The following is a 139,068-nucleotide window of genomic DNA, read 5'->3' as shown; positions in this document are numbered from 1 at the left end:
GGGGACAGGAGTATGCTGTGCCCCGAACATCCGGGAACTTTACCGGCACACTGTAGGACCCGTATGGCAGAGCCCCGGGCTCTGAATATCACAGAACCAGGTCAGATATTGTCAGGATTATTGACATTGTATTTAATACCATTAATCTACGAGGGGCCGTCAAGTTCTACTTTATCCATTGCCATAGCGAGATATATATATACGCACAATATAAGTACAATCACGTCACATGTTCACTACATTTTATGGTGTAATGCTCGTTCCCGGGTTATCAGTTCTAGAAATTTCCCTTGTGCCATTGGAGGAGAATTTAAAGGTCAAAGTTGACATTGTGTAATATTGCGCAGTCCTTAAATAGCATAGAAATAACCACCGCTGTGTTTAGAATTGATTTACAACGACATAAACATTGATTTTCTTAAAATTGTATAATAGATGGTGTTTTATTGTTTCTTTGTCTTATGGCTCTATATGTTCGGACAGCCGGTCAATGCTAAAGCAGACATTGCGCATGCGTGTAGTCCTTCTGGACGTTTCTCTCACGTGGAGTGAATTTCTCCCAGTGAGTCTAATTGATGCTTCCGCAGACACAGGGGTTCAGGTCCACGTTGTCTCCCAGACCCATCATTTTCTCATAATGGTAAGAAATATGCGTCTCTACAATACCATCCGTAGTTCGTTAGCTCTTAAGAAAAATCCGTGTGCCAATAGTCCTGTAGTTTGTATGCCGTAGCTAATAATATATTTGGAAAACTAGCATCGATCTGCAAGGTCAAATGAGTGAAAGGATACATTTACTTTAACGCAGGGGGTTAGGTTCGGTATTAACAGCTTCGAAAACAGTCTTTGGATTCAGTCTGGCATGTTAGTTAACCGACATCAATGTGCAAATGAGTTTCCACTGCAAAGTGCTACATGTGGGACCAGACAGCTTGATTATATGTTCAATGCAGTGACATAGGATTGTAGCAGTTCACAGACAGTGCTTTAGTTTAATATAGATATATATATACATTTTAAAAATAGGACTTGTTACTGTCATTGCAATGAATGCCCTTGATCAGTGAACACTGGGAATTACACGCGCGTTCAAGTCACTTCCGGCTTCCGCTACGTCAGATCGGACCTCACGACCTCACCACGACACATTGTCCCTAGTTTTTTATTTAAGCAAAGGTTAAATGGAAACCTTTTCTAATATAAAACAATAGGGGAGACTGCCTTACATTAACTTTGGAATTTGTAGTGATTAAATCAACATACAAACCTTTTTTCAGCCAAGAAACAAATTGTGTTAAATCTGCAAAAAATACTTTATTCATATTATTATGATTTTTATTCTACAGACTCAGGATTGTTGACAACCATAATTAACTTTTGTAAGGAATGAATACAATTTGTTTATACGAGAATCAAATTTGTAACTACACCATTATCCATTTGTTGTAAAATGTTCCACTGAAACATTTGAATTAAGGATGCACCTTTAGTTGTAAATTTTCATCCAAGAAAGAAAAAGCCAAAGATGTGTTAACATTTCTGTGCAGTTTTGGCAGCTCTACAAGGGAGCCAGAGAGAAAATTCTGGCAAACTTTAAAAAAAAAAAAAAAAACAAGAAATAAAACTGCCCTTGGTGTTATCTTAGTGTTTCTCTTTGGGCTCAAGGCTGTATTTGTGTTTCTGTTAACTAATACCCTAAGGTTGGTGTTTGCTCAAAGTATTTTATGCAAAGTCTTTGTTTTCTTGCCCTTGAGTTAAAATTTAAGCATGGGGCCCCTCCCCTTGGCCTGAATGCCATTATTCAGTGGGACGTGTCCTTCGGCACCTCCCTCTCTTTCATGAGTCACAAGGTCACAGTGTGTAGCCGTCAAAGTCAATACTGGCATCTTGGATCATGGACCAAAAGTTTTATGAAATTTAGAAAGTAACTGATGTTTTATTTTAAAGAGTATCCTTTGTTTGTTACAGGCCTTCAGAAAATTCTTACCTCTGTTTGACCGTGTGCTGGTAGAGCGCTTCACTGCAGAGACGGTTACAAAGGGTGGCATCATGCTGCCAGAAAAGTCCCAGGGGAAGGTACTGCAGGCCACTGTGGTGGCTATCGGGCCAGGCTCCCTCAACCAGGTGATGTACCTATTGTAATCAAAATAACTATTTTTTTTTGTGAGGAACATGTGGTTTTATACTTGTATGGTATTTGGCAGAAAGGAGACGTACACCCAGTCAGTGTGAAGGTTGGAGAGAAAGTCCTCTTACCAGAGTATGGTGGAACTAAAGTTGTTCTTGATGACAAGGTGCAGATGACTTTAAAAAAAAAAAAAAAAAATTGACATATTTCAAAAGTTTGTTGTATCCTGTAGTAATCACTACATTTGTCTTCTGCAGGACTATTTCCTGTTTCGTGATGGGGATATCCTTGGCAAATACGTCGAATAAGGATCTTTCTTTTGTTTTACAATCATCCAGAGAGAAAGTCAGTGTGAAGTTTAACATGTTATTCCTTTTTTCATGCTCTTACATTGTAAATAATTCTCATCGCATTTTGTTAAAATAAAGTTAAACCCTTGGTGATCGTCTTGGTTTTATCGTATGTTCTTATACTCTTTAATACATTGAAATACAAGGTAAACGGATGAATCATTAAGTAGGTTTTTGTTGGTTGCTTTTGTTTTAAAAGGGATTAACAAAGCTTGTTTGAAAATTAAAATTTTAGGGAAATTTTATTCTGTGAGAAAGTAAATGTAATTTGTTAGGAATATTAGATAATATTTTGATCGTATATCCAAATTTTTGTTGACATCTTTTGCACGAGAACGATTAGAAGTATCGATTAAAGTTAAAATATTTTACAATTGAAATCAGTTCTCATTTATCAAAGCAGTTCTCAGATGTAGGAATAATGAAACTGATGAAGTCAAACGTTTGAGCACCTACACCACAAAAAAACAAAAATCTCCAAATCCACATGAAGTTGATCTAAAATGGTTGGAATATTGAACATGATTGCTTGGCAGAGGATCTCTTTGTTTTTGTGCATTTTGCATTTGACCATATTAATATTATGGATATTGGAGTAATCATGTTTGGTTTGATGTAGTTCACATGAACAAAACTCATTGGAAGAAGTCTTTATAACGAGTGCCTATTTTATCTGAAAGCTATGAGAATCTTTGAAATGATATCATGGAATGTAGCAGGGGGGCATAATGTTATTATAAGATCTGAATACTGTATATCTGAATTTGGAAAAAGGCTGCTATTCATACAGGAATCACCCTTGAATAAATACCAACAGGCGAAAGTGATGAGAATCAGATGTCCTAGGACCTAGGACATCTGATTCTCATCACTCCCTCCTACAGCCAGCAAGAGTCTTCATTCTTATATAAGAAAACATGGATTTTTGTTGCCTTTTTTTTTTTAGAAAAGAGATAATAGAACCACCATTGTAAACTATTACAATAAGACCGAGTCGTTATGAGGGGGATTTTGTACAGGAATCCTGCTGATTTTAAACAGACTGATTTCTCCTGAGTGGAATTAAGTGAGTGTTGCAAAAAATAATCAAAAAGAACATTAAAACCAATTAATCCAAGTCAGGCAAGCCAAGGGCCATCGATCACAGCAGACTGGAGAAAAAAGATTAATAAAGCCGACTGCAAAATTTGTTGCGAGCCATATGAGAAATGGTGAAAGAATGATGTCACACACACAGAATCCCTCTGGTGAAACTGAAATCATCATCCTGTCTGTGAAGATGATCATATTTGAAGATTCAAGGATGAATTTCACTAATTACAGATGTGTTGCATGCACCCCATCTGTATTTTCTATCTTCTTGTCCCCCATTAGTTTCATGTTACCAGAATCTTTTAAATGAGTAAACAAAGAGGTTAATGTTTTCAGCATTGCGATTGTGAATATAATATTTATACAGTATGTCTTGCACACCTACAAGCCCCCTTTTTTTAAAAAACAAAAAAAAACAGTATTTATGAGTTTCTAAAATGCCTGTAACGAAAGTCAGCTGACACGCGCGCGTGCACTGCGACACCTGCTGGCCATTGTGCTCGGCGTCTTGTCGAATGTTACAAAATTTGGAAAAATGCTTCTGTTTCAAAACAATGATAATGTTTTATCGTTAAACATGTAAAACAATACGAGCCGAATCCTTGGATTTGTTTTGTTTTCCCAAAATTGTGGGAAACCGGACAGGACAATGGGGAAGGCAACATAAAACTCAAGACAAAAAAAAGTTAGTCTTAGTCTTTCCCATTCTTTTTTGAGAGGTGTTTTCTTTTCAAATTCCGATTTTTTTGTGGGAAAGTAGCAGGAAAGCGAAGCAGCCGCCTGGTGATCGGTGCTACGTCACAGCGGCTGATGAGCATCCGGGTATTCTGTCGAGATGGTCATGGCGGAGGGTACTACAGTTCTCAGGAGGAATCGGCCTGGAACCAAGGCGAAGGTACGTGTTTACCACAAGGGATCGTTTAATTTGGCCTTAAAGAACCCCCGACAACCTGTTTCAGTCGCGTTGTTTTTTAATCCGAGCGTTTACGTCGACAACCCGTCTTTAGACAACACCGGACGGGCCTGACCTGGAAATGCTTAGCTAGGTAACGTTAGCTCCGTCTTGTTGCTAGAGTAAAGTTAACTAACACAGTCATATATTTCCTATATGGAATAACGTGATTAATCACAATTAGCTCTGATCGCCGTTACAAAATTTGTAGACCCAAGATTTACCGACACCCCTGGAGCTAACTTATGAGCTTGTAAATGTTAACATCCGTCCAGGAAACAGTCGCACCCCAGCTGACGGTCTCAAGGTACCGTCAATGAAAGTTATCCGACACATTTACTGCCAGTGTTGGCGTTGATTTATATATGTACACTTATTGGTTTTGCTATAGCAAACCGGGTATTGTTCTGTTTAATTCGATTGCAATATCGTGATTGGGACGTCTATGGCAAAGATGTCAGTGTGCTATATATATGTATATGTATATATGTGTACCATTGTACTGTTAATGTTGCTGTTATGTTTAATGGTCTCAATTATTTCCTCCCACATGTTTAGGACTTCTACAACTGGCCGGATGAATCTTTTGAGGAGATGGACAGCACTCTCGCTGTCCAACAGGTGTGTTGTCATGTACTGAAGTTAAACAGTTGTGCCATGAAAACACCGATGCTGTAAATTCTGAGAATGTCAACCTTGAAATGACTAGAACTGTGGGCCCTCTGTTACAGAAAGGTGTGTAACTTACAATTAGGGATGGGGGAGTACCGATACCAGCCTTATTTCCAAGTATCGGTACTTGTAACCCTACACCGGAGAAAATGTCATCATTGTTGCTACTTTCCTTCAACTCTTGCATCTTTCCGCTCCTTCAGCCGAACATTTGCACTTCCTCCTCCTCAGTGTGGGGGAGACAAGCGCAGTGTGCCACATCCACAGTAGTCTGTTCTTAACGACGTGCTTTAAGCTTTACATTTAAATCAGCGATTACAAAAAGCAGGGAAAATTCCTTGATTATTTGTAATGGATGCACTCGAATTACTCGAGGAATCGTTTCATCCCTGATGTTGTGGTGATGCTTTTTCTCCCCGTGATAGTCTTGTTGTTTTGACTGATTGGCGTGCTTGTGATCTCCCTCTCTTGCAGTATATTCAGCAGAACATTAGATCGGACTGCTCCAATATTGACAAGATCTTGGAGCCCCCAGAGGGTCAGGATGAAGGTGTGTGGAAATATGAGCATCTCAGGTATGTTTAAGGAATGTCACACAACAATTGCTGTTTTTGCTGTGCTATTTTGAAAACCTTTAAGGTCACAATTGTGACGTACAGCTATATATTGAGTCTCAATGTGGTAAAATTCTTATAATTAATCAAAATAAACAATTTTTTTTTTACTATTTCTGTATCTGGCATATTGTCAGAGTGAAGTGGGTGTGGGTCTTAGAGATGGAAGCGCCTCAGATTAACACCAGATTTACTGCTAACACACGGAGTGTTCTTGCTGTTTCCTACATGTTAACATTTCTGTCAGTGCCTATTCTCTGCCAAAAATGACCCAAACCCTCAAAATTATTTTGTGAAACCCATCATTGCTTATTTATGGGATGTCACGTTCCTTTCAGGCAATTCTGTCTGGAACTCAATGGTTTAGCTGTGAAACTACAGGTAAGTCTGACTGTGTGGCCCTCCATCAGCGCTCCTCTGTCTGTGTGGTGGTCTTATCTAATGAGGCTTGTCTCCCGTCCTCCAGAGTGAGTGCCATCCAGACACCTGCACCCAGATGACAGCCACAGAGCAGTGGATCTTTCTCTGTGCTGCTCACAAGACACCTAAAGAGGCCAGTCCTCTTCACAGCTCTCCCATTTTTTAGTCATAGTCATATTTATGTGGCAGAAAATGGAATGAAGTTGTTTTTTGCTGCTTCGTCCACAGTGCCCCGCTATTGATTACACCAGGCACACGCTGGATGGAGCTGCCTGCCTTCTCAATAGCAACAAATACTTCCCAAGCAGGTCAGTTGAGATATGACAAGGTTGTCCATCACTGGTATAGCAAACACCCTGACAGCTGATTGGAACGTATTTGAATAGTTATTTCACACAGTTGTGTCGCATTTGCAGGGTGAGCATCAAGGAGTCATCAGTGGCCAAGTTGGGCTCCGTCTGTCGTCGCATCTATAGGATATTTTCTCACGCCTATTTCCATCACCGCCAGATATTTGACAAGTATGAGGTGGGTATCCTCTGAAGTATTTTTTTTGTGTAAACATTGTCTGCTACTCCACCCTCTGTTTTAGAGCCTTTATCAGCCTTTTCTTAGACACACCGAGCTCCAGCAGGGCTGCTGAGTGTGTAACTTTGCGGCACCGTCTAGACCCCTGAGCTACATTAGCCTTTATAACAAACTCTTCAAGCTCTGAATCAAGTAGTAGTTTAGCAGCTCCTGCTTCCTCAGTGACACAGCTGTTGTTCTTACTTACCTAAAGGGATGGAAATGTAGCTGCTGTGTCCTCTCACATTCATCCAACACCTCCCCCACAGATCTAGCCAATAGGTACACATCCATCCATCTGTTCCTTAACGTCGAGCTAATCTCAAACACAAACTGATCAGGGGGACTTTTAAGAGTAAATAGCAATGTGAAACTGTCATCGTGATGATTTCATCTGACCACCATTGGACCAGTTCCCTGACATTTTGCTTTGGCCTTTGTGTCTCCAGAATGAAACGTTCTTGTGTCATCGCTTCACACGCTTTGTAATGAAGTACAACCTGATGTCGAAGGACAACCTGATTGTTCCCATCTTAGAGGAGGAGGTGCAGAACACCTCATCAGCTGGAGAGAGCGAGGCCTAACGTGCGACTGCTGCCAATAAGGGAGATACAAGTATCAACATCATTTAATACACACACGAACACACACACAGACTCTCCACACTACAGTGTATTATAGCTCCTGTCTGGTAACACTGTCCGTATCTGTCACCCTCGTCACCTGTGTGTGTCTTAACAGGAAGCTGCAGATCGTGACGGTGTCATTGAGACCCACAGAGTTGTTTCTTTTCTCACTGAAAACCTTTATCTTCTTTGAGCAGCTGGATTTGCATAAAGCTCTGATGTGTTGTTGAAGGCACACTCTGTATATACTGTACCCCCCCCCGTCCCTCCCAGCCTGTAATGAACTACTTCACTATGATATTTTCTGATGGTGCTTCACTCTGGTTGATTTTTCTTCTCGCCTTGATGGGGCATACCATAAACGAAATCACTAACTCGGCCTGCTGTAGGCATGTGAATTGTGATAGTGAACAAAGACAAACCTCTAGCTTTGTTAGTGTGGTAGCAGTCATGTTCCCTCTGTGGCCTCAGAAATGATGTTGGCAAACCCCGGTCCAGCTCCCACACGTGTCTGGACCGGCTAGATACGTCTCGTTCCCCGACACGACACAAACGGAAAGGGTGTGACTGAGCTGCTGTAAGCCAGTTTTTACTGTTTTAGTTTGAGAAAATGTTGGATAAAAAAAGAGCTACTTTTAGGAATCGCAGCACAACCTCTTATCTTTTACCTGCTCCCTCATTAAGTTATTTAGTGGAGGGCTCTTGTTAATTCAGCCTACTTTTTTCTTAATATCTAATATGTTTTGTTACTGTTGACATTTTCATTGTCTGTTAATAAAAAAGACGGCTATTATTCATGTTTATGTGAATATTTGTCGCGTTCATTGACGCAGAGGACAGTATTGGACTTTTTTTTTTCTTACAATCTTAATTGGTTACATCAGAAACAAATTGCATGAATGTCTTTTATTTTTTATTGGAATCTGCTTAAAAACCTCAAGATTCTAAGTTTACAGGAGCTTTTGATGTTACTGGTGAGTTCTCCCAACCTTTATTCTAGTCATGTCTCTAAATGTCCTTACTTCAGTGGGTTCTAGTGGTTTTTTACCTCTGTTTTCTGTTAAATTACTTTCCTTTTGAGTCTTGCTTACTTTGCAATACCAGGAAGTGAAGATATGAGACGAGATATCAGAACCTTAAAAGTTTATGTAAAAATACTGATAAAGAAACAGCATGTACAACTAAAAATACCCTGACTGGGGGGCATATAGGTGATCACGGAAACCATCAAGGAGATGCATTCTTATGGTTCCCACCCCAAGTAAAACATGCATTTACAATAAAGGTTTTGAAATCAGAGAGACAGAAAAAACATTCAGTATACATAAACTATCTGACATCTAATGTGAACGTAAAAAAATCGAGATGACCTTGATATCTCCAACATCCGTTCCCCCCTCACGGCACCATCGTCCTCCCAGCCGCACAAAAACCTGAGTCTGACTCTTCTGCAGAACTTCCTTTTCTTAAAAACAAACGTCCATTTGTTTCACTGGATGATTTTCTTTTGGTACCTTTTGAGTTACGTGACTGGAGGGATCGGACTTAGACAGAACACGAGCAAATAAAGGGACCAAAAGTGACCTGCAAACATGACCAAAACCACCCTTCCACTGCAACCTTTCTGACTGGGAAGGGGGAAGGATTTGATATCACTGTAGTTATATTTTTGAAGTGTTACTTGATTAAACTAGTAAAATCAAAATTAGGAAATATCCAAATAATATTAAATAAATAACCGATCATGTAAGTTTTACCTACAATTGTTACCAGTGATGCCTTCAAAGTTGAGGACGTTCAAATTGAGAATTTCAGCATTTTCTCACTGCAACAAAAAGATAATGATTGCTTTCATTAAAAGGCGGCTCCTCCTCCTCATCGTCGTCATCATCATGGGTTACTGATGGACAGCTAACCACATAGCTCCAGTTTATACTGGTTTTCTGTCTCGCTGCCCTTGCAGGCTCCTTATCTAGGCCGTCATGTCAGAGGTGATAACGCTCGGCTTAAACTGTTCCCTTCGCTATCCTGCAGATTTACACAGGTGCTGTGTTCAGAACAGTGAAGGGAACGCGTCGGTCGCTTCACTGTATTTAATACAAACATAATCGGACATTGCTCAACCAAACAGGCTGTGAGTTTTGCTCTGGTCCCATAACATGCAGAAATCTGTTGTCTCTTTAAAGAATGTGATATGAAACATTGGTTAAAAAAATCTCATGATGCCTTCAGTAAAAAAATGTCATCAAAAGTGCCGCAGTCTTCTACGTTAAAGTTAGTGGGGGGGGGGGGTCTCCCTGGAGTCCTGTGTGGACGGTCTCACATACAGGTGACCTCAGACGTCCCCTCATCCTGCTCCAGGCCGTTTTCATCCATGTAGGAGAGGACGCTGGGACGTCCTTCTCCGAACATTGGGAAGCGCCTGCTGCCGCCCACGGCTAGGGAGGATTCATCTGGCGGGACGGGGTTGCACAGGGCCCGGCTGACGGAACTGGACACGTCGCTGTGCACCGATACAACCTGCACACGCAAGCAGAAAGCAGAAAAGAATTCTAGTCAAAAGGCCTGATTTCCTGAGCCGTTCGGTCTTGACTCATCCCTCACCGGGTTCTTGGGCTTCCCCGCTGCCTGACTTCGGACCGGTCTCTGCAGAAACACGATCTGCTTTGTGGCCAAGTTTCCATCACTGCAAAGAAAGGCTGCTGAGCAGAGCCGAAAGGCCGACCGGCGGGCCGGAAGTGAAGCTGCGATCCGCTTACCTGTCGTGTCTCATGATGGGGGTGGGCAGCACACACGTGAGTAGCCAACCAAACTCGGCCAGGGTGTGGAGGAGGGGTCCGTAGTCTGTCTTCATGTTAGAGCTCTGCCAGGAAACATCAGAATTAGGCGACATGGCGGCGGGGTCAGTGGGGCAGATGGACTCGCTGCCCTGGTTCGTATCCTTCCCAGTCTGACGGCTCGTCTTTACACTGCTGCGCACGAGCGAGTGCACGCCAGAAACCTTCACTGACCTCAATGACGGTCCACTGCTCTACGACTATGGTGTCGTTGGCGGGGGGAGAGGGGCTCCTCTCTTCATACACAAACAGTCCCTCTAATGACCGAGGCACCGGCTCGCCTGGGAGAAACAGGAAGTAGAGCATCTATTTTGATTACATGAGAAAGATAAAAAGGCCAGAACTCTGAGTGAGGCTCACACCCGTCACTTACATTCTGTTGGAAGTTTAAAAATAAAACAAGTTTATAACGTGTTTGTAGATTTCACCATAAAAAACACTAAAATTACTATCCGTGAAAATACAGCTGGGCTGTACGGAAGTCTAAATTGTCAGAGGGCTATTTTTAGGTGAATAACTTCCACAGTGCTCCTGTGTTTACTCCAATATCCAGAACCATCTGCAGCTAAGACTCATCACCGCAGCTTCTAATGTAATAATAATAATAATAATAATAATGTAGCTGGCAGCTGTATGATTATGAAGCAGTGATTTCTCATCACATCTTGATTCCCATCTTTAACATTAAATCAAGGTCAGACAGACAGGGACATCATCAACATCAGACAGACCTTTAGGTGTGTCCCAGTAGACGAAGGAGTCCACCAAAGACCAGCCTTTACGATAGTAGGTGGCAGTCAGCTCCAGCCAATCCGCTTCCAGGGCGCTCACCACATGGCCCTTCCTGGAAACACGCATGGAGAGGGCTCCTTGGTGGTAGTGACAGGCCAGCGAGTCCAGAGGAGCGCAGCCCGGAGCCCAGGAGTGGAAAAATACCAGCAGCTTCAGGTCTAGAAGCGAAAAGTCAACATGGCACTTGAACAGGACTGAAGGAGTGGGAGCAGTGGCAGCAGCGGCTTCCTCACCGGGACTGTGGCTGTTCTCTTCCAGCTCTCTGTCCTTTGCTGGCATCCCTGGAGGGCTGCCCGAGGGGGAGCGACAGCCCCTCTTTGGACTGCTCCGCCTGCTGTTGGTGGTCCCGCTAGCCTGCTGGAGGACCGAGCCGATGAACCGGACCCCCCCTCGGGCGCTGCTGTTGACCTGCGAGAGTGAAGTCAATGAATAGAACGGTTTGCCAGGAAGCTGGTGTGTTTTTTTAAAAAAAAATGTAATAGTTTAAGTTTACAGACAGAGGTGCAGCAAACACCACTGACCCTGTCGATGAGGGCTCTGACTGTGTCGCCCGTCAGAGACTCTCCGGGCAACATCCACTCCTCCACCCTCAAAACCGGCACGCTGTGGCACATGGCTGTTGGCTGCTTACTGAAACCCCCACACACACACACACACACCAATGTTTGAATTCATTTGTCAGCTCATAATGAAAATAACTGCCCACAAACAAGTTCAACCACAGGAACGTACATTGCGCAACACCTATTAAGTCCTCTTGCACAACCTTTTGTTACCAGCCTCCAGTTACATTTTTCTCTCTACTGGTGCACAAGTTAACTGAAATTTTCCAGTTGTGACCTCAATGTGGGTTATTCAAATGTAGTGATAGAACAAAGACCCAAATCTTTTGAGCGGCTGTTCTTATTTTAGACTTTTAACTATTTTTTTTTTTTAAAAATCAAAAAAAGAAAAACAACATTAGACGTGTGTACCTGTGTCGGGGCCGGACCAAGATGGCCCGATAAAGCAGGCTGAAGGGCAGACAGCGAGTTCGACCCACAGACAGGATGATGGGGTGCAACGCCACCATGACGTAACCCTGGGTGTAGTAGGGCAGCAGGGCCTGGGGCAGCTCAGACAGGGAGGAGACATACTGAACTGTGGGACGACTTCCTGCCGAGATGGACAGAAATGTGACATTCATGTTACAGGAAGATTTGTTTTAGTGATGGGCTTTATAAAATAGGATTTTTATTCGTTAGCCTTTTCATTCTGGACAGTGCAATTACTGAAAATTGTGTTTACGCACCAGTCGTCGTTGAGTTTACTGCCCCCTTGTGGTGACTTTTAATAACCTTTACTGTTTTAAGGGTTTGAACCCGCTGAATAAAGACTCTCACGCACGCATACATGCAGGCGCTCGCGCGCGCACACACGCACCCACCCTTCGTCTTTATTCAGTTAGAGTTAGAGAATTAATTACAACCTTGCATGCAGCAGCAAATGCCACGAAACATTAAGACACCCCAGCTCACAAAGTAGTCAGAAGTTTCATCTTGTGCCCATGTTTATATATCTACTGGATGTTTTTTTCTTACTGGCATAACCAAAAATGTATTCAAGACACAGAAGATGAGGATTGACTGGTTATGACCTGGGTTGGGTGGGGGGGGGCTGCTCAAAACTCTTAAAGTGGCAGCAGGAAACTGGGTTCACTCTGATGAGTGCTTTTTCTGATTGTGTTTGGTGTCATGATGCTGATGGCAGGAAGCAGGAAGCAGGGAGCTGTATGCCTGCTCCCATTTTTTCCTTGATGCACTAACACTCATTCCTCAACACACACGCACGCGCGCGTGCAGAAAGGGAGAGAATTCCCCAACCACATCCCCCATCATTCTCATGGACAAACACCCTGGAGACTGTGGGGACTTGCCTTCATTATGGGACCAGAACCTCGCTGAACCATTAAAGGAGGGGCTGCATGAATGCAGAGAGTTTACTGGCGTTCCAGCGAGCGTGAACCACACACTAAACACCAGAAAGGAATTCAAACGTAACCATTTCAAACGTGGTGACTGGGAAACACAGATTCTTTCCATACATCTAAAGACTTTCTTTCCTTCTGAAAGTAAGATCCCAACACGGATTACTGGACTGTCCATGAGTTATTTTTTAAAACTTTTTACCATAAAACCCTCCAACAGAGAAACTGAAATAGAAACGCTGCACAGGCCCAGTTCAGATTCGGTGCTTGGTGATGGGATTCAGTGTTGGGAGTTCTGGCCCCAGGAAAGTGTTTTCATTTCAAGAAGAAAACATTTAAGATTACCAGTGTTTTTAAATGAGTAATAAAAGAACAAATCAGATTATTTTACAGTTTTTTTTCTCTTTTTTTTTTTTTAGTCACAAAAAGCCAGGCTGTCCCAATAAAGAAAACGGTCCCCAGTGCAGCCACTGGTTCCCAGGATGTTGCTGTGGCACCTCATGAAAGCCCTCCCTCTGCACGCTCCCCGCCGCCACCGCCGATCCTCGCACCCCTCCCACTCTGCCCCCGTCAGCCCACACACTGAGGCCTCTGTTCAGGGCCGTGAGGGGAAATAAAAGAGGAGGGTGAAAAATAGTGTGAAGGACAGGAGGTGAAAACATGAGCGGGGGGGGTCCGTGACAACTGTGGATGTGAGAGCTGAAAAAGAAGGACCTGAGAGGGCGTCTGCATGTTTTTGGTGCATCTGTGGCTGTTTGTCCTCCAGTTTCCCTCCGTACTTCAACAAAGTGGAGGTTTTAGAAGCTGCAGCTCCACCGAGCGGCGCGGTTCCGCCCGAGACCTTTCGGTGCATCCTGGACGTGCAGCCTTTATTCCGCTGCACAGACTGGACACACATCTGTACGGGGAGAACCCGCGTGACCGAGCAGGATGCAAACATGAGCGGCGCCTCTGAGCTGTCAAACGACTGTAGGTCCCCGACATCAGCTGTCCCCTCAATCAACCATGAAAGGAGGCCTTGTTGCAGCGCGACACACTTCCTGGACTATCTAGGTGCCTCTGAGAGAGACTGCCGCTCCAGTTTTTAAATAGGGAATAAATATTTTCAACGCGGAGCTCATATGTTAACAGTGCTACATGGAAAAACGTGATTCTACTCAGAGAGGACAGGGTAACTTGCCAGGTTGCCCTTTAAATCTCTTCTAATTTCAATAATGGAAATACTGACTTTAATCTGAAATAATCCATCATACGGCCTTCCCTTCTCAGATTAGGCAGAGATTACAAAGATGTGTGCGTGGATCTGGAAATAACAGAGGACAGGAGAGACAGATAGGTTCTCTTCTGTAACTGGGACAGTGTGCAGGACCTCTGCTGGGTTCACTGTTCAAACCAGCACCGTATGTAAATATCAGGGATCCCCACCAGTCGGCTGAAGGAGCCTCTTGGATGAAGAGATCCAGTTGACCCATTTCCAGATCAAGAGAGGACTCTGGATGAGCACGTTAAATTGTCTCTTCCTCCACAGATCATCCACTGTTCTTCCATATTCCATCTTATTCCTGTTACACACGGAGTCCATCCCAGCAGTTACCGGGCAGGAGGCAGGAACACACCCAATCTGTACGGGTCCCAAGCCCCAATGTTCACCATCACGGTAGATGGACCGATGCAGACATGCAAGTTTGAAGTGAAGAAATAAAAGATCTTTCTTTCAATAAAAAAGCACCAGATGTGGTTTTGCATCTATTGGGCTAATTACATCAAGTCTTTAGGGCTGGCTAATTGTTTGCTAGTAACAAGTGTATACTTGACATTTATTTTCTCATTTGCATCACATTGTGGGGTGAAAATTGGAGTTTATCAGTCACCTTTTGAACTGCAAGTACCGGTAATCAGGATTAGTCACAGCAGCAGTCCTTTGGCTAATCTGGTCAAAACTGGACTCATTTGACAGCACTAATATGAACGCAATCAATTGAAAATCAAGCCACGACAGGCCTTCACTTCTATTTTATTTCAGCATTTTGCGTTGCCATTAGTTCTCCAGCACAGACACCATTTCCTTCCAAATAGGTCACAGTCAAAACTGTCTGAGGACCAGATGTGCAGATTATCCCAGAAAAATGGCAACTCTGGCCATCTGAGATTACTACACATGTTCCAATTAGATTCTATATTACAGCAGGTAGGATTATTCTGAGGGGATATTGCATTTGGCCTGTATGTGTGTGTGTGTGTGTGTGTGTGTGTGTGTGTGTGTGTGTGTGTGTGTGTGTGTGTGTGTGTGTGTGTGTGTGTGTGACAGGCCAGTAGCAAAAGCAGGAAAAGCCCATGTGTGACCTATTTTAAGACCGGCTGATTGAACAGCCTTGTTGCTGGGAGACGCGAGACACTTGGTCGTACAGTCTGACTTCATTACTAAACATCGATGTAAAGCAGCACCTAAATCATCGACTGAACTCATCAGTGAAACCCCGGCAGGTAGAAAAGCCGCTGCAGCTACAGCGACAAGTGGATTTTAAAAGGAGTCACGTTTGAATTCAAAGGTACCGGTACATCTTTTGAAAACCAGCCACCTAATTTCTTATCTGTTGATATTGTTTAGAATTTCATCAGTACTCTTCAAGGTGAAATGCTCTGAGCAGAAGCAGGTACTGATCGGGAGAGGGAGCATTGCTCCGGGGCAGCCTCCAGCCTGCCTGTCCCTTGACTCAAAGGCTGGTGGCGTCCTCAGGAGAAGCACGGCCTGAATCTGGAGCAATAAAGTAATCGACATGAGCAAGTTTTCCTTGTGTTCCAGTCCCCAGACCACCAAAGAAATGATGGAAATGTGTGTAATATTACTACTTTAGGAATATAAACAGCCATGTCTGCTTTCACTTTATTGTAGAAGAAACATTTGTCTGAGTTATTGTAAATAGGGGCCAGGCAAATCTCGTACCCCAGACCCTGGCCTTTCTGTTTGGAGTTAACAAGCCTCTCCTCGGGCCTGTCGCCACTCCGCTGGTTCTCTGGTTCCCTGCCATAGTCTTAACACAAGCACACAAGGTTGACCAGACTCTAAAGTGCCTCTAGGTGTGTGTGTGTGTGCGTGTGTGTGTGTCTCCTGTGACGGACTGGTGACCTGACCGGGGTGTCTGCCTGCCTCGGGCCAGAGGTCTGTGTTAGCTGCCCCATGAGCCTGATAAAGAATCAGCAATGGCACAGAGGACGGACAGACGGACGGATGGATGGATGGAAGGATGGATGAATGGATGGATGGATGGATGGACAGACAGACGGATGGATGGGTAGATGGATGGATGGATGGATGGATGGACAGGTAGATGGATGGATGGATGGATGGATGGATGGATGGATGGATGGACGGGTGGATGGATGGATGGATGGATGGATGGATGGACGGATGGACAGGTAGATGGATGGATGGGTAGATGGATGGATGGATGGATGGACGGATGGACAGCTAGATGGATGGACGGATGGATGGAAGGATGGATGAATGGATGGATGGATGGATGGACAGACAGACGGATGGATGGGTAGATGGATGGATGGATGGATGGATGGACAGGTAGATGGATGGATGGATGGATGGATGGATGGATGGATGGATGGATGGATGGATGGATGGATGGATGGACGGGTGGATGGATGGATGGATGGATGGATGGATGGACGGATGGACAGGTAGATGGATGGATGGGTAGATGGATGGATGGATGGATGGACGGATGGACAGGTAGATGGATGGATGGATGGATGGATGGACAGACAGACGGATGGACGGGTAGATGGATGGATGGATGGATGGACGGATGGACAGGTAGATGGATGGATGGATGGATGGATGGATGGATGGATGGATGGACGGGTGGATGGATGGATGGATGGATGGATGGATGGATGGACGGATGGACAGGTAGATGGATGGATGGGTAGATGGATGGATGGACGGATGGACGGGTGGATGGATGGATGGATGGACGGGTGGATGGATGGATGGGTGGATGGATGGATGGATGGACGGGTGGATGGATGGACGGATGGACGGGTGGATGGATGGATGGATGGATGGATGGATGAGTGGATGGACGGATGGATGGATGGATGGATGGATGGATGGACGGATGGATGGATGGACGGAGGGTGAATATACTGCAATGTTCAGCCCTTTGGCCCAGACATTGTAAAAAGGTCAAGCGTGTCGTCCACTCTAGAACCTCCTGGAATATCAACTAATTGTAAAACATTGAGGGAAATGACTTCAGCTGGTTGTTCAGTTAAGACTGAAATGTTTCCTACTCTGTTATGAATATTTCTGTCAAATATGGTCGCGGGGGGGGGGGAACTCACTGAAATACTTCAGTGAGTTCGTCATCAGCTCTGACTTGTTTGTTTGCGGTCATCTGTGATCAATAAAATCCCACTTTTACAAGTTTGTTATTGCAACCTACCTTCCAAACTGAAGTCGAGCAGCACGTACTCGTACACGCTGTCCGTTCTGGTCTCCACTTGTGCCCTCTTCAGCGTGGAGTAGATCTTCCCGGGGCTGCTGTCCTCTGGCTCCTCCAGCTTCCGTAGCCCGCAGCCCATGATGTCTGAGGGGCCGACAGCCAGGCACTCAGCACCGGGGGAGAGCGGCGCCTTCCCTCGCTCCCCCTCTTTCTCTAGCTCTCTCTCTCTCTGACACGCACGCGCACGCTGCTTTCTTCTGAGATTTACCGGCTCCGCTTCACTCCGCCGCGGTTCGTTTCCTCCATGTCAGCGCGCAAAATGCAGCGCGAACCCCGCAGAGAAGATCTGGAGTTCTAAAGGGAATCCTGGGAAAACTCCCGGAGAGGTGCAGTTAGCGCAGGGGAGCAGGAGGAAGAACGTCCTGCCTGCAAAAAAGAGAAAAGTTTCCATCAGAATCAAGCTAGACTCAGGGAAATACAACTTCCGCTCGACTTTCAGATTAAAGTTCAACATCCGGCGCCAAGAATCAAAAGCAAAACCTCAAACTAAATATTTTAATTGTTCTCTAATTGCCAAATGGCTCTTCCGGTTACTGCTACTTTTTCTCATGCCACGATTGTGGGTGAGACGATTGTTTTTTACTGCACTTAATATGTCAGATATTTTAGCAAATCTTTTCCCGTTTGGGGTTTTAGTTATGAGCTCATGGAGGCAATGAGCTGTATTAAAGAGTGACTTTTATTGCTCATTACTAGAACATATTTTTATTTACGGTGTCCTTATAATGTGAGTGTTTCTAATTTTGTGTAATGATTTTATTTTCTGCATATTGTTATACAGTGGAAAATTTACTGCTAAGAAACCAAAAAGGTTTTAGTGGCACTCAATTCACTATTTAGTAAGAACCAGATGATCTGAATATTAGAGATTTAACTGACTAGCTTTAATGAATGACACAAGTTGAAGGATGTTTTTAATCAACAAGAGTTTCTTTCCACAACTCATGGTAAATGTTAAATGTGCATCAAACGTCTATCACTTCAATATTAAACATAATCAATAGAATTTGTTTTGAGCATTTTTATTGTTATTTGTGACTTCACTTTAGGGGTAAATTGCTACTTAGTAAGCAACATTCTTGTTTCTGTGCTCTGGTACATTTACATCAGATAAAAGAAAACCCTGAAAAGACTCCTGAAATCTCTAAATCAGAGAAAGATACAAATCATTTGAGTATATCATCTTTAACTCTGTCTTGTCAGTAACAACTGAAGAATAGACACTCTTTAATATTCCTATAGTCATCAGTAGAAACTGAAGTTAATTGGAAAGTGCATATCCTCTCACACAAAGGTCAAAGGTGAGTTCATCCATAGGACAATGCTGCCCCCAACTGGTCTGTATTTGCAATAACGGTCTCAATGTTAGTAAATATAATAGTGTGAATAATGTCATTTTCAAAATGTGTAAAACCCCATTAATCAAAAAAATACAAACCCAATGGCAAAATGTGAGGAACTCTCTGACCAGAACTGAGATGTGTTTCCATGACAGGAGCTGCTTTTCCTCAAGGCTCATGGAGGGTTCCTCAGTCTCGTTCTTTCTTTCCCATTTAGATTCTTGCTGATTTTGCTTTATGTTTAACCTTTTGACATGACCATATACGGTCCATATCCTTAAAAACATATTTTTATTTTATTCTAATCTACCATTAAAACAACGACTTCTATTTGTGGATTTTGCCCGTATGCGTTACTGTGAATCACTTGGATCGACACCCTTGTTTGCGACCCCCCCTCCTGATTCCAGTCTGGATCCTGGATAGCCTGTCGTGAACCTTTGGGGTCTATGTTGATTGAGCGTTTCTCTTAGAGAGGCGACGCTTGTGTCTTTCACCTGACCCCCTTCCCAAACAGTTGCAGAAGCCATATCTAACCTCTGACCCCACAGCCCCACCTGGACCTTTGACCCGCCTTCATTCTGACCAAATCTTCATTGATTTGCACACAACAGAATCAGATGTGAACCCGTTATTGAGTTCTCACTAAATCAAACCTAACGATAAAAATATCCAATAATAATCATCAGTATGGATGCATCTTGTGAACAGCCACTATTACAGGACAGCAGATAAAAATTTAATTAACCACAGATTTATACACGTTCCCTTAGTTCAGGTTTCCTAAACAGAAAGAAGCAATTTGATAATTCAGTTATTGACAGATGTGTTTATGGAAACCACTTTTAGAAAATGACTCATATTTTCCATTAAAATAGTTAAAATATGTATTGTGTGCAAAGACATTCATTATGATGATTGATTAGATGAAAGCACTTTCACATCTCATGTTCGTGTCAGGGAGAGGAGCTGATTTAAAATAGGTGCAATATTCAGCTTTATGGCCAAGCATTGATGGAGCTGGGATGGCATCTAGTGTGGAGCAGGCTGACGCTTGAGGGAGTTTCAGGACCTCTGCGTTGTTGAGATCATTCTTGCACACAAATCCCAGAGGAAATCATTTATTAATCATAGGAAGAAGTGCTACCTGCACTTTACATCATCCAAACCCACCTTTGGAGAGATATTAGACGGGTATTTATAAGAGGAAATGTGTGAATGAAATATTAGGTTCTTATGATCCACATGATCACTAAATCAATTCACAAACATAAGGAAAATCTGTGCCCAGCCGACGATTTGCATTTAAGGAACTCAGTGCTTCCAAAATGATGCGCGTCGCTGGCTGTAACCGCCCACCTGCTGGGATTCATGAGCCTCACTGGAGTCATGTTGGGAAACTATGTTGAGCTAATCGAGCCAAGAACGTCCTGATTTCACGATGCATTCAAGGTTTACTATAGAATTTAAAGAGCCCATTTAGAGAATAACGGGTCCTGATGTCCCTCCCTTCCACACACACACACACACACACACACACACACACACACACACACACACACACACACACACGCACACACAGAGTTGCTGCAGTCTGATATGAGGCTCAGAGGTTGTTCTTGTTTGTTGGTCAAAAGACATTCTTATCATATCACACGTGTGTCCACACAGATCTGTAAGGGGATGTCTGCTTGTCCCAATACCACCTCTGTTTTTGCAGCCGGGTCCAAGTGGACTAACATCGTTAAAATGTTGAAAACAAGCTGGTTTGAAACAACTTTCTTATTCAGTCCATGCAGGAGTTGTTAAATTTATTCTGGAGTTGTGGCGAGCATAATTTGTTATGTTCTGTTGCAAATATTGCCATCTGTGGATTTGTGTACATACACACTGAGGAGGGAATAGTATATATTTGTAAGAGCATTGCATAGTACATATTCTTGGTGTGTTTGGGATAAACAGGATGATCAGGATGTTTATCTCCTGTCTTTATAACACTTTTCCACCATGATTCTTGATGTTACTTCAGACACTAACGCTTATTTTCCCTCCACGTGTGTAAACATGTCTGATGCCCCACTAAGGTCACAGGAATTCTGTTGCTGAACAGAACTTTAATCCTCTGTTATGTAGATTCCGTTCTTGCGTGGTTGGAAAGTGTATCATAATGTGGATGAAGAGCTCTGCTGTCATTATATTGATAACTGGTTGTTTCCCCAATCCAACATAGACACAGAGTTAATTTTATACTTCTGCTCTTGTTTCAAGCAGTTTCCTGATCCTCCCGGTTTTGCATGTTTAACTGTGATCAATCAGACTCACTGTGTTCAACCCAGTAACTGAAGTTTCTGACCAGTGGGTAATTCATTTTAGAACTGTTACCTTAAAAAACAAGCAAAAAAAGATCTTATTTTCACATAAATGTGAATGTAGTGATCAGAATAAAAACATAACCATGGAAATGGGAAACTCAGTGATGTCTGTAGCTGGACAGAAGTTGTTGTGACGCAGAACCTTCACATTCTGTTCTGACTGTTCCTTCATTAGCAGAGAACACAAACATATTTTTCCTGAACGCTGCCACCACAAATACTGACGGGGAGGTGAGACTACTAACTTTCATACACTAATAGGCCACAGCAGCTGACCACATTCCACAGCTGTGTGGCTCAAGGTCTGCACACACACACACACACACACACACAGATACACACACACACAGATTGTGATGTATTTCAGGTAACAGATATATCAAACTTTCTCAATGTGAAGAATACAAAACCCCCGGGTAAAATATTTGATGATTTTCTATTTAACTGAACTTTTTAACTGAACTCATTTTGGAATCTTTCCCTTTAAGGGAAGCTAGGCACGGACCAATAAAGCTATTTGATTTGATCCAATAAAGTTTTGATTCTGTTCGTAAGTGATCATTATCTTGATAAATGAGTAGCTCGGTATGAAGATGACATCTGGTTTTCTTTTGTCTACTAAGTTTGTTTCACTGTCCCGCCTCATCTCAGACGTCTCGTCCAATCAGGACCTGGAGTTTCCTCCAAATCTTCCAGCTCGCTCGTTCATTGCGCGCCTCGCGTGTCAATCATAATTTGGTCAGCGTGTGGGCGGGGCATGGCAAAAGGGGTGGAGGAATTGGTGGCGAGTTAGAAACCGTGAATCTGTCACTTGTGCTCCCTGTTGCCGAACCAAGTCTCCTGTCGTTTTCGTGCGTAAGAATCGAGCCCGTTCTTGCGTTTGTGGTTCGTGAGCCCGCAGAGGCTCCGCCACCTCCTTCTCTCTTCACCGGACGCAGCGGGCGGCGGGAGCGGGCCGGTCGCTCCACTTTCACAGCGATGTGTTTCCGAGGAGAAAGAGACGGCTCGCAGCTTCTAGTTTAACGTAGGGTTCATTTCTGACTGATTTGACACAAAGAGTGCTCTTCCATCCTCGGTTCGCCGCTCACTCACGCCTGTTTGCGCGTTTTGAACAGCAAAGTGTGCCTCAGTTGGGTTGGAGACGGCCAGTACCAAGAGCGATCAGTACTTGTTGCGCGCATCCGGGGAGCGCACCACTCCGGTGTTCCTCCGTCATACCTACATGAGATGCTCTGATTCCAGCAGGGGGGGTTATCGGTGGAATTCGGCGCACTTTGGTGCTGGAGATCTGGCTTAATTAAAAGGACAAATAAACAAAAGCGATGGAGTCCTCAGATCTGGCACATCTGTTGAACGCGTTCCTCTCGTGAACGCCATTGGCGCACATAAACTTTACTGGAGTGATCAGTTGCCGCTCTCTTGTTGTTTAAACCCTCATCATGTCTGAGCGCGATGCGTGTGCAGACGGGCTGTGCAGCGACGCAGCGCCGGATTACATCCCACCGAGAGCGTCCCGCGGCCGGCGGAGCGGCGTCATCGTTCCCGCTGCTGGCCAGGACACCGACACCTTCCTCCAGGAGTCCGTGAAGGCGGCGCCCCGCCGAAGCAGCATCATTAAGGTAACGACAACCTGAAATGCTTCAACTGTTGGTTTCTAAATATCAGTATTGGGATACAATCGAATCGGGCCTAGCAGAACTTACGGAGAGAGTAAAACGTTCTGTGACATCACACGCATGGCCATATTTATGGTTTAAACAAGAGGAAGGTCTAAAAGAAACCGCGCGAGGGTCCAATGGGGAATGTTTGCGTTGACAAGTGGACGATGGTCCGCAGAATGCGCGTCTTTCACGACCGCGTGGTTTTGACGCGCGGCTGACAGCAGCGCGTCGTGTGTGCGCAATTTCACATTCCTTCCGTATTTCTGTCAAAGAGGCCACACTGCATTTTCAGATATGACCCAGTGTCAACAGCAACCACCAGAGACGTGACGTCTTTGAGAGTGCCTGAGGAGATCTGCCGCCAGATTCAGCGAAAGACGATGATAAAGATCCGATCTCAGAGATCCGCTCAGAGCCAGTCTTTAAAAAGTGCCCCTCTTTTCTTTTTGACAGCTGTCACGTAACGTAAAAACACTGCTTTAAGGCGCTGTTTGACGTATTTCTCTGGTAAAGTAAAGAGTAGCAGAAATAGAAGCTTTAAATTGTGTTGTAAAAGAAGTAAAGACCTCGCTTACTCATCAGCACTTAGAAACCAGTCAGTCAGGCAACAGTTCACATAAACGTGTGTCCTAAGATTTGTCACATACTCTATAAAATAAAAGCCCTTTGGGTGTGGCTGCCCCAGTGGGAACTTCATTCAGCGTTTAATACCCCATGGGGCACTTTATCCTGTGTTTTATACACGGCGTGGCTCTTTTCTTCTCATATATCCACTTTTGGGCAGTTTACATTCAATTTTAGTTCCATATTCTGCCCAAACCTAGCCTAAATGGGACTCCTGTGAGCTTTTTTGGGCAGTAGTTACCCCTGGTGGGGCACTTGGCCTGGCAAAGTGTTTGGTCTTGATGACCTGACTGACAGGCTGTAATTCTAACACCGCTGTGCTATTTAGTTGAGTGATATTTAAATAGTTAATACATTAGACTGCTTGGTGTTTGTAATTTAGGTCATATGTGTTGATTACTTTTCCAGCCATATTGAGGGGGGGAAAAAGTCGCCCAAAAATATGTGCATGGATGTGATGTGAAAAGTTGTAGAACCTTGACCTAATGGACAGCCGAAGGACGTCATGGTGCCACTTTTCCGCTGTCACCTGTGCTCAGGTTGCAGTGTCACAGAGTCCCCTGGAGGAGTTGGGTAGGGAGTGAGGATCATGTTTTGGGATCAGTGCGTGCCATGTGTGACATGTCAGCTGAGCATGGAGCCCTACTTTGGCTTCTCTGTCAAGGTGTGATCCCTCAGGAGAGATGAGACGGGGGGAAGATCTGCTGCGCTGCTGCCGCCACACAAACCGCTCCGTGTTCTTCCTGTGTGTACGTCCCCCGCTGGCGTCTGTCAGGAAAAGCCAGATGAACAAAGTCTCGTTTGACTGTCAATGCTGAAGTAAACCGATGAAAGAGCGAACAGATGACAAGAGTGATGTCACCGACAGACACAGTCGGCCGTGACTGCTGTTAAACAATCAACGCAGTGTACAGGCGGAGTTCTAAAATGTGGACAGAACAGCTGTTCGTCGCTGCAGATCCCGTCTTTGCCAATTGTTGCCAACCTAAGAAATGTTTTTTTGGGAGGCAATTTGTAGTGGTATTCACTCTGGAGAGTTTCATGTCTGCCCAAGCCTTGAAAATGCTCCAACAACCACTCACCTTTTGACCTTCGATGCCAGAAATAACTCTTCCTTTTTCCCCCACTGGTTTAATAAGAGATGTTTGTTCTTGGCTTCCGAGGAAAGCCTTTGCTCTCCTTTAAGGGTTCATGACTCAAGAGAACGGTCAAATCGGAAAACTGTTATTTTCTCTCAAGTTCCTACCAATTAAGAAGGGAAATTGACTGGGAATGTCTCCTCTGTAATAGAGCGTGATACAGACAACGTTGTGGTACCATTGTACCCATCAGGGGTACAGGTATTCCATTACTCAGCCTCATTTTCTCTCTGTCATCAGTTTTTATTCAAGCAGTCATCGTCTCTAGATTAGCTGCTTTATATCCCGGGTTAGCAGGCCAGTGAGAGCAAAATAAAGGTGTTGAGTTAAACACATTAATCCCAGGCTGATGGGTTTTCCCCCCAGTAAGCCATAAGCAATTAGCCGACATCCCCGCTGCGGCATGGAGCAAAAGGCAAACACACACACACACATACAGTGTGTGTGCTGGCTGACTGAGCTTAGGGACACATTCTTTCTTCCATCCCTGTGCCGTTGTTTTTGGATCAGTGGTCCTTGATATTTCTCAGTGGGTCTCAGGTTATTACGAAATTTCATTCTGCAAACTTTTTCACTGTACGGTTGATCAGAAGATATTTTTCAGTCCCTGGAGTGTGTTATGGGATTTATAGACAATTATACCTTACCTGATTTTGGAGCAGCTGCAATAAAAATTAATATAAATAAATAGAACAGCAAGATTCATTCAATCAATGATTTAATTTAAAAGTTTCTTTCTGAAGAGAGCAGTATTTAGTCTAGTTGCTGCTTCTTCTTATGTGGGGTCATGGTGGTTCTGCAGTCTGTCCTATTAGACACTGGGCGAGGGCCATGGATTCTCTCCAGACAGGTTGCTCGTCCATCTGAGAGCCCACACTCAATTTACTTGGTCCTTTGGGCAATTCAAAGCGTCCAATCAACCGACTGTGGACGTCGGTGGACTGTGGTAGAACACCACATTACCTGGAGAAACCCACACAATAAAAAGAGTTCAGGCCCTGAATTAAATCCAGAACCTTGTAGAACATGTTGCTTTCAGCTGGCCTTTGCTGTTTCAACCTGCCCCCCCTTTAGTCTTTCTCCAGTTTTTCCCAATTAGTTCCACTTGCTGTACTTATCTGTCCCTCTTTCCTGCTCTGCCGAGTGAACAATGATGGGTTTTTTTTTTCATTCCACCCCATAAAACTAGTGGTGACTAATCACAATGTATCCCCTGTGGGTGTGCGCGCGCGTGCACCTACCCGCCCATGTGGGGCCATTGTGCTCACTGAAAGCCTTCTGTCCTCCAGTATCATTCTGCTACTGGTACCACATCCCAGGAACTAAATGCCACCTTCTTGCAGCTGCTGGTCATGAGGTTCATACATGCAAATCGACATTTATCAACAACATCTCGTGATAAAATGTGTGCATAATAAACTGCCTGGCCCAAAGGTATGAGTCACTACCTGGATTTAACTAAGCAAATAGGTAAGAGCCTCTTTTATTCCTGCATGGGTGATCATCTTCTAATCTCTTATACAACCGTGTTGAATGAGAAATCCTGTGGTTTTGTTACACTGAGAAGGCCCAAATCATTAGCTGCACCATGCACAAAAAACAGCAAGAGATTTCAGAAACTACTAAATCAATGTGGGGGGGGGGGGGGGGGGGGGGGGGTGGCTTGAGCCCTTGGTGTGGACAAAATTTATAAGGCTGACAGGACCCCCTGGAATCTCACTCTAAATGTTCATGTAGGGTCCTGCAATGAGGAGGCGACTGGTCCAGAGGTGTTCCCTCCCTCCACAAGGGTAAAATAATTGTCAAGTAAAAAGGGGCCTAATGCACCATGGTCAAGCTTGATGTTTGATAAATATTGATAATAATGACATCACTGCATTGAAAATAAACCTTGCAAAGAGGAACCTGCAGTTAAGTCCAGAAGTATTAGGGCAGTTCTAATTATCGCTTAACTTATACACCACAGTGTGGAAAGTTCTTAAGTCATCAAAATATGGCAATTATTGTGATAAAATGACACCTCATATGTGAAGAAAAAACATTTTATATATCATGTCGTGAGACGCAGACTTGTATATTCCTCTTAATACCGGAAACAAGGAGCCACTTCCTCTGGCATCTCTGTTTCCTTTTCACCGTGTACATTATGCCTCCTTTCCCTCCTAATTCTTACTTGTAAGACTGTCGTCAGAAGCGGAGCTGCTATCTCATGTGATTACCTGGAGAAGATGTGGTCGACCGGAACTGTGAGCAGTGCAGCTAGGATTAGGTTGGAGGGTGGCAGTAGTGTATTTTTAGGTAGTGGCTTGTGGCAGGGGCGGGATGGATGACACATGGTCTGAGGAGTGTCAAGAACAGGCAGTGGTTACCTGTAGAAGCACAAGACATTTAGGCTCAACACAATTGGCAGAGTCTGGCAATGAGGAAATCCTGGACAAACCCTTAATAGTCCAACTAATGAGATTGAAGGCGGGTATGTCAGACGTGCAGCTCATCCCTTGTGGGATGGTTCTACCTGGTCATTGTTTGCAAAGCCATAGAGGTGGATGGATTTGGAGCGATGATCAAGATGGTTCTATGACATTTGGAAAGCTGTACAGGTGTATCTTTATTCATGAAGGAGCACCACAACAAGTGTCCCACAAGGAAGGTCTGTCAGGTTCTACCTCTGCTAACTGTGAGGAGCATCATCAGGTTTAGTATTCTGGGAGGCCGGTGTGAAGAAGGTGATATTAAATTTGTTGCAACAAGAGTTAAGCAGCCATTCAGGTATTTGGTAGGATGTAAAATAAGGTGGATTCTTGTGAGGGATCCTTGAGGAGGAAGACAGTGACCCCAGTGACTCTATTCATAATTTTCAACCTGATAACAAATAATAGCTACCGGTAATTGCCATTAAGCTACCATTAGCCACATTTCTAGGTGGGATAATCTTTGCCTGTGACCATGGACCAGCAGCAGCACATTGCCTCTCCTATGGATGGTGCTGTTGCAGCTTTACCAACGTGGAGATTATGAAAGGTGAATAGATGAGGAGGCAGGTGATGAAGGGACTGCGACATTGGCAGAGGTGACACTTATGGACAGGGGACCCTGACTGTGACGTGACCTTCTTCCTGCTTGTCAAGAATAAAAGATTGCATGGGTGACTGATTCAGGACCATCAGTGGCTTTAATGATGGTTTTCTACTCACCAGAGCAGATGGGCAGCCCAGGAAACAGTCGTCACGATGCCTAGCATACTATCACATCTCCTCTCTCTGGGAGAGCAAGAGTGAAGGTCCAGGGAGACATAGGACCACCTCAGAGCCACTCAGACACTGGGATCCACTCCAAAGGACAAATAAAATAAACCTTTGCTTCCTGTCACTTTTAAATAGCACTTAAGATGTTTATTTCAAATGTAGCCCAAAGAGGTATAAATACTTTAGTAATACAGATGAGCTAATTTTGCGAATGTTATAATCTCAACTGGATTGTCATGAAAGTCACAAGAACCAAGATTCATTTTGCTGTTCCGTCGTCTTTAATCTAACCAAAATGACATCCTGGACAAGAATTTGCCATTTCTGCCCCAGCCTATGTCTGCATGATTTATAATTTTCTATATTAAACCTCCCAAATCCCCGCTGACTTTATAAAATATTGCACAGGCTGCTGGAAGACAGCGTATGTATTGTATATGTTCTTACACTGGCCACACCTGCCTCTTACAGAGAATAAGGAAAATAATGTTGCATTAGGAGAGTTGCCTCAGAGGTTGCAGGTGCTGTGTCACAAAACTGGTAAAGCTATTACACATCAAGATTTACCCAGAATGCCTCTGCATTTGGGGAGCAGCACCCACAGTAATGTTACACTATTTTCACCAGAAAACAGTAGCTGAAATCAATCAAAACAGTGGTGTAAGTTACGTGTCTGAGCATGTTTCTGTCCAGTTGCTGCATACACTGCTGCTCATATCTGTGTGTGTGAACTAATTTGTGCTCCCCGGCAGGTTGGTTGGACATTTTACTTTGGCCATGAAAACCATTCGGACACATTGTCTTTGTCTCTGTCACACGCGGTTACATGGCCTCAGCTCAGATGGTACAGTCCAGCCTTGTGCCATCAAGCAGCTATTTCCGGTACATCAGTTGCGACTTGTAACCTTGGATGAGAACATCTTTGCTTGGTTTCCTTGGCTACAGAGAGGAGAGAAATGACTGCCCTCTCAACCATCTGGCTCTCCTTTCATTCATACACACATTATTTATTTCTGCAGATTTTTGGAGGGCCCCAGCTGTACAGAGTGGAAATGCAAGACGAGACCATGTGTTGATTCACGTGGATTTGAGCCCTTTGTTATTGCATCCCCAGCAGGGTCACCATGACCACCAGGGATGTAAATATTCAAATATTATTTTTGGTCATTTTTTTGGTCTTGATTTTTCATCATTGTAACACTCAAAGCTCAGAACAAGTTGGTGCTTGACATAAAATTCCATTTGTTATACAGATGCGTGATATCTGCAGCATATGAGAGACACTCAGAGGTTTACAAAGATCGAAAACATTGGGTGACTATAACATTAGAAGATTTGACTGTACTGGGCAGCGAATGTTGTTATACTGGTCACAGCACCATGTTACCACCATCCCGTGCTTCCATCTCTAACCTGAGACATTGGGATCAGCCTTCATCGACAGGAATAACGTCCACCAGCCTTTGGAGCTGTGCATTCAAGTCTCTCCTATTTACAGGTGTGCATAGGCAGGAAACTCCGGAGAGTCTCAAACATGCGGTTTTCCTGTCAGGCTTTATGGACCTTCATAGATTGTCCCCTCAAAAAAAAATGCAGCAAATGATGCATGTACAGTATATTTGCTGCCCTCTGTTGTGCGTGTGTGACGACAGATGGAGAAACTGCTGATCAATTTCTCAGGAGATGGATTCTGTCAAAGAGGCTCCACATGGACTGTAGCAGATGGTGAGATGGCGTAGCCAAGCAACAGTTTGTCTGTCAAACGTGGGGCGCAGTCATGTTATGGCTCCAGGTGTTCATTGGTGGGATACTACCTGTGCTGCCCCTTTAAAAAATAAAATAAAAATCAAACATGCTGCTGGGAATTTCTGATTTCATAGGACTGAAGCACCTTCTGCTGTGCATTCTTAGCTAATTTGATATGACGTTAAAGACTGAGACAACTGTTTCTAATATTTAGAGCAGATGTCTCAAAGTCCTGCTGTGACCGGGCAGGGGGAGAACCGTCCCCGTTACTTCATCCACATTTGCTTCATGGAGCTCGACATGACTCACACGCCAGGAGAATTCAGCCATAATAACGTCCTTTCATTGTTTAACCCTGTCGCATTTCATTTTCTTTTGTCTGCACGCTGTCCTGTTGAGATTCCATCTAGTCATCTTATTAAAGTCAGCAGCCTATTTATGGAAGATACATCAACTATTGCTGCAGGTGTGTTTTCCTTCTTCCAATCAGAATGTGCTAATACAGTAATAAAAACAGCTTTTGTGCTGCTTCAGTGTTGAGCCTGTCACAGCTGCTGCTGCCCTTGGTTTTAGATGTTTACAAAGAGAAGATGACATGATTCGAATTGTGCAGCTCTATAACAGTATAGCTATTATAACAATAACGTAAAAGCCAATTATAATCTTACAATGTCCAATATAATATAGCAGCGCCTTGGTTGGGTTAGGGACTGTGCCTCACAGCGAGAACGTAATGGGTTCAAGCCCTGCTGAGGCTAGCGGGGAGATGTGTGTCCTGTCTCTGCGTGGGTTCTCTGTCCAGATCTGCAGTCCAAAGCCTTGCATCTTCATAGAACGGTGAATTGGTGACTTTAAACCGACCTGCTGGACATGATAATGTTGGAATAAAGCGTTGTTGTTAGCAGTAATAGTATTGTTGTTGTGTTGGGCTGGGCTGGGCTGGGCTGGGGAGAGACGGGGTCAGTCCTCTGATCCTTTTACCAAGACAGTATTTAAAATAGTGGAACTATTTTCGGTCTTGTGATGATGGCAGTTTCTTTTGCATATTTATTGCGGTTTATGCATATTTCTGTGTTTCTGGTCTTGGTGAAGCCCCGGTGTGCTGATAAGGACGAAATAAACACATTTGTGCTGGTATCCATGGTTACAGTAAACTAGGATGCTCTTGGAAAGTGTGCCTCCTGCAGACATTGTTGTGTGCTCTCATTACCGCTCAGCGTGTGAGCTGTCCAGCTGTGAGCAGGAGGGATTGTGGCAGGGAAGGTCCAGGTCTCGCTAAAACCCCAGCAGCACAGACGGAGCCCAGGATTCTGAAGAAATGAGGGTGACAGTGAAGATGCTGCACAGCGCCATCACAGCCGCCATGATGAAACAGCAGAAAGTGTCACTCGGCTGCCGAAATTAGACCCCTCAAGCGTCTCTGTTTATTTTCCATCATTGAATTTCACACACAGTCATGGTGATCCTCGTCGCTCGCATTGGCAGCCCGGTGATTTTCTTCCTTTGAAGTAAATGAGAGTGATGTCATCACTTCCACTCACTGGAAGCCCGAGACTCTAAATCCTGGTACACTAATGCTGCCATCTTGTGCCACAGTTGGCATATTAAAGTCTGAATCCCACCAAATGGTGCACAGAGTTCGTGTTCCTCATCATATTTACCCTCAACAGAAATAAAATCATCAGAAAAAGAAACACTTGAGCAACAATTTTAATTTGGCCACAAATCCACAGGTCTACAAGGATTGGCTTTGTGTTTGACTGCAGACCACAGGGTGCCCTTTTATATCAGTGAATCTCAAAATAGGGTCCTAAAATTAGTCTGGAAGCTATGAAACTGAGGAAATATGAATATCATTTACAAGCAGGTTCTTTGTTTGAATCCCTTCTTTGGGGAAAAGTGGTAGAAGATGGATGGATGGATGAATATTATTTCAACTTTAAAGTAGATTGAAAGAAAAACAAGTCATGTGTTTGTCTTCTGGCGTCAGCAAACAGGGGCCATAATGCCATTTGAGCTAAAGTGACATCTGGTGATCAAACATCGCAACAAGAAAGAATTTTTCTCCGAGATAAAGCGATAGATTTGCTCTCAAGAAAAGCCTGATTGAAGGAAAAGGCAGAGAGGGCTTCTTGTGTGGCAGCAGACGGAGTTCAGGCCTCGTCTCTGTGGAGAATGATCTCAGTCTGTCAGCCATCAGTCCAGGGACGGAGAAACGCCATCAAGCAAACTATTGTGAGCACTAATTCGAACGGTGTGAGCTGGGAAGGCGCCGCGTTATAATTTAACCCTTTGTGCCTGCAGCTGGAAATGTCCGTTAACTCGGCTTGATTGCCGAGAGGAGATGAGGAAGATGAGCGCGTGATGGGAGGTAGCAAGACTGGAGGACAATAGAAACTAGCCGGAGGGAGAGGATGGAGGAGTGGGAAGAGTGAGAGTATGGACAGAGGAGGAGGAAAGAAGAGACGGAGGAGAGGATAGAAGTGAGGGGGAAATGGAGAGAGAGAAGAAAGGTACAGGTGCATGAATGTGAATGTTTCAATATAATGTTGTTATTCATTTGGAGCTTCTTTACATATTAAAATAGCTGCAAGTTGAAGCTCTGCATTAAGGAAGCACTTAATAGAGCAGGAGGACAGGGACAGGGAGGGGGGTGAAGATAGGATGAGAGGAGAGCTTCCTTTCTATTGTCTTTGGTCGCTAATGGCTCACTATTCAAAGTTGAAGATTACATTTACATTTTTCATTTAGAGTTCTTAAAACTGTGTCTCGATTAGTTCTCTTTTGATTTCACAAGGCAGAAGCACTTCAATTTTTGGGGAGGCTGAAACACCGGAAGTCAGGAGCAAGGAAGTTTTTGAGAATATCTGGTCTTCATTACCCAGCACAAACACACACACACACACGCACACACACACACACACACACACACACACACACACACACACACACACACACACACACACACACACACACACACACTAAAGAACAAAACAGTCGGAGCGGAGTGGATGTCAGGATCATAAGAACTACAGCGAGGTGTCGTTTTCTGACTCTGTGTGTGTGTGTGTGTGTGTGTGTGTGTGTGTGTGTGTAACAAACACTCCTTTTGCAATTTCAGTGGTAAGTTAGCAACAGTAGGGGGGGCCAGGCCAGTAGAGTGACACATAAAGGAATTTTATGGCCTGTTTTTTACATATTATTTTTGCCAGTTTTGTCAATGCTGCTTATTTTATGTTCAATGTTTTTCATTTCCCTTTTGCCACCAACATTCAATGCTGCTGCTTTTGCTCTACTGGACCTATTCAGTTTGAGATTAGTAGGGCAGATGGAACATTACGCTCTATATATAGCATCGTGTGTGATTGCTCCTGCATGCGCAGATATATACACTATAGGTGAAATTACTCAGACAAACTGACTGAAGAAGCTGAAATAAGCCGGATTCGGAGATCATTGTCAAATTTTAAATGAAATTGACTTGAAATGAATTTGTGGACCTACATTTTAGTATATGAATTGAGGTTTTGAAAATATAGAACACAAAGACAAAATCTTAAAAATTATATTGAATTTGGACATCCTGATAGCTGTTATCTGTGCATGTGGTGACTAGGTCAACTATTATATGCCACTTCTCTGCTGGGGCAGAAGTGGTATACTGTATATTATCTGTGCGTTTACCTATGCGTCCATTCAAGGGCCATGTTTTAATGTTTCCTTTATTAGAGAGACAAACACTGTTCCTAATTAACTTTCAATAATGAGTAGGTCCTTTAATGATTAAAACAGTTAATCTGGTTAATCACAATTGACACGAGTCCCTGAAGAATTCGTCACTCACTGTTGCGGGAATGGAAAGATAATTGTTCATAAGATTGGTAGGAGAACCACAGAGGGGCTGACGGCTTCCTCGTGTTCTGGTTCTTGTATCCCTGAACCTTCTCCATCCTCCCCATCAGGTTGCCCATCAGGTTGCCCATCAGGTTGCCCATCAGGTTGCCGTAGTTGTGTTGAATGTTACTTATTCACCATACATCTGTGGGTTTCTTGTGTGAGGACTAAGAGATTCCTGTACTTTTGCCACATCCAAATATTACATTGGGAGATTCTGGCCAAGCAATAATTTGTTTCCAAACATATTTAAAGAACTTGTTGATCCTCCAGGTTCAGGCTGTGAAACTGGTGAAAACTATGAGCTGAGGCTCTCTTGGGCTTTGTCTTTTAACTGTCATCGGCCCGGCAGCCAGCAGAGGACGAGCACTGTGATATTATCTGATGTTTTAGTGTCACAGTGATGTTGAAGAGGCCTGACACAAGACCTGATGCTGAAACAGACAAACATCTCCCTGTAACTCCTCTCAGTCCTGAACTTCATGCTTTCTCCTGAGGTCTCGGCCAGACTCCTCATGCTCCTCCAGCTCTAGCCCTCTTCTCAAGGCCTTTTCCCTTCTTTTTGTCTTCTACTCATTCCTTTTGTTGGACGCACAGGTCACAGTTTTGGATCATTTTGCGTGGTGCACAGTGTTGATTAGCACACCTGCGTAATATTTGAGGGCAAATACATTTGGTTCCATCCCTCTTATCAGAATTTTATTCTTTATTGAACTAAAACATCCAGATTGTTGCATTTTTGTATGATTGTATTATTATGAAGCGCTTGTTGTTACTTCACTGCAGCTGGATTGCTGTTTGACCTTGTTTCATTCCCTCTGGTTTCACATGGCCATAAATCCCTGAACACCCCCCACTACACACACACACACACACTCACACCTGGCTCTGTGATCACTGGTTACAGCGTTGCAATTTATTTTAGATTCCATCTTCTGAAGTTGCAGATATGCTTCTCATTAGCAGTTGGCATTTGAATTCTCCAGGTTATTTTTTTATACCAATAAACGTGGAGGACAGAAGTTCAGCATAAGTTCGCTCAGGGTTACTTGAGAAAAAAACCCAGGTAAAAGCATTTCAGACCTGCCAGGGATTGTTTCAGGTGGACAGATGGATGGATCATCAATGATGCTGTGTACTGAACGCTGGGGGAGCAGATCGATGGGATCTCGCGTGCACTGAGAAGTGCCGACAGCTTCCTGTTCTCAGGCTCCAGCGTAAAGCTGACGCACAAAGAGTTTTTTCCTCGCGGAGAGAACGTGGTGAGGAGAACACGCTGTCAAAGTGGATGCAGCTAACTTCACTGCAGATATGTGTTTACAGAAGTTCTCACAGGAAATGGGTGTGACACTGATATGACTAAATACACACACATACACACACACACGCGCACTCAGTCTCGCTCAAACACATTCGTGCGTCTGTCGTAGGAATCCTGTGGACATAATGCCCCCCAGGCCTCACTGGTGGTTTTGTAGGGACAGTTGCTCCTCTTAGTGACCAGAAAAGTACATATACACATTAAAGATCATTTCATACATTACAATAGGCATTAAATATCTATTTTACATTATGTAAAACACTTTCACTTGTTCCTTTTTGTTTCTCATAATGTGACAGGCTCCCGTGGTGTGATATTGATGCTGGAGTCACTCATACATGTGCACGTGCACAGCCGCTAAAGCCGAGCGCGCAGATGATGATGAAGCTGCACCAGTTTTTCAACAAGAGTCACACATATGCTGAATTCGCCTGCATGCAGGATGATGAAATTAGCTCAGCAGAAGCGTGCACGGGAGCATCCGCAGCTCCAGACTCCCAGACCCCGGAGGAGGCTGAAGTTATGACAGATGACCTCATATCTGTGTCAGAGCGGGACCTCCGTCTTGGTTCGGGAAAGGCCAAGCAGAAAAAAACGTGGCCTGTAGGCCTCATCAGCTGGTTATTGATGTTCCTGCTCAGAAGTCTGCAGCAAATGACACAACACCTGGAAGTAAATTGTGCCCTGAGTGGTTTTTAGAGTTTACCATCATAGATCACACCAGGCTGTGTTGTTGTGGGTTTTTTGTAGAGCATTAGCAGCTGGGTGTTTATTAGAACAGGCTACACAGTTGCTGCTTGCTAGATGCCTACCAAACATCACATATTATTTAAACAGATGACTGAGGAAAAAGGATTTGGCTGTAGAATATAAAGCTATCCATTACCCGAGTGTTTGTCAGCCTGAAGCCTTTCATCTTAAAAATGAACCCTAACCAAAAATATAAAAGAGATTTTAGGTCTTTGCGTTCCATAGTTTCAAGGCCTAAAACCACCAATAACCAGCCCCTTACTCTAACCCTAACCAGTACAGCTATATGGCTAAACCTAGGACCCAATTATAACCTAACTCTCAAATAGATCTTTACTCTCAAATAGATCTCTTGATTTTGTGCGTATTCTGCTGTTTGAAAGAAAAGAAGAGCTGTTAATCTTCCTCCTCCTCAGGTTTTGTGCATCTGCCTGTTCAAACCTATGCAAAATTATATTGAAAATCAGGTGCAACCGCCCCACCATGGTTTCTCTCACGTTTCTCTGTGCTCATGTAATGTTTCTGCACATTTCTTTATTGTGCCAATGTAGCGTTCAGGAACATACATATTGTTTCAGGATTAATTGAAAAAGTGATTGAGTATGTGATTGAGAATGTACCTTTATTATTGCAAAGCCACCCTCGCCTGTCAGTTACTCTCATCCTGCTGCTTTTTCTCCCTAAAAGATTTATCAGGCCATTTACCAAACAAGCACACGAGGCAGCCACCCGGACGCTTCCGCCTCCTCTTTGTCGTGATCGGAGCTTTTTCCTTCTTTGAGGAAAGTGATTAATTCAGTGGGTTTTGGAAGCAACTACGTGACCTCTGCTGTTGCTGCTGCTTGTCCATCATTTATTTATTTATTTTGCCCCACTTGTCTGAGGTTTACTTGTCTCCCCATTCATGCCCTCTCTGCTCCGCTCTTTCCTTAATCTCTGTCCCTCTGTGCTAAATCTCTCCATGTCCTTTAGTTTTCCCTCTGTCATTTCTCCCTCTTAAGTTAATCCTTCTTGTCTCGCGAGTGCATACGTGCGTGCATGTGTGTGTGGGTGGGGGTGCATGTGTGTATAGTTGACTATAGGAGTCAGAGGCCCATGAGGAGAGCCTGGGAGCTTTAAGCTGTTATGTAATAAACATCCTCTTGACTTGGGCTTTGGATAAGGGCCCCTTGTGGCCACTCATGAAAGACATCCCCAGACCTCCCTGGACAGCAGTAATGTTCTGGTGATGGGATACAGGAGGTGAAAACAAAGGTGGGGATAAGGAGAGAACCAAAGTAGTGAAGGAGAGATAAGATGGGACAAAGCCCAGGACCTGTACGTGAGCCTGATTCCAGACCAGCTCAGATTGGTACTCTGAAAAACAATTCCTATTGTATTATAATTTATATATAAAGGATGTTAAAAGCAAAAAAAAAGATAAAACGACAAACATCAAAACCTAAAAATCACAATGACCGCAAATGTTGACGATGACGGAGCAAAAGAATCTTTTTGTCATTAAATCAACCACATCTGTGATGTCACATGTCAACATCTCCAGCAGAAATATTCTCTTTGGTGCTTTTTTCACATCATTTATATCATGGATTTTAGAAACCTAACTGTTTAGAGCTGGAGCTCAGGGCGTAGAGTGATCGTTCCAGTCGCGTTAAAGTCATCGGATCAATCCCAAAAGCCCAGAATACTTTGGTGTGTAAATGTGAGTGATTAGTCATTACCTTGAGCAGGTCAGTTATCCTCTGCCACCAGTGTGTGAACTCAAGTGTTCATACAGACCTTTGATGTGCTTCGAGTGGTCAAAGATGTCTGATAGATACAGTCAGTTTATTATTAATTCATTAGTTGATATTGTGGTTGAAAGCGCGTCAAAAAAGCAGATTGTACATTGTGTTTATGGCATTACTCTATCAGAAATGTAGCAGATCCTTTTAAGAGCACAATTTTAAGTCTCCTTAAACTGTACTTATTAATCCTGATCCTCATTTTCTCTATTATTGTAAGGAAAAAACACTTCTGTCCAGCTCGCTGCGCACTATCAAGATGTTCTGTTCCTCCCTTTTGAGGTCACGTTAATGTGTCATTAGGTTTTAATGAGCGTGATTCTGCCAGAGGGATGGGACATCTGCAGGAGTGAGAGATGTTGATGTTTAACACAAACAAGAGAGTTTGCATTCTAGTAGGAAGGTGCAGCGATGGGGGTCAGAAAATTCAGCCATGAGCTGCACTCCCCTGGAAGGGCATGAGATGCACCAAGTTATTCATGCATCTTCTGTGCTAATAAGGCGCTTTAGCAGACTGAACTGGAAGGCCAACTTTACTAGCTACTCGACCTATTCGCTCTGAGGAGGCCAGCTAGGATTGGCCTTTGACCCTGGCCGAGGAGTTGGGTCGTTTTCTCCTTTTAGACATACCTGAGTGGGAAGAAAACCTTTGGCAGGTTTTGAACATGCTGGAAGTATCGGGCCTCTTCACTGGCCTGGTAATACCTCGGAATCAATAGGAGAAATGTTGCTTGGGAGACATGGAAACTGCTTCTAATCTCGTTGCTCCTATGAGCAAATCAAGCCAGAGTCAGAGTCTTTACTGCACATTTAATTTCACTGCAAAAGAATAAACGGATTCATTTGGGAGATAAGGCTCCATGTGCTAAATATTTTTGTTCTTATGCTTTGTAGTCAGATTTGAAGAGTGACTCTGGTGGGCGTGCATGTGAATGTTTGTATGCACAGAGGCAAATGTAAAGGGGAGGGCCTTGTTGAGGTTCATCCGAGATTCTCATAACTGCACGAGGGCAAACAGGCAGAGCCCCAGAGAGTGGAGCAGAAGGTTTGGGTCAGGTACAATCGTGCATATAATTAACAACCAGGAAAGGATGCAGGTCAAAACAGGATGATCGCTTCAATGCAAATAAAGAAGTAAAGGTCAGGCAGTAATGGAAGGCCTACAGACTGCCCCAGAAACACAATCTGACACAGATTGGAAAGGAGAGCACGGTTTATAGATTATACACGAGAGGAAAGAATAAAAAATGAGACACAGGTGGAGAACACAAAGGCAGTCAAGCAGGTGGAGGGACAGACAGGAACGAGGGAGACTGGAAAAGCTTATAATAGTCAGGAAAACTAAGTCTTGAAAGCCTGAACATAAAGTGCCACCAATAATGCAGTGCACAAGTGGAAATGCTCAACCGTAGCTGTTAACCTGTGGAGGAAAATGGAGCACAAGTGTTGCTTTTAGGTGAAGGTGGGCTTTTTCTGCCCATCGGCTCGTTCCCAATCACGCTGAGTCCAACACCGGTGAACAGCGGTGGGCTCCAGCATGTGAAAGGACAACTTTGCAAGTGGTCTTGACAGTGCTAACGGCAGAGGGAGGTGGGAAGCCAGAGCACCTAAAACCAGCCTGTCACGGTCTATTATTCATTTTGTGCCTTTCCCCTTTCGTCGGTGATCAGACGCTGCCCTCAGTGCTGGGGAAGTTTTCTGTGTGCATTTAGCAATACAGATTACCCAGCACAAGGATTCCATCAGTGTTTATTGTTGAAATTGCGCTGCCATTTAGGCATTTAAGAGAGAGGAGGGACGTTTTCTGTTTTCTGCCTTTCCATCTACTGGTATTTTAGCTCCAGAACTTTCTGAGATGTTCAGGGAGTCTCCAGAATTCCACTATATTGTGTCATTCCTACCAAGTAGGCATTCAGCACAGTGCAACTCACTGGGTTGTGTAGCCACATTCAATTTAGTAAGCTTGTGTAATGAAAATAAGCATCCTGACGTACATAAGTCAACCGTAAATGGATACTGATGGATCTGATAGTAGATGGGGTATCATTATCAGCAACCTAATTGATCTTGTAAAGCAAGATTGGTCACCAAAAATGTATTGTATGAAATATTTCCATACAGCAGAGTGAAATGTGATTTTGTGACTTACAGTATTGGCCTACAGTATAACTGTATATAAGTTGAATATATTTAATTTGGCAACATCTATAATCTGCAAATTCAACCAGGATTTAGGACAAACACGTGCATATGTGTGTTTGTGCGTGTGAGTGAGTGCGAGAGACAAATATAGATTGGCCCCATGGTCATGGTTCACATGCCAAAAGAACTCGCTTGGCAGGCATAGTGACATCATCGCAGACACCGTGACCGACGTTACCGACGGTGACGTTGACCACGTGACAACAGCCATCGTATTGTAGGTAACATGTTCGGGGAGTGGAGGTGTTGGGCGTCCACATGGTTGGGTGGTGTAGGGGGTGACTCTGGTCTCCTCTCTCTGTCCAAAGTGTGAGTGTGTATAAGTAAGTGATGAGCATGTCTTATGATGGACTGGTGACCTGTGCAGGGTGGGTCTCCACCTGTTGTCCAGTGACCTCTGGGATAGGCTCCCGCTCATCATCCAGCCAGATTAGGAAGTGTTGGTTAGCTGGGGATAGATGGATGATTGAATGGAACAGCTGTGCTACTACATCATGGCGTCCTTGTGAAAGGTACATTCTAAAAGCTCCCTCAATAATTAACGTATGATGTAAGAGAAGACTTGAGCAGTGTGTATCTGTCGGGAGTCTGGCCTCAGCTTGTAATTTCTCATCTTCATCATTTTTTCACATATCTAAATGTTACTGAAGTGCGTGTGACCAGGTTACTTACTCATGCAGGCCTTTCTTCTGCAGCTTTTTGATTTCGTTTTGCGTCTTTTTGCTTTCAAATATTCATGATGCAAACACTGAGCTGTGGCTATGAGAGTGAACCTCAGTTTAAATGGGTTCAGTTGAATTCTCTTCTCTGAACATAAACATAGAAGTTGGAGTGTAAATAATACTCAGAAACATTTGCAGGTGTGTGTGTGTGTGTGTGTGTGTGTGTGCTAGTTGGTGGCCTATCTTTTCTGCAGACTAGTGGCTATAAGACTGTGGATGTGAATAGTGGGTGGCAGAGCAGTAATCTGCTGTGGTAATCTCCTGCCAATGTGCTGAGGGATCATTAGCCAGCTCATGGGATCAGATTGGGGTTGGATTTACGCAACTGCCAGGTGCTGATCTGATGTGTTTGGTTGTCTCTGGATACGAGTAGACTGCAGGCTCCAGCTCGCATAAACCAGTTAGTCAATAGAGACCGTCAGCCAGGCACAGCTCCGAATAATCAATGACTGAGTGTCCACAGTCACAGGATGTTCGAGTGTGAGTTTAGTCACAGTTCCAGATGGATTTTCACATTCTTGCTCCGGGCCTGAGTTAGCCAATCACACATGGGTGGAATGTTCCAGCCTTCTGTACTATATTGATGGGTTGGGGTGATGGAACGCATCAGTAGCATGGCATAAACACCTACATGAGACCTGCTCATGTGGCTGAATAACAAACAAACAAATAACAACTGTATGCCAGGATGTGCAGAATCTTAAAGCAACGACTTCTCACATCGCCGTGGGAACACCAGGTCTCGTCTTTGACATTTTGATACAGGTCTCAAGGGATGAAAAAATGTCTGTTCTAAATGGGGCAGATCGGATGCTGGGTCATGGTTTTACGGATAACAGTCACATAATCTTCTGAAAACTGTCGACGAATCTCCGTGTTGTCTCGCTGTGGGCGAGCAGCTGAAGTGATGGAGGTCCGCTCTGGGTGCCATCGGCTGCTCATCACCACCGGCCTGCTGGCCAATCTAAAGAACTATCTCCATAGAACTGGATGTGGTGGATTTGGCAGTAAGGGAGCATAAACTTGGTCAGCTACGAAAGCTGACAGAAGCTGAAGGACACTTAGAACTTTAATAACAGATTCCCCCAAATGTGGGAAGCTCCTGAAATGGCCCCTGGCTTAATTTACACAGTGGAGTCTAAAACATGTTCTAGTGTGACCCTGATCAAGAACAGTCTTTCTGTGTTTTATTGGATGTGGATGTCTGAATGGATATATCACATGAATTCCAATAAACTGATCATTTATCACCAAAATCTAAGCTGAATAATTCTCTCCTGTTTGAATGTGTTTGCATTTGTTGTTAAACTACTAAACTTTTACTGCGAATGTATTAGAACCCTTTACATATAATGGCAGTCTGGATGTCCGTTCGTGTGACTTATTCACATTTTCAATTAGTTCCTCAGATTCTCAAAACCTTGTGCATTGGAAAAGACTTTTCATAAAATGCTGACTCCTCACTGACTCCTGTGACTGAGACATTTGAGGAACCCCCCAACTTTCATGTTCGTGGTGAGAAACCCATTCAGATCTTTCTCTGTTGGTACCAGGTTCCGATGCACCACACGCAAGGTGGGCTTTTCCTTCTTTAGTCTCTCCTTCTGTGGCGGCGAGAATGATCACATCTGAGCTAGATTGTGTAGATTTAAAAACAAGTTGTAGAGATAGGGCCGCGGTAGAATTGGGTTGTGGATTATGGCTGATTGATGCTCTTTTAGGCCAAACAGAGTGATGCATTAAAGGCTTTGTGCGGATGTGGCTATAGTTTCCTGGATGACGTCGGGTGACCCCTGCACAGAAATGTCAAAGTCACCATTAGAATTTGCTCACACACAACATGCGTGCGCGCACACGCTGGATTAATACCGTGGTTACAAATGCCAGGCCGTCCCATCAGGAAGGACCATGACTGACCTCGCCCAGCTCCGTCCACATAAATACCCACTGACCTGCTTTCTCTAAGCTCATTTGTCCGGCCTCTTTATGATCAACTTTTAAAAAAAAAATAAAAAAAAAACATTTTGTAGGACAGTTATGTGAAGAAACAACTTTTTTTGGAAACTCGGTCCTCATGGCCTTTCTTTGCCTGCCTACGTTTTGGGAATATTGGAATTGGAAATCAATAAATGTTTGTGGACAGGACTGGTTCATCTCGGAGGTAATGACAGTTTTCCAAGACATTCTTTTCTTCTTTTTTGTCTATACATGTAGGGTACGGTACTAATAATAATTATTTATTTTGCTACAGACACTGCAACATACCACAAAGGGTGTTGAGCACAAAGCTAAGTTTAGATTCAGAACGGCGTCTAATGAGGCTTCACACCAGTCTCCAGTGCTCACCAACAACACCTCCAGAGCTAAACTGGCCTTTAATATGTAATCTGCATCACTGCGTGGGAAGTATTCCAAGATATAATCCAAAAGGCCAAACATTTATACAATTCACTCTCAACTACCTCAGATGCTGCAGATGTGAATCATGAGCCTCTGTCCAAAAGCACATAACAAACATATTTGCTTTTTCTTTTTTCCTCCCCTTTTATGTCCCTCCCCTGTTGAAACAAGCCCATGGAATCATATTTCTGTTGCTCGTCATTCCTCATCTCACTTGTCATATGTTTTCATTACCAAATGTGATTTGGAGTCAGATTAATCAGGAAGGACGCTGCCCTGTTCGGCGTCCTCTCTGCTGTCAGTTGTGCATACTCCTGACAGCGAGTCATACAGCGCAACAGTGATTCAGCTACTTTAAACGATTTAGAGTCTTGACAAGTCTGATCTGCAAACCAGCTCTGCCTTGCTTCCAGGCTCTTGTCCCTGAGACTCTGCCTGCAGAGTCTGCAATGACAGCAATGACTGGCAATGTCATTTGGCACAAGTCGGGAAAACGTGTGAAAAAGGCGTGTTAGGAAAGAGCAGGCGGTGCAGTCTTGGTTCCATTTTTGGGCAGGTGCGGTAAGCTCGTGTTTCTACAGTAATCTTGGTCATTGTAGGCCTCCCTTTTGTTTTAGTTAGTAATTTCCCGAGACCACGCCTGGTCCAGCTGCATTTCCAGTTTCCCAATAGGCTGCTTTATTGGGAAACTTAGAATATTCAGACTACATTCCAAGATGGATGCCACGAGCCAAGCTCTTCTTGTGTTTATGCCATTGACCTATTTGTGCCAATAGTTCAACAATGTCACTTTAACTTGATTTTGCGTGCAAACTATCGAGAGCCACGACAATGCGACTAATATTTCACGTGTTGTCACTATTCGAACAGTGTATATGTCCCATTAGTTCCTTTTTTACCACGTCATGACCTTCAAACAGCTGTCGTTGTTTTTTTCCAGGATCCCTCAGTGCAGAAGGTGGGAGGAGGCAGGAAGAAGACAGTGTCCTTCAGCAGCATGCCCTCTGAGAAGAAGGTAGATGCATCAGTTGGTAATCTGATTAAAAACAATGTGGCGAGGTTGTGCTGATGAGGTCCTCGATGTTTTCCTCCCCCAGGTAAGCAGTGCAGCGGACTGCCTGGCGTTCATGCAGGGTGGGTGTGAACTGAAGAAGATTCGCCCCAATTCCAGGGTCTACTGTCGATTCTACACGTTGGACCCCGACCTGTCCTGCCTACGATGGGAGCCGTCCAAGAAGGACGGAGAGCGAGCTCGCCTGGACGTGTCCACCATGAGAGAGGTTCGCACTGGGAAGAGCACCGAGACCTTCCTCCATAATGGTCCTCTCTCTGAACAGCTGGCTGAGGAAGCGGCCTTCTCCATCATACATGGGGATGACTACCAGGTGCTGTGTCAGAGTTGAAGAAATACAGATCTCTACTTTTTATTTTTGATTTAATAACTATTTGTTTACATGTATTTATAATGTTCCACCTTTCCTTACAGTCTCTGGACTTGGTGGCCTTCTCAGCAGACGTGGCGAACATCTGGGTGACTGGTCTTCGCTATCTGCTGGCGCACCCCTCCATCATCGGTGGTGGGGGTGGTGGAGTGTTCGGCGAAGGAGGCCTGGTGGTCGAAGGCAGCCTGGGTGGGAAGATGAGGAGCGATTGGCTGTCAGCAGAGTTCGCCCAGGTGGATGAAGACGGCTACGGTATTGTGTCCGAGGACGTGGCCGTGGTCACCATCTGTAAACTGTGCCCGGGGATCAAAGAAACCAAGGTGAGGCGAGATTCCTTTAATTCCTTTTGAATGGTTAAATCTCAGTTTTGTTTGTTATTGGAGGCGTCCCACCTGACGTTTCTGACCACGTAGTGAATGATGTTTAAGATGATGGATTTGCCGTGGTAACCACGAGGAGATGCGTGCGTTTGTCTGTGACCTTCTCCTTTTGCTGCTTCACCTCATTTGATGAATCTGTTGTTGTCACACAAGGACACTAAAGCACTCCCATGATGATGGATTTATCCTCTTCTGCTGGAACTCATCTATATATTTTATACAATTATACAAGAATTGTATGTTCTGTATATCCCCCCCCCAGGTCTATATAATTGATATATGAAAATTGAAAGACATAATTGGCTTGGACAATCTTTTAAGTCTCTGTCTATAAAAAGTCTAACACAATCACTGCTGGAGACAGGCTGACCTTCCCGCTCCTGAATGTCACAGTGTCATAAATGTTGTGAATAAGTCCATTCATGAAGGTCTATCTCCACAGTATCCTAATACGATTACGTAAATTGTAGGTAGCTATCATTTATTTTAGTTGTCCCAGACTGATGACCTTCAGCCTTAGATCCAGCCCTTTAAACACTGCAGTAGATCCACCTAAGATGAGGACGTCAATGTAAAACTATAGAATCTCTTTATGTCTGACAATTTTCTTTTTATTTCCTAGAGGATTTGACACATTCCTTAGAGAGAATTGTGAAAAAATTTGAATCTATCGCCAAAAAAAGATATTTTAAAATATCTTTGCAGGTACGTCTGCGCTTTAAGGAGATCCAAAGGAGCAAAGAGAAGCTGACCTCCCACGTGACCTGTGAGGAGTTCCAGGAGGCCTACTGTGAACTCTGCACCCGGCCCGATGTCTACTTTTTATTGGTGCAACTGTCAAAGGACCGTGAGTGCCTGGACCCTCAGGATCTTCGTCTTTTCCTTGAGACAGAGCAGGGTTTGTCTCTGGTAACCACCGAAGGCTGCTGGGAGCTCCTGAGACGCTACGAGCCCTCAGCACAGGGCAGGGAGAAGGGGCTGCTGGGTCTGGATGGGCTCACCCGCTACCTGCAGTCTTCAGAGTGTCACCTGTTTGACCCAGAGCAGCTGGAGGTTTGTCAGGACATGACCATGCCTCTGTCTCACTACTACATCAGGTGTGTATCTTATTCCTGTCTTATCAGAAATATCTGTGTCAGCGTGTCCAACAACCAGTGACCACGTCCTTGCTGATCCAGTACACTGGTTTGTCAGGGTGAAAAGCTTTCCCTCTGTGACATGACATTCAGTTTTACAGCGATCCAAACAGTCCATATTCATCCACCTTATTAGCTCATTCTGTGGGAACACGTCAGCCCGTTGTTCTTGAGTCCTTATCGTATTAAGCCTTACAGGAACAGGACTGACGGCGATCGACCCAAGTCTTGCCAACTAAAGCAAGGAGTCTTGTGGTTGGCTGTAAGTGGTGTGAGTGAAGGTGTCACTGGTTGTGTTAAAAGTAAACTCACTGGTTAACCAGTAGTTCTCCTACAATTACAACACCAAGCAGCAAAAAAGTTAACTCCTCACACCAAAATATTCCACTGAATATTGCATTAGTTAAATATATCCTTAAATAAAAGAATAAAAGAAGTGTTTTGGCAGCTGAGAAGGAAGAGATGGCAACTCAAGATCCTGTCCTTCAAGGACTGAATACTTTACCGTACTACAGTTGCTGTATCACCACTGTGAAAATGTGCTAAGATCGTATCTAACATCACAAATTTAGCGGTATTAATGAATGTATTAATATGTATGACAATCTAAAAGGATAGCGTTTTTGTTGTGCTGATAGCACCGGTTTTACTTGCAGCACCTCGTACCGCTCCTATCTGCTGGATGATCAGGTCCACGGCAGGGCTGACCTCGGAGGCTTGATCAAGGCTCTGCAGTCTGGGTGCCGGTGTGTGGAGCTGGGAGTGACGGATGGCCCAGAGGGAGAGCCTCTGCTTGGGGTGGACTATGGACCAGATATCTCCCGCCAACATCACCACCACCATCACCATTACCAGCAACACACGCCCATCACCATCCGATCTGCTCTGGAAGTTATCAACAAGTATGCCTTTCTGACCTCTCAGTACCCGCTCTTGGTCTACCTATGCCATCGCTGCTCTCCTGCCCAGCAGCGCACCATGGCCCAGCACCTGAAGAAGGTATTTGGCTCCCGCCTTTATACCCCAGAGGCTCTTCCTGTCAGCCTGGGAGGCCGAGCCACCACCCTACCGACGCCAGAGCAGCTCAAAGGTCGCATTCTGTTAGTGGGGAAAAAGCTCTCTCCTGACCAGGAAAGCTCTGAAGGGGAAGTGTCTGAGGAGGAAGAGGAAATTGGTGGAGGAGGGACTCTGGCAGGAAGGCGGATGACCATTCCTGGTGAGGAGGATCTGGGTGTGGTCTTGGTAGTGCCCCCACCTTCTCAGCCCAGGAAGCTCCGCCTCCACAAAGAGCTGTCAGACCTGGTGGCCATCGCTCGCACAGCCAGTCGCAGCTTCTATGCTCAGAGAGCTAATCACAGACTGGCCCAGCAGCACTCGCCACCGAGCAGCCCCTCATCCCCCGGCACACCGATGCTTCCCGAGCCCCCTTACTGGACGCTGTGCTCCCTGGGAGAAGGTGAAGCCGGCCGTCTGACCACCGAGAGCCCCGAAGACTTGGTAATGTTCACCAAGCGCAGTCTGACCAGGGTCCGGCCCAGCTCAGTGCGTCTAGACTCCAGTAACCCCAACCCTCAAGGCTACTGGAAAGGAGGGCTCCAGCTCGTGGCCTTGAACCAGCAGACCCCTGGCGCTATGCTCGACATTAATAGAGGTCGTTTTTCCCAGAACGGTGGGTGTGGCTATGTCCTCCGACCTGCTGTAATGAGGGACGAGGTCTCATATTTCAGTGCCCATACGCAGGGCTGTGTGCCTGGAGTCCCCCCCCAAACTCTCCGAATTAAGGTATCGCATTCTATATTTTCAGCATGCATTCGCTCGCACCGCATCACTCAACACAAGCCCACCGCGTCGCCTCCTTCTGTGCAGGTCATCAGCGCCCATAACCTGCCCAAGCCTATCGGCTCTGCCGCTAAGGGGGAGGTTATTGACCCTTACGTGGTTCTGGAGCTGCACGGCGTGCCGGCAGACTGCGCTGAACAGAGGACTCGCACCGCTGCTCAGAACCAGGACGACCCACTGTTCGATGAGACGTTTGAGTTTCAAGTAAGGTCCTTTTCACACAACACACACACACACACACCGTCCAGCGTTGTGTGTGTGTGTCCTTGAAGAATACAGAGGACAACTTAAGCACATGATGGCAGAATTTTGTCCAGACAAAACAAGAGACTGACTAACTAAAATAATACTAATACTAATCTAACGGGAGGGATGATCATCGCTGCAACAGTTCCTTCACAACCAGCGTTTACACAAAGGCAACAATATTCAAGAAATTACACTAATGATCAGATTTGGCAGGTTTGTGCAGATTTATAGCTGCGTAGATGTGTAGTCTCTGATTCCATTCAGCCAAAGACAGTGAGACAGTGCCTGACATCACAGATGGTCGAACAAAACACTCTGAAGCAACTAAAGTTTCCAAAGACAGAAACTGTAAATGTAACCAACAGTTACAGAAAAGGGCGGCTGTCTTCCCCCCCTGTCATGAATGTGTCCCTGAACAAGACTATTAATCTATGGTTGTAATGAATCCTTACTCTGAATTAGTAAAGCACTACATAAATACAGTCCAATGCTAAACTTTTTATTCCTAATACTTCGCAGACGCCCAACAGACATATTCCAACAGTGTTTAATTAGACAGTTGGTTTTTTGATTATTGATGGCTTTAAACTCAAGCAAGGGATTGAGTTATTCATGAGGGATAGACTGAAATCCTGCAGACTAACCACCTTCAGACTTATGTAGACCTGATGTTCACCTTTCACCTTCTTTTCTACAAAATATAAATCCTCATTAGATTAATAATGAGAAGAATTAAAAAGTGTTTGAACAGAAAGACAAGCCGCGACGGGCGGTGGAGCAGGTTTTCAGGCAAACATGACTGACGACAGCGCGGCTGAACGCTGCATCGGACGAGCCTGAAGACTAAACTTTGAACCAATATCTGAACCAAGAGCGGGTAGAATCCTCCTTCACTTATAGGAAATGCTTTTAAGCATAAAAAAGAACAAACACTTGTGTACAGACATTGGTGGCAGGAGTGCATTTTATTCCTGAGGGTTTGTTCTGTGTACTTTTGCCTTTTTCACGTTAGCGCATTTGGGCACCGTTGCCATCGAGATTTTCACACACGACGTGAAAGATGTAACAAATGTCCAGTTGCAAATGGAGATAATAGAAGATGGTGGTTTTTTGGGATGGTTTCTAAAAAGCTGCTATTTACACTATAAATATAAATTATGAGCATCCTCGGTATAAAAGTCCAGTTATTTCATGGTGTATTAAGACTGAAGTATAGAAGCAGAATCTAAGTTTATGGGTTTTTTTCAAATGTGCAGAAGAGAGAAGATTATAATGTGCAATAAAAATGTCTGGGGCTTTCGTTTGCAGCCGTATTAGCTTAGCTAGAATGTAATATTTCCATCAGAATCTTTTCTCTGAGGTGATCGCCAGAACCCTGCCCTTAATGTGTCGTGCAATCAGCATGAATATTGTGCTCGGGTGACCTCATTAGTGACAAGCGGTGTTTAAAATTCTTGAAACTAAAATGGACTTGATCCTTTTAAAGGTAATCTGTGCATATTTTAACCCAGATTCAGCCTTTGTGCACCCACGGTTTAGAGAACAGGTATAGGCGAGCATGTTTTAATGCATGTGTATGCACGTCATCTCAAATGTTGGCCAGATTCCCTGATATCTGCTCTTCCAGGTAAACATGCCAGAGCTGGCTCTGCTGCGCTTCGTGGTACTGGACGACGACTACATCGGGGATGATTTCATTGGTCAGTACACCGTGCCGTTTGAGTGCCTTCAGCCCGGCTACCGCAGCGTTCCGCTGCTCGGGCTAGCCGGAGACCTGCTGCCCCACAGCAGCCTCTTTGTCCACGTGGCCATCACCAACCGGCGCGGAGGTGGGAAGGCCCAGCGGCGAGGTCTGTCGGTGAGGAGGGTGGGGAAGAGAGGCCGGGAGTACGTCTCTCTGAGGCACACCGGCATCAAGGTGGTGGACGAAGCATTCAAACCAGCCGGGGTCCACCTGAAAGAGGCGACAGACCTGCGGGAGGACGCTCAGGTGAGACCCAGAGACAGGCGAAGAGACCCCTTTTATCTGTAAATGTTGGTTCCAGTCCTCCTTTTACTCACGCACATGATTGTGCCACCATATTAAAATCACCATCCAGATATTTTCCTGCTGCTGTTGTAATCTAGAAAAATGCTTCGACTGAGGCTGAATTTGACTGAGTTACATAACAGCTCTTCCGTGTGGTGGAGAACAGACATGGCTGCCATGCTGATGTAACTCTCAAGGATGTGTGTCTTATTATCCTTCACCGTTGGGTAGAGCAGCTGAAGCTGGTCTCATTTTCCTCCTCACCTTGACTTTTCACTCTCCAGAGCACCACCAGCAGTTTCAAAGAGCAGTGTGGGCTCCCCACAGTGACCAAACTGAAGCAGTGCATCCAGAGCCTGGCCACAAGGCTGCAGACTCCCGAGGGCACCGTAGGGGCCACAATGGTGCTGAGGGAGGGCTACCCGTTCCTGGAGCTTCTGGTCAATCTCGCTGAGCCTACACGCAAATTTGTCACTGCCTATAACACGGTCAGTAAGAAATAAAGAGGTGTGTTTTTCTAGGTATAAATGGTACACAATGACGTGTGCTCATAGAGGCGATACACGTGTGTATGTTAGAAACCAATTTAGGGAAAATGGTGATTTGTGACCTTGACTAAAGAGTGACTACATTATCCACAATCCAAATATTGATCTTATGTCTTCGAAAAACCATGTGAACTCTTGACAAAGCCACTTATTTGAAGTCATGATGGCTTTGAAGGATTCAGAGTCAGAACTTCAGGGAAAATGTCACTGTTGTCCCCCCTGCTGGGGTCCACCTCAGGCCTCATGGAGCGAAGGCAGGAAAACACCCCTGGCACACACACAAACATTGTGGCGGACACATGGGGGTGCATCTCACACCCAGGTGATGCATGGGGTGATGGGCGTGGTTAGCCCTTGATTTGATGCACTGTTCAATGCGCCATTTAGTAAATTCTGCTGGATGCAGAATAAAGACGACCAAACCATCTGCTCTGTCCGAGTCGTTCCTCATCCTGCCACAACATGTTTAATTGAATGTCATTGATGTCCATTATATATTTTGGACACAGTTCGAACAGTGTACAGTGGGACCTCTACTTACGAAATCAATTCGTTCCAGAAGTTGTTTCGTAACCTGAAAATTACGTAAGTAGAGACGCATTTTCCATGTAAATGCCCTAATCCGTTCCAAGCCCACAAAAATTCGGACATATATTTTTTTTATAAATCATAAAAATGCATCAAAACATGTAACAAATACATGTTACAATTAGATGACCGCACAATAAATGTAGGAATTCAGTGCAGGGCTTCTCCAGGAACAAAATGAACTTTATTACAGGCTAAACTTACATTAGCCGTCATTACTAGCAACGAACGTTAACACTTGTGGGAACACCGCAATAAATAAAAGTTAACGAAGAAGACGCTGGGATGCACACAAACTTGTACAGATTGACGTCCCTCCTAGCCAATGGGATGACAGGAAGATGCTAGGCGATAGCCAATGGCAGAGCAGCTACAAGCAAGTTTGTGTTCGCTAAACTCCGCGAGCTGCGAGTAGCAGCGGTAGCGTATTTTTGCCTTTCGTATCCAGAAATTTCTTTCGTAACAAGAGGAAATATTTTCCTGTTGAGACGTTTCGTAACCTGAGAATTTCGCATGTAGAGACGTTCGTAAGTAGAGGTCCCTCTGTATATGTTTTAAACACACCTTTTCTGTCGTGCTCTGCAGATGATCACCACCCAGAAACAGCTGATTGAGAATGCAGACGCTGTTCAGGAGAAGATCGCTCAGGTGCAGAGAGAAGGTACGATCAGTGTTTGTTTGACTTGCACACGTTACAATCAGTGTCTCTGTCCCACGTTAATGTGTTTGTGTTGGACTCATGTTGCAGTTGAAGCACTTCAGAAGCACACTTAGTTTTCAGTGTGAATCTGACAGAAAAAGAGTTCTTTGGTAAATTAGCAATTCGCTGAATCCCTTCACATCACATGACTCTTCTGTTCGAGGAGGTTGTGAGTTCTTGAGGCCCGGCAGCCTGTTTGGACCGATGCTCAACTGTTGTATCTGTTTGGCTCCTTCAGGGATGGACTTTCACGAGGATCTGTCTCGACTTGGGGACAAGGAGGGACTGAAGGGACGCAAGCTGAGCAAAGCTGTGGAGAGTTTCACCTGGAACATCACTGTTCTCAAGGTATCGTGCTGGCCGCCTGCCGCAGTTCTGGGATCAGTTTAACCCAACAAATACCCGCAGATCATATTACATTAAACTTGAGTAATATGATTTTTTTTTCATGAATATTACTATTGTTCCTTCAGCTCATCAATAAACATGTATAAGGAAAAAAAAGAGCTCATGATGTCACCATAATTATAAATGATAATAGGATCATGTAGTTTGGCTCCACCTGAATCTTCCACATTACGTGGAAACCAAGATTGTTTGATGATTTTACTGTCAGCAGTGCTACAGACCAAAGCTGTCAGTTATCAACATAACGAATCATGAATCAACAGTCAGTCAGAGGGTGTGTGTGGTTTTGGACTGCAGGGTCAGAGTGATCTGCTACGGGGGGCTAAGATGGACTCCCTGGACTCCTTGAGGCAGCTGGCTCTGGCCTGTGAGGCCTGCGGACTCACCTCCTCCTCTTCCTCCAACTCCTCATCCTCCTCCATCTCAGCAGACCATTACTACTCCTCCCACCCCTTGCCCGGCCGCCGGAGCAGCTCTCACGGCAACGGGCGCATCTGAGGCGTCAGCCATCGCAGGCACAGGTGTGAATGTAGAAAAGCAGATGGAGGATGCTCTGAGCTCAGACCAGACCCGAGCTCACCGGAGCTGACTCTTTAAGCTCCGGTGGCGCTGCTGAGCTCAGTGTGAATGTGTGTCTGTAAAGTTGTCTTTTTGGTTGTAATGAGTTAATGAAGGATGGAGAAAACTGACCCGCTTTAATGCTCCTTCTTCATGGAGTCTTGCTAACGTGCAGAAGGAAACCTGCATCTGCTCAGAGATACGATGCACAGAGAAGAGGGATCAAGGTGAAATATGACTGTGCATTCTTTTAAATGAAAGGGATCCAATATTTACATGTTCTGATTCTCTGCAGCTTGTGTGTAATAAACTAATATTAAGGATTCAAGAACTGTCAATCTCGGTGTCCTGGAATATAATTAATTCTTCCAGTGAGTCACTCTTCTAAAAAAGTGGAACCAAGATCTTTTCAAAGAGCTTCATGAATAGAATTCTGTTGGACTGAAGTATTAAGATGTTTACTTCTTAAATCTAATTTCAGTTGTAGCTCTGCTTTCTTTCACAGTCAAACGACAAATACCAGGGTTTCAGAGCAGTACTGCACGCTTCCTTCTGCAAATGGAGGGAAAAAACCAAAATGTAAAAACCCAAATATAGATTTGGGCTGTTTTACCGGAAGATGTAAAATGAATCCCTGTTGTTCTGATAAGACAGACAGAGAGAGAGAGAGAGAGACACACACACACACACACACACACGCACACACCCACACACACACACACACACACACACACACACGCAGGTCTGCTGTCATTTGGAACTGAAACAAGAGGAATGTTGTAGTAACTGGAGTCTTGCAGTGATACTGTAGTACATGTTGGATCACATAACCTCCACCTGTATGTAGGTTTGTGTGTGTGTCTGAGTGTGTGTGTGTGTGAGTGCGAGAGAGAAGAGATTTGTTTGAGCTCCAAACCTTTAGTGCTGAGTTATTGAATAATCAGATGTGTTATAATATCTAATAGAACAGCAGAGCTAACAGGTCTTTAAAGGCTGAACGTTGTGGTCAGTGATAACATTCCATGTTGATGTACTGTGTTTGTTCTCAGTGCCGGAAGATCATTTAAAAAAAAAAAAAAAAACCTGACTCAAGTCACGACTAACTTTCATACCCACATTTTTTGTAACTCTTGGCCAACACTGGCAGGGACACCCGAAACTGATGGGAATCTGGTGTCGGGTCAGTGTTCACTGTCATCAAATGTCCCCAAATGCTTTTTTATCATCCTTCAGCCTACAGAAAGATGGATTTTAAATCCACGTGAGCATCCAATTCAGGTAATACTTTTTCAAAAATTAATTTCACCCAAGGCATATTGCAGCTGTACGTGCTCGTCATAGTCCGTCGCGTTTGACTAAACATCAATGTTGACGTGAAGGGTGCGGCTTTATTGGCCAAAAAAAGTGGCCAAAAAAAATCATACTTGACTTGTCTTTTAATCTTCAGAGAATAGAATGTAAATGTATGAGCAGTGTATTTCTTTACACATTACACTGTGGGTCAAATACATGACCGATTGTCCAATTTGCATTGACTCCAAACTTGACCTGCTGGTTTTCCAGGTAGGACCGGATGGGTCTAAACCTGCAATATTCCCGTGCATTTCCTGTCTGCTGTTGTGTCTGATGAGAAATTAAGGTTGTCATCAGCTGGAATGGTTCACCTGTGGAGCTTTATAATTGGCTGTGAGCAGCAGATGGGCTGACAGCACCTGCTGTTTCGTCCTATTAATAACAGTCTCTACAGTTCTGTGTGTGTGTGTGTGTGTGTGTGTGTGTGTGTATATGTGTGTGCATAGCTTTCTCCTGCACCCACACACTGGATTTGATGATGAAACATCTCACATCCACAATGGCTGCTTTCTTATTCACCGTATCTCCCTGAAGAATTCTGTGATTCTTAAATGCAGGCAGAATCAGAACTTATAATGAATAAATGTGGGCTGAAATTTCAACGCCCCTGCTCAAATATATGCTTTCCTCTTCTCCCTGCTGAAGCTGCCACTCGCTGTTATCACTGATATTTTAGGTGAAGGTTTGAAATGTAAATTACACGTACTTTAAACGGCGAATGTCATTAGTTACATTCCGTTAGAGCTCATAGACGGGGCTGGAGAAGTGGGGGGGGGGGGGGGGGGGGGGGGTGTATATGAATGATGGATGAGGAGCAGTAAAACAAACCTCAGTATTATGTTCAGCGGAAGCAGTTTGAAGGACACAGCCATCGCCTCCATACATCAACAAACATACGGGTCAGGTTTAAGTAACCAGAGGAGGTGTCGTGAGCACAGAAGCTCTGGTAAAGCTGATCCGGACCTGAACACACAAATGTCAGACAGTGAGTGCTGCAGCAGTGGAGGGCGCCCTCTCAGGGTGCACGCGCACATGCAACCGTCAACCGTGGAACAAAGAACCACCGTCCTGGTAGGTCTTCAAATATACGCCCAGACTTTTGAGAACTGAACACATTCCCACAATTCTTGTGGCCCTAATCGTCTTTCACTTCAGCTTTTGATACTCCAATATTGTAAACTTACCCCAGCGGTATTCTTACAGATAACTTTTACTAAAGAAATTCAGTAGAGCATATTTATTTTCAATCAAGTGTGACTATTACATTTTTAGAGAATTTAGCAATTTAATTAATTTATTCAGGCTATATCGTAAAGAAAAAGAGTTGTTTTTTAACCCGAAGTACAGCCCTGCAACATGTCCAGGGGACGACTGATGTCACCCAGTCACTATTACCTCTTTTTCTCTGTTGTAACCTGGCAACAGTCCCCGTCTCTGTAGGCCTCTGGTCCAAACAGGGGACAGGCGTTTGTTCTGGACTATGACAAGTGTAAAGCTTTCTGTACTGGCCTTGGTGGCTGCACTATTAATGTTGTTTCTCTTCTTATATTCAATGTTTCTCAATGTCAACTGAAGAAAAAAAAACATGGTGTGTATTATTTTTATTATTAAAATGCTGTTTTCTATCTAATATGTTCATAAATATAACGGTATGTGTTCCAGATTAATAAACTGTTTCCTGACCAAACTCGAGTGGTCCTCTCCTCTTTCCAGTCTGCCACCAGGACCAGGCTCCTGCCCAAGGTTTCCTCCTGTTAAAAGGCAGTATTTCCTTGCTACTGTCACATGAGACTGAAGTGATTTATTTGGTCCATCCTTAAAATATCCAGTTTCCTCTCAACCCTGCTGACCTGTTGCTTCTCACACCTGTCGCCTGCAGGTGTGGGGGCCTTGGTAAAGAAAAACAAATTCTCAAAGTGACTCATTTTATAATATCTTTAAGTATTAATCTTTTAATAGTTACATAATCTCTGTACATTTACAAACTTTCAATTACATAAATTAGTTTAGCAAAATATAATAAGACTGAATGATTTCACAATGCTAATAAAATAAACAGCATATGGATGATAATACTGAAGCAACGTCTCAAAGTATAAAAACATATAAATGAAGAGTTCTTCTCTTGTGCAATGGTCCGGCACATCACGTTGGTCCAAACTCAAACATTTCCATCTTGAGGTCTCGGGCGAGAAGGGAATCGCTCTTAAATCCAGGATCTTGTCAAGGTTTTCTGTGCAAAGCAGGTCCATACCGAAGGTTAAGAAGATGCTTGTGCTTCTCAGCAGTTGATGCCAAGACCCGTCCAGTGGTCGGGTACCATCAGGAAGTATTTGTCCATGGCCTCACAGAACCGAGCTCGGTACAGCTCAGGAGAAACAACGGTGGGCATCTTTCCTGAAGATGTGAAAGAGCACAGAAGCATTAGATCCTCATTCACATGCTTTCTCTGCATGACCTCCAGCAAGGTACCAGCTTGTTTTCTCCCAGAGTCCATGAAGACCTGGAGGAATGTTTCTAACACACAGCACCAATGGTGGTCAGGCTTTGGCTTAGCCAAAACAAATACGAGAACGTCCAGGCTAAATTTTCTGTCTGTGTGTGAGTTTGTGGCAGGTAAATACTAGATGACTGGAGGGCTTCATCCACCTTGCTGACTTTATGCAAAACACTAATGTTTCCCTGCCCCCGCTCACATAACGGTTGTGTAAGCAATGCAAATTAGGAGAACATCTCTGTGAGGCATTTACTGCAAACAAAGGACTAACAGGATTTATAGATGCAGAAAATAATAAACTTAAATCAAAGGCACCAGAACAGAATCCAGTTTTTTTTCTTTAGTATCAAACTAATTTTTTCCTGAAGTTCACAAATCAAAAATAATAAATTCTGGATTTGAGAGAATAGTATGGTATATTTATTTATTATGATGGAGGATTAGGGCCACGTTGAGAAAAGAAAATCCACAGACTTCAAGAGTCACAGTCATAGCTTTTTGTGGAAAAAGTGGTAATATCACAAGAAAAAACCCAAAATGTTTTGGAGGCTGGTCGGCTGTGTGGTCCAACACGGTGCAGGGACACTGGCCTTGAGCTGGGCCTCTGGAGCTTAGCGGAGCTGTGATGAACCACTTCAGTGAGCTTAGAAACATTATTATATGATTGAAAAACTACATCGTGGGACTCTCTGAAGTAACCTATAACTTCCAAAAATGCCCCAACGGGCCTCATTTTAAGAACATTCCTCCTCTTAAACAACAGGTCAAAATATTGTGACTTTAATCCTTTAAAACTGTGGCTCATAAAAGCCTGGTTTGTTTTCTCAATGTGGCCCCAATACTCCATCGTAATATATTGATGTAATTTTCAATAACATTCAGTATTTGGCTGATAAAATCCGCCTTTCATATTGTTTTCTGCCAGCTGGTATGAGTGAAATGCAGTAGCCAGACTCACCCTGACCCCCCAGGATTCCAGTGGATTTGACAACCATCTCTAATTTCTTGTCCCAGGTAAACGTCCGAATATAGTCTGCAGGCAAGAGACCACGTCAGCTCACAGACATCAACAAACTCAGCCGCAGGGGCAGCTTCTTAAATTCTCAGGGGTTAAATCTGACCTATGATCCCAACCACCAGCTGGTCGGTGGCATCGTCCCACCCCACCAGCAGGGAGTAGTCAATGATGAGGTGGCTGGACAGGAAGTAGGCGTCGCTGTGTATGGCGGCGCGCAAGATGGACTTGCAGTGAGAGCGAATGTAGAGCGGATTGTCGTGGATCAGCTTCAGTAGATTCTCATCCAGCAGGACCACCTCGCAGCTTTCCTTTACCAGGTCTGTCTTCACATGACGGTTTCTGAGGGAACCTTTCAGGTCAAAGACCTATGAGGGGACGAGAGGCCACCAACCATCATCAGCGTGTTGAATTTGAGGAGTGTCTGGTCTGATAGACACGCGGGAGGAATATTGCACCAGTTCCGTTTGGGCTTTTTGTCCTACCTGAGCCATCTTGCGTCCGTAGAACAGGTTTTCCATGACGAGCAGGTCCAGTTTCTTCTCAGTGTTGTTCTGGGAGTTCTTGTAGCCTATCCTGTAAACTCCGAGAATCTTTGCCAATGCAGTTGGCCTCTGTGATAAAAAGAGTTTGACTTTAACTCCACTGTGTTGAGGATAATAGAAAAATATATAAAAATAACTTATTCTACTTGAGTGAAGTATAATAATAATAGTCTAATAGAGTATATAATAATGCAAACATAGTACAATATAGATAATGAAAATTCAACCTTCTTAATGATAAAATTGAGGTTTTTAGGCAAAAAAAAAAATAAAAAAATTCTGACATTGAAATTTATATTTTAAAGTAAATGGGACGCATCATTTCCTTCTTACCTTCTGCTGCACAGCTCCGGTGATGTAGGTGAAGTAGTGCGGAGCAAAGTCCAAGAAGGACTGCACCTCCAGCCTGGGCATCTGTTTTAGGATGAAACGGTCGTCTGACAACGAAAGACAAGACACAATCCTGAATTAGTGATCTCAGCCTTAATATTTCATCCACTTCTTCAAAAGACCTGGATAATCTCTCAAACTTTTGTCATGAGATTGAAAACTGTTCTGAATGTTCTTATTAAATGCTTTCTTCAGATTCTGAATCAGACCTTCTGTTGCGTAGAAAACGGCCCCAGACTTTCCACCGCGCGCCTGCCAGTTGACACAGTGCGACAGGGAACGCACAAAGTCCTCTTCGGAGCTCTCCATGATCTCCTCACGCATCTTATGAAACTCCTCGGCGTAGTAGATCCGACAGTAAAACTTTGCGCTTGCATCAGAGAACTCTGCAGCGCACAAGGTGGACGTCAGCGACCACAAACCTGACCTGTCCTGAGTGATGGTCAGCTTAACTGAAACATGTTTTCACAACTGTGCCTGATACGTAGCTATAAAGCCTGATATCTTAACATGGAAGTAGAGACACTCACGTAGCTCAATGTGGGGATTCAGGGCCTGCTTCTTCTGTTTGTCTGTTAGGTCTGCGTCTTCTAAATCAAAGAGAAGGTAATGCATCAGAAACAACGTGAATAGTTCATTTCTTTCTGAACAGACCTGGACGCCTACTGAGGGGATCTGCTTCACTGCTGCTGCGGCTCTGTTGGGACGAGGCTGACTCACTGGGCCTGGCGGGGCTGCCCCTCACCCGACTCTCTCCACTACTGGGGAGAAAACCAAACACCCGCGACGCTTGTAACACCAACCTCTTACTAATTCCTTGGGTTCGTTTAGATCACATTTCTTTTTGTGAGATTATTTACGTGATAAATTATTTGGAGTGTGCATCAAAAGTACCTGGCAGCTTGTGAAGAGTCTTCTCCACCCATGTTTGACACCTTGGACAGATCTTCCAGTGCTGTTTTATACTTCTTACAACTTAGGCGACGACATGAAACATTTGTTATTATACATATTGCATTCATCCAAGGAGTCATTTCATAATTGATGTCTATTTATTCAGCAAAGATAAAGGTTAGGTGTTGACCTCAGAGCAAATGCAATGATGGAGCTTGGTTCTCTTTCACACACTGCAATTGGCACTCGCTCATACTCATCCATCAGGTAGTGTTTGTCTGGGTCACTGTCAACACAGAGCACAAGACAAACAAGCCAGTTAGTTCGCTTGAATCGTGGATTATTTTCAGTGCAGTTACATCTTTGTCATTTCTGAGTGGTGCGTATGTCACATTTTCATCATTTACAGCTACTTTACTGATCCAGGGGGAGGCGTCACTCACAATGGGAATGGAATGGGGTTGTAACTGTTGCCGGGCAGGAAGTTGGCAAGGATGGCTTTCATGGTGGATTTCTCCTTCACCTGACTGTCATTGGAGCCCAGCAAGTGTCCATCAAATACATCTGATAAAATAGAAATTAAATAGTAGACAAGGCTGGTCTAAAAAGACAGAGCAAACTGAGCTGTGAGGGGTTGTCTTGATGGTAAGATGTTTCTCCAGAGAGGAAGAACTTTGGCAGATATCAGCTGAGCTGCTGGGGAGACTCAAGAGTGTGTGTGTGTGTGTGTGTATACCTTCTGGGATGCTGACAGAGTCCTGCTCACTCAGGGAAGGACCAGATGTGGCTGGTTCAGCTCCCAGGTCTCCAGGCGAGGGCAACAGAGAGGAGGTTGAAGGCAGTGTGGTGAGGTGACGGTCCTCTGTCAGAACAATGAGTTCAAAATAACTTCTTCTAGACAGAAAATAATTAAAATAGGACAGATTCAGGAAACACCGGCTCACCCTTTTCACCATTCTGTACCACAGGTGAAGGGTTACGTGGGGATGACTCCACAGCGTTCTATTAAATAAAGACAGAAATCAAATATTATAGATGATTATATGATGCCAAACTAGATGTGAATCGTTTCCACTCGAGTTGTCATTTGTTTGTAACAGAGCTACAAAAGTTCATCCCTCTGGTGTAGTCAATGTTTCTGAAGTCACATAATTAGTGGAATAAAGTCCAGCTGTGTCTCTCGGTGTAAAACCACCTTTTCTGATGTTCATCATTAAAGCATTCTTCCTCACCATCATCATCACCGGCATCATTAAAGAGCATGGTACCACAACAAAACAGAGAGACCAAAGAAGAAACTGAGTTTGCCAAAAGACATGTAGGAGACTTTCCCCACAAGTTTGGAGGAAAATGCTCCAGTTGAATTGAAATTGAAAAGAAAATGAAGTTTTCAGTCACCAAAGAAAACACTAAGCCTGGTGCAAACACATCACAAGCATACAGCTAACTGGAGTGGTCTGCAGGAAGCATGTGAAAGCATTAGAACGGCCCAGTAAATGAGAACGGGTGGACTTAAAGAATGCTATTTGCCAGCTGAACCCATCCAACTTGAGGGAGCTGGAGCAGTTCTGCCTTGAGGAAGGGGGACATATTCCAGTGGCTAGATTAGGCCTGCTCATATAGATGCATCCAAAGTGACCCAGAGCTATAATTGCTAGAAAAGGTGGCTCTACAGATCGCAGACTTTATGGGAGAGAATGGTTCTGCACATTGGAACATTGGACTTCCTGTCTGTGAGACCACAGGTGGTACCAGGTGGCAGGAACTCATCCAGCATCATCACAATCAACACTGATATCCCTTCAGAATGTGTGCTGTGAGGTTCCCAAGCCAAAAGATGATGTTTCTTTTTAAAAGCTAAAGAAACCAATTAGTAACCCCAACTGGATGTTATCGTGCGTCTTTCCCCTCCATCCAAGATGTTTAGATTTCAAGACTGCCCCGGAATGCCCTCTACATCCCAGCAGACCCCACCCACCTTCCTCACAGCTTCCTGCTGCCATCAGGAAGGAAAGTGTAGCGGCTTTAGGGCAGGACTAGCAGACTGAAGGACAGTTTTGTCCACCAGGCTGTTAGGATACTGAACTCGCCCCCCCCCCCTTCCTACCCCATGCACACTGCCCCCGCATGTTATGAGGCAACAAACTGAAGTGGGTAAGTACCTTTGCTTGTGTTTTGTGTGTTCTAATGGTGTTGCATGATGATGATAATGTTACTGACCTTGCCATCATCAGGGGCAGTCTGTCTGTGCCTGCCGGGGCTTGGGGGCACTGACAGACGTTTCCTGCCTTTCTCCTGTTGGAATAATTCCTGCAGCCTGAGAACAAAATCGGGACATTCACCACAAAACATCTTGTAAAATATTCTTGACACTGTTATCATCATTGAAAACTGATGTAGCCAAGCGGTTGAGGCGGACCTGCTGTTCCAGTACTGCAACATCTCACACAGACTCTGTTTCTTCATCACCAGTGATTCCAGAGTCGTCTGCAGCTGCTGAGGAGAAACGTGACCACAAGCCTGCAATCGTGCTTGAAACTTTTCAATCCAGCTGCGCAGTTCCGCCTCTTCCATCTAAACACACAAACACAACTGCAACCCAAACAGCCTCTGAGACCAGAGATGAATCAGACACACAAGTATAAACCTACATCTTTCTGTGCAAAGAGGTCCTCCATCTTCTCCTCGCGTGTTTTACTGAAGGTGTCCGTCTTTAGAGATGTGAGACGATCATCTATGGCCACGTAAACCTGATTTACTCTGACAGAGAGAAGAGAGCTGCTCAGATGGGTATTAATAACACTAAGAAATAAAGATCAGTTCACAATAACAAATTCCATCTACACAATTGTAAACATTGTGTTAGTAAGGATAATCATACAATCTGATTTACCATGAATGAGTTATAAATCTGTTATTACCTCAGATTTTGTATGTAAATAGATGAAGAATGAGTTTTATCTATGACATTACTTTTGAGAGAAGTCTTTCAGATCCTGCCCCAAGTTGTTGATCGAAGGACCCTGATTCCTGATGAAGATTTTGAAACGAGGAAGACAAATCTCCAGCAGCCTCACTGAGGTGTAACTGGGGACAAGATAAAGTAATCAAAAGTCCAGCTTTAACAGAAGAAGCTAACTGACCGTTGTCCATCATCATGCTGGTTAACCTTTAGGGTGCTAGCCAATTATTGACCACGACTGAGGCCACATCATTTAATTTTAACATTTTTACATTCCAGTGTGTCACAGCAAAGACACTAGTCTAGTAGCTGTAGCTCTGAGTGTTATAGCTCCACCAAACTGTGCAAATGTACTGAACAGGATTAAGTTGCAGGTATCTGTTGTTGTTTCTTTTAGAGGCAGATTAAATTTTGCTTGACATGGTGATATGGGTGCATTAAAGAATAAGCTGACCTACCTGAAGGAAGCCACCATTTGGTTGTATGAGAAGTACTGGTGGTAGTCTTTGTGGATGGAGTGGCCACAGGGCTCTGCATTGGCCCTCCTGGTGTACTGGTGGCCGTAGAAGCGAAGCTCCAGATATTTTGCAAAAGACATTGACCATGAGTCATTGGATAGAGGAACCACTGGTGTCACCTTAACACAAAGGCAGATGTGGAGACTATTGTAATATTGATCTTGTGGCTGATTAATATATATTTTTAAGTGGAGCATATAGAAATTCAAGCCTTTACCTGCAAGAACTCTATGTTACATTTTAATTACACACCAGTGTGAACATTTAGTGAGAACTAACTTGTTTGCAGATGCGGCACCAGGAGTAGTTGAGAATGGTGTGCTGGTACCCCGGCACAGGGGAGTCCAGCTCCTTCAGTACTATCTGCACGCAGCCGTTGCCATGGACAAAACGCCGGATGTGGTGCACCATGGGGGTCTCACAAAATATACTGGGGCACTGGTATGATGGCCTAGAAACAAGCACAGACTCCTGTTCCAATTCACAACCTCTCATGACACAATCTCAGCCACTTATAATTAGGTTGTTCTCCCTAAGCAGTTTTGTTATTTTGTCTCACCTAAAGCAATATCGCTCCAAGAATACACCAAGGCAGAGGTCATTCTTGCCATAAAACTCCATGGTAACAATCCTGTTGATGAATAAATGAAGTGAGCGGAACAGTGGCACTAATTTAATGGCCATCTCCTGCAAAACCAGTTTACCATGGGTTGACACAGGGGTTGGGGGCATTGCTGGACTGAGTTGATGAACTGCTAAAAAGCACACAGAGTCTCTGGTGGTTGGTGGGGTTCAGACAATCCAGCTGAAGACACAACATACAAAGTAAAAAACAGAGAGCCACAGCAACATAATAGCATACATAAAGTCCCTTCCCATTTTCCTGTAAACACAGACTAGCAGGTCAAATTTTACCGTTAATTAGAATTAATGGTCATTGACATTGAAATGTTTGTTTAAATGTTGTTTTTCATATTTTTACTCTAATTTTCTGCAATTCTATGTACCGGTATTCTCCTTTATCCATCATCTTTATTTCTACAAGAAATATGGATCAGTAATGTATTATTATATGTTAAAAAATAATTTAAAAAACACATTAACACCACTTTTACATCTAAACTGTCAAAATATTAGGACATCACATATAGATATTATATCGATAAAATATTTAAAATAAGACATAAAATAATAAGACACATTAATTAACAATGGATATGAGGATTTGGGTTAAATATTGAAACATACTTAATAGGGTTCATCATAAAAAATGTTTAGATCCCAATAGTCATTAAAATAATTACCGGTAAATAACAATGAAGTATATGTTAATTACTGCACACTAACATTTTAAAATGTGGAGCAAATAAATGAATTTGTAGATTACTATTCTAAATAAATATTCTCTATTATTTTATAGTGATTAATATAATAGTGAAAATGGTATCCTTATGATTGCACGCAGCTCAATTGGTAATAAAAGCAAAAAAACTAAAGGACAAACAGACAAAATTTAAAAGACATGCATTGAATGAGAAATCCTATTTTTAAGGGAAGGAGAGTATAAAAGTGCTAAATGCTAATATAAATAATTTTTTTATCAGTTCTCACCTTGGGGGTCCAGTCACTGGGTTTAGTTGGCTTCTCCTCTTCGCTGTCAGTCTTTACTGGTGCTCTGACCGAACCATCACCTGGTCTATTCTGGCCACTGACCGGAGCAGAAGAGCTGCTTATGCAAAATGGATCAGTAGCTTCGCTGTGCTGGATACGTCCACCCTTTGCTCTGTAGTCTGCAACCATTCTGGCCAGACCCTGGCTCCTGTTTACTAGTTCAACGATCCGGGTGCTGGTGAGACTGTGGGATGGCAGGACACTGACATGCTTTGACGGGGGGCCACCATTCGTTAGGCTGTTTGCCAGGGAGGGAGTGGACTCCTTAAGGAGCTGCCGCTTTCTGCGTCCATCCAACTCTTTAAAGTCCTTGTTGAGGAGAGGAGACAGATAGACCTATAGGACATAAATAACACAGGTGAGCAAAGCAGACTAAAGCTGCCCTATTTAAAACTCAGTTGTGTTAAAGTGTTTGCTTTTGTACTGTCACTGTGGTATCTGTGTTTGCATTTATGTTGACACATCTTGGCCAGCTCAGGTTACAGTTTGAGGAATAACAATAAAAGGGTAACCCCCTCACAATAAAATAACGGATAGGTTCAGTAAAGCAACAGACTTTGACAATGTATTAAAAGTGATGAGTATATAACAAACAAAGTCAGAACGACTGCCTGAAGGTAATGTCTGAACATTGTAAATATTTAGCATGGTACAGCAGTGCACTGCGTTAAACCTCCTCAGAGACAACAAAAAGAGGTACCTGTTCGGGAAAATAATCCCTGCTCGGGCAGTGCATCCCAGCAGGGGTAAGAAGAAATGGTTTCTCAAATGTGATGAAAGGTGAAATGCACAGGATGATGTCCTTAAGTTCCTGTTTGAAGATAGCAGAGATGGACTTGAGATGGTCATCTGAAGAAGCAACTTCTTCAGCCACAAACATCCCAGTATCATCTTGCAGGGGGTCTCGGAACAACTTAGGAGTAGGAATATCAGAATCTTCTCCATCTTCTAGGTTGGTTGATTCCTCCTTTGGGCAGCATTCCACCACCCCTGCCTCAAATGCCCCTGTTAGGCTGTCTGAGCCCATTTCTGGGGTTTCTTCCATGATGAATGGTGGAGGAACTGGCAAGCATGGCGCACGAGGGCTTTGGAACGGAGTGGAAGACTTTGTCGTGACTGTGTCAGTATTAGTGGTCTCTTCCACCATAGAGGAGAATAATTTAGGATCATTTGTGTCCTGGGAAGTGTCTACATCATTGGCAGAGGGCACCTCCTCAGGTTGTCCTTCCACTACAGTGTCTTCATCTTCAGAACTCTTCTCTAGTTTCTCCCTGCTTGCTTCCTCATCTGCAGAGCCTCCGTCGAGGAGACAGGGAAATGAAGTGCTCTGGGACAAGCTGGGCGGCATGGCAAACTCATCCATGAGGAAGGAGATCTCCAGCTGAGAGTGGTAGGCCACACACACCATTAATCGCATGATCTCCTTCACCCTGGCTAACTCGTAGTCTGAAGCACCACGTAGATTTATGGAGCACCCGAGATGAGCAGGACATCCTTCGAAGAACATCAGAGTCTTGACCTCATCTGGGAGAAGAGATCATTAAATTAGTGATTTCTGCAGCAGCATTGAGCGTCTGAGGTGTCAGGTAGCTGGATTTCTTACTATTGGCCAAAGGGAAGGGCTGCATGTAAAACTTGTGGCAGGTACCCAGACGAGGTTTGGTGAGTAGCTGGTCCATGGACATGACAAGGTCCCCCTGGGTCACACAACTCACCCTGTCCAATACTTGCTAAATTCAAAAAGATGAAAATTTGGAAAAAAAACCCCAAACATGTTTTGTCTAGTAATTACATAAATAAAACACTTGGCTTGTGCAGTTAGGAGTGCTTGAATCAGACAACGCCTTCACTGACCGGTTTGACATTAATGACCAGGGTAATGCCGTGTTCTAGCAGCATGTCCTGAGCTATACGAGACACCGTTTTTTCCACCAGAACCAGAGTGGGCCGAACATCCACGATACGTTGCACATAGTTTTTCAGAAACTCTCGTTCCTGAAAGATCATTAAAAATCTCTATTCAATTTCAGAGGACTACAGTATCTGCAGAGGTAAATTGGAGTTTCATGAGTCACTGACCTGCAGCACGATGGGGTCGATGGACGTGAATTTGGTCTCTTCCCTGTACAGATACTCTATTGAGCATTTCAGCAGCAGAATTTTGGGGTTCTTGATATATGGGTTCATCTAAATACATTCACAAAATAAGTTATGCTTAAATTTTCATAAGAAACAATGACTGTGACATTAAAAAAAAAAAAAAACAGCAAATGATCTGTGGCATACCTTTTTGTGGGCAATACTCTTCGTACACACAAAGCCATTCACTACAGTTGAGTCAAACTTTTTTCCTCCAGGAATCTAAAGAACAGTTGAGTTTAGAAAGCTGAAGCAGAGGACACCGATCTGTCTAATTTAATAACGACTCACCTTTTTGATATGGACCAGTTGGCGGATGTCCATGTCGTCATCACTGTTGCGAACATCAGGTCGAACTGTCTGGACAACCTGGCGAACCACAGGAACGATAATATCCCGCCAGGACAGAGACAAAGACTCGCTGTAGAGCAACTGCTGCAGCAGCGCCATCATGTGGCTGTGATTTGCCGAGCTGGATGTGGAAAGAATGAGAAACGAAGCAGTTAAGTCACACATCCAGCCGTTCCCTGTTAACACCTGCTTGCCCCTAATCCTAAAGAAAGTCTCTTATCAACCTAAAACACATGTTTTTAGATCGTGGGAGGAAACTTGAGTGACAAAATGCACACTCAAAAAAATGCTCCAAGCTCAATTTCTACATTGTGGATATTACATGAAAACACATTAAAAAGGAAACTACTAATTACAAAAGATATTTAATAATATAATATTGAAAAACAAGTATTACTAAGGATTAACAATGACTTAAAGATGACAACAGTTAAATGTGTCAAATGGTTTATTAAGTTAAAAATTCATATATAATCATTCAAGTAGGGGAAATTAGACTAGAAGAACCAACAGAATTATTTGACTCACAGCAGCCTCTCCATAGCCTTCTTTTCTCCATTCTCCTCTCTGAGCTGGTCCAGAGAGCTGTGGTGCCAACCCAGTGGAGTAAACAGCATTTCTTTAGCCTTCTCCTCCACACGACGGTTAAAGAGAGACTCTACGAGAACATAGGGCCAGGATGAAGGAGATGGAAATCCAGATATTTGAACAAATCATCAAGAAAGCATACCTTTGATAAAGGCATCACTTATAAGGATGTTCTCTCCTCCATCTTCAGACGCCATAATTTCAGCTGACAGATAAAGCAAAAGAGATGCATGAGGTGGCTACAGTGAACAAGCTCAGCAAAACACAGCACGTGAAAGGAGAATTATTTGTACAATCTGGTGACAAGGGTTATTATTTACAGAATATCTGCATTTTAACAGTGCTGTTTGCTTTAAACCTGAATAACCTGACAGGAAAGATAATAATAAACAACAACAATCTGATGGTTACAGTTACAAATGCAAGATTCCCTTTTAAATATTTAAGACATTTATCTTCTTAACTCCTCAATGAGCCACCTTTCACAGTTTTAGTGTGTGAACTTTTACATTTGTGCTCCAGGGCGGGGAATGCCTGGGGACACTTGGAATCTTTCTTGATTCGAAAATTCACATTGTTTTGCTCCATGTTGAGGTTGATGGAGGCAGCTGAGTCACTGTCTACTGCTGAGTGGACGCTGCTGACAGATGTCCTCTTGCTGGGCCCAGCGGAACCTGCACAGCAGACGCAAGAAAAAAAAGAAAAATGATCAAGATTGGGAGCTGCTGTGAGCCAAAAAGACTTTGTGAAAGCATTCAATACATACTAGGCATGGTGTACTCTGTGTCGTCTGCGGGCTGCTCGGTGTCGCTGTCATCGAATTTGATGTCCTTGAACCATGACGGCTCTGAATGTCCCTCTAGTGAGTTGACACTATCGCTGTCCGGGGAGGGAGTTTCTGAGAACTCTGTACTCTAAAGAGCAGACATACACATTACACCACAGGGAGAAGTCCTACCAGATATGGCTTCTGGTCTTATCACAGATTCATTCTGAATCAGTCAATATCAACATGTGATGTGTCAAAACTTGATTTGTGTTGTGCTGGTCTGAAACAATGCTCATTGTGATTAATTATTCTGTTGTCTAATGTGGTTACCTGAAGTGGTCGATAGAGAGCATACTCATCTCTGAATAGCTGATCGTGGTGGGTGACACAGTCGAGCCAGCGGCCATCCACGAGTGCCTGACCTATGGCAATAGCTTGGACCCTACAAAATACAAACATCATCTTTCTGCATGAGAGGAGAAATAAAAAAAACACTGGCATGCAGATTATAGTAAATAACAGCAATTACTGAAATAGAAAGTGTAGATAAGTGATTTCCTTAGTGACTGGATACCTGTTGGAAATGGTGCCATTTCTTAGCAGCCAGTTGACGAGCTCTTTTCCCACAATGCAGTTGGGGTAGGTTCTCAGCCAGTATCTGTGGTCCTGGAATTCCATCCCTGTTCCATTATGACAGATTTTCCTCCATAAGTCCTTCAACTGGGAGGAGTCCTGGTGGGCATTAAGTCAACTTTTTTTTTTAAAGGAGTGATGTGCAGTATACAAACTAAAGACTAAGACTGTAATTTAAGGCTGATGGAAATCAATGAAGTAAAATAACTTATAAAGTAAGTACCAGTAGTATTTTACGTTCCTCCTCACTGTGATCTAATTTTGTCCCAGCCTTTGACACCGACATGGCTCTGCTGGTAGGGGGGCTGACGGAGCTGTCGTAGGAAGGTACCATTGATGACCCAGAGCGGTCAAGTGGAAGTGTGCTGATGCTAGCAGACCTATAGAACAAACAAAAAGGGCTGAGTGATTGATTAGAGTACCATATATGTAGCGTTACCATACAGGGCAGACGAAGTGCAGGCTGACCTCCTCCTACCAGGTGATTTTCCTACATCCTCCTGAAGTCCTGTCAGTCTGGAACTGAGGCCGCTGCTCTGAGGTTCCTGGTGAATCATGCTAGATAAGAAAACACACAGCATACATTCTTATAAATGGACTCTTATTCTTTGTGAGGTAGCTTTTATTTAATAATTTTTACCTGCTAGCAGCCTAATTAATGACCACAAATTAGGCATGCAGAAGACTATATTAAATACAGAAAGAAAGCACTGGCTTTACTAACACACGGCTAAAGCTCCGACAGATGTGCAAGGACAATTAACAAACAGCAAAACTCACTTCTTTCTCATCCCAATAGGTGTTTTTCTATGCCAGGAGAGAGGAAACACATTTTTTGAAGAAGGCTTGAGAAAACGAATAGGAAGCACAGCAACTCCAAACAACAGCAGTATAAACAGTACAGCATCACAAAATGGTTTTATTTCCAGATATCTTTCAAACATCCATGCTAGCGATCGGTTAAGGGTTGAGGAGACTCTTTGGTACGTGCACTTCAATGATCAGGATTTTCTCATCTACATTACAGGCCTGTCACAGACAGTGACGAGTCTTACTTCAAGCTGGCAAACTTTTTTGACAGGTATCCTCATTAGGACGTTGATATTGCATTTTCAACAATGATTTCTGGCCATGCATGCAGATGGTTTTAAGGAAGAACTCAAAACTGACACACGACAGATGGAGCAGCTTATAAGCAAAATCAAAATGAGGACAAAATGGATGTGAAAGGCAACAACTGCATTGCATTGTTATGTTGTGGCAGCAGGAAGAATGTAAGGAACAAATATGTTAAATGGTGAGCAGACAGATCTAACCACAGCACCAGCAATTACATCAATGTCAGAAAAAAGTAAAATGCAAATGACCATACTACAGATAGTGTTTAGATAAAAGTACTGACATTCTGTTCATAGGCAGACTGAAACCCTAACAGGCACAATGGTAATCATTTACTTTAATTAATTTAATTTAAAAATATGTGTTTAGCTGGAATTTGAAGTTGGATTTCATTGTAATGCCAGTATGTGCGTGTGTGTGTGTGTGTGTGTGTATGTGTATACCTCTGCCATGTTAAGTCTTCCTCTAGGAAGATGTTCCTGCTGGCCTTGCGCCCCCCCACAGGCGTCCGTGGCTCACTGGGCTCCAGCACACACACAGAGCTCGGAGAGTCAGTCAGGGTGTTCAAGTCTTCGCCGATGGAGCCCGAATCAGCCGAGTGGGCGTAGCTCAGTGCCAACTTACGGCAGTACGTACAGGCCCGCAAATCTCCTACAAACAAAACAAGTAGGTGAGCGTTTAAATGTTTCAAAGACAATATTTTAACTTATAAGTTAAGACTAAATTGTGTTAAACTTATTTGGTCTTAAGTAAGATGTCCTGAGTAAGTAGAAAATGCTCTATATGTGCAAGTCTATTGATTAAATTTGAATTGGACAGTGATTTGTGACTCATCCCAAGAACAGCACGTACCTGTGTAACCCATGAACTTTCCAGGGATTTCCTGGTTGCAGCAGCGACTGCAGAAAATCTGACCACACAGTCGGCAATGGTGGCGGCGTCGGAAGGTTGTGAACTTTTCATTGCAGTCATAACATTCTTTACACTGGCTGTCCGGCATCCAGTACTGCTTCAAGTCACTGTCCTGAGATCGGTAACCACAAGATTTAAACTTGATTTTTCTTGAATCCCAGAGAGGCACTGATTGAATTAAGTCGACATGAATAGGTGAGAACTCTTACCTGGCTCTTTCCCTCCATTATTTCCTTCAGCCTCTTCAATGCAGTGCGAAGTTGCACAGCAGTTCGAGGGTCGTGATTGCTTAAAGGAGTCTCTGATTTCCTGCTGCCATCTACAGTCACAACAACAGAACCATGAGAGACAGTGGACGAAGGAGACAGAGACAGAGACAGAGACAGAGACAGAGACAGAGACAGCATTCAACATAAACACTGATACGAACCTGTACAGACATACCTGGAATGATCAACATAAATCTGTGCAATCAGTTAAAGCCTAATGAATATGAAAGTAGGGATGCGTGATATTTAGCAAACAAAACAAAAAAATCCACAAATGAAATTTTTTTACCAATTTGCGCATTGTCTGGGGTAAAAATTGTGATGAAAGACAAGGTCCATGGCGCTATCACTGATCCCTCATCTTTCTTTTCACGGCAACTCACAATGACACATTACAGATAAATCAATCAGTTCATGTGTGACTCACACTAACTTTCAGAACACTAACAAACATTTTAGGGTAGAGCCGATCTACTTATACCTTCTTTGGAAGGGTGGTAACATTTTATATGACGTACTAAATGGTTGCTACTGTACGTGTACGTGTGCGTGTGCGTTTATTTTAGGAGCCTACCTGAAGCAGCAGAGGTCCTTTGAAGGTGATCTGGTTGTTTTCGGGGAATCCTGGCAGTGTAGAGGGAATGGGGTGGGCTGGAGGACCAGCTCCTCCTCTCTGATAGAGGGGAAGGGGATGGAGTGTCTGATTTCTCTGACACTGTTGAAAGAGAACGTCCCTCCTCTACAAGACACACATGCATACAGGTGTGTACATGTATACATACTGTACATACACATCCATACATGATTGTATGAAAAGTGGGTTAATTTGTCAAGACAGAGATCGGATCATTTTATATCACACAAGCCAGATTTACTATATAAAACATCAGAGATCACTTATGTAAATTCTGCCTATTAGTAGAAGTTTCTCTTCCTCAAACCCAGATCCAGAGGTCCGTATCTTGCCTCAGACTTGATTTGTAAGGAAACATTATTCGTGTCTTCCTTTTGAATGCTGAACAACCCAATCTGGATGTTATTTCAATAAAAGGTAACCATCCACCTGTGTAGTGACATATCTAAATAATTCACATCACATCGACCAGGAAACCCCCGGAAAGTTCATCTGGATTTAACTGGCATGGCAAATCTGACACACCTTTCTATTTCTATTGCCAGCTTTTAACAGATGTGTCACATAATATCACATTTAATCTTAGTGTAGAATAATTTGTACCAACATAGAAAATGATCTCTATGCCTCTTGTATAGTGCTACATTTTTATTTCAAAAATGTATTTTAAACTGTGAAATATGACTTTGCTGCTACTTATTTACTATTTATGACATTAATGTGTTTACTTAAGCTATTTATAACATTTCTTAAACCATTTATCTACATTGCCTAGCCTACAAAGGTCCCCACCTTAAGCTTTAATTGCAGCACACATTCCCTGCAGCATTATTTGGAGCATTTGCAATTTCTTTCCATCCAGTGTTACATTATTAGACCTTGTATCTTTGATGTGAGTCGAACCACTGCACAAAGGCTTCTCCAGCACATCCCATAGGTTCTCAATAGGGTTAAGGCCTGGACTCTGTGGTGGCCAATCCATGTGTGAAAATTATTTCTCGTGCTCCCTGAACCACTCTTTCACAGTCTGAGCCCGATGAATCCTGGCTTTGTCATCTTGCCATCAGTGGCCCGGGCCATCAGGTAAGAAAAAAATGCGCTGATGGAACAATTTCTTCATTCAGTATATTCAGATAGTCAGCTGAACTCATTCTTTGGGCACATCATGTTGCTGAACCTGGACCTGGGCAACTGCAGCAACCCCAGCTCATATCTGCCCCAACAGGTGTCTCACTTCTGCCTCTCCTCTTACCCTGATGTGCCCATCACCCAGGAAATGGGTAAATCTGGAATCATCAGACCACATGACCTTTGTCCATTCCTATAGAGTCCAATTTTTATGCTCCCTAGCAAATTAAAACCTTTTTTTCCCTGATTAGCCTCACTGATTACTGGTTTTCTTAAGGCCCCACAGCTGTTCAATCCCAATTTCCTGAGTGCTCATACTTTCACTATTAAAAAAACAACTTGATTTCACCAAACATTTATTTGATCAGTGACCCTTCTCAAACAGACCAACATCTTTTCTGTGACTACAGGATTTGTCTTTCAACATGGTTGTTAAAGAAATGAGAAGCTACTCATTGCATCTTGTTGCCAGCTGAAAGTTAATTGCTCATGCCGTCATTATCCAATAGAAATATCTGACCTATCTGACCAGGTAGCAACCTTTTTTTGGCCAGGCAATGTGCCTGTGCTGGAGAAGATGGTACATGCTGGTACATCACATGCTGTTTGGATACAGGAAATTGGTGAATTTCATATTTAAAAAAAAACCAAAAACACATTTTAAATAAAGACAAAATAAAAACAGAGACAATAACCTACAATAGTTAAAGTAGAATTTGTGAAATTTCAGAAAGTTTTGGGTTTGTAAACAATATGTTTTTCCTTTACTCCATTGTGTAGCATTAACCCCGGGTCTAAACGCATAGATTTGTACACTGCTGCATATTAAGTCCTTTGCAGTGGGTCATTACAGTCTACACACTCATGTTAAAATCAGAGGATTGGTAACATAAAATATTAGACCAAGAGAAATCATGTGAGAATTGTTTTTCCACTTAGTCCCACATTACTGGGACTTTACACCATAATTCTAAATTGAAAAAACTTTTTTTTTTAACCCAACCTTTAGTAGCTTCCACAAGGCTTTCAAAGGCATTAGATATACCAGTGACAATAGTGGCATCTCCAACAACTAGACATCCCTCAAAACTTGATGGAAAGACCAGAAGAATATTGTTTGGTGAAGCTTTGGGGACACCTACAGCAAAATGAAAGAAGCTGCAGGAATTGAAAATACAACCGTCTTAAATATGTGAAAACAATTTAGATGGGATTAGATTCAAATTTCCTATTATTACATGTGTACAAGTGCAAGATAGCAGAATTTACTGTCGCTTGGCATCTAACCAGACATGCAGTTGGCAGCAAGTGGCAGCATCATGCTTTGCAGCTTTATTTATTTTATCTTGAATACAGACTTTATTCTGGGGGGGTTATGAAAAGGTCCAAAGATCAGATAATTTTGGCACAAAGCCTTTAGGATTTCATTTAAACGCTGAAGATGAATTTCACCTTTCAGCACAATTATGACTAAAACCATGCATCCATGCCCTTCATGGCTTCGTAATAAGATAATTAAAGTTTTGGAATGGTTCAGCCAGAGCCCAGACCTCAAAAGAGTTAAAGATCTGTGGTGTGGTCTAAAGAAGGCTGTGCACACGACATACCTGGTGGATTTGGAAGGCTTTTGCAAAACCACTAAACATACATAATATGTTTTTATTTGTCACACTCACAGATTTCAGTTTGCTTTTCAATTTAATTGTTTGAAATACAGGCTACATTGATGAACATGAATTCTGACATGATTTCTCTTGATATCATTTCGTTCAATCACAAAAACCCAACATATTAACTGTGTGTGTGTGTGTGTGTGTGTGTGTGTAATTTCCAACATGAAAACAAAAAATAAATCCCATCTGCATTTGTTTCTTTTCAGCACTGTCATTAGAATTAAATTTTTTTTAAAATCATCTGACCTGAAAATAGGGAAAGGAATGTATGTGTAATATTTAACTCACTGGTTCCTGGCATCAATCCAGACAGGCCCTTTCTATCACCTGACTTCACAAGACTGTGGTCACTGCCTGTGACTTCCATAAAAAACAATTTCAACCTTTTTGCACATGGAAATAGAAAGCGTTTAAGGAACAAAATGCACATAAAATGCTTACCTTTGTTACTAAAGCGAAATAGGTTGACAAATGAGCTGTATGCTGAACGGAGCGGGGGCTCATCCTGCTCGGGTGACAGTGGCTTAAAATGAGTCAGGTGGGACGGACTCACGGGCAAGGTGACGGGGGTCTCAGTGGTCCACTCCATTGAGGATGAGGATGACTTATCATCAGCAGCCATGACACTGCTGGTCCTGCTACAAAAAACAACAACAAAAAAAAAAAACTGCAAATGATGTAACGCACATGTAAAGAGAACATCTGATCAGATTGTGACAGGTGTCCTCATAGGTCAACACCCTATCCACTGTTCCATAATTAGTTTACTGCAAATCGGAAATCAGTCTACCGTGTTAATAAATAAGCATAGATAAACAATTGGTTAACCCACAAACACATACTTATATTTTTGACAGTCCCTTAAGTAAATGTAAAATCGGCAGACAGCAAACTGGCTCCCGCTTCCAGGTGACGAAAAATTGGTGAGAGGACTCTAACTTATTTGGATAAAAGTGTAACAAAATATCAGCTTCTAGAAAAACAAAAGAATGTCATGCTTACTGAGCCATGGGACCGTCGGTCTGATTATTAGTTATTAAATGAAAAATGGTCGAATCCTTGCTGGACGTAGCTTTAAAAAACGCCGCTATACGTGTTTACAGTTAATGATTTATGTCATTTCACAAGCAGAGGCAAAAGAAGAAGTAGCAGCATCACGTCCCCACCACATCATGTGACAATAAGAGGCCGTACAGTGGCTCCCTGCCTGTGTTTTGATTGTCTAACAACACAACCGAGCCCTCGGCCTTATCCCTCATCATACGGGATAATGTATACAGGATATATGGGGCGATCACGACTATTGTAGTTCTGTTTTGAAGATGTCTTGTTTCACACAGGATATTGACATTGCAAAACTTGATTAGCAACTGTAAGCCCCACATTTAAATATATAACTGAACTACTAGTGAACTGGCTATCCGTGGTATTTAACCACATAGATGCAGCTGGAACGGACACGTTAAATGATTCAATTGGAGCAACTGTTTCAGCTGTAATTTAGCTACCGTTAGTCAAACATCTTCGTATGTACAGTATCATAACTAAGCTATCTCTACCTAGCCTCTTATGCTAACTCCCCGCTATTTACACGCACGGATGCGTACATATTTATGAACTGCCATGCAAGATAAAGAAGACATTTACCTGTTTGGTATAAAGTGATTACTATAGATGCACAAAACTCCTCACCGACATTTGTAAATAAAACACATGAAAAAGCCGACTCCCTTACTCCAACATTAGTTCCGAGTGCTGGAAGAGACAAGACCCTCCCGTCCTCTGATTGGTTCAGTCCTCCTCCGGCCCGCCCACAACTTCACCGGATTGGCTGAGATAGGGACCAGACCACCTGATCGGTTGTTATAAAAAACAGGCGAGCATGACATGACTTCCTGACTTGCCCGTCTTGCGAAAAATAATAAAATAATAAAATGTCACTTTCCTGTACGCAGGCAGACTTAACGAATCGAAGTGAGCTGCTATGTGGCTGCTACAGTAAAAAAAGAAGGCAACTCTTATCAGAATGACACACATCGATTTAGGATTATGTGAGCAATTGCTTTCCCCCCCTCTACTATTTTTCAACTACTAATTTAAATGTGTTTTATATTTGTGTGTACAGTACACATTTTGCAGTCATGAGACGTGTTTCTGTTTATCATCGGTTTATACGAAGCACATTAATTGGGAGGAGATGTAACTCAGATAGGTGGTCCGTTTGATATCTGAAGAAAGAGGGATGTAGTGGAAATAAATACATTATAATGATTTCTGAGCTACTTAATTTGTTGAGATGCTTAATGAGTTTTCATGAGCTGTAAATTAAAATAAATAAAGGCTTGAGATGTTTCATTTTTGTATATATTTCATTTTCTAAATGGCATTAGAGAAATTATTTTTTCTTTTACAATATATTTTAGTAAACAACTGAATTTTGTAAACAGCAAAAAGAACAACGCATTTTTGTGCCACACAAATAAAAGCTTTAGCCGAACGAACAAGGTGAAAAAGCGGCAGCTGAAAATCACACTTTTTCAGTGACAGAGGTAAAGAGTATAGGGGGGGAACTATTTCTTGCTGGTTAATACTAATGCTTTAAAACAATGACATTCGGTCCAAGCATTATTTATTCAAATAATCGCCAATCTTTAACTTACATACGTCTCTTTTTTAAAATCATGAGCCATGCAGACTACAATACCCAGAATTCCTTTCCTTAGGTAACCCAATCAGAACAACGGAAGTCCGGGTCATCCCTGATTGGGCCTCAACCTCTCAGACCAGCCTCCGCGCGGAAGTCCCTCCGTTCAAAAGGTCGACTGTTGCTTGTAAACTTGTACACTGAGCGGTTATCAACGTTATCGACGGGAATATCACCTGGTTATTACAGCAAATGTCCGCCTGTGCATCCGTAATGTAGATTATCTTGTTTGTTTTACAGCGGCTTTATATCGGCTGGGGGAAACAGGTAGTCACTGCTATCCCAAGCTAACGATAGTCAACTGTCTTCGGAACCAACAGAAGGATTTTTTTTTATCTCTCTGCTTCTCACTTAATAGGCAGAAAGATGGCATCATTTACCAGTTGATATTGCTTTGCCTTATGAGTTTCAATTAAATAATCTTTTGCATCTCCTAAAGTGTGAAATAATGAAAGTATTTGCTAAAGCAAAATTGACCAAATCGCTGTGATCCTGACATATCTAGTCGTGTAGACCTGGAAATCACCAAAGAATATGCCATAAATAACAACTGGCAATGATTTTCTCAGAGATCTCTAATTTTCTGGTTTCTTATAAAATACCTGTGCAAAATCACTACTTTCAACTAAATTGTATTTATATGTATTTTATAAAAACAATTGTCCTTTCAGGGTGCCAGTTTCATCAGTTGCACAGCTGTGGCTTCATCTAGCCATGATACACGGGAAGAAAATGGGCCCCAAACCAGCTTCCACACAAGCATCCGCTGCATCTAAGATCAAAAATAAGATTCATAGTCTGTCTTCCCATTTATTTCAACACATTTCTGTATTCTTCAAATTTTGTATTCTAACGTTATGTTCTCTGTCTGTGATCATATTAGATACTTCATCTTTCTTTAAGGTCTCATTGAAGACCAACAACACTGCCTTGGCTCGAGCTCTAGAGCTTCAGAAAGAAAGGTGTCGGCAGCTGGAGAAGGAGATCATGTACCTCCAGAAACAAGTTGACAGTCTGTGCTTTGAGCTGGCCAGCAAGAAATACATGCAGAGAAAATTGGTTAGTTTTTAAACTTATTTACAGGTGCTACTGTCAATAATGGTGAAATCTATAATACGTGGTCATAATTTACACTCACAGTGTTTACAGATGTCTTGATGTTTGTCTGCTACCCAGCTAATCTCTTTGTAGCTTTGTTGGCTGGGACTTGGGGGTCTTTTCAGCCTCTGTAGACCATCAGTAATTAGGAGGGAGAACTGGTCTGTGGCCACCAGTTATCCTCCTTATTTCTGCTGCCTTTACTTGCTGTTTGTCAAATTTGCAAAACAGTAGGTGAAACTGTTTGACAATCATTAGTTCCTGGATGGGCTCGAAGTTACACAGTTATAATCATGTGATTCTTTTCTTTTTTTAACAAATGTGAACTAACAAAACAGTATTTGTTAACCATGACCAAAATAAGTAAAATTATATCTGTACATTTTGACAGTCAGGCCCCAATAAATTCTAAAGATCACAACTCAAAAAGGTTTATTTGATGTCAATAAAGGAGTAAAGACAGGAAAAAAAAATATCCATGTTCAGAGGAAAGCTATTGAAACCTTAAACTCAAAATTAGTTATTTAAAACAGTTGTCAATTGTGTTTTGAAAATTAGTGTTTTGTTAAGGTATGATTTTAACAGTGAATATGTGCTGTACCATTAAATTTTAGTAATGGATTAAAAAATTACACTGTTTCTGACTGCCCATACATTAATGCTTAGACTGTCTCAAAGGAAACATTTATATTATTCATATACTGGTCTTTGTTTTGCATTTCTTTTACAGCTTCTCATCTTAAAAAGCCTCCAGAGCGACATGCTGCCCCACTTTAATGCGGCTGCTGAGCTTTTCCCAGACGGCGTAAGCATTTCTCTCACTAATTGGTAACAGCAAGTCTGTCTCTGGACACTGTTGAAAATGACAAATGTTATACAAACACTGTTTTGAAATACAATTAATACATATAATTGATTTAATTTCAATTATGTGTTGAGGCATGCTCTTTTGGAATCGGACAAATCTCACAAATGGCTGTAGATTGTAAATGGATATATTCAGCACTCCATGTTTTCATTCATGTACTCTTGTCTTTTACCAAGATTAAATTAAAAAAAACAATGACTATCGTGAAGTGATGGGGTGGTGGTAGCTCAGTCAGTAGGGGGCAGGGCTGAGAAGCGGAGGGTATTAGTTCAAGCCCTGGTTTCGGACAAAAGTCGGAAAAAGTGAGATGTGCAGCTCAGGATCTTCACAGTGAGTCATCACAGTTGGTTAAACTGGATTTCCTAGTGAGAGAGAGGAAGAGAAAGGAAATATTTTATTTAAATGCTGTCTTCAGTACTTGAATTGCAGATTTCTTACCTAAAAATATTGAACAAAGGCAGTGCCTTTTACAAATTTTCCCCACAGGATTTTCCTAAACTGCTTGAGATCGACCAACATTTGTCAAGTGATAAAGAAAATATTGTACCCAAAAGGTAAGTAAAAAAATCTACTTTCTCTGTAGTGTGCAATAAATTCATTTGTTATTTTAGCTGAGGCACCTGTAAATATTTTCTACCTCCATATCCTGTTATCAGCCAAATAGATCCGTCGCCTCCGGTGGACCTACGCAAAGAAACCACGTGCGCAACTGTTCACGTAAAGGACAATCCCAAAGTCAACACTGATGGTACTGAACATCGACCGAGATTTGTGCATGTCTGTTGCTAACCATTATCATATGAATTACAGACGTGTATGTTCACCCTGTTCAAATGAATGTTGTTGTTTTTGTATAATGAATAACAAAGCCTGAACTGAAACAGATTCTGCAAATAGTGAATGTTGTCACAATGTTAATTTTAATTGCAAGTTTTTCTTTTCAATGTATTTTACAGCTAACACAGCAGCTGAGGTGCAGCGCGTGCAACCTCCCCCCACAGCAATTCTGCATCCAGCCAGCAGTCTAAGAGATGAAGTTCAGAGACTGTCGCGTTTACTTCCTGAGTCGGGCTCTGATATGAAATCAGTTTTCTGTCCTCAGGACAGCCAGTGCCCCCCAGCAGTAAACACACAGGTGGACCCATCTGATACCAACAGCGCTCACTCTGCAGAGGGTGGCCCTAAACACGACAGCAAACCAGAGAACACGGTGCTCTTGAATGCAACAATGGAGATGACTCTGTCTGATGCTACGGAAATAGTCACTGTGGAAAGTAAAGTGAGGAAGAAGGGTCGCCCCAGCAGGGCAAAAGACAAGAACAAACAACAAACCTCTGGCTCAGGTGAGGCTGGAATCCCAGTCAAGAACCTGACACACTCCAGGAAGAGTCACGTTGAGAAGATTGGCCCGGAAGATTCAAGTTTAAAACTTGGTAACCAGGAAGATGTGCTGCAGTCGCCTAAAAGCCAGAGTTGGAATGTTCAAAGCCCTCACGTGTCCAAAAAGAACAGGAAAGGGTCAAAGGCCAAGTTAAAATCTCACCATTCCGAGCAAGATGGCGAGGTCGGAGACGTCCCGCTAAACCTGGATGATTGTTTCACAGATCCTGATGTAAATTTCTGTAAAATTAGAACAGTGGAGAGAAATGTTGCAGAAGAATTAAATTCCAAAATAACCTGCAGGAGGTCCAAAGCTAAAGGAGAAAGGGCTTCTGTGTCCAGGAAAACGTTTGTTGTTGGGCCTTTTTTGTTGGGAGAACCTGACAGCCTCTCTGGGACTGTAAAGAAGGATGAGGAAACAGCTGGTTTGGTGAACAGCCACCAATCCAGACGGAAGACTTTCCTAATCTGGGACCACTCCTCTCCAAATGCAGAATCATCAGCAGCAGCGGGTCTCATGGAACCAGACACGAGAACCAGGAGCTGTGAGGGTTCCACACAGGCAAACCAGGATTTTACGGTCCCGTCCGCTCATCCGAACCGAAAGAAGGCCAGGAAAAACGAAAAGAAGCATCGGAGTAAAAACGAGGGTAGACGGAACAGGCAGCGAACATGCGAGGAGCAGAAAGACAAAGAAAGGAGTTGCCTTGGCAACGAGAAATCGAGATGTAGCGCCAAAGCACCTTTTCTAGTTGATGATATTAACGACACACAGAAGGACGGTGAAGTGGTGGGAGGTTCATGTTCTGCCAGAGGTGAGGAGGCTGGCAGCACTGAACCGTTTTATGGGATGGACCTGGACGCATTGAAGCTGCGCATGGCGCCAGAGCCCAGAGACCTCAGGAATACCTGTGTTATTCATCAGCAGGGCGATCCACCCAGCAGCAGGCAGTCTGTCGTCGATGGCAACAGTCACGGGATGAATACTCAGGATGAGCTGGAGAACTTTGGAGACATGCTGGTGGATGAGAGGCCCCCGTGGTTGGCCACAAATGCCCCCCCCACCGACACAGACGCGCTTTCACCCTTTTCTACACCCAGGAGAGAGACGACGCACCGGGCGGTGCTCGACCTGTCCGCTGCTGTCACCAGTGAAGCCACTCCAGGTACGTGCACGCACCAGTTGTGGTTTATTAGGACAAACCACCTTCTAAACTACAGTCGAGAATCCACGAGACAAAATGTGGGGTTCCCCAAGGGTCAATTTTAGGTCCAACCCTTTTTAATCTTTACATGCTTCCTCTTGGGGACGTCATCAGGAGCCACGGCATCAGCTCCCACAGCTATGCTGACGATACGCAGCTGTACATCGCCGTGGCTCCTGGTGACACAGGGCCAGTTGATGCCCTTTTTAACTGTATTCTAGATATCCAGTCATGGATGGCAGAAAACTTCCTACAGCTCAACCAGGACAAAACAGAAGTCTTAGTCATTGGTCCTGAAGGTCAGAGAGAGAAACTTGTACCAAAGTTAAAGGATTTTAAACCATCTCAATTTGTAAAAAGTCTGGGTGTGATCTTTGACTCTGAGCTTAGTTTTATCCCACACATCAAAAACATAACAAAGGTAGGTTTTTACCACCTGAAGAATATAGCCAGAGTCCGCCCGTTTCTCTCTCAGGCCAGCACGGAGGTGCTGGTGCACGCTTTTATCTCTTGTGGTCTAGATTATTGTAATGCCCTGCTCTCTGGTCTCCCAAAAAAGAGCATCACCAACCTACAATTATTACAAAACTCAGCTGCACGGGTGCTGACGAGGACCAGAGGGCGGGAGCACATCACACCGGTTTTAGAATCGCTGCATTGGCGACCCGTGCGTTTCAGGATCGATTTTAAGGTTCTTTTATTAGTTTTTAAATGTCTTAATGGTCTTGGCCCGACTTATTTATCAGACCTGCTTTTATTCTATCAACCCTCGCGGACTCTGAGGTCCTCTGGCACCGGCCTTTTAACCATCCCACATGTAAGCTCTAGAACGCACGGGGAAGCGGCCTTCAGTTATTCTGGTCCCCGACAGTGGAACAGCCGGAGAACCTCAGGGCCGCAGAGACTGCTGAGATTTTTAAAAAGAGGCTCAAGACACACCTTTTTAATCAAGCCTTTAATTGATTTTCTGATTATTTTCAATTTATTTTATGTCTTCATGCTTTTTTATGTCTTATCCTTATTTTACTTGACACTTTTACTGTTTTATTCCCTCAGTTCTTAGTCTCTCAGTTTTTAGTCTTTACACCTTTTAACCCATTTACTGTTTTAGTCTGTTTTAGTCTTAGTACTGTTTTACTACTTCAATTCTTAGTTCCTCAGTTTTTAGCTTTTATACCTTTTATCCCATTTACTGTTTCAGTCCTTCAGTTTTTAGCTCCAGTGTCTCCTCATGGTGTTTCCTCATGGGGGCCGGCCAGGCTGGGAGATGTTTCCGGTCTACCGCTGGGGGTGCTGTCCCCTGGACAGCTCTGGCCTGGGGGGTTAGGGGGCTCTGTGCTTTGGTGTGGAGCCTCCGGTCTGTCCGGGTCGGGCTGGTCTTTGTGGCGGTACCACCTGTGGTCACGGACCGTGACCTCCCTCGGCCTGGTGGGCCTCCAAAGGTGGCGTCTCCTTCGCCTCAGGTCTCGGTGCCCAGCCATGTCTCAACTTGCCTCAGCTTGTTTATGTGTGTGGATGTGTGTGTAAGTGTGTTGTATGCATGTGTGTGTGTGTGTCCTTTTCTTGATTCTCTTGTTCTCTTTGCTGTTTTTATCCTTTGTGGCACTTTGTGCTACCTAGCGTATGAAAAGTGCCATATAAATAAAGATTGAATTGAATTGAATTGAATTGAATTGTAATTTTTCATTCAAGCCGGCAGAGTACTGACGTCACTGACCAACACGGTGGCAACACCCGACAGCGACACCAGGAGGAGAAACCGAAAAAGAAACGTGGTCTGTTACAAAGAGCCGACTCTAAACAGGTGAAGAGTTCTGCTCTGGTTGCAGCGCTCTTTTATTCTCCTTAACATCAGGCAAAGATTAACTGGGATTTTTCTGTTTTGCAGCAAAATGAGGCGCGGAGATAAATTCAGCGATACCACATTTCTGAGTTCTCCGTTGTTTAAGGACGGCAGGAAGAAAAAACCAAAGGTGGCGATCAGTCCTAGAGCTTCATTGGATTAATTATTAGTTTTTAATTCTGTTATTTTTGTTTTTTGTTCTTATCCAACTTGTTTTAACACATTTTACAGAGAAGAGAAAAATGCATGTGTGGATAGTTGAGCTCTGAGACTGATGTGAGGTTGTTCATTAATTATTTGCCGTTAACCTGAGAAGTGTTCCCTGTTGCTGTAAAGCCTCAGGCTTGACTGGGTTCATCATGTTCTTGTCTTCCTGTTACCTGAAGGTCTGTGTCTGGTGAGTTGTTTGCATGCCTGAAGTTCCAGTGACATTTTCTTTGCTTATTAAAGTGTTCTTGTTGGTGGAGTTGTGACTGAGCATTTGGCTGCTGTCGTCATGGACATGGCCGCTCTGTCTCCACCCTCTGCAGCATTAGTTCTTAGACATTTGTAACCTTACTGGTTAATGCTTCCACTTCATCAATTCTTTAGCTTGACTGGATTTTTTTTCTTGCTAATAAAGTTGGTTACACTAAATTGGGAATTATTTCAGTCTTCCTATATTTGCAGAAATGGAGGCTAAGCAACTGAGAAAAGCTGTAGAGAGCCTCATGTAAGTGGCCAAAGCCTCGAAGAGTTCAAAAGCACCTTTTTGTCATTTCAAATGTTCCTTTGCTTTTCTGCTCTACTAACAGTGGTGAATACATTGGGCAGAAACTCAGAGAAAAGTCTTTTGATCCAAAGGCCACAGGGACCTCCACCATGCTGGATGATCTGGTAATGTGACGGCTCAAAGGGTGATGGAATGTGCTACCACTTAAACTAAAACATTTCAAGCGTCCTGATGCAGCATTCATCTGAAAAAAAAAAACCTGAAATAAACTGAATTAAATGGACTGAAGGACTCCAACCATGTCCGGAGAAGTTATAAACATGGGGGAGCTCACTTATGCCTTTAACACACTTATAATAAAAACAAATGTTCTCTCCTCTATTACCAGGTTGATGATGTCACAGACTCATCAAACCAATACAATTCGAGGTGTCGGCATTTATGGAAACCATTAGATAGCTCAAAATTAACTGTGAAAAGGTCTTGTCGTACGTAGAGAGTTATTATGTTATATGGACCTGACTGCTCAAGCATGATCTTAGTTGGAAGAATTCATTGTTGAATTATGACAGAAAAGCATTTTTCCCTAGAATCCGACCAACCGGCTGCTCAGGCCCATAATCTCTCTACATTCTTTTACCGTCAGTGAAGTTACACATATCTAACAATAAAGGATGGCGACAGACAAAACACAAACACAACCTATCCAGGTGGACTGAAGAAGCCTTTCAGATGAGAGCTGAAATGTCTGGTTGCCCTGGTGACCTGGAACATCTAGATAGACTGATCGCTTTACCAGGACAATAGGAAGCTATTGTCCAATACTGTAACCACTATAATGTAAATCAAACGTTAGCTTCCAACCGCTAGTGTTTCTGCATGTGACCCTGTGAGATGAGATCAGGTGAGGTGGTCTAATACTCTGCACATTTTAATAAGTTTAAAAATGATGTATAAGTTTGTTACCAGTAGGTTCTTTTGATTGAGATGTTTGGATTTTCACAGGCTCATTATGACCTCACCGTGAGTGTTGCCTTAAGGTGGTTGGACAAAGATGTTGGATGGAGCATACTGGACAGAAATATCAGGTGTTGTTTTTTAAAGGCCAATCTAAGTAAAAAATGATCTTATAGTGTTGAGAGAGGACAAGACATGTTTGATCAGATGAATTACAGAGCTCATCAGTCTACAAGAAGCAAATGTTTGAAGCTTCATCCATGACCACATTACTGCTGTATCTACTGTACATAATCACACTCTGCTCACGCAAACATGAATATGACCATCTATCTAGCTTTAATAAAGACAAATATTAGTTGGTTCTATATGAAATGATGTCTTTCATTTCCTTTGTGCTTTATTTCCCCCCCTCATATTGGCTCTTTTTGGTTTTCCTTTAACCTGGGACAAATGAGAGTGTTGCTCCCTAAACACTCAATATACATCATTTCTTTATCATTCTTTCTTTAACTTGATAGATATGTTTAGTTGTTCTTTTTTGTCCTTATGACAGTGGTTTATCCAGCAGCCCAGGAAGTGCTACCAGCCCAAAGCAGCTAGAGCAGGAGGCCATGATTCTGTCTTCCTTCGCAGGGATAATCATGGTGAGCTCCACAAGAGAAAAAACCCCATGAATTTAGGCGCACCATGTTATTTTTTTTTATTTTTTTTTGGCAAAGTAAACAAATTTCCTTCTGCAGTTATTTTTTTAGTATTTGTTTTATGCTAACCCTTGCACTGTGTGCTACTTTAGAATCGTCTCCCTGTGGAGAAAATCATGGCTCTGTACCGGCAAAAACCTGCCACCTCCTTCTCCAGCCAGCACTCCAAGGTATTAAAATGATAATGACCTTTATCCTTATCACAACAACCTCATCCTGTTCTCTGTTCTCTAACGCAGGGCGTAATAATCCATCCCTTAACTCTGTCCTACCATCCATTTGCAATGCTGAGCTCTTACAAGGCTGTGCAGCACTCCAAGAAGCAAAGTATGTAGAGATGCTTCCGCCTTAGAAAGGATTCCTTCAGGAACGCTAGAGTTCTGATAAATGATACCAACTCCACCATCAAGGGGGGTAGAAATAGTCTAAATATACCAGGTTTAGACATTTGTCATAGAATTATTGAAAGGAAAGTACAAGAGTAAAGGTATAACATCTGTGGATGAGGCAATAAGAGGAAGGTGGTCACACCCCATTAAAGCATCATTTAAAAGATGCTTCAGAGGCTGTCGAGCCTCTCTGGTGGACTCTTCCAAAACTGAGTTGCTTTGCTAGAAATGGACAGTCCCTTTTAGATTTTAGTCTTTGGGACAGACAAGGCTGATGAACTGGCTTTTGTGTTGCCCACTTTTGACGTGTAACTCCGTAAAATCATCAAATAAATTCTTAAACCCTCAGGTTGGATGTTAGGAAGCTAAAAATAGGGTGATGTGATGTGATTTAGGGTCTAAATCCCAATCGTATTTGGATTTACTTCAGTGTAACATTTGAGTAGATCTGTTTATTCTAATGCTCATAATCTCACTGATTTGCACTGATAGCCTCATCCATCATCCGATTCTTCATTTTCCATAGATGTCCGGTTAAAACAGTGGCTGTCTAAGAGAGCGCCAGCTAAAAGCCCATCCAGACCGATCACAGTGCAGTCTTCATCCTCCTCCTCATCTCTCTCCAACCTCAGTGTGAGTTGACTTCCTTGGATTCATTTTATTTAAAATTTCTTTGGGAAAACGAATTAGAAATAAGTTTTATCAAAATTAAATATTTACAGAACAGATTTTGTGTAATTTATGGCCACTTTTCCTACATACAAGCTCTGAAGTGTCACACTATGCTTCTATTTTGTTAGAAGCATTTACTGTAGTTTAGTTGAAAATACGCGTATTGCTGCCACCTTGTGGATCGAAAGCACATTTTGTCTTCAGGACAGTCAAGTCTGCCATGAAGAGTGAGCTGAGCAACAGCTGGACTCAGTAGCTTTTCTGCACAGCTGACGTCACCTCCACCCGGTTGCTTTACCCTCAACCTTGTTGGTTTATCTGTATGTTGAAGTAGTACAGCAATGGTGATATGCTAATAAAGAGAATGTGTTACACTAATGGTGTCTTGTGTGTATGTGGGAGTGGGGGTGGGGGAAGTAGTGGGGTGCATTTATTCGGTTCAGGTGCAAAAGTTGTCGATCCAGTGTGGAGAAGGTCATCGGTTTGATTCCTGGACTCTGCTCTACATGCTGCCCTTGACCAAGACATCTTTGGACCTAGATGTCTTCTGAGGAGAGGACAAAAAAAGGTACTGCTCATGGTCCATTTACCTTTTTACACTTCAACAGTCTGTAAAATATATTAGATACATGTAATGCAGGCAGGTGCAGAATACTTCATTACTTGAACTGCACACCAGGCAACACCAGGAAAGGGAGGCAGTCCAACAGTTATAAGCATTTATGCCCGGCAGTGCAGCGACAGAACCAGACTGTCGGAGCTTTGAAGGGCATGAGGATGGAAAAGGTGACACCAAGACAAACTAAAACAAAATTCAGAAAATAAGAATAAAAGAAAGCCAGTTGGTCAAAGCCAGTAGCCTTTGATGAGACAAAGCAACCGCAGGGTGGGAAAGGTCCCAGTTCCACTGTGGGATAACCCACATACAGTCAGAGAGCAGCGCTACGGCTAAATGGCAGGCCAACTTACTGCACGGTCGTAAAGATGCACACCAGAACCACCAACAGAACCATCAGTGGTGAGCCCGTTACAAGAAAGAAGGGAAAGATTGGCAAGTCGCACACTTCCAGAGTGCAAGATTGCGCCTGTTAAACGGCTTAGCTTTAAAAAGATGGATCAACGGTACAACAGCCACCACACACAGCTTGTGAATATGAGGCAGAGCAGGAAGAACAGACAGGTCAATCAGACCACACACACGCCAGCAGCACCGGCACTGGTACAGTGCCATGGAATGGTGTGTAGGGGCAGAACCCTCAGGATTGTCCAGATTTGAAGATAAGATATAGAAATGTCTTCTCATTACTCACTATGGATGATCATTAGGTGGCTGCTCTTGAGCCTCTGACATTTCTTACAGAGGCACTGCCGAGTTCTCATTTCAGATTTTTTTAATAGGCCTTAATCATCTATTAGAGTCAAGATTATATCTTTGTACTTTACAGAAATTGAAGATATATACAATTACATATAATTATATATAATTAAGTACATATGTGTGCTTCTTTTATTTTCATGTAATTATTTATTTTTTTACAATAGTTAAATGCAATTTTTAAGATTGCCACAGCAAAATGATAAAAATGGAAAATTTGCGTGAAAATGCATTTTTACTTTAAAACATTTAGCTTACTTGCGGGCATGTATGGCCAGGAAGTGTCTCATGAAATGTGTTTTTCCTGTCAGATATTGTCCGGAAAATCTGAGATGCAAAATTGGAACGTTAGTTTCTGCACCGGAAGCGGACAGAATGATTTATGTTCGGAGAACTCATATTTGCAATGACAGATGCTTTTATTGCGAAGGTCCCGACCGGAAGAGTTCGTCGTGGGCTTCCAGACGCTTGACGCAGCGTTAGCAGCGTTGGGAGTCGGTGTGGCAGTGAGGGGAACTCGGGGAAATCTGGGATATCTGGGAAAGGGAAGACGTCGGAAAACCTGGAACCGACACAAATCCCGTCGGTGCCCGGAGCTTTACCCCACCGGACAGCTCGCCTCATTCCCGCTGAACGCTGAGGTTTGTCCCCCTGGATTTAAAGCTCCCTGGAATCGGAACAGTAAGTAGCCCGATTCCCCTTCACCTCCACACATCCAGGCTGCTTTCTCCTCACCTCCCCTCGGTTTATGTGGACCGAAGCTCGCTGTTCCAGACATCCTTTGGATTTGTTGGGTCTTTGATCTGTCATGACGAGTGAAATGTTCTATGTTGGACGCGGCTCATATATTAACAGCTAATTAACGCGCTGTACGTGTGCGCAGAGAAAGGAGAAGGGGTGGGGGGTGTCGGGCCAGCTCCGCGGAAAAACGGCGTTCATTCACTTCTTAAATTCATTCACGGTGCTTCTATTTTCACATGTATGGATTCGTCTTCTCTATCAGCGCCGTGTGTCCCCCTGCATGCGTGTTTCAGTGCACTATTGTTGCGGGATGAAACGCCGCATGGCCTGCGGAGGCTCCCCGGCCGGCCTAGATGCGCAGGTCGGCCGGGGAGCAGCAGCCGGCTGACAGCGCTTTTCCAGCGGGGATATTTGCGTGTTGGACGATGCAGCTGGAGGCTAGACGTTCTGAGCTGACACCAGCAAGGCGTGGCATTCATCTAGCATTACAGCTCTGGGCGTGTTTCCCCGCAGCTGCCACACCGCTCACTTTTAAATGTGCACTTTTATTTATTTTTCCTACATTTCATTGACGTCATGCTGTAGATTATGACATCATTGTCTTGGATTTGGATTATTATTTCACGCGCTCGGACCTGTCAGCTGTCTGCCTGCGTGTTTAAGGGTCAACGTGGAGGACAGAACTGTCCAAACTCTTCAAGTTGTAAAGAATATGCAGAATCTAGGCTGCTGTCTGCAACCTTTACTGTCACAAATCTCCCCTGCCATCTTTTCTTTTAACACTAAACAACACAGCATATCAGCTCAGTTTTTTTAAATACAGTTTTGCAATTTAAAAGAACCATAACTTGTTGTATAAATGAAATGAAGCAGCTACAAATGTGGTCACAGTTTATTACCAGTCTTTTTTTTACCAGTTACAATAAAGGAAAAGGCCTTTTTCCTCTTGTGAAAACTAGAGAAAACACTGGCCTGTATGGCCCTACTTTGAAATAAAACACATAACTATGCAAATTCATGGAAGTCATTACATTATTAGTGGAAAATTCAGAAGTTTCAAACAGATGTGTCAGTGGAGTAAAGTGAGAAAATACTGCTGGATTGTTGTTGTTGTTTTTCCCCTAATACTGCAAATTACCCCAAAAATGTACATTTAAGGATTTAGGTGGATGTCAAAATGGAGCCATTTCATTTTCCTTTCAGATAGTGTAATCTGCCAGCAGCTAACCAGGTTTCCTGTATCTTGGTCAGTGACGTCTGTTGCCTTGGGCGTCTTGGTGTCATCTGATTGCCTGTTTGTGGTGATTTATCGCTCAGCTTTGATTTCACACAGTTCTCCTATTTGTCATCTGAAGGGAGCTGCTGCGAAAAGCAGAAGAGCCAAATGTTGCCCCAGAGCCAGGGTTGTTGACCTCAGAGTTAGACATTATGCACAGTCGCTGTTCTCAGTGTTCTGCTGCACTGAAGGTTACCCCCCTTTGGTTGGAATTCCTCATAATAAAACAAATAATAATAATAATAATTCCAACTGGGCTGTTTTTAAATATCACTTTACTCTGAACTCTTTCATTGTGGACCTTGATGGACTGAAGAATCAGTAAAAACCTTGTGAATATTGTGAAAAAGATTGTGTGATTCAGATGAGGTCTGGGCCATCACTGGCAAAGCCTCTGGTTCTTCTGGTACTGTGCTGTTGATCCTCATCCATCGGTTCAGCCTTGCTCTGATTAAAAATCATCATGTTCATTTCATCATGTCAAAATGGAATCAGAAACTGCAATGATTCTGGATTTCCAGCGAAAACCTCGTTCCACAGCGCTGTATCTGAATCCTGTAACAGTCAGAAAGTAAAGTCACTCCGACCGCCTTGAGACACCCACCTCCACATACTCGCGTGCTGCAAAGTGGGACAGGATCCAGTCTCTCGGGTAAGTGTTGAGGGTTAACTGGAGTATAAAATCCTGGCTGTTCTAATTGAGCTTGAGGGTGCTCGTCCTCCGTCTCTCCGGTCTATCAGCTGGTGCCAGACCTCCGAGACCTTCCTCACGCTGCCTTCATCACCGCCATACTCTGATACTCAGCTCTGTCTCCAATCTCTCAAAGAGCCATGGGGTCATTTTGCTGCTGTGATCTCTCATATCTTATATGTGTGTAGTGTTAATAATTATTATCTTTTTTACTGTGGCCCAAAAAAGTTAGCTTCTTGGATGTGAAAATGGCAAATTTATTGACAGTCCTGCTCTTCACTGCAGCTATTTGGAAATAGAAACTGCAGAAAATAATTTAGCTATTAATATTCAATCTATTCAGTTCAGTCAGGTCAGAATTTTATGCAAGAATTAAATGTGGGAAAACTCCAATTTAGCCAAAGTAGCTTCTTTGATCAGACCAGAACAAAGTGTTGCTTCCTGACTATCAAATCCTTCATATTTCTAAGTCGACAGTAAAACTATGGTTGTGAGGATTTATTTTCCAGGTGAGCTCCGGCAGTTTTAGCCATCTGTTTTTATTTTTAATGCTTGTTTAAAAAAAACAACTAAGCATCATTTCATGGATGAAAAGATTTTATAAATGAAGCACAACTGTTTTCATTGACTAACTACCAACCTACACCAACCAACACATGTGACCAGGATATTGTCTTTATGATGGTACAGCTGATAGTCAGAGGTCTACTTTCAGGTCCACATCGTAGAATATATAGTGTATTATTTATTGTTATTTATTTCCATCTGTCCTGACTCCACTTAACTCCAGACAGATGTAAAGTCAATCTTGGCTGCAGCAGCAGCAGCAGCAGTTCTCCACAGTCCTCATTCTTGGAAAAATGGCTCCAGTTTCTTCATTGCTTTTCTTTTTCTGTTTTTTTTTAAGTCTTATTTTTCCTTTCCATGTTTTTCCTCAGCTGTAACACTCTCATCAAGACATCTCTCCCGTGGGCCTCGGTCCTCCGCATGGATGTTCAGGTTGGAGCTGTGCAGCTGAGAGTCAGAACCGCTTGAGGGGAAATGACTTTATTCTTGTTTTTGAAGTTAATTTTTCCATCAACATTGAGCAGTTAAACCCATGAAATTGAATTTGTATTTGACATATTTAATAAGTTAAAAAAAAAAGGCCCACGTTCACCAAATGGAGGACCAGTGCTCCTTATTTGTTAATAACGAAAGTGTTGATAGAATGCGAGTGCTGACTTGAGCGTTCCTGCCCCTGACCAGTTCTGTCAAACAGATAACCCGCTCCTGTGAAGACAGACAGGACGAGGTTCAGCCGAGGACCACGGCCCGCTAAAGTGGGTCGGTCTGCGGGATGCCGAGCTTGGTTGGATAACATAGTTCTGCATTTGTGTTTACATTTATGTTCAGGTTGATTCTGGAATCCTGCGTGTTTCCATTCCTCCCGCGGTGTGTGTCAGGACTCGGCGTGCGTCTGGACCCGTCTATGGTTTTTCTGAGCTGGCTTCTTCCTGAAGAGAACACGTGGCGAGAGTCCTGACCAAACCGCAGCCACCTCCTGTACAGAGACTGTAGAGGGTGGAAAAATCTGTCGTTTTCTGTCCCGTCATCATGTCATGTTGGTGTGAATCTATGTTAGTTTCCGTCGAGCTGTGGCTACCGGTATCTTAAATTGCAGTATGAAAATGTAGGGATGGAAAGTGTAGAGTGGAGCATGCTTGCATACTTCAGCAACTTATTTCAAGGGTTCAAGGAACATTATGGTTGGAGCTCGCATTTACACATGAGATGGAGCAAAGTTTGCCCTCAGGTCATTTTAAGGCCAATGTGTGTGTGGTCCATTGGGAAAATTGTATTCCGAAATGTGTATTTTGAAATATTAGTTGCTGTTGCCTCATACACTGTTAAACAGTTACGTATAAAATGTCACGTAGGATTTCAGCAACATTTAAGCTCTGGTCCTGACTCCTGCCCTCAGAAAGGTGCAGATTTTAAATTCAAATGCAGTCATCTTGTGCACTATAAGAGCATCTTTAAGGTACAAGATGTATGAAAACTCCAAAACGGCTCATTTTGTGGAGGAAATAAGATATTTTATAGAGGCATTTTAGCATTTGCTGAAAAGAATATCTTTGAATTATTACCTGAAAACACAGAAAATCCTCTAATACATCTTTAGATTGACTAGCTCCATAGTAATTGTCAGTTTCAGAGTAGCTGATGGATAACAGCATCTGTTCGCTCCAGAGGATCTCTGGAAGATCATCTTAGGCAAGTCCGGTCAGACAGGATTCACACCATGTGTGAATATCATTCCCTTAATGGTTGTTGGTCAGATATGAATCTGAATTCAGGAGGAGGATCTGGTAATATAAAAAGGCCAGTGTTTTGCTTGTTGAATGCAGACACACACCTCTACCGTGTCTCTGTCCCTGCAGGCTGGACACACGCGAGGCTCACAGGACAGGAAGCTCGAACCGGAGCAGGACGCTGCAGTGCAAACCAACGTGCGTTCCCTCTGTGCGGTGCACAAACATAACAATATTCACAGTTAAATTCAACCAAGTCATGCAAAATACGCACAAAGCGAGCTTTCTTTCACTGTTTGTTCATTCTCCGAGTGTTCCACTGTCACTTTGCCAATCTTCCTGGTGCCTAAAAGTGCAGATGTGGTGTCTGGCAGGAGCCGTCTCAGGCGAGAGGGAGAGCAGTGGAAAATGGAGTTGTTTTGAAAGCCTTTCAGGCATTTGGTTTAAGTGTCACTCAAGGCGCTGCAGGAAAATTCTGCTCCTTGAACGCTGTCATACTGCAGGTAAAAGAGGTTTGGGAGAGTTCTTTGATGGCATTTTGATTCACCAGTGCACAGAGATTGAGGACGTTTACAGTCACCCAGGAGGAATGCAACTATTGAATATTTTAGCCTTTTAGAACTGTAGTTATTAACTGGCAGTTTAAGTCTGACGCTGGTGACACTAGTGTGTCACATAGATGTTAATGTTTCCTTTTATCGTTTCCGTAAAGGATTCTGGAACACATGAAAGGAGCACAGACAAACAGGAATGAAGGAAAGGAAATGCTAACACTGGCAGGATGTAATTACTATATTATAACATTCTGCAATGTGTACTAGGTGTATTTATTGTGGCTTGATATATCAAATAATTCCTCCAGATGCAATATGATGTAAAAGCACCTGTTGTTTAAGATGAACTTGATATAACATTATTGTCCACGTGCCAGTATGAGTGAATTAATGGAGAGGGAAGGCTATTGTGTGCTGGGATCCTCTCGCTGGGCAGGTTGGGTCATTTCATAATGTTAGCTGTTGTGTAAATTCCTCACAAATCTGCTGAGAAGGACTAGCAAAAGTTGTGCAAACACTGGTTCTGAAAAAAAATCCAGCACAGCGGGTTTTATGTGATGTATATATGATGGAGTAAGATGCTTTTTTTTTACATTTTAAAATGAAGAAGAGCACCCTGCAGGCGTGGGGCTTTTATTAGCCTTTCATAAACATCATGCATCTACTATATTTCAAAGCTTGGTCTTTGCTTATGAGGAGACGGTGGTATTTTATAGAGCTCATCACACCTGGATAGTAAACAGCCTCTACTTGCCTGGACCTAAAGAAAGCCTATAAATCATATCCAGAGCGCAGAGCCAGGATCATCTGAACCTTATTTTAGTCTTGTACATTGGCATGTTTTGGGAAACAAATGATGGTTTTATGGATCACTGAAATGTTTCAGTCTTGCTATTTTAACCATCCGCTGATGGAAGAATGTCATCTAACACCAACTTCCTTACATCTCCTAAGAACAACAATAGAACCACCTCAAGGTTTGCTGAGGACTTAGAAGTTTGGCCTGTGCGTTTTATTGAAGGAGAAAATCATAGTCTTTAATCATTCACCACCGTTAAATACAGTAATATGTAGTTCATGTTGCCGTCATTCACGTGATAAATGCATCCTTACGCACCACAGAGACTTTCAGTGATTTTCAGTTAATGGCCAATAAATGCTATGATCTGGTGCCCATTGCATCTTTATGTATAGACTGGAACATGGTTTTTAGAGGGACAGTACTAGACTGGTTCTGATCATCTTCATCAGATGGATTCCACTTTGGTCTTGTTCATGATGTTTCGTTCTAATGTACTAGTGCTACTCATGGAGTTCCACAAGGTTCTGTATTTGAACCGATCCATTTCAGCATGCACATGCCTCCCTTTGGAAATATTATTCTGTAGAATAAGCACGATAGAACTGAGGTGATAGTGGTTGGTCCCAAACACCTTCGGAATAACCCAGCAGGCCACATCACCGCGGAAGATGGCATTTCGTTAACTCCGGTATGAGTGTGCAGTCTTGGAATCATTTCTGAATTGGATCCTTGTGGGGCCAGCTTCCAGTCCAGGTGGGAGAGCCTCAGTATTTTAAAGATGAGGTTTGGGGGGGGTATTTCCTTTCCCCTGTCACCTGCAAAATGCTTGTTTGGGGGTTGCTATAGATGCCCGAGACAATCTTGATTGGACCGGATGTTATATAAACTGAATGGAAATAGTGAAAACCAGGCTGTTGTGAAAGGCTCTTCTGAGCTGATTCTTAATACTTTCCTGTGGGGTAATCAGTTGCAACAGTGAAGGTTAAAGAACGATTTACAATCTGGCTAGAGTTCCTGGAATTAGATGGAAGTCTAAAGTTATATTTCACAATCAACATGAGTCCAGTTGAAGCTGGCTTCATCGGGGATCATGCCACTCAACATAGTTCCACATTTTTTGTGTCAACTCTGTACAGACTGATGATGATTTAACGAATTTCAGCCTCACTTTAACGAGACTATTGATAGACATCAGCAGAATTGTTTTTACTCAGTAATAGAACAGTGTGAACTCTGCACAACAGTTGTAGTCGTATAAATATAAGTTGCTACATCCATCAGTGTCCAGCTGTATCTTTTTGCAAGGCGTTGTCCTTTTTAAAAGCAGATTTGAAAGCAAACTGTAAATGATGTTTTATTTAAACCTCTTTAGCAGAACATTCTCAAAGAACATTGACCTTTTCCTTCAAAGAGCAGGAGACTCTTCAGCTGATTGTGGTACAGACATTAAAGTTATTATAGAATGGGTTTAGATCCTCTGGCACTAGTGTGTGTGTGTGTGTGTGTGTGTGTGTGTGTGTGTGTGTGTGTGTGTGGTACATTTTGCTGATTTCTGCATATTGATAATATTCCATCATCTTTGTTGGAGTCATTTCATTATAGTTTACAGCATTTTTCCATGTTTAGGAGGCTTTTTAGGAGATGCAGCGATGTAGGCTGATAGTGTTAACAGATGTGTTTGTCTCAGATAGTGTTTGAGTTCCAGTCATCAGCTAACGATCACATGAGTGCTGCCGATGATCTTGTGCAAAAAAACACACACACACCCACACACACACACACACACACACACACACACACACACACACACACACACACACACACAAGAAAATGCTACCAAAAGTTGTGTATTGTTCCGAAGGCTGACTACATTTTAAAATCCAAGTATGGATCTATAGATTTGCGTACAGCTCAGCGGAGTATTGTAACATTAGCATGTTAATATTATTACATCGATCCCGTCTTAGCTGCAGGGTCGAAGGAAAGAACACACTTTGCTTGTGTGACAGAAGGGATGAGAATCATCGTGAGCTGCCGCGACGCACTGTCATATGATAATGTTATAATTTAAGAAATGATTGGAATTTTATTGAAATTTACACTCTACTTAATCATATTCATAGTATTTTTTTTTTTACATTTAAATCACAACTTCTATTGCTGTGTTTCCTTTTTGAATAGGGACATTTAAAACTTCTAGGCACGTATAATACATATCAGAGTAGTTACACAGAGGACAAGAAATGGCTTAATGTGTGCCAGATATTACTAAACTACCGTTTACAAGTGATCATGGCCTATTGCCATAAAAAGAGCCATATTTTTTGTGCAACTAGGATTCCTTGCTGTTCTAATTACATCCATGGGATTATTGTAGTTACAATAAACAATTCTCTGTCTGTGTTTTTGCAGGCTGATTGAATCCTTTCTTTCCCGCTGTGCTGGAGCAGTACTAAGCAGCCCAAAGGTAAATATTTTCAAACCACCCAAATTATCACATGATCACATGCAGAATTCTGCACCAGATTATAATGTGTCCTAGTCTCATCACGAGGCGGCTTCTCTGCTTTATAGTATATGCCAAGCCATGTGGACTGTGCGGACCTCCTTAGCCTAAAGTAATCATAAATCTACACTATATCCACACTAATATGATCTTCTTGTAACAAGATTGATGAGATGGTGCTCGTTGCTGTAAATTACAGGAAAGCACTGCTGTTTCTGCTGGAGTCATCAGCAGGATTCTCTATTTGTGGTTCCGATGTGTGATGAAAGACCAGCTTATATTCATTACTGTCTCACTGTATCTTCATTTCCAGTTATTACAACTATATTGTGCACATTGTGTCTGAATTGCAGCAGATTTCTCGTATTAATAGAGCTGCTGGGCAGACTTTACTGCCCAGCCAGATCCCTGCAGCTTCCAAAACACCCATAAAACCAGCTAAGGCTCCTAAAACAGCAGATTAATACTGGCTTTGCTTTGGGGTTGTGATGGCGTGCAAAATAATCGGTCAACTATCGTTGCCTGTACTATCTGTTTAATGTAGGTGTGTCAAAAAAAACAACTTACTGTACTGACGCCATCAGAGGCCCTGTGTTTTTGGGTTGTGAGAGGTCAGGCTTAATCTTATCCATAATTTATTGATGCTATATCTGTCAAATATAATAACAAAAACAAATCAAAAATGAGTTTTTCCTCAATTCAATGAAGGTTTCTTAGGGGATTTTAGAATATGGTCACATAAACACAATAGTAAAGATAAGCTTCCTTATTTAAGGACATCAAATATTAATGAATTTCATGACGAGTATCAGCGTGATCGACATAAAACCGCAGCAGCTGTGTAGACGCTGGGACTTACCACATGGCCAATACCCCAGGGAGCTCAGGGAGGGACCGTTTTATTTAAGGGTTCAGTACCGATCACATCAGCTGCTACACATAAACACACTCAAGCGTCATCAGTGTAACAATGAAAACTCACATTAAAGATCTCGGATAACTCTTCTGAGTGGAAGCAAAACAAAGTATAATGGACCAAAAATAGAACATGGGGAAAACCAGAATGAAAATGAAGCAGAATATATTTTTATGAAGCAGTAATACGGTGGTAGGAATATTAAAAGTGTATCAATTCTTTTTTGTTCGATATGAATGGCATTTTTCTATCAATCAATGTTTGTACGTAACTTGTCAGGTATGAATTAAACCAAACACATTCATGATGTGACCAGTTCAAGTAGTAGAGAGATTATAATAATCAAAACACGTGCTTACTCTGGGGTTATTTAAGCACATATTATCCCCTTAAGAGGGGAAGGTCCTGCTTTTGCTTCCTACGGTCTCTCTGCCCTATAAAACTGGTAATCAGAGAGTACTGGTCTTACCGTTCTGTCCATCTATGGAACAAAACCAAATTTTGCGTAGGTCTAAAGCTGCAGAGCCGATGCAAAGGCAACGTGTACAACTGCTGTAATACACAACACCACGCAGCTGAGTAGGGTAACGCACAATCTCTACCCTCCATGTTGTGTACATCTCCCTTCCTGCTATTGAGAAACCCAAGCAGATGTCATTATGAGGCAGAGAAACAAGGAAAATGATGTAATCTCCCGTTTCGTCCCAGGGGAAGTGATATTGTTGCTGGATCAGCATGCAACTCTTCACTCCTCCTCTGCTTCCTGTGCCTGTTTTTTCTTCCTCTGTGGTACTTTCTGTTCAGCTATTTTGGAACAACAATGAAGCTGTGAATTACCTAATAATGCCAGAGGTTCTTTTTCCTACTGGATGAATAGTGCATAGGTTAACAGTTCATAGGTTCACCCCATAACCCCCTCATCGGTCATAATGGACGTGGACAGATTATATCGTCTCTCATGGGACTGATATATTCACTTTGTCAATAAACACTCTATTTTGGGAGCAGTTTCACATTGAAGCCAACAGTGTCTTCTGTTTAAAGACTGGTAGTCATCAGGTTTGAATTCACTTCTTAGTCACAAAACCCAACCCGTCATTAGTGTGTGTCAGATTTACTGTAACTGAGCTGGTTCCTGCTGATGCAACACACAACCTATTGAAGGCAAAGGTAAATGTCCTGAACCACACAGGTTTAGCAGCCCATTGATTTGTCAGATTCAAATTCCCAAAGCTTCAGCAGTGACTCTTTGATTTTCTATTTTCTATGTTAAATTATATGGCCATATATCTTACATTTATCTTAGGTAGTGTTTATATGTGTGCCTAATAAAGCTTGAAAAGGTGTACAATGTTTTGTATAAAGTTGGAATCATGTTGTCTCCATAAAGTTGAAATCATGTTTGTTTTATACCTATTTATACACATCAGTGATCACCTTTGACTAGATTGATCAATAGTTTTTGGATGTCGATCCATGGTGAGGTAAAAAAAATAAAAAATTCTATTCTACCTTTATGGGCAAACAGCAAACTTGGATTATTTCAACATTACAGTGCTGGAAGTGAGTTTAGGGAGTGAGCTTAAGAAGTTTTGAGTCGTCTGATGGTGGTCTGGTAGCAGACCACTGTTCAGTGGCACCATGGCAACAGCTGTACTCTGACTCAAGAGCAAGAAAACAGTAAATGCGACAGGTGAGGAGGAGCAGGGAGGAAGAGCTGGGTTGTGTTTGGAGAGAAAAGAGTGAAAGACGTGGGAGGAATGAAGGATCGAAGTATGATTGCAAGGTTTCAGTATGACAGGAGGAGTCTGACTGTAGTACAGTAATTGCTGTTTACTTTGGAAACACACGCATAACTCCACCACTTGCTGTGTCAGAGCTCCTGCTGATAGGACTCTGAACTGGAAGCTGAGCTAAAGAGCAACTAGCACGATAACACAATGATCCATTTAATGCACGCACTGTTCATTCTGCCGCTGTAAAGGTTAGCTGTAGCAAACTGACCCTGACAGAAGGCTGATCACGCAAACACAATTATTTCCAGCAGCCTGAATTTTGGGAAGTGCAAGAAGTAAACGAGTAAAATAAGTATGAAATGAGAAACATCACAAGTTGCGCGCGGCTCGGTTGCCATGCTCGGGTGAGCTGAGAACTGGATAATGTTTAATTGGAGGGCAGCAGATTTGGGCGGAGCATTTTTACATCTGTATTCTGCTCAGAGTCAAAACATTCTGAGTTCAAATGCAACTTGAAGGTAATTATCTCTGATTCAGACTGGTTAGACTGGCAAGAGAATCCATTAGGTGGAAACAGTAGATTGTTGTATGGGAGCGCAGCTGTGAGAGTTTTCACAACACACCCCAGTCCCTCATAAGTCCTCCCTAACCACACACACACACACACACACACACACACACACACAGGGGGCAGCTTCAATTAGATCTCTGTGGTTAGCAAGGTCTGTCATTTAGGCTACGTGTGTGTGCATGCGTGCCTGCATGCGTGCATGTGTCTGCGCCTCAGTTTGTGCTCTCTAATTTTGCATGTGCGTTGGCTGGCTGTTTCTCCCCAGAGATGGAGGGAGAGAGGGGTGACAACCAACAGTTACACAGGAATAGCACATTCTCTCTACAAAAGTGTTGGGTCAGCAGGGTGGAGATCTGGGAAGGATGAAAGGATCAAAAGAAAACAAAACACAAAATGGAAGAGGATGAGTTCAACCGTTAACCATGGGAAAAAACTAGGACAGCCCATCAAATATTCAGTACTTTACAAAAAATGTTCCCATATTGATGTCTAATCTTGTTTTCATTTATCTCTGGGGGGGAATTATTGAACTGCAGACAAACAATAAAACCAAGCCTTGTTTTACACATTAAATAAAAGCTACTAATAGCAATGCATATTCTAACCAAGTAAGCTTTAGGACTCTACCCCCCTGATCTGCTCCCCTAGTCACCCCTCTATTGGCCGAGATTCGCTGAGATGCTTCTTGTAGCATCAACTCTGACATCGGTGTGAGGAAGGTTTGTTTGTCCTTCTCCTCAATGCAAAATTGTTGCAGCTGTGAGGTGTTTGAGGGGTTTCCTGCATGTGCAACCAGTCAGAGCATTTAATGCCATCATGACCTGGGATTTGACTCAGTCATTCCAGGACTCTCCATTTTTTAAAGACGGCCTCACGTGTTCCTCAGCACCCCCAATGCTCGGGAGAATTCACGGTGGAGTCTGATGGTGATTCTGCTGCAGCAACACATCCCCACACCCTGAAACGTCCGCGCTTCACAGATGGGATGATGTTCTTGAGCTGGAATATTGTATTTGGTTCACGCCAAACATGTTTTCTGTTCTGGTGTCCAAATAATTCAAATATAGACTCATGGGTTCTAGGAACATAATTCAATTGTCCGTCCGGCCTTGGTGTTTCCCTCAGACAGCAAAGCTTTCCTACTTTCACACCTCCCATGAAGGTTCAGCTCTGTCTCAGGCTCCTCCTGATCAGAGAAGCACTTTTACAGCAGCAGTACCAAGAGTCAGCTGGAGATCACCTGACGATATTTTCAGGCTTTTGGAGACTTCCTTTAGAACCCTGTGGTCTGCTTCCTTGGACAGAGGGACCCGGGCATGTTGGCAGATGTTTAAAAGTCCCCCACCCTCACCAGACTCACTACAGTCCTCTGCCTGATGGCCTGACAGCTCTTTCAATCTCACCACAGTGTTTAATCTCACTACATGTCAGGAGCATCCTTTTTAGGGGATGACTAACAATACTCTTCTCATAACTACCTGATGTGTTACACTTATGTGTGATTTTAGCCATTGTCCTTTTTTTAACACTTTGTTTGGTTTCAATTTCAATTTAGTTATATTACTCGAATCTGTCAGTACTTTGAAAATTGATATCACATATCTACTGTATAGTGACATGTAACATAAATCATTGGATTTCATGATTTCTTTTCTGTCTTCAGATAGACACATTAAATAATATCCAGTCTAATAGCCACTAGGCAGAGCTAATAACTCACAAATTGACACGTTTGTCTTTCAGTCTTTTATTTTGTGCTTTTGTTTCTCTGTCTGAAGATGGATCAGTTGTCAGATGAGGAAGTAGACATCAGGGAGGAAGAGGAGGAGGAGGACAGTGATAAAGAGGACCAGGACCTTGATCAAATGTTTGGAGCCTGGCTGGGAGAACTGGACAAACTCACACAGGTACTCCGATGTCAGGACGGGTAGTTTGAATGTCAGGTGTCCCAGTATTCTGGGAGTTTGTGGTATATCGACAGTGAAGCAAACTGTGTTGCACACTTTCCTCTTGTTTTTCCGTCTGCCAAGAGTCTGGATGACGGGCGTCCGGCACAACCTCAATCCCAACAGAAGGCCCCACTCAGACAGGAGACAAACATGGCCAACTTCTCTTACAGATTCTCCATCTATAACATTAATGGTCAGACGCATGTTTAATTCCTACTTCCTGTGATGTATTTGGCTGCACTTGCTTCTTGTCTTTTTCTCATGTTCTACTTTCTGGGTGTTTGCAGAGGCATTGAATCAAGGGGAGAATGTCGACTTAGATGCTCTTATGGCTGATCTCTCCTCCATTGAACAAGAGCTCAGCACCATCAACAGTAAACCCAACAGCAGCATGGCCCGTCTGGGGCTGACCGACACCAAGGTGCACAAATAGCATGTCTCAGAGGTCACAGAATCTCGGAATGCTCTAAAATTGCTTTTCAGGTTAAAGGACATTAAAAATAAATTGAAAATCAGCTCAGATAAGGGCTATGTTTGTTTGGGCAGTAAATAAAAAACTATGCATCAATCAGAACCCGGTCGCATCCTCTCCCAATATTATGCGGTGCCGTGTAGAGAAAAAAATGACAGAAAGTTTTTGTCTCCAGGTCCGTCAGAAGCCACCGGCAGGCCGCAGCAGCAAGCAGCAGCAGCCAGGAGGGGGCAGCAGCGGTGGGGGTGGCAGTGGAAGCAGCAGTAACAGCGTCAGTGGGGGTGGCGGCAGCAGCGGGGCGAGTAGCAGCAGCAGCAGCACCAGAGCGTCACCAGCTGGAACCATCAGAGCTGCCACAGGGCATCATGGGAAACCAGCTCTGGCTTCTAACTTCAGCCTCGATGACATCACTGCCCAGCTGGAGAAGGTACAGTGTATAAATGTGTAGATGGATGGGGGCCAACATATTTGTTGCTGTTGTGGTCCAGGAGCTGAGCATACATATATCTATATATATATTAAAATAGAATAAAACCATTTGTCTTTACAGTGGCACTAGCTTGAGAACCCACTTTGCTGGCCAAGTGAACCAAAGTTGGTCTCACAAGTATAAATTTGCAGAGTGTAATTGGATCTGTTCACTGAGCCCATCCTTAAGGGGCAGCGTCAGATCTTAGGTCAGTGCCAGGGAAATGAATCGATTATGAACATTCCGTGGTTGTAGAAAGTGAAGGTTGTGAGCTGCATCTAAAATATCTGCTGCTTCTGATCAAAGGAAGCTTGATGATTGGGCGCGGAGGCTTCCCACAGATTTAGCTGTGTGATTTCACCTGCGTGTCCCACTCCTCAGGCCTCTCTCAGCATGGATGAAGCTGCTCGGCAGACTTCCTCACACTCACTCAGCTCCGCCTCGTCTACGTCGGCCACAGTCCGGCGGTCCGGATCATCTCAGCGCCAGCATCGCCGCACGGGATCAGTCGGCACAGTCAGTGAACATGAGGTAAACAGGGATCTTTAAGGACCTGACAAACATGAGCCGAGTGATATAGATATCCCGATAAAGATCAAATGATGGCAGATTCAGTTTTGTTCATGTGGATGTATTCAGTTTGTTCATTTATTGAGATATTGCCAAATTTGAGCGACTGGAGTCCACATTGAGAACTCGCACCTCTTTGTTTATTGATTGAAACAAGCTTTGTTCTGCTCGTAACTCCATCTTATCGTGTCTCTTCAGGTGTGCACGTTCATCCACTCCTCACGCTCCTCCATCACCTCAGCTTCTGGGATTTCTGTCAACTCGGCTTCTTCCATGGACTCACTGGACAGTGTTCTTCACTCCAGTGAATCAGACGCTCAGCAGTCCACGTTGGTACCTTCAGCTGGAGCAGGTCATCACAGCTTGGAGGTACGTTTTCATTTCTAACAATGAATTTACATTTCTCATCCCATTTTTCCTGTTAAAAGGCAGCAAATGTCTGGGTGTTGTTACATCCTGTGAACCTAACACAAATGATTTCAACAGCCTGGCACAAATCTCACTTTACCTTAGGAAAAATCGATAAATAACTGCAAGATGAAGGAATCAGAGGTTCACAGCAGCTGGAAAAATGCTGACAAAGTTAAATGTGGACAAAGTTAATGCTCTCCAGTAGAGTCTGGAGTGTCACACTGCTCTTAGAAACAAACATGCCATTCATTCTTGTGGAGTTATAGATGGCTTTCTTACCTTAAAACTGCTGTGAAACAACCAAATTTGGTGGCGTGTGACAGAATTTGAGAGCCTCGCTGAAGTTTTTCCTTCCCTCTGTCAGCAGATTCTCACAAGCCATTTTTATCGCTTCTTTTAACAACACAACTGTCCCATTTTGTATTTGTGTGTCCTCATTTAGCCTTAAAGATTATTGGCCTCGGTGTCGTTCAGTCTGAACAGGAAACCTGAAAAAAACACACAAATTTGTTGAGCAGAAATCTGGGTTATCGCTCCACTTTGCTCTGTGCTGCTGTAAATCTGAGCAAGCGAGAGAACGGGCCAAATTAGAACCACAAGAGTTCAGAGCCGCCAAATGAACGGCGACCAAGAATCCACACAGGGAATTGCTGCGATGGAGTCTTTGGAACTCTAAAAGTCTAAAAGTACGCAAAGAAAAAGAGATCAGACGCGCTAGGTTTGTGGAAATGGACTAGTCCATCTAAGGCTGAGCAGGGGAGATTTTTATTTCAAAAAGTTTGCAGAAAGCTAAAATCTTGGTAGGATTTGTTATAGTCTCATATTATGTTGAAAAAGCTGTTAGAGCAGGAGCACAACATGATCCATGAAGCTGTTCAACAGCATCAGAGTATCCAGTATCAGAGTAACGTGCATTTCGAAATATTGAAATGTCAACATGTCACACGTCCACAGCAAGAAAATGTATGTGAACCTTTTCAGAATTTTGTGGATTTCTGCATTCATTTGTCATCAAGTGTGATACGATCTTCATCTAAGTCCTGGGTACGAATGGCTCTAAAAAGCTGATCTTTCATGTCTTTGGTGAAAACACTCGTTCAATAGTCTGTTTTGGCTATTGTCCTGTTGTGTCACCAACGTCTGCAGACTTTCAGTTTTCCTGAAGATTTTATGAATACATTTGGGACTTCATCGTACCTTGAATGCAAGCTGATGTGCTCTTGGGGCTTTGACTGGTCGCCTTCTTCCTCTTGTTAGAGGAGCCACGGTCCCAAAGGGTCTCAGTTTGTAGGTCGTTTGTATAAATGTGGACTGGTGAATTTCTAAAGTCTTTGAAATCACTTTCCAGCTTTGTGTAAATCAACCCTTTTTTATGATAGATCTTCTGAAAGCTCTTTTTGGTGAAGCAAATGCGTATTCTTCTTGTGCGGAGCAATCGCAAACAGATCCTGTGGTTTTAAGGATGTTTTTTTGTGAATTGAAGATCAGATCGCATTTTATGATAAATTTCTGCTGAAAACCATTAAATATTGCAAGTTTCACATCCTTTTTTCCACCCACACATGTGCTGCAGTAAAATCAGCAGAACACCTTCATACTCTCATGTCTTTCTAGTGTGTTTTAAGGCTAGCTAGTTTAATATCAACTGGTCGGCCACCGCCAGTACAGCATCGTTACCAACTTGAAAAATTACAGATTGGAGATAGAAACATTATAAAATTGGATCAAATGAGATTGTCATGCAAGTTTTTTCTTTTCTAAACAATAAATGTGACATTCAATATTTGCTCTAAATATTCAATTTTTATGAGCTCAAATGCTGTTCCACATATTTTTGTCTGCACTTATGATAATTCTGCCCCAGGTGCATCACTGAAAATAAGATGCATTTGTGTTTAAATGATTTGGACAAATTTACCGTATGTCAACATTTGTTCCAAATTAAAATATAATAGAAACCTTTAAATTTAAAACAATGTCAGAGGATGATGTGGAAAGTTTAGTCATTCAGCTTCATGGGTCTAATTTCATCATGACAGAGCCTGAGGTTTAATGCAGTTTAACACGGTTTAACACAGTTTACAGTCAACTGACCAAGCAGCTCATTTTAGATGGACTGGAACATAATGTCTTGAGTGAAAATAGATTTTAAATGTTCTGAAAACATGGATTTTTTTTTTTTCAAAAGCCCTCTCCTGACTTTATTAGCATGGGAATGTGTGGATAACGATGAGATTTTGTGTTTTAACCGTTTATAAGACAAACAGATGGAGATTTAAGTGCTTGACCAAGCATGTAATCACAGCATCATAGTTTCATATCCGCAGTGGCCTCATGGAAGTGGAGCTCTCTAGTGTCACAAATTTCTCCGTAAATCTATGTTACGGGTTATGTTGTTTAATATTGTGTGCTAATACCCAGGCTAAAACCTCCGGCTGACCCTGCTCTGCTGTGGATGATGCACATACACTGAATGTCAGCAGCTCGGTTAATGGTGACCCAACCCCCACACAGAGACAGGAGCGTGCACGCCCACGCACGTGTCATTGCTGGTCACAACTTGGCCAAAGGGAAAAGCTGGCTGCCTGTAATCATCTGTGTGTCTGACCTAAATATCATTTTTAATCTGTAGTTATTAAAAAAAAAACTCGGTGCTTTCTATAAAACGGTTTCTAGTGATGGAAACACACACATGCACATACGCACCAAGATGAAATACTCTAAATATGTTTTGTAGCAGCACTGAAAATAATAATGCAAACGCCGATCAATAAATTAAATATATGTGACCCAGTGCTACTTTTTAGTCAATGTAAAAAAAAGGGAGCCAGCGTCGTTTCCTGCGTGCTAAACAGTAACGTGCTCGCGGGGATAAGGTGACTAGCAGCACTGTCACACGTGCACATTGGTGGGATTACGCACAGCTCAGCAAAGCCACATGTTTGGCCAAATGCCTTTGGAATTCACAGCATCAGTACATTCAAGGAACATAATCAAAAAAAGGAATTTCAAATAAAAAGGAAACCATCCCAATAAAGCAAATATTCATCTTTGTTAAAAAGCCGGGGGGGGGGGGGGGTTACTGACGGTTGGTTAATATAGGTGTTATCACTGTGATCTGTTAATCACGTTCTCAGTTCACCTTCACAGGTCTGCTGTGTTTGTGCCGCTGCGCTCTGCTTCACCACCACTGCTTCAGCTAAACTCTCCCAGTTCCTCCAGCAGCAGATTCACTCACTGGGACTCGCTCTGTCTGTCTGTTTAAAGCACTCCTATCTGGACAAGGAAACCTCTCTGATTCTGAGAAACATAGCAGGAAAACCCTCACACCTGCTGACCAAGGTGACACTCTTTTCAATACTGCATGACACCCCCCCCCCCCCCCCAACCTGCGGCATGGAATCTCTTCCCTTTATACCCAAAATGAGAAGTCAGTGAATGTTGTTTGAATTGAATCACTATAACATGGCTGCCCTCCATTTTAATCCCTCTTTCCTTCTTTTATAAAACCCTCTTAAATCTTTCCAGCTCAGGCAGTTCTGGTGGTAACTTTGGTTTTGATGTGCTTTAGAACCAGTCTGCATTTTCATCAGATGCTACAGTTTCATGTTTTATAATTAATTTCAATTAAATGAGCAAAATTTGTAAGTGGTATCAAGATAATGCATCTGTGCTCTTCTACCTTTGAGACTCTTCCAAGTGTGATCTAATAATGAAATGTACTGCTGAGTGGAAATGCAGCTCAGAAAACTAAAAGTATAGCCTGTTCTTGATATATAACACACAAGACTGGAACTAGCCACTATCAAAGCTGCATGTCTGCCTCTTTTTTAGCCAGATCATGCATGGAACCAGCTCCAAACAGCAATAATAATGATAATGTGCCTACACTGTGTGTGACAACTCTGAACCAGCTACAGCAGCCCAGTACCTGGACTGGTTTAGGCTTGGATCAGTCCACAGCGACACCGTCTGTTTTGCAGTCCTATGCTGGTCTGAAGGAGATCATGATTTACTGAAGCCTCTGTTTAGTTACGTGAACCTTTTGCCCAGAAACCTGCAGCATTGTCCTCGGTGTTGGTGTAGTCAGACTGTGCATCAGTAATCTGTTGGGTTGTGGTTAATCAGCCCTGATTGTTCTGTTTAGTAATCGTTGTTGGGAGCTCAGCCAGGTGCAGTTATGGAGCTTAACGGATCAGCTTGGAGCCAGTTAGCACTAATCAATGATGGGACTGATTACAACTTGTTGTTGTTGTTGGTGGTGGTGGTGGTGATGAGCATGTTTGTGCATGTGAAGTGTACAGTAATGCAATGATGCATTCGAACGTGAGGTTTTTTTTCAGGATTTCTGTTTGACATCTGACATAATATTTATTTCTGTTGTATTGTGGGTAATTTCCTCTGTGATCCTGCCACGCTTTAGGCTTCTCATTGGTTAAGGTCAAAGTTTTATTTGGGGGAAGACGGTATTAAATAGAAAGTAAGTCAGGAGGCTTTATTCTGATTGGATCTGCGTGTGTGAATTGATTGGACGTTTGTGGGGATCAGGCAGTTTGATTGGATGCTTGAGAAACGTGCCGGATCTACAGAGATAATCGTCTTTGGTGCAGAAAAAGGTGATTCCTCAGTCCATCTCTCTCTCGCACACACACACACACACACACACACACACACACACACACACACACACACACAAACACAAGGACACTAAAATCTGTTCTGTGTCTTTAAGGTAAAATTTGTCGCAGTTTTAAGCGATGCAGACACCTGCTTGCTAGTGCTAATGTAATGTAGCACAAGATCTCCAATAAAGACGGTCATCATTATTACCAAAGTGAGGCCATAGTTTACCCTTCTCCTTTTTGTCAGCTGTATATTAAACAGTGAAAATATTATCCCAAGTTTTGGTTGTCCAGACCCATTTTAGTATTCTGAAATGTTCCTTTGATTAGCCCCAGCTGTAGAACCCAGCTCCTTTAGTCAACATCACACCCAGGGGGTTGCTGCTGGCGGCCAAGGAGGCCGATGGTGTTTGACCTTGTAGCATCGAGGGCAAAGGCTTTGTAACAGCAATACCGCCATGTGGACGGCTCCTCCGTGAGAGGGAGGGACGGCCAAATGACGGCCATGACACTCAAGAAAAGTGAACATTAACACTGGAAGACCAGCAGCGTATTAGGGGGGTGGGATTAGTGGGGGATAATCAATTTAGGATTGAGGGTCCAGTTGCTTAAAGTCAGACAGCTGCAAAACAGCTGTTATAGCCTAATAGTGTAATCCTACTGTAGTTGTGATTCATAACAAAAATGATCTGTGTGTGTGTGCGTGTGTGAGAGTATGTGTAAGTATGTGTATTTATGCATGCACTAATGTTTACAGTCATGACTGTGACATATTCTGGCTGTGTCAGTGTTGCGCCACCTCTGCATTAAATGCCTTACACACACACGCACACACACACACGCGCACACACACACACGCACACACCGCTGTCCCACTTCTGCTGCCTCTGTATCAGTCTCATTGCTCCACTTTGCTTCGAGCCTACGGCAGCTCAGAATGGCCCCACTGGCTGTGACTTCAAAGGCAGGAGAATCTTCCCTGGTCGGGGGCTAATATTAGCAGCTCTATAATGTAGGTCGGATTCATTTGGATGGAATTTGTTTTTGCTGCAAGTGACAGTATAGACAGCTGTGGGAGGCACTGGAGCAACACAACAGGAGTCAACATTTTATATGCTGAATTTTAAAAATCATCATTAAGAGCTTTATAGGAGGCCGATTTAAGATCATTAGATTATCACATACAGATGGTACAGTGGATATTGTCTTTAGATTAAAGTCATGTGTCATAATCCCTCTAAATGTATACTTGAATGAATCATATCATGGCAATGGGATCAACAGCTCAACATCTTAGCATTATAGTCTACGGGTGACTTGTGGTTTCCCCACCTTATTATTGAACTGGATGTTGTTTTATTTATATTTGTTTGTTTGTTTCTTGCCATCTTGCAAAGCCCCAAAGGTCTTTTTCTCTGCTGAGCTTTTAGTATGAGTGACGTTCTACTTCATTGGATAATAACTAGTTATTAGATCCTACAGATAACAGACGGATTAGATCCACACAGCTGTGGCGTTGATATTAGTGCCTCCCCTAACAGATCACACTCTAATGTGTCACTGCGGCACATTTTTATTGGTGCTTTTACTTTTAAATCTCTAATAATTGCGACCTGCAAAAACCAATGTGAATGCAAAATTCAAATCGAAGCAAATTTAAAATGGAGGTGGGGAGGGCTCAGCGAGGAGCCAGGGGATAATATTATTCTAAACAGATCACGGCCTCCTCGTGGGGAAGCGGGCAAAGCAGCAGAGCTCCGCCCCCCAAGCTCTGAGCAGCGCCGCTTCCCTGCCGCCTCCTCTCACTGCTTCTGCCTCGATCTGCCGGGGAGGATGTGACAGGAGGAGGTATCGTCTCTCACTTGATTCAGCAGCAGCTCTGGACGTTTGTCAGTGGCGTAACCTTTCACCTGGAAGACAGCTGCACCTGGAATCAGCCAGCCAGTCAGCCAGCCAGGGTGCTGGACCGCTCAGTCTAGGCAACAGTCAGATTAGTATCAGACAAGGCTAGTTTTGTTTTTCCTCCGTCCTCTGAGGGCTTTTGTGCCAGGTTTATTTTTGTTTTCAGGTCTCGTGCCTGCGCTCTGCTCTCGCGGAGGTAAAGCTGGCTACCTCTGCTCCCTCATCCACACTTTTGGCCCGGTCGCCTCTTCACGTTGCTCGCAGCTGACTTTGCAGATCAGACCTGCTCTTTGCCAAGTTGTCAGAAGAAATCAGCCTTCTTCTCCTGTCGTCTCCATCTCACCGGGTCGTGGTCGGCAGTGGCAAAGACGTGACAGTGTGCAGTGAAGGAAAAGAGAGAAATAGAGTGTAATGTAGCTTTGGAGCATCAATCTACCGGCATCCCCTAATAATCTCAAGAAGTTGATGATGAAGACTGTGAAGAAATGAAGAGGCTGGAGGTTTTTGTCATTGTCAGCAGACGGGGCTGTGTTGACAGAACATGTGTGTTGTGTTCAGAACTGGGCTGTGTGGTTGCCTTTACTATTCCATCGTTCAATAAAGTGGTTTCCTGGCACATATCAACATAGCAAAAGCTGCTGCAGAAGGACCCTGAAGAAGCTGCAGATCTTTGGGATGTTTTTACTCAAGCAGACACATAAGTTTTCATTTTTTTAAAAAGAAAATTCGACCGTCAGTAGAGAATGAATGCATGTTGGAGGACTCAGGTGGGTGCCGACTTTTTTACTGATCGTGCGTGACTGTAAATTCTAGAAAGTGCTGTCAGAGGAAACGTGTCTGCCGATGCTGTCTGCTTCCGCTCACTATGTTTGTATGTGCGCGTTTAGGAGGAGCAGGCTGCCAAACTCAAGGCGGAGAATATCAGAGTTGCTTTGGAGAAGATCAAGGAGGCCCAAGTTAAAAAGGTCAGTGGAGGAAAACTGGAAAACTGGGTGTTGTGTGTCCAGGTTTATGGGTCAGGTCATTGTTACTCAGCAATGAAAGCTCTGCTCGGTGACAGCTGCAGTCATAACTCTAGCACACACACACGCACACACACACACACACACACACTGAGTGAAAGAGAGCACTCAACATAATGACTTCCTTAAATCAGGCCCCAATCCCTCGCAGAGATTCTGGATTAATAGTCTGGATTTATTACACACAGAAGGGGAATCCAGCTACCTGTCGATATTAAATCCGTACACTGATCCTGTTTGTGCTGGAATAATTTGTCAACCTGTTATTTTTGGGATGTGTAGATTAACATGAATTGAACATTATGTGAGACTTCTCTGAACAGTTTCCTTCTGTGGAATGTGATGCCACTGTGGGTCAGACCTGCCTCTGGACGCAGGGGTCACCATCATTTCATCCCACTGAAATCTATAGAATGATAGAACATTGTCTTTGAAAGGCCGCACAGAGTTAAAGCGGATGAATTTGAACGTTAAATCTGAACAGAATCCCAGAATCATCGGTCTGTTCTGTACAGAAGAAGGGACTACTGGTAATATTCCTCCCACCAGATGCTCAGCGTCTGTCAAGAGTCCCAGAATATTTTTAATTCAGTTATTTCTGCAGAAAATGGAGCTCAGAGATGTTCTGACTTTGCAGTAAGAGCTTAAATCACCGTCGCCTCCCTCTTATCGTCTCTCTCAGTTGGTGATCCGTGTCCATTTGTCCGACGAGAGCTCCAAAACCATGATGGTGGATGAGAGGCAGACGGTCAGACAGGTAAGGCTGCCAAGCCTCTACAGGTGGAATCCAGAAAGACTCCCGTGTCCTGCACGGAGTCACACTGACACCGTAATACCATGACAGCTTTGACTTAGCTTTACTGTCTAATATTTATAGTGAATCGAGCTCCTCTTTATTAGTCTGGTTAAAAGTACGTCATTGTTCTGCTAACTGTGTCTCCTGTTCTGAAGGTTCTGGACAGCCTACTGGAGAAATCTCACTCCGGCTACAGTGCAGACTGGTCACTGGTGGAAACGCTCTCAGAGCTGCAGATGGGTAAATGCAATTACACAAATGCTGTTTTCATCTGTGTTGCATCAAAAAACCTTCAGAATCTGCTGCTGCAGCCTTTTTTCATCATCATGTACTGTAGTTAATAGGTAGCACGGTGTGCTGCGGCTATCAGACTACACAGATCTGCACTTACACACATACACGCTACCCTTGTTTCCAGCCTTGGAATAGGGGAGGGACGGAGACGTTTGTTTGCCCGGACAAACTGTACTTCAGATTTGACTTTATACACACACACACACACACACACACACACACACACACACACACACACACACACACCGTGTATGTAGGTCCAGTGCAGTGATGCATGTGATCTAACCTACATCTTCGGGGCTTCTGCCGTACAGCCTTGTATGAAAGTGTAGCTTGTTTGGCCGTGCTCAGAAAACTGGAGCTTTTTTTTTTTTTTTTTTTGCATTTACAAATCAAACCCTTTAAAACACGGAATGCTGGTCAGCAGATTCAGGTTTCTTAACCTTTATCAGGTTAAGAAAGGAGGCCAACATACATAAATGTGCACAACCATTGCCTTGTGGCTGCCAGGTAAAATTTAACATTTTTTAACAAATTTAACATTCAGAGCGCATTTTCGAAGATCATGAGAACCTCGTGGAGAATCTGTTAAACTGGACCCGAGACAGCCAAAACCGCCTGATGTTCACTGAACGCATCGAGAAGTATGCTGTGTTCAAAAACCCACAGGTAGGATGTTCTTTCAGTGAGAGGCAGCATGTGTGAGTCAAGCTAAATATGATTTAATAATGCTAATCTGGCCCATGTGCTTCCTGTCTGCAACAGAACTATTTGCTGGGGCGGAAGGAGACGTGTGAGATGACTGAAAGAAACAAAGAGGCTCTACTGGAGGTTTGCTGGCTTGTTTTATTCTCTTCCCTTAATATATTCTCCTCAGAATTTTATGGGTTTAAAAGGGTCTTGAAATATATTTAAAAATCCCAACTTCATCGGAAATTAAATGGGAAAATGGAATGTAATTGTAAAAAACAGCCCTTCATTGTATTATGAGTCAACTGTTTTTTAGTATCCTTGTGCTTGTTTGCTGTTTAAAAGTGTGTGTGTGTGTGTGTGTGTGTGGGCAGGAGTGTTTTGGCGGCAGCTCTGTCTCCGTTCCAGAGATGGAAGGATTGTTATGGCTGAAGGAGGATGGGAAGAAATCATGGAAAAAGCGATACTTCCTGCTGAGGGCTTCTGGCATTTACTATGTTCCCAAAGGAAAAGCCAAGGTGAGCATCTATACAATGGAAGGACAACATCGAGAATATAACCCTTATCAATATATATTTATATTTGGTAGTAAGTCCCCAACAGAAGCCAGGTACCACCGAGAGGTTTATAATGTCGTTGTCACAATATACAGCTACATTTAACTGACCACTGTGAATTTTAAAATCAGGCAATTTTATACGGTCACGTTGACTGTTAACTCAAAACAGGAGACATCAATAAGGTCATTTGCACAGTTGGAGGTAACATTTGTGATAAAGCACCATATGAATGAGACCAAGTGTCAACATTTAATCATTGAAGAGCCAAAATATTTAGCTAATTCCTCCTTGTTTTTGTTCAGGCATCCAGAGACCTGGTGTGTTTTCTGCAGCTTGATCATGTCAATGTCTACCTTGGCCAGGACTACAAGAGCAAATACAAGGCTCCTACAGATTACTGCATGGTCCTGAAGGTATATATACATGGACCAGGGATCTGAAGACCTGTTTAATAGATTAGTATCAATACACAAACAGGTTTGACTAAACACATATGTTATTTGTAGCAGTAGCAAGACGGGGATATGGCTGATAGCTCCTCTCATTTGAAGACAGTGACTGATTCTCTAAACTTGTAGGTTACATTGACACTCAAGTGCAACTATTTGTTGTATTCTATAGTCAGAATGCCCATTTTTGCCTGATTTAAGCTCTTATTCCACGATCAAATTCCCACCCCAGATAAACACTGAAGTAGTCTGCACGTCAAGTCTGTAAATGACTAGCGATGGTGTACGGACTTTACACTGCCCTACGCTGCCATCTAGTGGTGTAAAGTTGGAAGAGCCGTTTTTACCTAAAACACAAGGGAATATTAATGTCGATCATTCATTTATTGATTGTTCACTCGTGTAATAATATAAAAAGAATACTAACTTTGTTACTAACGTGTCTGTAGCATCCTCAGATCCAGAAAAAGTCTCAGTATATCAAGTACCTTTGCTGCGATGACATCAGGACCCTCCAACAATGGATCAATAGTATTCGCATTGCCAAGGTAATGATTTAATGTGTTCTGACCATTTGCTCACTTATTTGGTCAGATTTGTCTGTCTGAATTAAGACTTGCATAATCTCGTAAATCTGGAATACATTATTTTACGTAAACGTTTTCCTTTAATAATATTTAATTCTGTGTTTGTGTGTGTGTCAGTATGGGAAGCAGCTGTACATCAACTTCCAGGATGCCATGAGAAAGACAGAGGCAGCGTACGACTGGTCCTCCCTGTCCTCTTCTTCCATTAAATCTGGATCCAGCTCCTCCAGCCTTCCAGGTGGGTGCAGAATTATTATGATTATTGATATTAGCAAATCCAATAGTTCAGGTTCTCATGATATACAGTGTTGTAATTACAATATAATGCAGCAGACAAGGAACACCACGATAACTCCATGTGCCCGTTGCATTGATCGTTATTGTTAAGACTAAAACATCACTAAAGTTGTTTGTGTTCTGTCATCCCAGAGTCCCAGTCTAACCACTCCAGCCAGTCGGACAGCGGGGTGTCTGAGATGGCGTCCGCGGGCCACACCCGCTCCCAGAGCGTCGTCAGCTCCATATTCTCTGATGCGTGGAGGAGAGGGACACAAGGAGAGGTACAGGCACACACAACCACACGCTGTCTCACGTTCTTCTCTTTGTCTTCAAACGTTCTCTCCCATCGGTCCCCTTCTGCTTCTCTGCCAGCGCTCAAAGGTGAAGGGACGTTTGAGGGTTCCTCTTTGTTCAGGAGGAGGAGGAGGAGGAGGAAGTGGAGGTTGGGCAGACACTGATGTTACAGGCCCAGTCGCAGTTTGGCAGCATCCTTTAAGATGCTTAACTGGTTGTTTTTTTGGATGAAGTGCCCTGGGATCGTATTACTAACTTATTTTAATAGAAATGTAGCAGCTGTGCTCACATCGCTCTGGACTTATTGCAGAATTGTTATGGATCCGTTGTGGATGGTTTTATTTTCTGGATGTTATAAGATGAAAGGACTGCTGTTTGTTGTGGTGTACAGGGTTTCTCCTACATAGAGGCACGTCTCTATGTATGTAGAGAAAGCAGAGAACAAAAGATGATCTCTATGCAGACCAGTCATGCTTACGTCATGCATGATTACTGTTAACATTTTGAACGGCCTTCCTTTAACACTTTGGCGTGGGGCATTAGTAAAGTCATTTTAATTGACTAGTACTTTGGAATGTACGAAGAATAATCTGCATTTGTGCAAATGGTGATGTTGCAATGTGTTTCTGGACCTGCACTGGATGCTCCTGGCTTCTTTCACATTAGCTTGCTTAGAAACATTAGCTTGCTGATTTGTAACAGTTCTTCTGTCCTCTCGTCCCTCATTTCTTCCTGTTCACCTCTTCTCCACGCCTGCCTCTGTCCCGTTCTCATTGCCTCGTGTCTTCTTTTCCAGATGATGAAGATCGATGCCATCAGTAGGCCCATCCCGGTCCAAATGCCCTCTGTCTCTCCACAGCCCGTCCTTCTGTCTCAGCCTCAGAACAGCTACCCCGATGGTCTAGACCCGTCTGAGGATTCTCCATCGCCACCCTCACCTCCTCCTCCTCCGGCTGTTGTCAGTGTAGCAGCCGCTTCCTACATTAAGTACAGTACGCTGGCCCGCTTGCAGAACCAGAACCAGCCCCAGCCGCCACCAGCAGGAGCTGCCACGCCTGGCCTCGCCAACCAGTTCATCACAGCCAGTTACAACACACTCCCAGCTTCTTATAGCGAATCCTCGATGATACCGCCGTCCCCTCATCCTCCCTCTGCAGAGCAAACGCCAGACATCATGGCTTGTCTGTCAAACCCCTCCACGCTCCCACCACCACCACCTCCAGAGGAGGACATGCAGGAGTCCTACCTCCCACCTCCTCCTGATAACCTGGAGATCAATGGTTTGCCTCTGCCTCCACCCCCAGAGCCCGACCTCACTTCCTGTCCTCAGCTCTCCAATGCCGGACTCCAACAGTTCCTGGCAAAGAAGTTCCCCAACATGGCATACGATTTCACTCCACCAGCGGGTGAGGACAGCTGCCCTCCTCCTCCACCTCTATCTGACGCTTCTCCTCTCGCCTCTTGGCCTCCCTCTCACAACGCACCCCCCCCTGCACCGCCGAAAACCTTCACTGGGGGGCTGCCCCCTCAAACAGCTCCAAAGCCCTCAGGTCCTTCATCCCTCCCCGTTGCCCTGTCCCCTGTATCACCGTCCGAGATCTTCGGCAGCCACGTTCCCATTAAAAAACAGCAGAGTTTCTCAACGGGACATTCCCCAAATCAGCCCCCTCCCACTCTGCCAAAGCAGCACAGCCTCTCTTCCAAAAACTTGGCCCTGTCTCCCTCCTCCTCTTCCACATCGATTGCAGCAGCTACCTCATCTCTGGTCAAGCAAATTGTGAATCAGTTCCCAGGAAACTCGGCCCCCTGCTCTCTGTCTGCCTCCAACTCCATGGAAGGCTCCAAGTTAAGTGCCCCTCAGTCCCCCCCGGCTGTTAAGTCAAAACCAAAATGGCAGCCAGGTGGTGCTCCACAGTCTCCAGAGTTTCCTCCACCTCCCCCAGACACCTCTGCGGAGGACTTCCCTCCTCCGCCCGTTTCCTCTTCCTCCAAGACAGGCTCCCCCATCAAGAAATCGCCCTCTACTTCATCCACAGGATCCACCAAGCGAGGACCTCCACCAACTCCTCAGAGAGCCTCCTCCATCCGGACCGGCTCCCCCAGTGAGGGCCAGGACGAGAAGCCAAAGAAGGTGGAGAGCTTGGTCAGCAAGTTTGGTCAAGCTCCTCAGACCAGCACCTCCTCCAGCTCCTCTTCACGATCAAATTCTCTGACCAACGATCCCTCGGGACTCCCGGCTCCCCTCCCCAAGCCAGGAAAGCTGAACTTGGCGAACCTGCCATTGGCGCTCCAGGGGCTGCAGGCCAGCCATCAGTCCACTGAGTTTCCATCGCCTCCTCCCCCGCCTCCCCCCTCCCAGCACCCTCAGATTGACTCCTCCCCAGACTTCTTCCCCCCTCCTCCCAGTGACTCTGAACTTTTTCCTCCTCCCCCCCACCTGTCCGAGATCCATCAACCCCCAAAGGTGGCTGTGGTGAACCCCCAACCTCAGTTGCACAAGTCAGCCCCGACGTCTCTGTCATCGTCATGGAAACAAAGCTCGCTAAAGAAGGGGGCGGTCCTTCCGCCAGCTACCAACCGGCGGCCCAGTAACCCAGCCCAGTACGACCAGATGACATCCAAGCCCCTTTCTCCTCCTCCACTGTCTCAGACCCCACCTCCCTCCCTACCATCTTTCTCCTCCTCCTCCTCTCCTGTACCCCCCACTTCTCCCAAGTCACCTGGACCGAGCTCCCTGGCCCTGAAGCCTCTCTTCCTGGAAGACCTGAACCGCACCCTGAAGAGGAAGTCCATCTCCCGCCATGGCTCGCTCACCTCCTCCCACCTCATCTCCTCTAAGATGGAGCCTGTGGGTACCATGGACGACATGGCGCTCCTCCCACCTCCTCCCCCGGAGCTCTTGCAACAGCAGCAGCAGCAGCAGAGAGGCCTCCGAGGACAATCGCAGACTCTGTCCCGTCACCACGCACACTCCCAGTCTGCCAAACATGCCAACATCTCAGGCTATGCAACCCTGCGGCGAGGCCCCCCTCCAGCTCCACCAAAACGGGACCAAAGCACTAAACTGACCAGTGAGTGGTAGGAGCAGAGGACCCCAGGGGATCTCCTGACACTGCAGAGACTGTTTAACTGTCATTATTCCTGCAGAACTGCCCGCTCGTCGGATTCTAAGCAAGTAGCAAGCCATCTTTTATGATTTCCTATTATACTCATTATTATCACCCACAGTACCACGTATTACTCTCATTACCAACCCATTAGTGACATGAGTACCGCGAGAATATATAATACTCCGAAAAGTCACCGGTCGAGTTTGTATTTCACAATATGTGTGCAGCTTTGCATCTAAATCTATGAGAGAGGAGGCTGGAACAGCCGTGGACGGTACTGCATGGGGCTGCGCTGACATGAAGGGACGGAAGGAAGCCGATCAAAGTGACATAATGGACGTGGTCGACCACGGGGCTGAAGTGATGCCGCTCATTTCAAATGTTTTGTGTGTGTTTTTGTATAGGATTATTTAATACTGGAAAGATATTGTTATTATAATTATTTTATGTTGTAAGATGTGTCAAAAGACTGAACCTGGTTTGACTGTGTTGTGTGTTTATCTTCTGAATGATCACTCCTGAGGGAAGGGCACTTTTCTCAGGTCATTTTTACATCTACTCAGAACTGTAAAGCAAGCCGGCGGGTGCATAGCTTCGAAATCCAGCTCTGCCTTTCATCCGTGCTGTACAAACAACCCATCTGAAAGCGATCAAAACCGAGTCTGTTTTTATATTCCGGTCACAGATATGTTTGATTCAACTCGGCCATCTGTTCACTGAGGCTGATCTTAGTCGTGGCCTGTCCCGTACCCACATGTGACTTCAGACGTTCAATACACAACCCCGACTAGCACTACAAAACTTTTTTTTTTTGTACCGTCAAGTCAAATTTCTTTCCATGTCAGAGGACTTCAAGGTGTCGACCCATTTTGTGCTGCGCCAGTTTCATTGACATCAGCGACTGTCCTGCATTGGCGCTGCCTTCACAGACGTGCAGCGCCACCATGAACGCAGCACACGGCCAATGGTGGGTTTGGTTTGTTTAACTGTGGGCTGAGAATTACAAGATGACTCTTCTCATCTTACTGTAAGCCTTTCAACCACAGGACAATTTACAGCTCAACCTCTGTCCACCTTAAATAATCTTCAGCCCAGAGAGGGGCTTCACACTTTCATTTGTGTCCTTGCTAATTTAATTTGTGTGGATGCAGTGACAAAGCCTGAAAACCCCATTTCCTAATATTTTTAGCATATTTTCCTCCTAAATATTTTATGTCAATTATCACACTAGCACTTTTTGTACTAAGACCCCTTCTGGCCGGTTTATTTCCTCTTTAACGCACTGCTGCTTCAATTATTATCATGTAGTTGTTTGCCAAGTGTTGAAGCTGCGTGTCCATCATTGACCCTACATGATCAGAGGGGGGATCAGAAGCGCCTGACTAATAAAAAGCTGTGGATTTTAAAAGAAATCTTAAGATTTTGGGGTTTTGTCTCCCACATTCTGTCCACCTGCTGCCAGAAATCCACATTTTGACTGAGACAATCTGGTTTTGTCATTTCTTTTCCCCAGACGAGAACACGCCACCCTAGGCCGAACTCTAATTTTACATCCAGTCATTTTATTCCTTATCAAATAAAAGACTTCCTTACTGAAATACTCATTTGCAATTTTTAATTTGTCTGCTGTCTTTTGCAACATAAGTGAAGGAATTACTGAGATAATCAGATGAGCCCTGAACGGTTCCTTCTAATCTTCCAGTGTCCTTCTGTAATAATTGAGTTTTACGTTGATAAAACCCTCTAAACTCTCACATCATTGTTGATGGGATACCGATTAATTTACAGATTATAGTTTTTCTGCTGTGGGCCCATAAAGCATAACTGGCCCCCCTAGACCTCTTATTCAGTTGAGGAATAGTATATGGAGACTTTTCATGCTCTTAATTTTATATGTTCTTGGTGTTACTTTTAATGTTTTGTGTTGTAAACGTGCAAAATGCTTCCATTGTTGGTTATTAGTTAAGGGTAAAACAGCCTTTAGTAGCTTTGAAATGGGATCCAAGACATGTTTATAGATGCAGTCACATCTTTTATTAAAGTACATTAAAAAAAAAAAAAAAATCACATGTATTCTAATATCATCCAAATTGTTTCAAAATGTGATAAAACATTAAAACCAAACAATCCAGGAAATTCTACAAGATTTACAGGCGGATTGTGAAATATTTAGACATACAAAGTAAAGGGGCAGGAGAAATATACAGACAGGATCCCAAGCCAGTTTGTTTTCTGGAAAATATCAGTTTTTGCAGTCCTGAAAATCAGACAAAGAAGCAACGTTAGGATTATGACTGGTCTAATCCCCGACAGAGCTGAACAGTGGCGTGATAGTACAGACGGATTCTTTCTTGAACATGTTTTCAACAAACTCAATTTAAAAATGGAGGAAAAGTGCATCTAGTATTTATTAAAACTATTAAAAAGGTAATGGCATTCTGAGTTAAAAACATTAAAAAAAAAAAAGAACACTACACAAATTTAGCTGGGTCAAAAAAAAAAAAGGACTGCTAAAGAGGTATTTTTGAAGCCTCATTTTCCAGGTTCCCCCTGCGTCTGGTAGAGGCGGCTCTGAAGCTCCACCACCACACGCTTCATCATGTTTCCCAACCGCTCGTGGATCTGAACGAGTTGCTCGGATGAGCAGTATCGCAGTTCTGACTCCATCCTGCCAGCGAGGCTTTCCAGTTCTGGAAGAAGACCCTCCGGGTGCGACCGTCCATCGGGTCCTGGCTCCGTGGATGAAGTCTCCACTGTCCCTTTTCCATTGCCAGAAGCGTCTGCTTCCATGGTCCAGTCCGCAGGAAGAGGCTCATCCACCAGCTCCGTCGCTGTCAACAAAGGTGTTTACGTCATCGTAGAGAAAGCAACCCTCTGTCCTTTAATACTGGCCAGTCAACAACACCAAAACAATGAATCATTGCATAAAAGATAGTTGGACACATCCTCCTCCAACTGATTTGATATTTCTAGTGAAAACTCATGAAGAGGAGTGCGAGTGTGAGCAAGGGCTTAAACATCAAATAATGCGTCAGAAAATGCAACTTTCAGAGCAACGTTTGAATGCGCACAGACCTAGTGTGTCTCCAGGGACTTTATTCTCCTCATCCTGGTGTGGAGGAGTGCTGGCGTCTGGGTCGGAGGTCATCTTCTCTGTCTCATCAAAGCTCTTTAACTCATCGCTGCCTCGCCCTTTACGCTAGAAATGATTCATCCAAATGTGAAAATGGCCACCTTGAGATTTACTGCACTGGTGCGGCGAATTCGTGCCACCGTCCTACCTGCTGTTCGTAGTTCTTGAGGGCCTTTTTGACATTGGAGATCTTTGGCGAGCGGATGGGAAGGGTCTTGATTTCCGTGGCAGTGAGGGCGCTGAGGTCACCGACCGTCTTGATGTTCCGTGCTCGGACGAGCTGCCCGAAACCACGAGACCTGCGCGGAAAAGCGAAAGTTATATGCTGGAACTGCTGATTGGAGTCAAACCGTGTTTCTTCACGCACCACATGTTGGAGGAGATCTGAGAGAGCACAGCCTCCACAGGAGCAGAGCAGCCCACAAGGGCAGGGTAGACGCAGTCTCTGGAGACGGGCCGAGGCTCCTGACTCATTTCAGAAATCTGAAACAGCGTAAACAGCATATTTTGACGTTCAGGTAGACACTCGGACGTGTTGCACACCCCCACGAGGGAATATGTGAGGTGAGAAGCACTGTAAAATACTGTAAAATAAATAAATGTGCCCAATGAGGCATAAACTCCCATTAATGTTGCCTTTTTACTTGCATTTGAACACTTCTCTTCACGTTACATTTCAGATAAATCCCCTAACATTTCAAGTCATTTTTGATACATCTTATGCGCGTGAACAGACAATTTGGATGTGTGTGACATTCTCTCATCGTGATCAGAGTCCAGCCAGTAAGAATCCTGCCCAGACGGAGCCCTACAGACACTGCAAAAGGGGAAAAGTTGGTTTGGATTTGGCTTCATACCAGACACTTTTTGGAGCTCTTGTAGCCGGGACTATGCAGATTCCTGGGAATGAGGACCAACAGGCCCTTAGTTGGTGTTGTGACATACTAGATTGAAAAAGAACAATAAATGTTAGAGCACAGCAAAAAACCAATGATTTGCTTAGACTTTTTGACCAGCTGCACCTTTGGCTGAGAGCTGGAGGCGTTTCTGGGTTTCCTGGGAGAGCTGGTTCTGATGCAAGGGCTGCGGCGGTCGATGTCATCTGCAGTCTCCTGCTGCTGGATGGGATCAGCGAAAGACACGCGCCTGGACTGGACAAGGACAGAGACAGAGACATAAACACGCAGACTAAATGAGGTCAAACTGGATGAATGAGTCTGCTCCACCCTCCAAGACCAGTTTAAGTAATAGGACGGAATCAACCACTAAATGGAGCATCGGTATCAACGATCCAGCCCTACGTGGGATTTCTGACTTACTTTGACCAGAGGTGAGGGAATCTCGTCCTCCAGTGGCCGTTTCTGGCTTTTTTTAAGAATACTGTTGGAGGGGGATGCTGAAGGAGACCAGGTTCCTCGGACATGGCTGCTGGGGCTGTGGTTTACATCTGGCCCCATCAAAGCCTCCAGGTCCCTCAGCTTTGACGGGGAGTCATGGGCAGCATCTCTGATGGCTGATTCAGGGATTTCTGGAGGACAGAACACAGACATATCTGCACTACTCTCACTGATGGTTCGCTCTTCATCCTTGTGCTCCTGGGTCTGGATCATGTGCTGTTCTTCAGTCTTCTGTAAAGATGTGGTCTCATCGCTGGCCTCTGCAGGCTCGATTTCATGCGTGTGCCGCTCGTCCTCAGTCTCATCCACCTGGTTTTCTACTAAAGTTGTAGCGTGACAGGCCTCATCTGGATCCACTGGGTGAGCTTGATCAGGTGACTTGTGTTGGTCCTCATCACCATCAACGGGCTCAGATGCTGCACTCGTCTCATCCAAAGAGCTCGTTGGAGCGTGTTCAGCGTTCTTCCCAGTGGATTCACACTTTTCAGAAGACTGGAGCTCCGTGGTGACAGTTTCATGGAAAACATGATCAATGTTTGGGATCTGCTTTTCCTCCTGAAGGGACACCTCTTCTGTGCTCCTCTTCCCTCCATAAGCATCTGCCTTCAACTCAGTTTGAGACGTTTCGTTACTGCTGTGGTCCTCCTGGAGCAACTCTTGGGTTTCCAGTGAATCGTCTATTCTTTTATGTTCAGCTTTAAGTGGCTCACGATCACCAACATCTTTTCTTTCAGTTTGAGGACTTTTACCAGTGAGGGGACTTTGTAAAGATGCTCGGGGTTTCCTTCCCCTCTTTTTGGGCACGGGGATGTTTTCAGTGGGCTCTGTGGTTTCTGACTCTGAAGGCACAATACTGGCGGCGAGAGCTTGAGAAGATCTGCGTCTTGAATATCGGCTCCTCCCCTGGGATAACTCTGTTGATTCTTCAAGACCTTGTGACTGAGAACTCTCTGGGGTTGATGAAGAACCTGCCCCCGCCTTACTCCTCCTGGTCCGGACTCCTGCAGTTTCTTTGCCCCCCACAGCTGGAGGTGTTACCTGAGAACTGGACGTGTTTTGTCCGATTATAAAATCCTTGCTCTCACTTTTGTCAGACGCGGTTGCCTCCAACTTTTTACTGCCTTGGTTTGATTGAGCGTCCTCTTGAATAACTTCTTCATTGGTATCATTGAGCACGGACTTGTCGTTAGATGGAGAAGCAGTAAAGTTCTGAGAATCCTGTCTGCAGTCCTCTGGAGACTCTGCTGTCCTCCAAGAGTCTTCCATGGATGTTTCATTATCCGTTGGTCCTTTTTTACTGACCGGCCCAAGTACGATAGCTTGGCTTGAGTCTTGACTGTTTTCCAAAACCTCTTTTTTAATTTCTCCCTCTTCCTTGGTCCCCAGCGAGCCTTTGCTCCGCCGACCTTGTGATTGGCTTTCCTTGTTGGACTGCGAGGCCGTTTGGCTGGAATCTCTGCTTCGTCTTCTAGATTCTGGCTTCTCATTTCTTAGCAGAAACTCTTCAGAATTACTGTACAGCTTGATCTTCTTCCTTGCTCTGCCCTGAGAAGGGGTCTGGCTCGAGCTAGTCTGCTCTCTCTGGGACCTACTACGGAGCCTGTGTTTACTGCTCTCCTCCTCTGCAGCTTGTTTACTTCTTGTTTTTGGTCCACTTTGAGATGAATCGGAATTTTGAGAATCACTCTTCTGGCTATCGCCGCGTTTTTGATTTAAATATTGGTATTTAGTGTCCCGTTCATCAGGGTCCTGTCCAGGCAGCAGAGGTGACATCCTGTTGCGTCCAGAGCGTCTCGGTTCACTCGAAGAAATTTTGGACCAGGCGGATTGTGAATCATCCAGATTTGGTTGAGATGTCTCTTCTTGGCAAGTTGACTGTACTTTGGCGACGGTAGTGGTCTGATCTCCCTCGGCGCCAGTCTGAGTATCTGGAATGACATCATCTTCCTCTGCTGGATCCCTGGGCACTCTCTCAGTTAGCCTCACTGGCGCAAATTTTGTCAGAGATCCTTTTGGTCTCAGAGGGGACTCAGGGGTCTGACTGACAGCACACTGCGAATTCACCTTCCCTGCAGACAGGAAATCCTGAGACTCGGCTTCAGTCAATTCCTGGGAATCCATGGGAGAATTAGACCTGTTTGTCTTTCTGCGTTTTTGGCTACCGGTGCTCTTGGTGTGGGGACCTGTGAAGGTGGATGTGACATCTGGGCTGGCGGGCTTTCCATCCGGATATTTTTCAAGTGTGATAAAGGACTGGCGGCGACTGATTGATTTTTGGGGCGTTCCCGACACCATATCTGAGGAGCCAGAGATGTTAGGAGTCGTGTCTTCTTTGGACTCCTCCTCCACGGCTTCTGAGCTGCCGTCTACTTTAGCGTCATCTTTTTGGGAAACAGCTGCTGACTCAGCGACCATGTCTTCATGCACGCTGTCCTCTTGAATGGTTTTTCCAGCCTTCAGATTGGAAACATTGCCAGTCTCTTTAGGGGTTGGTGCAATTTCCACATTTTCCTTTGGAGCCTAAAGGAAACAGACAAATAATACACCGGTATAGGCACAATTACAGTCAAATCTGTCAGTTATGACCATTTGGCCTCTGAACGTGACATAAATGAGCTAAAATACGGATTTGAGGGTTCTTTTCTTACCTCGTCAGGAGCTGCTTCATGGCCTTTCTCAGGTTGTTCAGGCTGTAGCTTGTCTCTGTGGATGAAATTGTCTGTGATAGGAATGCTTTGTTTGAATAAGGGCAGAAATTCAGACAAGAACTTACACAGAATCTTCTTGGCTCTGTGTATACTGCGTAAAGGCTGTTGTATCCAGAGAAGCATCAAGGTTGTTGTACATTGCTGGGATGTCGACCCTGCGATCAAAACTCTATAAGCTCCACACGGACTTAAACACAAAGGATGTAGAGATTTAGCAGAGATCTCAGGAATCTGACCTTTTTGTCCTTTTCACCTCCTTCTGGTGCTCCGTTAGAACTCGCTCCTTTGTCTCCGGAGGAATGAAAACAAAATCAATGGATGCCTCTTCCTCCAAAACCTGTCTGCGTGGAGTCTTTGGTGAACCAAAATCCAGTTTGGTCTGATAAAGAAAATACCAATTATAAAGGAGATTATTATGCAGAAGAAGCTAAAATTTCAATCATTTAAAAAATTTAAAATAATAATAATCAGAATGATTTATTTAACACAATACTGAATTTGTGTCACAGTTTATGGACTGAATTATAGACGGTTCTCTTTTAATCTTTAAAAACAACAAAGCACTGGTAAATATTTCCCATGTAAACACAAATATGAAAAACACCCTATCTGCACACAATTGCACAGTATAAATAGCACTGACTGTCGCAATCAGAAACTCATAAAATGGCAAAGTAAACAGGAAAATACATGCATTACTCGACTTACAGAAACAGACTTTGCTTTTTTCTCATCATTTAACTCAGCAGCCCTTCCCAGCACGGACTCTCTCTTTCCCACAGAGGAAACGGGTAACCCACTGAGCTTGGTCTCCAGCTGGGAATTTTCACTCTGATCACACCAGTAAAACCAGGGATCAATGACAACAATAAAAACAGAAAACTCAATGAATGGCATGTAAATACAACTCACCAGGGACTGCCCACTGAGCTCATCGGGAACATCAACAGCCTCAAATCCAGGGAGAATGATTGGGGTCTTCTGCTTCACTTGGCTGAGGACCGGCCTGCGTGGAACACAGGGAATTTTCACACTGCTGGAACCACAGCTAACATTGTTGAGTTACAATCCTTCGTATCCAAGTTCTGTGCACCGCTGTTCCCATTTCCTTCCAAGAATTTATTGTTTTCAGAGATTCGTGCAAACACTCCTTGAACATGTGCTGGTGTGTGCAGCAATGTTTTCATGCAGAATAAAAGCAAAACTTCCAATAGTCGCCCGTTTAAAGAAAAATAAACCTTGAACTGTATTCAGGAAAGCAGCAAAAGGTTGGTTCGCCATTGAAATGTGGCTCTTGGGTCTCATCTCCCTTTCTCTTTATAGATCCTAAAATAATTTCATTGGACTTTACCTATCATTAGTATAATAAAATAATGTTCAGAGCTACTAAACTTATACATAACTTCCAGGATTCCTGTGCAATTAAAAAGACACATTTTACATGTCCAAACAATATCTCTAGAAGGAATAAGAGAAAATGCTCATGTAAAAAGAGGAAAAATATTAAGGGGCTTGAATTTTGAACGTTTGTCATGAGGCAATCAACACAAATGACCAGAGAACAGAATTTGACTTTTTACCTGATCTCATCGGGGTATTTGAGGCTGACTGAGTTTGCGAAGGTGGAATTCCAAAAGCAAGTGACAGAGGAGCGGAGGTGCTTGGACTTGTGTAGAAAAAGCACAGACAGCAGAGGAGAGAGCAGAGCCAGCAGTTCATCATCGTAGGCCACCGCAGTCCTCGTCTGCAGGCAGCCCAGAACGTCCCCCAGAAGCTTTTCCAACTGCAGGAGGCATATTGGGAAATGATTGCATCATTTTAAGAGAAAAGATGCATTGTTCATGTTGATGAGAACCGACCTTTCCCAGAAGTTGTGATGTAAAACTGGGTGTCTCGCTGGCTGCGTGTTTATACAACTGGGTGAGAGGGTGGGTCAGTGATGTCAGGAGCTCCTTCACAATGTTGGCAAGAGCAAGGTTTGTAAAAAGGACAGACAAGATGGAGACGAGAGCCATTCCTGTGGCATCAGAAGAAGTCACGGTGTCTTCCAGATAAACCTGGAGACACTGGACCAGCAGAGTCTGGAAGGTGGAGAGATTCCCCAGGACCTTGTTTTTCTTTTTCATCCAATTCACCGGAGTGTGAGGAGCTTGATTGTGAGCAGAGGACAGTCAAACCTCTATCGTTAATGCGCCGAATATGAATGAAATTTGAAATTCTCTTACACTTAAGCTTTTGCTGAAACTGAGGAGAGTAAGGTGAAAAGTCCACACACTCTACCATGACCTGCAGAATACTGCTGATACTGTTCAGTGTTGAAGGAACCTGGAGGAACAGACAGCACAAATCATTTTAGGAAGATCAGTCAAAAGAAGTGAAAAATGCTTTCTTGTTCCTGCTAAAACTGGCAAAAAAATTTAAGGATTGAAATTCTATTCATTTGGGATTTATTTAAACGACCAGATGTGGTAGTGATCAGTTCTTGAACTCATTATGCACATTACTCCTGATGCAATTATGCGAGTGCTTAGAGTTGGTGTCATCCATTACACCCTTGCTCACAATCAGTGGTGAATTCACATCAAGCCTAAAATTGATTTTCTTTCAGGTAAGAACAATTTCCATCTATGGCAGAAGATAAATGGAGGAAGCTTCTGAAAACAAACTAAGTTTCTGCACTCATACTTACCAATAAAGCCTCTTTGTCTATCACAGTGCTCATCTTTGTACAGAGTTCCTCACAGCAGATGTTCTCTTCTGCTGTGGCCACCAAGGCTGAACAGCAGGCAAAAACTTTGTAGAGCTTCGACCATGAGGAGAGCATAGCCTTCTGGGTTGCCTAAACAAACAGAATTAGAGAAATAGAGGGAATGGAAAGGGAAGGAAACTACTGTTGAAATAAAAGAAAAACATCTAGTGGTTGATAAAAAATACAAACAATAGAAGTTAAGAAACATGCAAACAATAATTGGGTGAAACACAACCTTGGTGTGTTTCCTTGTATTTTCAGTGTTGAATTGACTGTAAAGGTCTTAATTTCCTGCCATGTTAATACTACATGGCCAATAGTTGTGATAGCTAGCAAGAGACCATAAGGAGTTGGCAGCCAGGACTGGCCACAATGAGCAATGGTGTTTTATACATTAAGAACTATTAAATGTTTATGTCTATAAATAAATGAATTTTAAATGAAAGGGAATGAAATTCTATTAGCAAGTGATGCTTTGACTACTGTGCTGCTGTTGTACACATACGAGATATCAATGTTTTATCTTTTGTTTGTTCAAAGCAATTAGAAAAGCCAAATCAAATGGTAATTAAAAAGAGCAAACAGACCTGAGGAAGTGCTGCTCCTAGTAGGTGTGTAAGAGGGAACATCAGGGCTGCGTGTATGGCGCTGAAGTTGTGCTCCAGTGCATCCCCTTGGTTCACTTCATTTGACTGTAACGTGACAGAATGAATTTGCAAGACTTTGTATTTATTTTGAGCTTCACAGCTGCCTCTAAAGATCTCATCACAGAACCTCTTAACCCTGTTTCAACAATAATGGGGCAGGTGTAGCACACTTTCCTACCTGGGTGATTGTGTCTGTAAGGGGGTTGACTACTGTACTCCACATCCTCCACAGTTGCTCCTTGTTCTGCAAAGATGCAGCGCTCTGGCCGATGGCCCCCAGCGCTGCTCCTGCGAAGGCCAAAGGGGACGTGGGACCCGACAATCCACAGCTCACCAGCGTGTGAAGGCACTGGAAAAATCTACCCATGCCATGAAAACAAAACGGTAAATGTAACAGTCATATGAACAACTACGTATGCACACAGTAATAATTAGGGCTGTTAAAATTCAGGCATTATTCCGGCTCAATTTGATTAAATTTAGTACCGTAATAAATGCATGTGAATCAGATGCCCAATTTCACTCACTCCAATGTGCTACAATAAAATGCGTCAGCAGAAGCATCATGACGGGCCACTCTGAACTACCTACCTCTCATCCTCCACATAGGCTCCAATCATGTTGCTGTTACAGAGCAAAAGAATGAGGAACAAAGCTGGAGTTCCCTGCCGATGAAAAGAAAAATTCTCATAAATTTCGGAATCGTCGAGCCCAGAATGTGCGCAGCTGTAGAATCGCTCACATTTAACACATCCATCTTTCCCACTTGATAGGAGGCAGAGCCGAGTACACGCTGTGTAACACCTTTCACTGTAGTTTCAAACAAAATCTAAAAGATAAACAACCAAAAAGAGGACAATCGGTCATCTGGTAATCTCAAAGCACTGTTAACATAGAAAATAAGATATCTTGTTTGTCTAGGACATAAGTGATGAGTGTAGCTCAAGGGAAGTTTTGGATTTACCAGAACTCTGTCTGCTGGTAGAGCGTTGGAGGTGACAATGCTCTGTAGAGCCTGAAGCATAAGTGTTAGAACCTCAGAGCCATGGCGATCTTTTTTGCTGCCACCTGGTAGCAGGAGAGAGAAAAATAATGAAAATAATGGCAAATACCAACATATTGAATAAAACATTTAAATAAAGGGTTTTGAGAAGAAGGTGGATCATCATTGGGGACAAATCCCCTCAGTCTTTCGTCACATCACAGCAGTCCAGAACCAGCAGATCTGAACTCTCAGACTTAAACTGATGATGCTGGTATTGAGTGGGCAAGAGGAGGACATGAGGTCTCACTTATCTTCCTCCTAATTCATATAGACCAGACTCAATAGAAATACTCTATGTGGAGCTACAAGGTGGAAACCAAAGCTCTCAGGTACCACCCAGCAGAGCAGCAGCCACAATGACATTCACAATTTACTATAACATGACCAGTCACTACAGAAACTGTTATCACACACTTACTATGGCCCTGACCTGATGGTCTGGAATACAGCTGTGTTGGACAACATGGGAATAATGATGAAAAATCATTGCCTGTTGCTCTGGTTGAAATTTTGATTTTCCTTTTCCCCTTAACTCACCAGACACATTCTAATTCATATCTAGTCTTCACATTCACACCAGTCAAGAATACTTGACAGACTTACCAGACTCTATAGTCGAGTTGACAAAGTGAACAAGAGTCGTCCATAGAACGGTCAAAAGAGACTCTAAGGAACAAAGACAAACTTAAGTTATTGAAAACAGCCTCCTCAGGCAGCTGAAGTGCCCTGATATTTCAATCCCTAACGTAACTTTTATGTCTAATTCGTGTAGCCCTCTCCAGAACCACAATATTTAAATTCTACTCTTTTAAGTGGATATCGATACAATGAGTCAAGAATTTATCTAACCGAGCTTCACCAAGATTAACAGATTTGCAGAGCTCATCGTTACCTGGAGCATCATTGCCAACGTTGATGAATCCATCATTGATGTTGGAGATGAGCACTGCAGCATGCTTGCTGAAGGAACCAGCACTGGAGAGCAGAGGGTGCTTCAAAGGCTCTGAATGAGTCAATATCGCCAATATTAGGAACAACTTTGTAATTTCGCAAAGCTTCTAGAAACCCAACCTAGGTAAAGTGTAAGCTTTCATCTTTACCAACTTTACCAACATTCCTCTACTAGGTACATTTTCAGGACATCTTTTTCTTTGTTTTAAACCCTTGTGTTTAAATGTCATTTGGTTAAAAATGGGTAAAGATTGACAGGGAGCTCAGGAAATGTAATAATGAACATTTGCATGATGGTGTGGGGTTCAGACTATTACCGAGACTCAGGATGAGCTTGCTCTTGGCTGCTGTGGCAGTAACTTCTGGTCCGAGGAAATAATGCAGCAACATCTCGAGACCCAAAAGCTGGATTTTGGGAAAAGTCGGGGTAATCTGGACAGAGGAGTTTAGACTCATTCTGGATGTATTGGCAGAGCTGTTGAAGCCTGGAGTACCTGCAGTGGGAAGAAAACGAAGAATAACTAATTAATATATACATAATGACAGAATGGCATTATGTTATGACCGTTATGTAATTCTGTGCAACTGGATGGAGGTCAGGGCTTTACCAGGTGTGATGGCTCCATTTTGACCAGTAGGTCTAGAAGGTGTTCCTGGGACTGCGGACGAGTCAGATCTGATAGTACACTGGAGCAGAGGAACAGCAACCTGAGGGAAAACAAAAGAATCCTAAATGCAACCCCCTGCTTGCAGCTTTTGTGAAATGTAATTTAATTTGAAAGCATTGGCAGACAATATTAACCAAAACTATGATTAAAAGAAGCTAGGGGAGCCGGAATGTTGAATTTAACAAGTTACATTTCTCACCTGGTCGAAGAAGGATGATAGATTGGGGCCCAATTGGACCACCAGGTACCACCAGACCTCCACTTTGGTGAGCATCAGAGCCTCTGTCCTGACATGTATGGATGCGAGGGGCTGCATCAGGAGTTTCATCCGTTTGCTGCTGCACAGAATGTCTTCATTGGAAGAAGAAAAAAAAAGCCAATTTGAACTAAATCATCACAACAGTGTGTCACAAAAATCCCACCTGGATTGAGAGCAAAGTTGTCTATGAGGCTCTTCCAAGCAATGAAGGCGATCTTCTTGATGGTAGGGGAAGAGCTGCGGAACCCAAGTTCCTCCAGATGTAGTAGCGAGTTAATGAAGGGGCCTCCTTTATGCAGCAGCTGCGTGGTAAACAGACAACACTCATGTCATTATTCACCTTTACACAAGAAAAAATAATCATTTATATTCATTGTGTATCAGCAGTGACTAGAGTTGGAAGCATATACTTTAATCCAATACTTAATCAAAACAGAAGTTTCCTTACCTTCCCAAGTAGTTTTACAAACAAAGGCCAAAGCTTCAAAACATTTGTCTCATTCTTGGTCATGAAAAGTTTCTGCAGCTCTGGAATCAGTTTCTGTGAAAACAAATCAGTTTACCTTAGACTATTTTGTAGCAACAGCTTTAAAAGCACTCAAATCAGAATGAATAGAATGTATAGAAGTGTTCCGTGTTTAGCTACAAGCTGACATTGATCTCCAACATAAAAAAAACCCAAAACAACTCACTGATGACATCATGGGTTCAATTACAGCCGCCACCTCTGTCTGTTTTTCCAGGAAAAGCGGCATGCCCATTTCCATGGTTGCTGCGGCTCGTAGACGAACTTTAGAAGCCGAGTGGACCACCAAAGGGACGACAAACTTCACCCACCGCACCGCAGCACCACCCATCTCAGCCGGTACTTGCTCCAATAGCCTAAAAAAACAAACCTTACTGCATTATTGCTGTGTTCACAGCTCCAGGGTTGCGTTCCTGATTTGCCAATATAACACTGAGTGTCCCAGGCTAAACACACCAAAAAGACATTTAAACTGCATCTTTATTTGAATAATGAATAATAATTTCTCCCCTGGATGCTTGAAGGGTTAACATTCACACGTCATGACTAGAAGTCTCAGATTAGTTCTGCCAACATCATTAAGATACTTTAAAGACTCTACCTGCAAATACTGATTATCTCATTATCAGTATTTGCCATCATTTGTGTATATTAAGAAATTCAATTGTCAGAAATTCATTATTTGGAAACTCATTACAGCATCAACGAGGGTGTCATTTATCTTTTACCAAAGGTGTGTGTGAGCGATTTCCTAGAAGAGTCTTTAACGCCGACTGTTTTACCTCATGATAACATTCAGAGCTTCGTGCTCCATGACAACAGACTTGACATCCTCTCTGTTCCACACACTGTCCAATGTGTCCAGTATGGACGGCACCTGAATCAACATAACAGCAGCAGATCAACATTTCTGACTCTTCATCTTCCTCAGTTCAGTTTTTAGTTCCTTACTCACTTTCTTGGCAATTACATCGGCAGGAAAACTCTGCTTGGAGATGACCCATAATGCTCTAGTGCAACTGTTCTTGTCTGATGACTTCATCGCCAGAGAACAAAGTGCTGATAATATTTCCAATGCAAACTTTTCTAAATGAGAAAAACAAAAAAAACTTGCATTATGTTACCAAATTTCATACATGGTTAAATTATGCAAGATGATCGTGTGCAAAATGAGGCCAAATGTAAATAAACATACCGGGCACTCCTGAGACAACATGTGAATGATATACACAGAACCCCAAAGCTTGAAGAGCAGCTTGGTTTAGTTCTGCATTAGGACTGGAAATATGAGCCTGGAAATAGGAAAAAACAAGGAGAACCATGATTTGATTAGAAAGGAATTGTGATAACAGTGATTAAATAATCCAAAATACGTAAAAACTCACCAAAGTGACTTTACCCAAACGTGAAAAATGCTGTTCAACTGCAGGAAGGAATTGACGGGCTTCCTCTCCACCAAGTCGACTAGTTAAAAAAATAAAATAAATCATTTTTGTTTTTCAGCAACATTTGGTAACAGTAAAATTGGACAGAAATGACAGGGGTTGTAATTCACATGGCAACCGTCTGGTGTGTAACTGTAGGAACATACTTGGCAATTGTGAGGTATGCATCTATCTGCTCAGCATGTCCAGCGGTGCTGTCCTCCAGAGGCTCCAGCAGTGGGAGGAAGCTGCAGCTGCCAGGTGGTCCCGCCATCGCCATCATCACTCACCACCTGGTCGTCTTTAAAGAGGCACAACCTGTTGGTAACCAAGAGCTCATTCTGGCAGCAATTTTAGATTCACTGTAAACCATAATAATCTTGCAGTGTATTCACAACCAGGGTCAGAGAAAGCCTCAGATCACATTAAATACAACGATCAAGAGACATGAAGACAAGATGGAGATACGTGGTTTAGTTATGCTGATAGATGTGCATAAACTACCCATTCTCTAGATGGGTAAGATAAAAATTCTAACAAGGTCTTTAGCGACAATTGTCAAACGCTAATTTCTAAGATGATTGGAAGGTAAATTTAGTTTAAAGCCAAATATCTTGGGCAGAATAAGGCCCCCGCGGTGTTCAGCATTTGCCCTCAGCAATAATAACAGAGAGAAAAGCATCTATGAGCTTAATTAAAGCAGTTATGTGGTCGAACCTCAGAGTGATTCCTGTCCAAATGTCTTCAGCCTTCACTTTACCCGGAGCTGCAGGATGAGAAGAGGATCGTTCACGCTAGCAGTAGCTGCCACTGTAAACACAAAATTAGGCTCACTGTTTACACCAGCGACGTGGAAGAAGTTCTAAAACAAGTTTGCTAGCGTTCTGGCCTAAATGAGCCAAGTGAAATCACCGTGCAAACATGCACACGTCGTTATTTTAGCAACTTTTAGACGCACTAGATAACCTCGTGCGGGTGAAGTGCAGATAGCCTGTTAGCCTCATCATTAGCATTATGAGGTGAGCAGCGACCGTAGGCTGTTTAACTGTGGAAGGAAGCAAATAACACCACGGACACCGCCGAACTGTTCGAAACTAACTACACGGCCACAACGACTGCGAGGTACTGACCCCAAACGGGAGACACTTACAGTCGTTCGAGTGGCAACACACGCAGCACCCAACGAAGCACTTCTGGGAAAAGACGGAACATCGGCGGTGACACAAACACACCGCCCGAATCGGAATATACGCCTTCCGCCCGCGTCGCTAAGCGCTGTGTTCAACTTTTGACTTCTGTTTTCGGGGCCAATGTTTCAGATTCCTGGTCCTGTTGTGCTTTGCTGAGTGACGCTGCCGCCCCGCGAATTTGCTGGCGCCAAACACGCACGCCGACGTCCAAAAGTACCTTTGACCCCGGGACGTCAACCCACGCCCCGCCCCCTTTACCTAATAAGGAAATATTCTTATAACGCCTTTAAAGTCTTTATTAGACCCAGAAATATTGAACATCGCAACCATATTTTAATAGTCAATGACAGAACAAAAACAGACATACGTTTTCATACATTTGATGTATATCCTTTTAAAAAAGTAACAATAATTTCATAAATTAAATAACTCGCTAGCAGAACAGACAGAAAATATACATTTCATTTATAATTTAGCAATGTTTGCACAGTGTTTTGCTTGGAGTAAGAAAACAAAAACAACCCAAAATGTTTTATGCATTAAAAATGGTGGAGAAGGTATTGTGGGCTCTGCACCAGTACAGCTGCATCATTGATGGAACAATGAATTCTAGGAATCTTGGATCATGCAGCATGTAACCCAATTCACGTGCTTGTATCAAATAAGTTAATGGTTTGGAAATTTCAAAGTCCTAACTATGATCCAATTTAAATGTTGTAAAAGGAGCAGTTCAAGCCAGGACACCAACACAGTTGAAGCTGTTCTGTGCACAAGAAAGGATTTATAATCTCACACATCAGAACCCAACAGTCATCAATACTTACTGCAAACATTCATTTTAGTTTTTGCTGCAAAGGTTGGTGACAGTGACCAGTCAAATCAAAGGGCCACATTCCTTTACCTACATACTTTTCAATAGATTCAGTGTTCAAAATATAAACACTGACTTGACAGTGTTTTTAGGTTAGCCCGTATAAAATAACAATTTAGTGTTCAAAACATGCACAACTACTTCAGAGGACGTGTTTTAAAGTTTGAGACTAATAGGAAGTTGTTTCTGATTATCCACCTACATTTTAATTGCAATCAAAAATAATATTTTGTGTGTGTGTGTGTTTATTTTTGTACCTATGGCTGTAATGCTGCAGCGTGTTGTTTTTCTGTGTTGTTTATTATGCTGCATTTTAAAGTATTTAATCCTGCCTCAGTCCGGCCTCCGAAGAACTATGTGAAGAATATTTGTGCATGAATGTTTCAATGGTCCTGGATGAGCTGATCAAATATAATTTTCAATTGTTATTTTCTTCTCTTATCTTTGACCAATTGCTCAATTGTTACTGAATTTAAGATGGAAATGCACATTACGTAGCTTTAGATTATTTTATTTTACTTAACAATAAGCTGCAGACACCAGTGAAGTAGTCATCATTTAAAAATTATGAATTGTTTCTATAATTTTTAATGTACTATTTTAGGTGGTGGACACAAAAATAGAAAATCAAGAAATCTTCTCTAGTTCATGTACATACATACGAGAAGCACAAAGCCAGATTCATTTGTTTTCTTTATTTTTGTAAAGAGCAATATCTAACTATTACAAAGGGTAGAGTTATGTAGCTCCTTAAAAATGACCTTAATCACATTAGAGAATACAGTAAACATGCTAACTAATGCAGGAATATGTCAGCGTATCGAATCAAACTATTCCTCAGTGGTATTTTGTGACACCCTTTGAATTTACAGCTGTATATTTTAGCTTGAAACCTCCAGCTGTCACTGAGGAATCAGAGAGGAATTTCAGAGTCATCACATTTCCTGGAAAGAACCAGAAAGGTCAGTGAGCAACAGTCAAAGAACCAACAATCCCACTCCAAAATTCTAACTTCTCACCTGTGCTGATGATGTCATCAGGTAAACCATCACCACAGAATCTGCAGATTAAGAGGTGGTTATTGAGTTTTTATCACAATTGTCACCAGAGTGCTTTATCCAGAAATATCTTCCAGGGCACCAAATGTCACATCCTTTATTCTTTAGATACTCTCACAAATTCAAGTCTTCGGGTTTGGAGCTTGTAGAACCTGAAATCATGGATTGCTACATCGTTCTTTGCTTTACTAAAAATATGGCTGTCTGTCACAGTGCTTTCAAAATACTTTTAAATAAAATAACATAGTCTAAACTTTTGAGAAAGCCTCAACAATACATATTTAAAAAACATGCAGGGTTTGCAGGCAACGGTTGCTATGACTTTCACTGATGATGTCATTTTTCCTGTATACACAGCGAGCTCATGTCATTCACTTTTACTTTCTTTTGCAAGTAAATCCTGGCACCAACTATTCATTTAGAATACCGGTAACTCAACTTTGTTGAGGCTCAAAATGAATCAGTTTGTAACTAAAAGGTGTCATGACCCTTTTCAGAAAACAAATTGGTCAAAATTGTCATACACCCAAACGACAGAATACGGAAATCCTGGCAGCTTTTTAAAAAAAGAGTATTTATGACACTTTTTCCAAATACAAAAAGTGTTTTTACTGTGATAAAAGAACCCAGTATCCCCCAGTTTCACATGTAAGATTATGTATGAAATCGGTTTGTTGTACAGTGGAGCTGAGGCCAGTAAAATAGATCCCTGCGAGAGCGTCATACAACTGTATGATGATTTAAAAGGAGATTCATCGCCCTTGACCTGGTTGTGTGATTTGCCGATTACAGTGGTAATTTATGCTTGTGTGCCCATCCTGAATCCGAAATGATTTTCTCTTTTCATGGTCATGTTTTTGACTGAACAGAGAAGGTTCCTCTGTATTTAGATCCAATAATACACACAGTTAAGTTTCCAGTTAGGACCACATTTCCGATTGACTGATCAATGATTCTCACCTGCCGGCGAAGCCCGAGACGTCATCGTAGCTGTCGTAGACCTCCAGGTAATCGGCAAGACATGCTGTGTCGTCCTCCACGTCAAAGTCCTGGAAGTGCAGGTGGATCTTTTGGCCTAATCGCACACGTATGTGCCAGTAGCAGATCTGCTCATCCTGATACTCCTCAGGGAATCCAGGAGACTGAATAACCCTCTGCTGGTCAGTCAGCACTCCGCCACACTCTTTTTCTAAAAGATGCAGAAATGATGATCGGAGTCATTCGTGACATTCTGACACACACACACTCACACACGCGCGCACACACAGAAACACACACACGCACACACACTGTTGAATA

General features: G+C 43.4%; 11 protein-coding genes across 35 annotated transcripts in view; 6 read left to right on the top strand and 5 right to left on the bottom strand.

Annotated features, from left to right (window-relative positions):
* hspd1 (heat shock 60 protein 1) overlaps window positions 1-49 on the bottom strand; it is a 5,818-nt gene extending 5,769 nt beyond the window's left edge. The window contains exon 1 of the mRNA XM_003961632.3: window positions 1-49. This exon is cut by the window's left edge and continues 99 nt beyond it. The gene's annotated coding sequence lies outside the window, so the exon portion shown is untranslated.
* Window positions 50-482: 433 nt separating this feature from the next.
* On the top strand, window positions 483-2,575 carry hspe1 (heat shock 10 protein 1). The gene is made up of 4 exons (XM_011607453.2): window positions 483-640; window positions 1,969-2,124; window positions 2,205-2,294; window positions 2,386-2,575. Exons 1-4 carry the CDS (start codon window positions 491-493, stop codon window positions 2,434-2,436), a joined length of 447 nt encoding a protein of 148 aa, XP_011605755.1. The 5' UTR covers window positions 483-490; the 3' UTR covers window positions 2,437-2,575.
* A 1,735-nt stretch (window positions 2,576-4,310) lies between these two features.
* On the top strand, window positions 4,311-8,215 carry mob4 (MOB family member 4, phocein). Its single transcript, XM_003961633.3, has 8 exons — window positions 4,311-4,465; window positions 5,081-5,143; window positions 5,669-5,769; window positions 6,147-6,189; window positions 6,275-6,361; window positions 6,457-6,536; window positions 6,645-6,756; window positions 7,245-8,215. Exons 1-8 carry the CDS (start codon window positions 4,406-4,408, stop codon window positions 7,377-7,379), a joined length of 681 nt encoding a protein of 226 aa, XP_003961682.1. The 5' UTR covers window positions 4,311-4,405; the 3' UTR covers window positions 7,380-8,215.
* Window positions 8,216-8,549: 334 nt separating this feature from the next.
* On the bottom strand, window positions 8,550-17,933 carry rftn2 (raftlin family member 2). The gene is made up of 9 exons (XM_003961697.3): window positions 17,477-17,933; window positions 12,025-12,205; window positions 11,572-11,680; window positions 11,284-11,458; window positions 10,990-11,208; window positions 10,433-10,539; window positions 10,181-10,284; window positions 10,026-10,107; window positions 8,550-9,941 (listed from the first exon to the last, which is right to left on the bottom strand). Exons 1-9 carry the CDS (start codon window positions 17,613-17,615, stop codon window positions 9,741-9,743), a joined length of 1,317 nt encoding a protein of 438 aa, XP_003961746.1. The 5' UTR covers window positions 17,616-17,933; the 3' UTR covers window positions 8,550-9,740.
* A 4,093-nt stretch (window positions 17,934-22,026) lies between these two features.
* Window positions 22,027-55,653, top strand: plcl1 (phospholipase C like 1). The gene is made up of 12 exons (XM_011607476.2): window positions 22,027-22,867; window positions 43,677-43,751; window positions 43,834-44,121; window positions 44,223-44,498; window positions 45,264-45,655; window positions 46,351-47,476; window positions 47,561-47,737; window positions 49,410-49,772; window positions 50,096-50,299; window positions 51,533-51,608; window positions 51,886-51,995; window positions 52,353-55,653. The coding sequence occupies exons 1-12, from the start codon at window positions 22,688-22,690 to the stop codon at window positions 52,551-52,553; spliced, it is 3,468 nt and encodes a 1,155-aa protein (XP_011605778.2). The 5' UTR covers window positions 22,027-22,687; the 3' UTR covers window positions 52,554-55,653.
* Window positions 55,654-55,887: 234 nt separating this feature from the next.
* pikfyve (phosphoinositide kinase, FYVE finger containing) lies at window positions 55,888-76,460 on the bottom strand. Of its 18 annotated transcripts, none has more exons than XM_011607487.2 (44): window positions 76,321-76,460; window positions 75,115-75,311; window positions 74,962-75,033; window positions 71,813-71,977; window positions 71,179-71,288; window positions 70,910-71,081; window positions 70,501-70,708; window positions 69,719-69,745; window positions 69,407-69,496; window positions 69,162-69,318; window positions 68,880-69,037; window positions 68,636-68,747; window positions 68,303-68,450; window positions 68,046-68,210; window positions 67,679-67,741; window positions 67,477-67,606; window positions 66,889-67,069; window positions 66,745-66,819; window positions 66,538-66,645; window positions 66,313-66,453; window positions 66,062-66,188; window positions 65,159-65,982; window positions 64,399-64,794; window positions 63,492-63,592; window positions 63,347-63,418; window positions 63,067-63,238; window positions 62,728-62,906; window positions 62,281-62,394; window positions 61,959-62,067; window positions 61,727-61,881; window positions 61,528-61,624; window positions 60,252-60,309; window positions 60,044-60,169; window positions 59,751-59,871; window positions 59,498-59,593; window positions 59,308-59,388; window positions 59,068-59,174; window positions 58,944-59,003; window positions 58,623-58,799; window positions 58,357-58,460; window positions 57,964-58,092; window positions 57,585-57,846; window positions 57,422-57,496; window positions 55,888-56,363 (listed from the first exon to the last, which is right to left on the bottom strand). In XM_011607487.2, exons 2-44 carry the CDS (start codon window positions 75,293-75,295, stop codon window positions 56,248-56,250), a joined length of 6,321 nt encoding a protein of 2,106 aa, XP_011605789.1. In that variant the 5' UTR covers window positions 75,296-75,311; window positions 76,321-76,460; the 3' UTR covers window positions 55,888-56,247. The 18 variants fall into 18 exon arrangements, with proteins under 18 accessions (XP_011605789.1, XP_011605797.1, XP_029688458.1 ...); XM_011607495.2 differs by having other exon boundaries at window positions 75,115-75,308; window positions 76,321-76,456; XM_029832598.1 differs by lacking the exon at window positions 76,321-76,460 and adding an exon at window positions 75,676-75,816 and having other exon boundaries at window positions 59,068-59,171.
* Window positions 76,461-77,479: 1,019 nt separating this feature from the next.
* sgo2 (shugoshin 2) lies at window positions 77,480-85,543 on the top strand. 3 transcript variants are annotated; one of them, XM_029848931.1, is made up of 11 exons: window positions 77,480-77,592; window positions 78,049-78,173; window positions 78,261-78,436; window positions 79,206-79,280; window positions 79,830-79,897; window positions 80,000-80,091; window positions 80,300-81,889; window positions 83,621-83,732; window positions 83,817-83,901; window positions 84,441-84,483; window positions 84,566-85,543. In XM_029848931.1, the coding sequence occupies exons 1-10, from the start codon at window positions 77,570-77,572 to the stop codon at window positions 84,459-84,461; spliced, it is 2,367 nt and encodes a 788-aa protein (XP_029704791.1). In that variant the 5' UTR covers window positions 77,480-77,569; the 3' UTR covers window positions 84,462-84,483; window positions 84,566-85,543. The 3 variants fall into 3 exon arrangements, with proteins under 3 accessions (XP_029704791.1, XP_029704784.1, XP_029704797.1); XM_029848924.1 differs by lacking the exons at window positions 84,441-84,483; window positions 84,566-85,543 and having other exon boundaries at window positions 83,817-84,407; XM_029848937.1 differs by lacking the exons at window positions 84,441-84,483; window positions 84,566-85,543 and having other exon boundaries at window positions 77,482-77,644; window positions 83,817-84,407.
* On the top strand, window positions 85,471-87,570 carry c9h2orf80 (chromosome 9 C2orf80 homolog). The gene is made up of 6 exons (XM_029848947.1): window positions 85,471-85,571; window positions 85,997-86,087; window positions 86,237-86,314; window positions 86,384-86,471; window positions 87,060-87,166; window positions 87,410-87,570. The coding sequence occupies exons 1-6, from the start codon at window positions 85,471-85,473 to the stop codon at window positions 87,434-87,436; spliced, it is 492 nt and encodes a 163-aa protein (XP_029704807.1). The 3' UTR covers window positions 87,437-87,570.
* A 1,459-nt stretch (window positions 87,571-89,029) lies between these two features.
* LOC101073885 (ras-associated and pleckstrin homology domains-containing protein 1-like) lies at window positions 89,030-120,740 on the top strand. Of its 3 annotated transcripts, XM_029825317.1 has the most exons (21): window positions 89,030-89,261; window positions 93,712-93,780; window positions 97,351-97,405; window positions 102,446-102,574; window positions 102,698-102,809; window positions 102,904-103,037; window positions 103,264-103,515; window positions 103,939-104,088; window positions 104,326-104,496; window positions 107,806-107,880; window positions 111,950-112,027; window positions 112,767-112,841; window positions 113,036-113,120; window positions 113,722-113,843; window positions 113,940-114,005; window positions 114,239-114,382; window positions 114,727-114,837; window positions 115,323-115,421; window positions 115,578-115,698; window positions 115,890-116,020; window positions 116,830-120,740. In XM_029825317.1, the coding sequence occupies exons 4-21, from the start codon at window positions 102,446-102,448 to the stop codon at window positions 119,113-119,115; spliced, it is 4,341 nt and encodes a 1,446-aa protein (XP_029681177.1). In that variant the 5' UTR covers window positions 89,030-89,261; window positions 93,712-93,780; window positions 97,351-97,405; the 3' UTR covers window positions 119,116-120,740. The 3 variants fall into 3 exon arrangements, with proteins under 3 accessions (XP_029681177.1, XP_029681174.1, XP_011605852.2); XM_029825314.1 differs by lacking the exon at window positions 93,712-93,780; XM_011607550.2 differs by lacking the exons at window positions 93,712-93,780; window positions 107,806-107,880.
* On the bottom strand, window positions 120,515-136,038 carry rif1 (replication timing regulatory factor 1). 4 transcript variants are annotated; one of them, XM_011607562.2, is made up of 36 exons: window positions 135,801-136,038; window positions 135,368-135,460; window positions 134,818-134,968; window positions 134,612-134,690; window positions 134,422-134,518; window positions 134,182-134,312; window positions 134,009-134,103; window positions 133,393-133,582; window positions 133,149-133,241; window positions 132,864-133,002; window positions 132,641-132,792; window positions 132,382-132,481; window positions 132,091-132,267; window positions 131,715-131,825; window positions 131,426-131,488; window positions 130,742-130,845; window positions 130,520-130,606; window positions 130,369-130,442; window positions 129,956-130,136; window positions 129,718-129,822; window positions 129,071-129,220; window positions 128,607-128,706; window positions 128,241-128,530; window positions 127,962-128,164; window positions 127,294-127,387; window positions 127,090-127,212; window positions 126,618-126,760; window positions 126,447-126,536; window positions 126,322-126,376; window positions 123,596-126,193; window positions 123,299-123,427; window positions 123,134-123,220; window positions 122,644-122,759; window positions 122,425-122,575; window positions 122,219-122,342; window positions 120,515-121,974 (listed from the first exon to the last, which is right to left on the bottom strand). In XM_011607562.2, the coding sequence occupies exons 3-36, from the start codon at window positions 134,931-134,933 to the stop codon at window positions 121,676-121,678; spliced, it is 6,846 nt and encodes a 2,281-aa protein (XP_011605864.2). In that variant the 5' UTR covers window positions 134,934-134,968; window positions 135,368-135,460; window positions 135,801-136,038; the 3' UTR covers window positions 120,515-121,675. The 4 variants fall into 4 exon arrangements, with proteins under 4 accessions (XP_011605864.2, XP_011605870.2, XP_011605871.2 ...); XM_011607568.2 differs by having other exon boundaries at window positions 134,818-134,951; XM_011607569.2 differs by having other exon boundaries at window positions 135,368-135,416.
* Window positions 136,039-137,388: 1,350 nt separating this feature from the next.
* Window positions 137,389-139,068, bottom strand: part of tnfaip6 (tumor necrosis factor, alpha-induced protein 6) — a 6,667-nt gene continuing 4,987 nt past the window's right edge. The window contains exons 4-6 of the mRNA XM_003961701.3: window positions 138,730-138,958; window positions 137,731-137,771; window positions 137,389-137,655 (exon numbers count right to left, since the gene is read on the bottom strand). Coding sequence (XP_003961750.1) covers window positions 137,549-137,655; window positions 137,731-137,771; window positions 138,730-138,958 — 377 coding nt within the window. The 3' untranslated portion in view covers window positions 137,389-137,548. The remainder of the gene's footprint in view (window positions 137,656-137,730; window positions 137,772-138,729; window positions 138,959-139,068) is intronic.

The sequence above is a fragment of the Takifugu rubripes genome, chromosome 1, assembly GCF_901000725.2.
Source record: "Takifugu rubripes chromosome 1, fTakRub1.2, whole genome shotgun sequence".
Lineage (NCBI taxonomy): Eukaryota > Metazoa > Chordata > Actinopteri > Tetraodontiformes > Tetraodontidae > Takifugu > Takifugu rubripes.
Note: the sequence above shows the minus strand (reverse complement) of the source record. Positions and strands in the feature narration are given on the sequence as shown.

Coding starts and splice junctions, on each gene's coding strand:
- hspe1 (XM_011607453.2), top strand. CDS start 491: ATGCTAAAGCAGACATTGCGCATGCGTGTAGTCCTTCTGGACGTTTCT. Junction 641..1,968: donor CCCATCATTTTCTCATAATG/GTAAGAAATATG, acceptor TGTTTGTTACAG/GCCTTCAGAAAATTCTTACC. Junction 2,295..2,385: donor AAGTTGTTCTTGATGACAAG/GTGCAGATGACT, acceptor TGTCTTCTGCAG/GACTATTTCCTGTTTCGTGA.
- mob4 (XM_003961633.3), top strand. CDS start 4,406: ATGGTCATGGCGGAGGGTACTACAGTTCTCAGGAGGAATCGGCCTGGA. Junction 5,144..5,668: donor GCACTCTCGCTGTCCAACAG/GTGTGTTGTCAT, acceptor CCTCTCTTGCAG/TATATTCAGCAGAACATTAG. Junction 6,757..7,244: donor AGATATTTGACAAGTATGAG/GTGGGTATCCTC, acceptor TTGTGTCTCCAG/AATGAAACGTTCTTGTGTCA.
- rftn2 (XM_003961697.3), bottom strand. CDS start 17,615: ATGGGCTGCGGGCTACGGAAGCTGGAGGAGCCAGAGGACAGCAGCCCC. Junction 10,285..10,432: donor AGCAGTGGACCGTCATTGAG/GTCAGTGAAGGT, acceptor GTTTCCTGGCAG/AGCTCTAACATGAAGACAGA. Junction 10,108..10,180: donor CCCATCATGAGACACGACAG/GTAAGCGGATCG, acceptor CTTTCTTTGCAG/TGATGGAAACTTGGCCACAA.
- plcl1 (XM_011607476.2), top strand. CDS start 22,688: ATGTCTGAGCGCGATGCGTGTGCAGACGGGCTGTGCAGCGACGCAGCG. Junction 44,499..45,263: donor CGGGGATCAAAGAAACCAAG/GTGAGGCGAGAT, acceptor ATATCTTTGCAG/GTACGTCTGCGCTTTAAGGA. Junction 51,996..52,352: donor GGAACATCACTGTTCTCAAG/GTATCGTGCTGG, acceptor TTTGGACTGCAG/GGTCAGAGTGATCTGCTACG.
- pikfyve (XM_029832587.1), bottom strand. Junction 59,594..59,750: donor AACCCCATTCCATTCCCATT/GTGAGTGACGCC, acceptor CTGTGTTGACAG/TGACCCAGACAAACACTACC. Junction 57,847..57,963: donor ACGGACGCAAGATGGCTCAG/GTAGGACAAAAA, acceptor GTCCCCTCATAG/GTCTTTGACCTGAAAGGTTC.
- sgo2 (XM_029848924.1), top strand. CDS start 77,570: ATGTCCGCCTGTGCATCCGTAAT. Junction 77,593..78,048: donor TCCGCCTGTGCATCCGTAAT/GTAGATTATCTT, acceptor TTGTCCTTTCAG/GGTGCCAGTTTCATCAGTTG. Junction 80,092..80,299: donor TCCCAAAGTCAACACTGATG/GTACTGAACATC, acceptor TGTATTTTACAG/CTAACACAGCAGCTGAGGTG.
- c9h2orf80 (XM_029848947.1), top strand. CDS start 85,471: ATGTTTGGATTTTCACAGGCTCATTATGACCTCACCGTGAGTGTTGCC. Junction 86,315..86,383: donor TCTCCAGCCAGCACTCCAAG/GTATTAAAATGA, acceptor TCTCTAACGCAG/GGCGTAATAATCCATCCCTT. Junction 86,472..87,059: donor GCAGCACTCCAAGAAGCAAA/GTATGTAGAGAT, acceptor CATTTTCCATAG/ATGTCCGGTTAAAACAGTGG.
- LOC101073885 (XM_029825314.1), top strand. CDS start 102,446: ATGGATCAGTTGTCAGATGAGGAAGTAGACATCAGGGAGGAAGAGGAG. Junction 113,844..113,939: donor CTGTGTTCAAAAACCCACAG/GTAGGATGTTCT, acceptor TGTCTGCAACAG/AACTATTTGCTGGGGCGGAA. Junction 114,838..115,322: donor ATTACTGCATGGTCCTGAAG/GTATATATACAT, acceptor ACGTGTCTGTAG/CATCCTCAGATCCAGAAAAA.
- rif1 (XM_011607562.2), bottom strand. CDS start 134,933: ATGATGGCGATGGCGGGACCACCTGGCAGCTGCAGCTTCCTCCCACTG. Junction 132,793..132,863: donor CAACTTTGCTCTCAATCCAG/GTGGGATTTTTG, acceptor CTTCCAATGAAG/ACATTCTGTGCAGCAGCAAA. Junction 130,846..131,425: donor CAACTCGACTATAGAGTCTG/GTAAGTCTGTCA, acceptor TCCTGCTACCAG/GTGGCAGCAAAAAAGATCGC.